Source organism: Sesamum indicum, linkage group LG3 (genome assembly GCF_026168435.1).
Source record: "Sesamum indicum cultivar Baizhima isolate 11 linkage group LG3, ASM2616843v1, whole genome shotgun sequence".
NCBI classification, from domain to species: Eukaryota; Viridiplantae; Streptophyta; class Magnoliopsida; order Lamiales; family Pedaliaceae; genus Sesamum; species Sesamum indicum.
The window spans coordinates 4,949,501-5,093,035 of NC_142659.1; the positions used below are offsets into that span (position 1 = coordinate 4,949,501).

A 143,535-nucleotide genomic window follows, 5' to 3' on the forward strand; every position below is an offset into this window, starting at 1 on the left:
TCTTAACCACATGCTTTATTTACATCAAAATTAATATTTTAAATAATCATCTTAAATAATTTATAATAAAAAAATATTCTAAATATAAAAAAATATTATATTCCATGATTTCTTTTTTTATTTTTATATTTATTTTATTAATATTCCTATTTCTTTTGGACTCTCCTATTGCTTCATTTACTCCTATAACCCCTATATAAAGACCTAAAAATGTGACTTTTCCTACCCCTTCATTGGGAATCCCAAAATCTCCATCTTCTAGGAATAGGTGCACAGTTTTCAATTTCTTTTGCTTCTTTTCCCCTTTGCCCTTTGTTGATATTCACCAACCTTTTGTCCCTTGCATCTTGTTCTTGGGTAAAGTTGTCTTTTAGATGAAGTGGAACCCAATTTACTTCCTTCTTCCTTTTTCATCCATTTCAATTAGGGCTTCTGTTCATTGATTTTCCTACTGAAAATTATATACTGCCTGCCATAAACCCGTTAAAGAAGAAGGTTTGGGAAAAATAAAAGACAGCGGAGCTGTGTCTTGCCGGACGTGTATGAACGCCGACGACAGCCAGGTACGACAGTGTTTGGCGCTGCAGATCTAGGGTTTGCAATCTTGAGTTTTAAGGGGTGGATGATTTCGTTCTACCTACTTTGGTGGATATTGGAGTGGTAGTTTGTTTGTGATGAGATTGGTATGGGATGAGTTTGGTTGTGATGAGATTTTTTATGGTAATTGAATGTGATATTTTTATAAAATGTGACGAGTAAAAAAAATTAAGTATGGTAAGAAGGAAACGTAATGATTATAGGTGATAGGGATATGCTTTTGTTGAGAGTAGTGAAATGTGTTTGAATTTTCTTTTTATATTTTTAGGGTGAAAATATTATTCCACAACCAAATATCACTTGGCTTGGTTGGATGGATGGATGAGATGAGATGTATCACACAAGCAAGCACAATCTTAGTATTTGGTGTGGTCTAGTTTATCAAATCATATGGAATACGGAAATATTATTTTTATATAATTTATATTTATTTTTACTATACATGTTTTATACTTATTAATTATTTTTATACTATTTTTTTATTTTTTCTTATAAAATTATAAAATAAATAAGAATTGTAATTATTATTTTAAATATTTACTTTTTGAATCATTATTAAATTTTAACAAAAAATTCATGTTTATCAAAATATCGAACCTAAATAGTGAATTTTTTTGGTAAGAACCGAAAGCGAATCACATAATTCAGTTTATTATTTTGTATAATATTTTGGTGTAATGAATTTTTGATTTGATTTTATCAAATGAACAACTCTACTTATGAGGAGAACATAAATTGGATGTCATCTAGACATTTGACGCGTGTGTTTAATTTACATTGTATACTGAGGCCTGTTTACTTTTAGGATCGTATTAAATGAATGATATGATTATAATGACTGTATTATTAGTCGCGTGTTTATTTATATGTATTATCGAAGCAAAATAAATTCTATCAAGTTTTTACATTGATGTATCCACATGCTTTTGGTAGGAAAATCACCTTTAAGCCCTTGTTTACAAAATTTAATAGATAATAAAATATTGAGTAACTTTCAAATATTTTCACTTGTTTGGTATGAGAAAAATTGATTGAGAAGAGAAAAAACTATTTTTTATAATTTTATTGGATAATCCTTCTCTTCATTTTGTATTAGAAAATAAACAAATTAATATTATACTAATATAATTTATTTTATAAAAATTTAAAAACCTTATTGATAACGATATTTATCAAAGAAGAACAAGAATATTTTTTATATAATAAAAATATTCATCGTTGAGTTTGATGCAATAGTTTTTTAGTAATTTTGTTATCTTCTCTCTAATGATTATATACGGTATTATTAGTGGAAAGGAGAAAAGAATTAAAGGAATATATATGTGGGCAATAGAGTAAATAAAAATAAAACATATACGTAATGTTTGGATTAATGTTTTGAATATTTTTGTTTTGGTGTTTTGGCGATCGAGAGAGAAAAATAGAGATAAGTAAGTATGTGTTTTGAGATAGATGGTATGTTTGGATTTGTGTTTTGATATAATATAAAATAGTATAAAATAAGTGGTGTAGGTTTGATATTGGAATTTGGGAGACAAGAGTTACTGTTCATTGTCAAATCATGTCTTTGAATATATATATATATATATATTAATATATATGTGTATGTATATAGTATTTTGTTTGTTAGTGAATTATAATATATATATTTATGTTAAGTAATTTTTTTATTGAGGAATTTCTTTTTACATTTTAAATAATAATTATAATTTTAATACATAATTAAATACATTGTAGTATTGTCTCCAAAATGATTTTGTTAGATTTTATATTTTTTAGAATAAATAAACATAATATATATAATTTAAATAAAAAATTTAGAATTAAGTATGTATTATTGCTATATTGTCCTCAATTTTCAAATTTCTCAAATATTTCATTGAAATAGGAAAAATTATGAATACAAAAGATTTAAATGGTCTAAGTTGAAAAAATTTGTAATCAAGCGTTAAACGCACTATATAACATGTTGAAAATACATTCATTAGACTTTTATATGTGAATTGATAAATTTTAATAGATAATTGAAGTAATAAAAATACGAATTAGGTATATAGTACTGATATATTGTCAGTAGTGTACGCAACTGCTACAATATTTCTGTTAGGTAGAAAAATTTTAAATATTTTAACTAAGTAGCATTGATAGTAAATATCTTTAATATCAATGGTTTCATAAGTTAATAATTATTTTTTAGTAGTAATTATTGATAACATTTCACATATATTATATATTAAATAATATATAATACATACAATACAAATAATTTAACAAAAAACAATTAAAAAAAGGAAAGAGAGAAGAAAGAAGAAAAAAAAGAAAGATAAGAAAGCTGTAGAGACTGAAAAGAAAGAAGAGAGAGAGAGAAAAGAAATCCAAAAACAAGAAAAAAAGATAAGAATAAAAATAATAAAAAAACATTATATTACAATCTGCACACCTAGTGAAGGTGTGCAGACACAAAACCAAACATAGGCACTGTTTTGTCTTTTTGTTCTTATAGTTTTATTTTTCTGCCCAATTTTGGAAAGAAACAAATTGGATTTCAGAGGGGTCTCATATATATCGCGTTTTACTTCCTCTTCATCTCTTTTTTCTAACCAAACACCAAACTATTTCTTTTACATTCCTTTTTACTTCTACTTCACTTTACTCCAACTCTTCACCGTAACCAAACATACTCTTAAAGAAGCTAAAATCATAATCGGCGTTGTCTAGTGATTAATTATCATTACATTTGTCACTCTCTATCCATTGAGCTATTGTTGTCCATCAATGTTGAGAGCAACTATGCATGCATATTTGCCACTTAACAACCAACATAGCCATTTGACAATATCACAATAAGAGTAGGGCATGTCTCTCATCTAAAATAGCTTTGTAGGTTATTGTTGCTTATTATCACATCATTGTGTAAATTATGGCTAAAAATCTAAATCTATTTATATCTTTCTTCCTGCCAACACCTTTTCGCAATGCCCTCGATATCAAATTGAATGCCTCAAGTTGGCTAAGAAATTGGTATCAACAACATTCTCCTTTGCACATGCTATCATGACCAACAACGATCCTTGAACCTTGATGAAGGATAAACGGCCTATATTAGAGAAATCCAAGGCGTCGATGAAGAATAAGGGATAGTGGATCTGGTTTGTGATTTTGTAGGTTTTTCATGAGTTTTACATGAATCCAAGTTAGGACTAAATGTTGAGGTGGTAATGGTGAGAACAACAGTTTTAGTAGTTGATAGTGATTGGAAGACATAGTAGTCAGTGGCGCATGGCGCATAATGGCGCCAAGGGCTCCTAGAGCCATGGCGCACGGCGCGGCTCGCGCGGCTCGCGCCTTTTCAAAGGATGACGCAAATATAAGAAATAATCTATATATTTATATAATTAGTATTATTTTGATTAGATTAATGTATACGGAGTTAAATAAGACATATAAAACAACAAATTGAACATAACAAAACTTTATATAATTAAATCATCCCAAAAAGAAAACACTAACAGAACAATTAAAGCACTTAAAGATTAATAAAATCACATCAATTTCAAAGATTTAATCGGCATAATTATAGCTTGTACTTCTGTACACACCAAAAATTAACTTAGGAAATTAGGGTTTATTAAGTTAATTTTTTTTAGGGTTTATATTAGGAAATTAGGGTTTATTAACTTAATTTTTTTTTAATTCATGGGCCTGGGCAGCCCAGCCAAAACCCAGGCCGCCCAGGCCCTCTTCTTTCATGGCCGCCTGGCACGAGCCATTGACTACTATGTTGGAAGATACAGAAGTTCTGATGCAAGAATGATAAAGATGTTATTTACATCTATGGAAAAGTTTAAGGAATTCTTTCGCCATTTAGTTTTTGAGAAAAAAGGGCTTTACCCATTTTCCTTTTCATGATCGAGGAAAAGTGTAATTTACCATATGACTTTTAGCGTAAAGATTTGTGTTTTGTGATAAAATGTTCTGTACAAACATGCTAATTGCTCGTTCAAAGTCGTGCGTGGGAAAATTGTAGGTTAAGAACTTGGTGGATTGAGATTATTGATTTTCCAATTCCACTTACATCACTTCATTTTGAGGTTTCTTGCAAACTTTGAGATATGCTTGTAAGCGTCAACCAACCTCTCTTAGGTGCATAAAGTTTTAGCACTGAGAGTGATACAGGTGGCAGACTTCGGATAGAGCTTTGATAGGATCAGATGCTTTGTTTAGGTTGGGTATCTTTCTAGCTGTATGGTAGCTTAAGGACGTATTGGGTGACTAGTTTAGATGGAGGCTAGAGTATTGATCACCATTATTCTTTGTAAGCTACACCTACCATGGGCTAATGCTCTAGGTTGGGTCATATGGTGCAAATCAAGGATGCACATGATTTGATCGAGTAAGATAATTCGTATGCGCTGGGACAATTCCTATCTAGGCACGATGATCTACAACTCACGATATTGAGTTGCAATGTTATATCTTATAGTATGCAACTTATGGGTAACGCTAATTTGTGAGAATGTCTCCATGTTTGTGGGTCTAGTGTGGTGTGGTAACGCTTCGAGTATGCTGGCATGTTTGACCCAATGGAGGGAAGGTGTTCGGTCATATAAACTAGTATTTGAACTAATTTTTGTCCTAGACACCCAATACAAACAATTTCTAAACTTAACTTTTGGCTAGGGGAGAAATGTTTTCCTCATTTGAGGTCGAAACATAGCATTTGTGCTGATGTGAAGATTGAAAGAATTAAGTAGCTTTTTTGCCGTTAATTATAGTTTTGACCAACAATAATCACTGGCTATACATGTGAAGAGTGAAAGATTGGAGTGGCACTTTTGCCTTACTTGGGTTGTACATGGATGGATGACATGGTGAAGCTTGAGCTTGAGGTGCTTGGGTAGCACAAAAGTTATTATGGGTGGACCAATGATCTCGAAATCGTGAATAGAACAGTGGTGTGCTCTTGTTCGATGGATCAACGAAACCAAGAGTTTTTTGTGAACTCTCCAAAGCCAATCATATTTTTTCTTTGGGTAAATTAGAATGAACACCCTTGAGGTTTGACATAATTAGAAATACCCCTCGTTGTTTGGAAAATTACTAATATCCCCTTCATATTTCATGAAATTATGTAATTCTTGGATCGATGTTTGAAATAATAAACTTTGCCCTTGCCGTATTTGTTTTAAAAAAAATTTAAAAATTGTAAAAAAAGCTAATGAGATGGATGGAAAAATTGTAAAAGAGAATGTCTACTTAAACCATTAAAATATTTTTGAAAATTTTAAAAAATAGTTAAAATTATAATTTATAGTCCACAAAAGGGTGTTCTATTCAGCTCATCACAAAAAATTGATGAAAATCTAAAAGAAACTAATGTATTGGGCTAGTTGTTGGATGACTGTTAACGTCAGGGTATCAGTAATTTTTCAAATAATGAGGGGTATTTGTAATTATGCCAAATTTTAAAAGAGCTCGCTGTAATCTACCATTTTTCTTTAGTTTCATTGTAAATTAGCTTTGAATCTTGACATTCAAGAAAATTTTCAAAATTAGGAAGATTCAGGAACATCCTCAGTTATGTGGTGTGATTTCTTAAAGGCTTTCCTTAGTCACTGTTGTTCCTCTTTCCAAGCTATGTATAGGAACTTGTCGTCTAGTGGTAATTGTTCTATTCCCTATTTCCACATTAGATTAAGAAACATGTTTTTATTTTATTTTTGCTTCTACAATATAATTAACATTTTCCATCTTGCTCAATTTGAACCTTTCTTTGGTTAATTTTGTGGTCTACCTATTCTATGCCTTTTTCATCCTTTATTTGCCCCTCATGATTTCATATTTCACCCTTAAAGTAGCACTTCGATATTTTGTGGCTATATTTGGTAACTAATTGGCCTATGTTCTATTTTTCCAGCCCTTAAGATGAGTTCTACCAACTTAAGTAGCAACCATGGTCTTGGCGAGCTTCGTGTGAAAGTTGTTAAGTTGGAGCAAGATATCATTGGAAGATCTTTGCAACAATATGAGTGCCCCAAATTTGAATTAACCTCTCGAGAAGAATCCAATTCCTTTATTAGAAGGCATGAAATTGGAAAAAGTAGAAGGTCGACCATTTTAAATACTCCAAATAGCGGCGCAAGGGTTTTGGATCAAGAGTGGCCTCTAGTTGATGATTCAAGCTTTTGCTCGACATCATCAATAAGTCCAGCCCCCATTTGTCGTCAGTTCTGGAAAGCTGGATATTATGATGACCGGCTTAATGCTAAGCCAACCTATCAAAGTATTTTTGCTTTCGAATAACTAAAGTTGATTTTATTTAGGGTTAATTACACTTAAGAGGTTTATTTAAGGTTAATTACACTTAAATCCCCTTTAAAATTACGAAATTACACTTTTCCTTAAAAAAGTTTTGAAATTACTTACATCCCCTTCGAAATTGTTTACACTTGAACCCCTTTTGTTAGGATTTGGACGAAAAATGCTGATGCTGGCAAAAAAATTGCATATATTTTCAATTTTTACCCCTCATTTTATATTTTTATGTAATAATTTTGTACTGATGAAGGAAAAAATGTTATGATGTTAACCTCACATATATTACATTTATCCTTTTATAAATACAAAAATATATATGGAATGTTAAATGAGTGGCAAAATTGAAACTTTATGTAATTTGTTTTGATTATGTCAATATTTTTCATTCAAAGCTAACGGAAAGAGGTTAGGTGTAAATTGAGAATTTTTGGAGGGGGTGTAAGTGTAATTTCAAAATTTCTTTGGAGAAGTGTAATTTAGTATTTTCAAAGAGAGTATAAAAGTAATGAACCCTTTTATTTATAATGATCTCAACATTCAAAATATGAAGTTCAACATAGTCAATTAAAAAATTTAAAGGTAAATTATATCTACATTCCTCTAAGGTTTAACCTTAACTATACATCCTTGTTAGATTGAAAATCACAATACCCCACTTGAGGTTTGTTCTATGTTACATATAAATCCACTAGTTGGGTTTTGAGGAATTTAATTCCCAAATTGCTCCTTATAAAATTTTGAGTGTAATTTGACCATTTTTTTTTGACCAAAATGCTGTATGGATGAAATTGTAATGTTGTGAAAAACGGAGGGAGTTAAATGTAATGAGCTTTTAGACTTTGTGGTTAAATGTTAAAAGTTTTTTTAACTTTTTTGCTAAAATAGCCGTCTTTTATATACTCTGTGGTTAAATGTTAAAGTTTTTTTTTTATCTTTTTTGCTAAAGTAGCTGTCTTTTACCGTTTATAGCTTTTGAGATTGCATCTCTCTCTATATATATACATAATTTGACCTATAGACTTTTCTTACAATTTTCACGTGACTTCTAACATGCAGTTCATGTTCTAGAGAAAATATTTTGAGATATTGGAAAAAGATATGGATGTTTGAGTAAACCATTTTTATGGTTTCTAAAACAAGTAGTAATCCTAGTAAACTAATCTACATGTGCCCAAAATATGTCTCGCAATGGTGGTTACCAATTGGAGAAGACACTTGAATGATTGAATGTTTCAGTGATCCTGCTTGTGATATAAAAACCTCAAGTGCCTCTTCCCCGATTGGTAGATACAATACGAGAAACCATGTTCCAGGCAATTTACCAGGATTAGTACTAGCTTAAAAAGTCATATTAATGGTTTTCTTAAAACATCCAGGTTTCTTACATCTCTTTTTCCAATATCTCAACTTACTTTCACTAGATGTAAATTACTCCATTGAAAAGTTATGTAAAAATCATAAGGAAAAGACTTTAGATCATTATATGTCTATATATATGCAATTTTAGCGGCTGGTTTAGTTAATATTTAATCACAGAGTATAATAAATCATGACATTTAACTCATCAAAGTTTAAAATGCTATAATTTTGTTCAAAGGGCATTTTGGTTGAAGAAATGGTCAAATTATAGTTAAAATTTTATAGGGTGTGGATGTAATTTATCCAAAATTTAATGCTATTCCAAAATATTAATTTCAGAATTATTAACTTTTCCATCAGTTGTCTTTTACATATTTTGGGCTAACCAACCTTTATAAGCTGCAATAACATTAATATAGTGTTTTTGTAACCTCTCATAATCTGTAACCCTATGTTTGGTTGGCAGATGGCACAGGTTATCTCCGGATTCACCCCAAATTTCTTCATTCTAATGCTACTTCACATAAATGGGCCTTTGGTGGTATGTGCTGCTTAATTGTTGGCTGGTTCAGCTTGCATATTTCATATCAGATATTGCTGTTCTATATCTTCTCATGTACTTAATGTGTTGCACTTTTACAGCTGTGGCAGAGCTGCTTGATAATTCTGTTGATGAGGTAATATCTACTGAAGCTTATTATTCTCTTGATAATTCTTCTCTATCTGACACTTCTCTGCAACTTTTGCTAGCTCCAAGTTATTGGTTTTACTGATTCAATGAAGTTTTGATATATAGCTTTGGTCTTGCTCGTCTTTTTACTTCCAGCTTAGCTAGCTTTTCTTCTTGGCTTTCCACCAACATTGCTTATGTTCACAATTTTCAGTTAAATAAGTTAACTTAGTGTTCACTAGTGCATATTCTTCACTCTCATTCATTTGGCCTTATATTAAGAATGTGACGGTGTTAGACATCTTGAGGGAGACTATGCACTTTATCTGCAGGCATATGCTTGTCAGCGTCAAAGGTAAACTGTGCATAGCATCGGTCTATGTTGTGAATTGAGTTTTAATTGCCACATAGAATAACTTTAGGGGTAATGTTTGAGGGTAATCAAGTATCAATGGTGTCCTATTCCCATTAGATACCATGTTAATTTATGTGGATGTTAATCTTTTGTATGCCATGTCTGGTTTATTGATAGATTCAAAATGGGGCCACCGTCGTCATTGTGGACAAAACCTCAAATCCCAGGGATGGAACTTCAGCTTTGTTAATTCAAGGTATTTCATTTTCCAACTTACAACTTTGATTGGGCAATTCTTTGCTCGATATTGTCCTGTTTACCTTCTACTCTTGATAGCAGTAGAAAGGTTTATTTCTAATCGTGATTATCTTCTATCAGATGATGGTGGTGGAATGGATCCTGAAGCAATGCGTCGTTGCCTTAGTTTTGGGTTTTCAGATAAGAAGTCAAAAACTGCCATTGGACAGTGTGAGTATGAATCCTTTCTTAATTATATAATTTTAATTTTTTTATGCATTACAGTAAGATGATTTATAATATTTCAGATGGTAATGGGTTTAAGACAAGCTCAATGAGACTCGGGGCTGATGTTGTTGTCTTCAGCCGCTGCACAAGGGACAGGTTCATGCTTTCTTTGTTTTAAGACACATTGAAATCTTTTTTGGCTACCTTCCTTTCATCTGTTTTATTAATTTTTGTTTTGACGGAGCTGTTATGATATCCTTATTCGTCTAGGAACCTTTCAGTACCCTCTTGCATGTGGCTTTACAATTTTTGTGCAGCTACTTATGTACCATTACGACATACTTGAAGGAATACTTTAGAGATATGACAAGGTCAAAACATTGTTGCTAATTCAGTTTGTTGTCATAAACCAAGGGTATAGGGTAGAGTGATAATAAGAGTTTTGTTGCATTGGCTATTGTGGGGAAGTCCAAAATCAAAAATCATAAAGGCTGGTCAAATTTCCTCTAATGGCTGGCATGGAATATAGTGCTACTTTTTTAACTTGTTCCAGACCCCTGCTAAAGAATTTCATGAAATTATGGGGTGTCAAAACATAGCTGCTGAACATATAGACCAGTTATGTTCCCATGTTGTAAAGTGGGGTTTAGACTTGTTGCCTGACCCTGCAAGGTGGGGAAGCATATGTTTCCATTTGAGAGACTCTGAAGTCATTGAAGTTCTAGATAGAGAAACAGTCTTTTTATGGCATTATATCATGCTGTGGAAGCCCAAGTGAGGGCAAGCTCATTATATTTATAACCTTATTACAGTGAATAGAATAATATAAAGAGACTTGGTAATGCATTTATCTTCTGAAGACCAGTAGTATGTATCTTTGACTCCCTTCTTTGCTCTCCGTGTCCATATATGCTCAAGTACTTTGGACAGTTACTACTGAATGTATCAAAGTCAGCTTTATATTTAACAGTTAGGAAAGATTGGAGTATTCTGTCAAAGCTGGAGTTCTATTTGCATTTTGTAGGTTGAGATTTCCATCTTAAATTGTTACTATTGATCATAAACTGTTACCATTATTTGTATTGCTTTATTATTAACTTGTGTTTAAATTTCAATGGGTAAACAGTTGAACAAAAAATTATCCTGGGAAACTTGAATATACTCCCTGCACGTACTAATTCTTCATTTTTTGGTCATGTATTGCTATTTTGACCTTATCTTGCCTATTACTTGTCTTGATCAGAAAATTGACGCAAAGCGTGGGTTTGCTATCTTATACATTTTTAATGCAAACAAGACAAGACAGAATAGTGGTTCCAATGGTGAGCGCCCCCACCCCGCGCCACCCCACTCCCACCACCATCCACACACATAATCTGATGTTGTAATTTGTTCTAAATGATACATAGGATTTGGTTCTTTTAGTTCTAAATGATTACATATGTTTTTGGTTCTTTGAGTTCTAAATAATTACATGGTTCTGGTTCTTTTAGTTGCAGTGATTTCCTTGGCAGTAAATTGTTGGAGTTGAGTTGATAATAAATAGAAGATGTTTCGGATGTGTCTTTGTTTTACAGTGCATAACAAGAATTTTTGTGACAAGCATGTCATGTTCTGGTCCACCTGTTTGGTGGTTTAAATATTTAGGTGACAAGTTCAGTCTAATAACGTTTAAAGAGTTGGAGGTTATGGAATGTGGCTGAGAGGGTTGGAAACTTGTGTAATTTGAACTGGATAAATTTGAAACCTAATTTGATTGTTTGCTTGTAATTAATGAATAACAGTGAAATAATCATCATTAATCATTATTTTTCATCTGAAACTTAACATTCAGTATCAACTTGTTTGAAATCCAAGATTTTTAGTTGTGTTCTTGCTATTCATGTTAGTATTTTCTAAAAGGAAACATTTAAGTGATGTTGGTAGACATGTATGAAGTTTATACCTTGCATTCTTAGGCCTCAAAGATAACCCATGCATATGCCAATGCCCAATTTTGGACTTGGCACAAGATTTGAAAATTCCCGCTGTGTGTGATCCTGGTTATCTCGAGTGATTTATTGCCAGGATCTATTTGGCTGTATTAATATAGTTCTCTTTTCAGGATTCATGATATCCTTAAGTAAAACTTTTGTTTGTTATTACTCTAGGCCTTCTTAACTCTTTACGATTTCATTGAGTGGTTGCTAACTTTTTTATTTCAATTTTTCTCCTTTCCCAAGCCTAAGAATGCTTTTATCTTATCATGTTTTATGAAGTGTATTATATGTTGAGCATGTTTTAAAGCTCCAATTCCTCTTTGCATTTAATCAGGTTGATTATGAGTTCAACAAGCATAGTGGCACATGGAAGACATTACAAAATGACCAATATCTTCAGAGCAATCTCTCTATCTTGTTGCAGTGGTCTCCATTTACGACAGAAGCTGAACTTCTGAAGCAAGTGCGTATAACTTTCAGGGAGCTAGTTTTCTCTTTTATTTGATAAGGAGTTTGTTTCCATTATAAGGAGTATAAATTTTTTCCTGTAAAAGGAGATATTATGAGTTGTTTCCATTATCTCTGTGACACCTGCTAGGTTTTGTCTGGATTCACACGTTTCCTTTCAAGTAATGTTGTCATCCTATAAATTTATTCATTATACGTTGCAGTGTGATGACATTGGCCCTCATGGTACCAAGATAATAGTCTACAATTTATGGCATAACGATGAAGGGAAAATGGAGCTTGATTTTGAGTCAGATCCGGAGGTTTGTGATGACTACTGCTAAATTACTGCCTTCATACAGCTGCTGTTTGGTTATGTGTTTCTTTCTTACTGGGTCATCATATTGCATTAGATTTTGGTGATCAGGTTCTTTTATTCTTTGTTATAGGATATATGCATATCGGGGAAGGGCAACAATGCTGCAAAACTTTCTTCTCGGATGGAAGCAAGTGAACAACATCTTGCTAACCGTCTTCACTATTCACTCCGTGTTAGTGTCTGCTGCAAATAGTTATCTTTGCATAAGTTTGAACAAAAAAAATTCACACTTGCTAATACTTGGTCTTCCATTGGCTGCAGGCATATTTATCTATTTTATACTTGCGAGTTCCAGAGAACTTCATCATATTATTGCGTGGAAGAGTCGTTGAGTATCATAACATTGCAAACGATCTTAAATTTCCGGAATTCATCTTGTACAAACCTCAAAACGTGGAGGTAGGGGTTTGTTTCGGCAGTGTTTTATGGAGAAACATGAAATGGGTACAGATATATTACGAATGCTTGTAGGTATAGATGCATATACATGAATGCGTACACAAGAACCAGTGTGTTTATGCTGACTTTAGAAAGTATGTGGGCATACACAAAGATGAGAGCTTGAGAACTATAATTTTGGCATGCCTTTATCTTTGACCTTTTAACTTAATTGCTACATGCTGCTATGTCAGAAGCAGGTATGAAGTAGTTCTGCATCAATCTCATACTAATATCAATTAGGTGGAGAAATGATAGAGACTTACAATCACTTTTGACTGCTTTTTCTGGACTTGGAGAGAAGTTTGACCATTGAACATATATCCATATGCTTTTGCACAGTACCTTTAAGTTCAATTATTGGCTTTAGGTGGTGGCTGTTAGACTATGATGGGGAACTTATTTTGGATATTTGTCATCTGGCTTTGCTGTTTGCAGGGTTCAGTCATCACGACAATTGGGTTCCTGAAGGAAGCTCCAGCAGTGAACATACATGGTTTTAATGTCTACCACAAGAATAGATTAATACTGGTGACTGCTTTTACTTAATTAATTACTCTTTTCATATTATCTCTACAGACCATGTCAACATGGTTTACAAGCGAGAGAAGTTCTTGGTCCTCCTAAATGAAAACAATCACTTCTAGATGATAACACCATTTCTCATGACTAATTTTAAATTTGTAATAACTAATTGCCCAAAAACATGCTCGACATGTACTCCAACCAACCACTCAAACTAACTCTTGCTGCTTATCTTTCTATTGGGCATGTATCTTGAGTTAATTCTGTTTACCTGATGTGGGTTTTGCTTTTGGTCAATCACTTTTTTGGTCTTTTGATGCATGTGATGATGATGTTTAAGTTAATTTTCCTTCATATAGCAAGTGTACTCTGTTTTATATATTCGAATGATGATATTTTGCTTAGCTTGATTAGTTTAAAATGTTACTGATTTTGGGCAATGAATAGCTTGAAGAGTTTTTTTTGCATGTATAAAAGCCCATCTGTCGTTGATTTACATTAGATGCCATGTGAATCATGTTGGAATATCACTCTGTTATGTTTGCATGTGCTGATATTTTACTGAAAATAAAGATTTTGAAATTTACAATTGTTGAGGAGGACAAGAAGAGTGGTTTTGTGAATGATCACAATAGACTTCTCTAGGAATTTAGCCATTTTGCAAAGCAGGGCGAGTGCATAATAGTTGATAGCAGAGTCCCTCATGTTGGAGTCCCCTTTGTGCGCTGCCCCTTGCGCCTAGGGCATGAACTTGTATTAGTGGTGATGTGAGAGTGTAGAAGGAACATGAAGGGGCTCGATTCCAAACCCCTAGCAATTACTTTGTCATTGCCTTGCTTTGCCAAAATGATTAACCCAACTTGCTAGATGAATCCATTATACCTACTTATAAACCATTCCAGTTTCCTCATGCTAGTTACCCCCACTGAACATGTGACGTTCTCATCACATTCCTTGCATGCTCCAAGACCACCACCATAGCACATCCAGACTGACCGGTGCCAATAATAGCCTGTGGGTCACAATCGCTCCCATGGGACAGACAATGCCCTTGTCACGTTCCTTCTACACTGTGGAGCTGCTCCCAGTACCATAGATGTTAAAAGCGCGGAAAGGTGCAGGCCATGGCGCATGGTGCCCGAGTTGTGAGCCCAATGCCATTCTTAGAGAATGGCGCTGGGCTTTGCCTTGGTGCCGCCAAGGCCCACCTTTCTGTGGGTGCAGAGACGCACCTTCTACAAGCACGGAAATAACTAGGCGAAGACCGGGATTTGTCCAGTTCAACTAAAGGCGGATGCGGATAGTGGTGGTGGCAGAGGGTGACTTCAGGGGCGAAGAGGCACGGGGGCAGGGCTAGGGTTCAGGCACCGTGAAGGAGGGCGTCAGGTGGCAGGGGTGGGGGCATGTGAAGGAGGCGCCAGCTCTAGGTTTCTGAGAAAAAAAGGAGCTATATATATTAAGGATTTTTGAGAATACTATAAAGAACAACCTATTTATCCTTAAGAGTTTGAGAAGAACACAAAAAATCCATAAATCTTAACAGGTATGGCTGATTAAAATAATTTATAGCGTTTATATTTAATTATTTGTGCATTATTGATGTGAAAAGAATAAGATTTATGACTATATAATTTATTATTATAACTGTGTGCCATGCTTTAGAAAGGTGCGCATTGCGCCGTGTTCCATGGCTCCAGGTTAACAACCATGCCCAGTACACATCTGTCTGGACCTTAAATGCCAGCAGTCCCCTTGGGTTTAGCTCTGTTACAATTTTGTCCTGCTCTTGGCCCAGATGAAGGGAGCCCATAACCAAGACTCTGGAATGACAAACTCATCTAGCAACTAACCATTTTCGTTAAGCAAAGACAAACGAGTAGTTACTCGCAAACCTGTTATAGTAGATCTCACTTTTTTGGCCACACCCTATGGGCTTGGAGCAGAATGAAATGATATAATAGCTGACCTGGTGAAATGCCCCGCTAATGTGTACTGGGATGTGATGAGAATGTCACTCCTCCAATATGAGGTGATGTCACATTTCACATATGTTGTGGAAGGAAAATTGTAATGGTTTATAAGTGGGTATAATTGGCTCCTCCTGCTAATTGGTTCGTAATCTTCGCATCATAAGAACATATGTAAAGTAGTTGCTAGTGGGGCCATGCATGTGAGCCCCTAGCCTGTGTCCTGGTGTGTATCAAAGATAAAGGAGCCCATGAGATAATGTGACGTATTTAAGTTTTGTTCTGAACTGATAGCAAAAGATTGGTCCAGGTCCTCAGACCTCCTATAAAGGAGAAAAGTTTACCTCACAGAATAAATGAAAAACATGTTGCATCACTTATGCGTTTTACTTCCCTACATCTCATCTTTTTTCCCATCTCTTCCTTTGCAGCCATTTTGGCATGTCGTAACGTACTCTGACAGCAGGGGCAGAGGGGTTGTGGGTAAGAATTCTGTACATTGCCGGTGTCTTTGCATCTTTGTCCTGAATGGCATCAACTTAGTGTTTTTCACTTGCTACTGGGCATTGCAGGGGTTTTAGAAGCAAATTTTATTGAGCCTTCCCACAACAAACAAGACTTTGAGAAAACTCCAGTTTTCCAAAAGCTTGAAACCCGCTTGAAAGAAATGACACAAGAATACTGGTTAGTGGCTTTACTTGGGAAGAAAAAGTAGATAAAAAGATACTTCCATCTTATCTATCTGGCTTTCAACAGGCAAAAATGTGACCTTAATATGACATTTTTCTGTTTCCCCCCAGTTTGAACTCCTTGTAAGCTAGGGACTAGAGCTTTTTCTAGTCTGTCTAATTTCTACTGTTGTATCATTTATAGTGGATATGCTGTATTTGTGGCTCATGCAAGGGATGCAATTAAAATATGCTTATAAGCGTTCTTGAAGTTTGGCAGGGATTATCATTGTGGACTTATTGGTTATCAAGTTAAGAAAAAACCTCAAGCAACCATGATGTCCCATTCGGCTAAGGATTCTAGACAAGTTCATGGTGTGTATCAGCCTGTTTTGCTGGGTAGAGATTCCTCAGGTGTGACTGCTGCAAAAGCATCTTTGGCAGCTGGAGCTACCTCAGGTGTTATTTGTGCAAAGACATCTTCTGCCACTCCAGCTAGTCGGTGTGAAGTAAGTGTTTCACTGAATCATGTGGCAGCGACATCTGGAATCCCTGCAACGTCCTCTCATCGAAATTCCCTAGGTAAGAAATTAGAAAGTGTTGATGCCTCAGCTTTCGTCGATCTTTTAATTTCTTTACTGAAGTGAGTCTGTGGAGGGTATGAATGACTTGAGTCTTGAAGTTTGTTGTTTGACTTTAATATACTGCACCAACATTGCTCAGGAGCACCTCTCAAAAGGAAAGCAAACAATGGCATAGGGCCTGAAAGAGTGAAGAAGATGGTAGCCACCGAGTCCAAAACAGTTGATGGGGCACATGGTGGAGATGTTCAGGTGCTTTTATTCCTTGATTATGCTGATTACACGTCAAAATTGGTATTCTTATTAGAATGCCTTTGGTCTTTCTTGTTTTGCACAAGTACATCTAAAGTATTGGCATTTCAATCAGATTCAACTTCCCAAACTTGGTTCACCCTAACACACATTGGGTCTAAAAGCCTATACAGCTTCAATAATTTTCACCAAGTCCGACATAGCCCTTGTACCAATTTCTGAAAGTCAACAGGGTTCAAAAGTTGTAATTCCAAACTAGATTGAGTAAAGATGCATGTGCTCATCGACCTCGAATGACGACATGTCTACACAGACCCATCAATATGTCATTCTAAACACTTGAATAGTCCCCCTCTTTTGACCATTTCCGTTGACACCATTATATCATTATTAGTTTTTATTTTTTCATATGGAAGTCATCCTTGACATGGAGACTCTGTTGCTGATATTGATTTTCCTTTCATGTAGCATGCTGTTGATCCTGCAAAACAGTTGGAAGGCCAAGAGGCTGCTAACCTAATTCAAGAAAACCAAAAGCTCCGTGCTCAGTAAGTCTTATATCATAGACTTGTTGCCTCAGTAAATATGGTCAAGAATTACAAAAACAAAAGCTTAATATCAATAAAAGATTACGTCCGTTTGTTTTTTCATGATCTAAATACTGTTACTTAGACCCTCGGTGTATGCATCTCTTTTGAACTTTAGATGCCAGGAGTACGAGAAGATGGATGAAGAACTCAATGCCAAGGTACTTGAAATTATACTGTCAATGCTTTTGACATTTTTGTATTTGTTTGAGACAAATTTTGAATTTGAAAATGCACTACCCGAGTGTCTTCGAGAGCATTATATACTATCGTCTAATAATAGTTCTTACATAATAATTGCAAAACTGCCAGAGTGAATCTTAGACTTGTGCAGATTTTCTCGCGCAGTTGGCACCATATAAACTTTCTGGTCTAGAATTGTTGTATCATTTCAGTTCCTGTTTCTCTTCTGTTCTATAAGTAACAAATATTTGGTGCTTGTTCTGTAGATTACACTTCTTATGGCAGAAGTACGAGAAGCACATCGCGAACATGCTCGGTTGCTGCTGGAATCGAAACTATTGGAGAAAGTTAAACAGGAACATAGACAAATCAAACCCGTCTGATTGTCTTGTTATGCATTTTCTTCTTGCTGGGTTACTATTTTCTTGTATGTAATTAAATTTATGTCCTTTGTCCCGAAAGAAAGTAGCTTTATTCGATTACTCTTGCAATTGCGTCTGTCTTCCGGTTTTGGCAGCAAGATGATCTGTGTATTTGTATCCTTATGCGAAGGCCGATCATAGGAATGCAATGGTGGACGGACAGAGGAAATTGCACCAAACATGTTTTCTTTAACTCGTCAAAGATAGAGTTTTTCTTCACTCCCTTGGATTCAAGAACACATGTTCATTAGGGTTGTAAATGGTTCAAATTGAGTCTAACACATATTGTTCGAGTTTGTTTGAATTATTATGGAGTTTAAAAAATTGTATTTGAGTTAAATTTGATTATTAATCTAATCGAGTTCACATGAATTTAATTAGATGAATTAAGTACGAGGCATTTAATATTTTTAAATATTTTAGTAGGAATCATTTGTTGCATGTGGTATTTATTGCCTTGAGAAAATATACTTATATCAATTAGGAGTTGTTGGCCAATATTATCTAACAAAGTTTGCTGCTAGGAAGATTAAGAGAATCTATAGTAAAAAAAAACCCCTAGCTCTCTTGAAGACTTGTTTATGCAGTTACAAAAATATATTATAATTGAGAAGGCTAATGTTTCGGACACTTCCCTTAGTGTCAAAAGGAAAGGGAGAGAGGAGGAGAAATAGTCAAAGAAGGAAAAACGCAAATACTTAGTTCCGACAAGGTTCACATAATACACTTTCTTGAATGCACCTGGAGGTGAAATTAGTTGTGGTGGAGCAACAGAATTGATCAACCAATAATCGAGGAAGATGAAAAATAATTCCAAAAGGCTCAAGTCTGATAAATATTGTTGTTGCATGCAATCGAGGAATGTCATCACCTTCAAATAAGATAGAAAAACTAATCCATCGGGGACACTTAAAGGAGTGCGTCAACCACCATCCACAAGGACGCCAATTTAATTGCGGGCCAAGAATGCTACCTCGAGAGTTAACATCAAATCCAACTCCTCATGGTGATAATCGTCCCACAGCAAGAGTCATCTTATGACCTCAAGAAGACCAACAGGACTTCCTCGTCATCAAGGAGTGACCTTAAGCTTGCGTAGCGGAAGAAAATTATTTTTTGACTATTCATTTATAACAGGAGAAAGCTCGAGTAGGAGTCAATATATCCTTCTCCCCTTTTGATTTCCCTTAAGGCTTTGTAACTCGAACTTAAGCAATGAAGTTAACTTTCATGTCGTAGTTTAAAACTATCCGATGCGAAGACCCCTAGAGCTCCGAGAGGCCCCTTGAGATAACAAAGAGTTGCCCCGGGACCCCATAATCGAAACTTCATCGAGATCCTGCCCAACAATGTTAACCCTAGAAAATGATTAGAAATGGCAAGAAGGTGGATCCGACAGCGCCCCAATCCCTCCTAAAACAAAATTTTATGTTTTCCTTGACTTCTGTCTTCAGTTTTGACTAATTGACTTTAAGGCCAAAAGTACTAAAAATAATATAAACAAATATTTTATTTTATTCGCTCCAAGTAACTATATTTAGTATTTTATTTTTGTTGTTTTTTTTTATTGCAATTTAAGTTGAATTTCGGTCCATATTTACATAATACGATTGTTTAAATGGTAAACATTGCATGCAAAAAAAAAGAAAAAAAAAGTATATTTATCTGATTTGTTGTTAACCCTCCGTAAATTCGTTTATATTTATTTTTCATTACAATCAAGTAAGTTTTTATACCATATTTATGTTTATTTTATTTTTTCATTCATTATAATTCACGCATCTTTTTTTTTCTTTCAAATTAATGAAAAATATTGACATTTTAAAACTATTTTAAAATTATTATTTTTTCTCATCATCGTTCCATATTTCGATTCTTTTTCCTTTTATCTGTTAATTGTCTTCCTTATAACACATTTAATATAAGTTTCTATTCTTACTTTATGTTTTTATTTTTTCAATTAGTAATACCACTTTATGTTTAGGTATTTAAACATAATTTTTTATTTAAAATGAATTATATAATACAATCGATACATTCCACTAATTTTTTTATTTTTTGTATTCTTATACAGAGTTGGATAAATACAAAATTATTTAAAAATTTAGATTTAATATAATAATTTTTAATAACTAATATTATATATAAGTATATTAAAAATTATAATTAGTAGAAAAAACACTAACTGACTCAAGACCGGCTTCAGACCCACCTATAAAGGACCCAAACCCGTCCCAAATAGGATGGATCTGTAGCTTACTCAACCCCGTTGCTATTTCTAAAACTAATCGAAAGGTTTTTTTCGCTAAAGACCATGGCTCGGCCGAGAAGAAGTACAAAGTATTTCAAAATTGAATAAAACGACGCTTCAACGTACTTGTAAACTCTTAAAAATATTTCATTTATCTGATCAAGAAAAAAAATTATTTATACTAGTATTAGAAAAAACTTACTATACTTACAAACAACATTTAATAACACTGTTGTACCCTTTTTTAAATATGATAATGAAACTTCTAGTTAGATCTATACTTAATAGGGGTAATACAATAAATAGCCCCAAAAGACATATTTGTCCTTCAAAAATAAGAAAAAACCCAAACTTTTCGAGGGTCTGTATCTTTTTGAATGGGTACAATTGCCTTACCAATTACCTGAATCGTCAACCATTGATCTTAAACCCATTCGATGGCTATAAACGACATGTGGCTACGTACAATTGATCATCTATAAATACTAGTTGATACATTTCACCAGGTATGCTATTTATTACTATTAGTTTGCTCTCTGCAACCCATATAACATTAACCTCAATATTAACTTAAGTATCGAAGGGTCTTAGTTGAAGTCATCCCAACAAACCTAACATTTTTATGTAGGTCAATCATTACTAATACGACTCGAGGTACTCATCCAAATTCATACTCCAAATCATCGCCAAGTCATAGCAAATGGTCAAATCAGTTCTAAGTAAGACCTCAATCTGGATCAACCTTCTACACTCACAAACAACAATTAATGACACAACCCTGTCAATTTTTAAATCTAACAATTATACCCTTTATTAGATAATTTTAAAAACTACTAATAATAACTTCTTTTTTTTTTTTTTACAAAAGTGACTCCATCTTATCTTAACATCGCTACATCAATTTTATTTTGTGCCGATAATATCTTAAATTAATTTTTTTAAATATAATTTGTTGATTTATATATTTTAATTTTATTTATAATATATTATAAAGCATAAAAAAATATTTATTATTTGCACATAAAATCGATGTGCCACAAACACAAATAAGATAAAAATATTACAAAATATTTTATATTTTTTTAAGAGAATGAGTTTATAAGATCGAGAGATAATATGTTAAAAATTATAAACTCTTTTAGGGAGAAAAAATAAAGCTTCAAACTTATTCTTTTAAAATTTTAACAAACTTCTTTGAACTACAAAATTGCCATTACTAAAAGTTTATTTCTAAAATAAGATATATATCAAATCTAAAAAACAAGAGCACTAAAAATACAGTTTTAGTGGCGCAAACATAACAATAATTATTACTCGCGGTCAAAATTTCAGCAGTACAACTCCCTTTATGCTGTACTGCAGACGAATTTCATAGAACAGAACGAATTTAAATAAGGAAACTAAATGCTAAATTCGTTTTCCTCAACTAAGCCCGAACTCCCCTGTTGAGGTTAACCATTCGGGTTGAAGCATCCACCTGACCGCTCCTGCCAGCTGAAGCCGACTGGTAGGTTCGCCCATGCCCCTCTTGATGTCGTGAGCCATGGTGACCACCATATCGAGCCGTTCTGTCCTTCGATGCTCGGCCACCACCGGCATTATATCCAGTTCTACCACCACCGCCGCCTTGCCGGCCTTGTGAAAATGAGAACTCCTGCCATCTGTTACCTCCACCAGAAGCAGCTGCTGCGGCATAGTCTTGCCCTTCTTTGCGCCTAGGAGGCAGACCCTCCAACCCACCGCCACCAATGCGTGCCTCAATTGCTCTCTCGTTTGTTTCTGCAAGGATTGTGACTTTCTCCGTCAGCTGGAAAGCCAGAGCTTGCAGTCTAGTGTGCTTTACATCATGGAAGACGATGCAGAGAGTTGGTTGGTCCCAACTTGCGTGGAGCTCCTCATTGATCATCATCCTACTCAAGATGCTATGAGTCTGACCATCTGAGAGGTCAAACATCTTGGCCAGGTGTTCAAGGCTTAGGGATTCATATGAAGAGGAATATGTAAAAAGGTAGGTCCTCAAAGCCTCTTCCTTGATTTTAGCTTTCAGCATCTCAAGAACGTTATTTTTGTTGCGAAGCAACCTCCAGACATCAAGAGATTTGATAACATTGAAGGCCTTCTCAAAATCTCCCTGCTTAAGTGCCCTTGTGGCAGCCATTACATGGTCCCTGACATTTTCAGGAGGCCCGGTGAATGTTTGGCGGTCACTCACTTCAAGCAACCTTCGGAAAGTTTTACTTATGATCCTGCGTTTTGCATCATGTACGTTGGCTGCCATGTTAGGGACCTCCAGTAACATAGCACAAATCAAATGTACAGCTTCAAGAAGTTCAAGATTTATATGCATGTGGTACGGCATCTGTCGCCTTCTCTCCAACCGTTCCTGCACATTTTGAATAATTTGTTATTATAATGCTATTAAAACTAACAGAAGGAACTCTTAGAGGCAGATAGCGGTGATAAGCAGCTAAGATAACAACCACAACCTTGTAAAAAAGTTGCTTGTACAATCTCCTTTTCTCTTTCCTTTTTTTCCTTATTTCTTCCGTTCATGGATATGTAAAGAAACAGGTAGATGATTTTAGAATAACATTTATATTTTGCATGTCTATGAGATTGAGGTGGCTTCCAAATCAGATATCATGCAGCAAAGACTGATAAACTAGTAAATGTAGTTGATTTTGACATAGTAATTCCATAAAAAGTATGCAAATGAGCTGAGTCATGAATAAACAGCAATACCTGTTCCGGAGTCTTCTCATGATATCTGCTTTGGGAGACACCTTGTGCCAGCAATTCCTTCACCCTGCCAGCAGAATATAGTTCTGACAAGCAACTATGGGCTTCAGCAACAAGGCCCACCCTGAATGAACATAAACCAAGCTGTGCCATAGATCTGTTGAAAAGTATTTGGGTAGAAATATCCATATGCTGAATACTGTCCTGAAGATGGCTCATAAGCAATAAGTCACGGGATGTTGAAAACTCATCCAAGATTGCATGGTGGTATATATCACAAAGCATTGCACGAGCCTTTGTCCGTTCATCACCAGACTTGTAAATGAGTGAAACAAGGATGTCTATCAACGTCCTGCTACTCTCTGGAAATGTAGGTTTGCGTGGTACCAGCTGGGGAATTGCAACAAATGCTGGTGGAGCCCTACTCTCTTCCACAGCTTTTGTTTCTTCTCCAGACTCTACTTCTCTTCCTCCATTCTCCTGCTCAGCTAATTTCCTCATAGCATCATATACCTCTTGTGGCTTATAATATATGAGTTCAACACGTTTAAGAGCCACCTTTGAAGCACCCTTGTAATCCCCAATCTTTTCCAAATATTCCTGGACATTCTGAGCAAGAACTGAAAGCATGGGCTCGTCCCTAAGCCTCTCCACATAATCACGGGTATGTGGATCAATAACTTGAAGGCTCTTAAAAAATTCCACATCTACTCTTTCAACAAAGGCTACCAAATTACCCCAAATCCTAATTGTACCATTGAAATCAGCCCCTTTTTGGGTCTCATTCTCATCAGGCTCCACCATATCATCAACAACAATATTTGAGTACTGTGTTAATACGTCAAGTATGGTAAGCAAATTGTGAACACACTGTTTCCACACATTGATGGGCATGTGACCACTCAGACTAGGATTAACATCAAACTGTGCTGAGACAACACTGAAAAGAATTTCAAGCTTCTGAGCAGGGGTCTTGGCCACCCTCGTCAAGAAAGTGAGCTGCTCAACCAACTCTAGTCTGCCTGTCCCCTTCCTACCCCTAGCAGCAACAATCTCCTTAAACTTCTTATTTACAATGTCCCATGTAATTTGGCTAGGGTCCTTGAATTGCTTATCTATCATCTTATCTTTTTTGCTCAACATCTTCTCCCATCCAGAGCCACCCTCAGCACCCTCCTTTCCTGTTTCTTCGTCATCCTCACTCTCCTCAGATTCCAGAGTCGCAGGGTCCTCATCAAAATCATCCCCATCTTCATCCTCATCCTCGTCCTCGGGTTCTTGCTCATCCTCAACCTTTTCCTCAAAGAGTTCAGGCTTCTCTCTGTATTGGTCAATCAAATCCTCATATTGTTTATTGTTCTTCTTCAATTTCTGCTTCATTGAATTCAATGCCTTGGCATTACTACTACTCATTTTCTTTTTTGCCTCCTTATTTGCCAAGGCCTGATTCAAGAAATCCTCCAAAATTACAAGAGCCTTAATGTAAAGGTTTGGAGCCCTGTCAGACTCTGTAACCCTCATGACCTTCCCCAATTGCTTGTTAATCTTCTCAAAGCTCTCCTGCAGACTGACCCAGTCATTGATCTTCATGGCATTTTTCATCTGGTCAACAGTAGCAGACATCTCATCAAACCGCTTGTCCTTGACGCGACGGACAACACGCTTCTGCCCCTCAGAGTCATCACTGTCGCTAGCATTGCCCGAATAGTATCTGCTAGCAGCCGTAGCCGTGGTTGTCTCCACCGGGACACTGTCTTCTTGCTCGTCATAGTCACTCTCTTCCTCCTCAGAATCACTATCACCCTATAGACCAAGGAATTAAAAATTTATATAGTGATAAGCAGAAAGATAGACCCTCAGATAGAAAACACACAAATTCCGTACAATAATCCCCTTTTCAACTCTAAACTCGTTGCAAGCATCAGTTTCAGCACAGGTGTAGAAATAGAATCATTGCATAATCCCTTAAACGACTAAAAGTTACGACCACAATTCAGGTCCCAGCTACCAAATCAAAGTTAATGCCAAAATACAAACAATTCCCAAATCAAAGTGCAGAATTTAAAAATAAATATGACAAACAATAATGCATCAACAAGTCTAATATAAAAATTGAATCAGGAAATAGAAAACGATAATCCAATTCAAAGTGATACAAAACTAAAACCGACCTGAGTCCAAAATCTCGATGCCATTGTGTCTGACAATGTGAGAGCTAATTCCTCAGTAGTCTCCTAAAGAACAAACCTGGAAAGGATTGACATTGCAACAATAAAATTCAACTGAAACCCGTCCCTTCTCAAAAACATAAACAAAAATCTAATCCTACAACAGCTCGCAATCCTAAAAACCAGAAATTCCGATGCCTTATTCCACTTGCAAGATTCATAGTACAGAACCAGAAGCCACCAACAACATACACAAAAAACAAATAAACACAAAGATTCACCTATACATACCCTGATATAGATAAACAGAGAGAAAACTGTCAACTTCAGAAAATCAGATTTGTAGATTGAGTGGGGGAAAAAGAACCCTAAAAGCTTAAATCTATATATGCTTCTATATCATCTACTAAATCTACTAACCGTAAACGAAAAGACCGAATCAATGCTTTACAAATATCAAGTTTTTTTCCCTCCTACATTTCCTATTCTTTTCCTCGCATTCAATTTTTCTTTATCTCAAATCTTTATTTCTAAGTAATATTTTTTTCAAAAATAAGTTTGAGAGCTCATATCGCATCGAATCGTGTAGATATCTTTCTTATTTTATATGAATGGCAATTTATTTATCATTGTCAGTTATATTAATGTATTGATTGAACAAATATATTATTCAATCATTGAAATAAATTATTTTAATTTATTTATCATTATTAAAAAAATAATAAATAATTTTGTTTCATTGATTATGAAACTTAGTTTAATTGATAAAATTGAGGTAACAAGTTCCGACTCCATTAATATGTGGGCTTAATGTCTATTTCAATAATAGTTTATTGACATATATTAAAAAATTTCGTTTCTAACGCATGTTCTGAGTTAATAAATATTAAAAAAAAATCATAAACGTCTCAAAAACGATGTAGAAAAAAATTATAAAATTTGAAAAAAAACATATGGTAATAGTCATAAAAATATAATTTAAAATATTTATTTCAACCAAAATAATATTTAATTCACACATATCTATTTTAATTTTGTACCATTTATATCAACCAAAATAATCTTTCTTTTGTTTACTATAATAATTATATAGACACATATATTTGGAATTATTATTTGATGTAGTTGTTGTCGAAATTAATTAATAATATTATAATAGAAGTAATCAATAATATGTCAACCAATGAGCCTTAGTTTGGTTATCGAAATTGAGATCATGAATTTCAGCTCCAGCAATGTGTGGGCATTAATCTATTTTAATAGTAATTGTTGATTTATCGTAATAGCAGTTATTGACATGTATTGAAGTTTTATTTTTTAACATATCCATTGTACATACAAATAAATACATATTAAATATTGTAATCATTTTAAAAATATTGCATTTTATTTTTTTATTGCTCATATATTTTATAAGACACTTATTTGACAAAATGCTGATGAGGCCTATCTTAGTTGGTGAAACTGAGGCTTCAGAGGTAATGACGTATCTACCGAACAGTAGGTGCGTTGACCAACATGAATGATAATAATTAATTTATTTCAATTAATAATAATTCATCACTTTTATTTAAAGCAAAAGCCAATATTAGCCTTCAAACGGTCAAATTCCAAAAGTCAGAATTTGCCAATAGTTATAAAGGATTAAATTGAAATTAAATTTAAAAATTGAAGGATGCTTTTGTAATTATGAATATTTTAATATTATTTTTTAAGTGCATTTTTGACAGGACAAGTGGCCAAAATTACTGATTTTTTTTAAAAAAAAATCCTAGGTAATAATTATTATTTATTACTTATTGTTATATTAATAAAACAATACAATTTAGGTATTTCTATAAATAAATATGATATTTAATATTTATATATAACTTTTATTTATTATATATATATTTATAATACATATAATATATACTTATATATATATATATTTTAAAAAAGATTGATGTAATATCCCCTTATTGTTTAAAAAATTACTAATATTTGATAAAATTATGTAATATTTGGGTGGAGGACTTGAATTGTGAACTTGCCTTTGTTGTATTTTTTTTAAAAAAATAAAAATTATAAAAATAGCAGACAAGATGAATGAAAAAATATAAAAAAAAAACACTTAAAAATAACTAAAGATATAATGTCATAGTCTGCAAAAATATTTTGATCAGTTCGCAGCAAAATATAGATGAAAATCTAATAAATTGGATTAACTGTTAGACGACCATAAATCATGAAAGTAATCGTAATATTTTAAAATAAAGATGAGATATTTATAATTATATCAAATTATAGAAAAATTTATTATAATTTACTTTATAAATAACTTGATATAATCACTGGATCAATTTACCATGGACGCCAATCACATTCTTGATTTTAAGTTTAGGGTCCAGAGAAAGAAGTCAGATCCGACCCACCGATTGATTTGACCCGTTTAGAAGTGTACACAGATAGAAGAGAGAACCTGGAAGAAGACAAGAAAAACATATAAAAAATACAGACACTTGACGCACTGGCAAGCCAACTTGGCTGCCCAGTAAGGAAGAAACACTTGCCCGTTTGCCCATAAACCTCAGCATCATTAAACATTAAACTAATGTTCTGTTCCAGCAGCTGGACAATGCAACTCCCTATAAAAAGGCACAAGAAAGAAACCCTAGTTGTAATAAGCAGCCTCCATTCCATTGTCTCCTCATCACTCCTCTCTTTCCCCATTTTTACCAATATCCTCATGTTTCAATCATCTTCTTACCAATTAAGTTGCAAGAAATGTACAAAAATTCTTATCATTATACGTCATGACATGAGTTTTCGATTTCACTTATGTTTTATGAGGTATTGTATGTGGTGTTTCGGTGTTGTGGTTTTTGTTTGGGGTGTGGAGTCTGACGTAACGTGCAAAAACTTCCATCCGGTTGCGATAAATAATGTTGTGAGCAACACGGCCATATTTTGCACAAACTAAGTTGTAGTGATTAAGGCACTCCTCTTTTTTGTGTGTGTGTCCTTAATTTGCTGTTTTCTGAGAGGTTAGTGTTTCTACATCATACACTTGACTTTTCTTGGATTTTGCAGCATACATCTATTCATGAAATAACGATATATATATATATATATATAAATTATATTTTTAGTCTCATAAAATATGAATTTACTATTTTTAATTCTCTATTTTATTAGATTTTCAATATGATTGCAAAATTTAAAAAAGACTCGACACATTTAGCCATATAGTTACAAAAATACTGTAATGTGTATGTCTGTCAATTGTGTAAACAAACACATGATTGCATGTCTCTTTGTTGTTTATTTTTGACAAAATTTTGAAAATTGGAGTAAAAATATTGAATTTCTTTAATTTTGGAACTATTTAAAAATTTTGTAAAGTTAAGAGTTAAATATGATGAATTTTGTCGATTTTTAGACCATTCTAAAATTTTCGTAAAATAAAAAACTAAAATAATGAATTCCGGTCTTATTTCATTACAAATATTTGGTGTAATGACAATTAGGTAGTAAAGAATAGGAAAGGGATGTTGACAAGGTAGCATTAATTAAGTATTTAATTATGATGTAAGAAAGTTAGGTGAAAATATATCGAATTAATTCTATTTATGTACATTAAAAGTTTGTGATTAACTAACTAAGTAATTAAGTTACCGACATTAGTGTTATTTTTTTAAAATTTAATTTAATTACCTCATAGACGATGATATATATTTTTTATGCATCTCCAGTACTTATATTAGTACTCATACAGAAAAAATACTATCCATTCGTCCCGACGATGCTAAAACTATGATTAATAGTGTTTGATTATTTGATGTAATATAATTCTTTAAAAAAAATTCAATGATCATAATTATATTTATATTACTATTATAGATTATTAATAATAAATGTATAATGATAATTTTATCAGATTGCAATGACAATACATCTATTATTACTGAATTTATTATACATACATCTGTTATAAAAATATAATATTTAATAATAATTAATAATAAATAATCGTAGCAGAAATTCCCTTCACATTCTATCTCCTTGACATCCCAAATATCAATGTGGACTTCTGGTCCAGTTCAAAAGGACAAAGAGAGAAAGAGGTGCATAAAATATTAAAAAAATTCAAGATTTGTGGATAAATATTGGGTAAAATGCAATTAAGCCCTCTGTATTTTTTGAAATGCTTGAAATACTTCTTTGTGAAAAATAAAATAACAAAATTACAGGGGCGTTCTGCTGCATTTCCGAAATTACAGGGGATTTTTTGCTGTTTTATTTTTTACAAGAGGGTATTTTACACATTTTTCAAAATACAGGGGGCTAAATTGCTCTTTGCCCAATAAATATTTATCATGATTCCTAATTGTGGCTATGATTTGATCTTACTTGATGAAACAATAACTAAATAGTTGTTGCATAATTGTAATCAATTAGTATTTGCCACGACTGTTCACTTTTAATAGTAGTAATCAATAATAATAAAAATCATATTTTTTAAGTGAAACAAAATATAAAAATAATATAATTGCAAGAATTTGGGCATATTTTGAAATTTATAAATTTCATGATGTGTAGAGATCATGTACTCTTGTATGCAGGGAAAATGATTGATAAGGCCCGATTGAATAAAATATAGAATTAATAAAATAAATTAATATTTTTTGTTAGTATTTATCTATGGATTATTGCATCAAACCTCCGAGACCAAATAAATTTGGTCTTAAATCCACCCTTATCAGACGTTGTAAACGGCCTTACAAGATCGAATTTATCTTGGACAAGGAGAAATTTTTATACATCCATTTTTGGATACAAGGAAAAAGAAAAAAAACAAAAGTATTTTATGTATATTACAAACTCTAATTACAATTTGGAATTATGTATTTAGAAGGGACTTGGCTTTACATAGTAAGTTATTATATTTTACATCGAAAAAATCTTTTGATTTTACTATTTTAAATATACAAAATATTCGGTCCAAGACCATATAAATTTTACAGTGTGAGCATAGAAGTTAATAGTAGGAAACTTTTGAAAGAAAAATTGGTAAATTTTATTTTGGGAGTATTTTGGTATTCTTTTTCATAACAATATGATCAATTGAACAAGAAATCATAGTCATGCAAAAAGAAACCAAAAAAAGAAAAAAGATTAAAATCTAATTACTGTATTATTACAAAATAATGTTTCTACAAAAATACACTTAAAAGTTAGAATTAAAGCATGGCTGCTTTATTACAGATACCATTGTCTTAAATGCAGCTTTTCTTCTGATCAGACAACTATACTATTATTCTATATATGCAGCAGTGTCTAAATTCTTTGCTATGCATCAACAATTACAAAAAAATAAAAATAAAAAACTGTGATCATCAAAGAGTGGAGGACAAATCTTGCAAAAACATGAACAACTACAAAGATTTAAATGCAATAAGAAAAGGTCCAAACTCAAACCAATGGATTGTTCTTAGTACTAGCTGAGCTCAACTTGAAGTGAAAAATGCATGTTGCATCAGACATTTGCTTAGCTTGTGGAGGCATCAATGCCATGGAGTTAGAGCTCCAGAAGTGATGATCACAGTTCTTGATGATCTCTTCTCTGTAAACCCATTCTTCCTCTTCATTTTTGTGATCTGATCCACCGTTTTCGGAGCAAGAAACGGCAACTTTTCGCCAGTTCCACCATATCCTCAGCATGATGTACAGCAGAAACAAGCATATCAAAGTGGAGGTGAACACAATGGCCACTATGATTCCAGCAACTTGAGATTCTGACAGCCATTTTCTCATGTGTCCCGATGATTCCGAACAAGAAACTAGTGGTGGGCCGCATAGCTTATCATTGCCAAGGAAAGAGCTTAGTGTGAATCCTGAAAAAGTAGGTGGGAGCTGGCCCTGGAGATGATTGCTCGACAGATTAAGCCTGTGGAGGCTGGATAACTTTCCTAGTGAAGCTGGAACTTTTCCTTCTAGTTGATTGAAGGAAAGATTCAATCTTTCTAGCTTCACAAGGTTTCCAATGGATGATGGGATTTCGCCTGAAAGGCGGTTGAAACTCAGGTCTAAAACAACTTGTAGCTCGCTGAGTGTGCCTATCTCGGGCGGTATGGGACCGGTAAGGCCGTTTTCTGAAAGCCTGAGCTCATAGAGCTTCTTGCACTGCTGGATTGTGGAAGGGATGGAACCGGAGAGATTGTTTTTCTGAAGGTTTAAGACGTTTAAGAAGTTGAGATTTCCAATCTCTGGTGGGATGGGACCTGATAGTCTGTTGCTATGTAGAGAGAGCTTGAGCAATCTAGAGCAGTTCCCAAGTTCTGACGGTATACTTCCACTGAAGGTATTGGATGAAAGATCTAGTTCACCCAGATCTTGTATGCTACCTAACCATGTGGGAATCATCCCGAAGAAACGATTATTGCTAAGCATAAGGTGGCCAAGCTTTGTCAGGGCTGAAAGCTCGGTTTCTAGCTCCCCTGTCAGGTTGTTGAATGATAAATCAAGAAAGTGGAGCTCCTTCAGTTGGTTGAACTCAGAAGGAATGTTGCCGGTGAGAAAGTTATGCGCAAGGCGGAGACGTGTCAGGTTTCTAGACATGGCTAGCTCAGATGGGATGTTATTTGAGAAACTATTGTTGGTTAAGTCTAAAACTGTTAACGAATTTGAACCGGTAAGGGGAACAATGCTACCACTTAACCGGTTGTGAGAAAAGTTGACGATGCTAAGGTTTTTAAGATGGAAAAGGGATTCTGGAAGTGGCCCTGATAGTGAATTGTTGTACAGAGTGACAAGAAACAGGTCTGAAAGGAATCCGAATGTTGATGGCACTGATCCAGAGAGCTTGTTATCAGCCAAGACCAGTCTTTGAAGCTTTCTGCAGTAGCCGAGGCTCGATGGAATAGGACCAGACAGTTCGTTCTGCCTCAGCTGAAGGAGAACCAAATTCTTGAGCTTCCCAATTGTTGGTGGAATAGCTCCTGAAAAATGGTTTCCAAAGAAATCAACCTCTGCCAAGCTTGAGCAGTTTGTTAACTCTCTTGGGATCGTTCCTGACATTTGGTTGTCGTAGAGGTATAAAGTGCTTAACTTCTGCAGTTTTCCGATTTCTGCTGGAATCCTTCCTGTGATCATGTTACCAAAGAGAAACAAGCTCTCCAAGTTGCTCATATTTCCAATCTCAGGAGGTATAATTCCTGTGAAGCTGTTGTTGTTGAGCAGGAGATCAGTGAGATTTTCCAGCTTGCCGAGGTCGGCCGGTAGAGAGCCGCCGATGTTGTTACCAGACAGGTCTAGTTGCTGGAGGGAAGTGCAATTCAATATATCCGCTGGAAAGTCACCAGAGAGATCATTATCAGCCAGAAAAAGTTGGCGTAGATTCGAGTTTCTGATGCAAAGATTTTCAGGAATGCTTCCTGTGAAGAAGTTCTCAGACAGGACTAAAACTTCAAGATTCTTGAGCTTAGTGTTGAACAGGTTTATCGGCCCTGAAAGATTGTTCCTGGACAGGTCAAGAGTCTCCAACTCAGCCAAGTTGTTGAGTTCCAGTGGAATTTCACCTCCTAATTCATTTCCCTGCAAGTTCAGGTACTTCAAATTCGACAGATGGCTTAACTCCACGGGGATCGATCCAGAAAGGCTGTTGTTGGCTAAATTCAAGATTTCAAGTGACTCAAGATCACCTACTGATCCAGGGATTTTCCCTTCAATCCTATTGTTTGATGCTGCAAAATTTTGCAGCTTTTTGCAGCCACCAATCTCTTCTGGTATAACCCCACCAATACTATTCTGCTGCAAGTCCAAAAACTTCAGATTCTTCAGGTTTCCAATCTCTTCTGGTACACTTCCACTGAACTGACAATACGCAAGGCCTAAAACCGTCAGCTCCGTCAAGTTACCGATGGCTGGCACAATTCGGCCCATCAGCAGGTTATCTCCAATTCTGAGCACTTGCAGCTTCTTCAAAAGGCCAATCTCCGTCGGGATCACACCGGTGAGTGAATTCGAGAAAAGCTGAAGTTCTCTGAGATTTTGAAGCTTCCCAATATCAGGTGGGATAGGGCCAGTGAGGTAGTTTTGAGATAAGTCCACTCTTTCAAGAAAGGTGAGCTTTGAGAACTCCGGGGAGATGACTCCATTCAGACCAGAACCAGACAGGTTTAGAGACAAAACATGGTTTTTGTCATCTGTACATGTGACTCCGTACCAGGTACACATGCTGGTTTCTTGCAACCAGTTGTTGAGAGCTCCAAAGGGATCCACGAATTCCGTCTTTATTCTCAGTAGCCAGTATGAATCAGAGGAGTTATCTCCAAAAATGGGATCAAAAAATGTAGCAAGTAGTGTAAGGAAAAGCATCAGATGACAGAAGTGAAGAGTTCCCATTACAAACTTTGTAAAGTCTGAGGTTAGTATTTATTACATATAGATGGACTTCAAGCCAGAAACAAAGGAATGAAATTGGAGAAGGGATAAGATTGAGAGGGGCTAAAGATTGATTCAGGACAACAAAAGCTTGGAGATTTATATGTATAGTTTCATGGGAATAGTCTGTCTGCTGCCTAATCCCTTCACAAGAAAGTTGATGGCAGCATTGTTTATGGACTTAGACAAAATTCTTTAACATTGTTAGTCACCTTTTACCTTTTCGGAGATTTTGCTAAAAGCTTGGGATATTTTTATAGGTTGTCTCTCAGTGTAATCATAGAAGTATGGAACATGTTTTAGTTGCTTTTGAGGTGAAGAAACAAGAGAAGATAAGATAGAAAAGAAGCAAGAGAGCCCACTAGGCCATGTTTGTTAAAATTCAAGAAAATTAGGTGGGGGATCTCCCAAGTCTATGTCATGGTTGGATATAAGCAAAATTCCAATATATATTATAGTAGAGAGAGTTGAACTTGAAGGAGATCTGAAAAGGGAATATAGAGAAGTAGATATATTTGAATTTGACTACTTGTATTATGGGATGAGGTCAAATGAACTTCAGCAATTGTCAACTTTGATTGGTATGAATCCATCATGTCAATTTCTTATTAGGACTGCAAAATCCATGCTTAGTGGACAATCTTTTTTCCAAACACCCCCTAGCTTTTGTACATCAATTGATCCAAGTAATTAGCATACTAACAATCAAGAAATCATGGACAAGAAAATCCTCTGAGATTTTCAGGGTACAATGTACCATAATGACCATGTACGTACATCTCATATATCCTGTCCTAAAAGATTTCAATTCCTTAAACTTTTGTTTTGAATTGTTTTTTGTGGCATTTTAATGAATTTCAATTCATATAATATGTATAGAGTCATTTAAAATCTTTACTTTAATACTTGTTTTGCTTGCATGGATTTTCATAGAAAATTCTTAACTTATTGAATTTTCGCCCTTTTGATTTCCTTAAGTTAGTATTGTTTTTAAATAAATCATAAATAATTAAGTTAAATTAAAGTAACTAATAGTATAGAAGTGCAAAAGTATATATATTGAATATAAGAATGAATTTAAACTATTTTACTAACTATTAATTACAAATAATTCAACATTTTAAATTTCAAATAATTGATAAATATAAAGTATTATTTGACATCAAAATTAGTTTCAAATCATATTACTAACCAACTCATCTAAGCAAATTTATGAATCTTTTGGATAATTAAAGATAAATAATCATACACTTACCTGAATTTAAATAAAAATAAAAGATATTTTCTTACATGGCAAAATAAGAAAGTCAAACAGACTATTCAAGTATGCAAATGCATGATGCTTACCTGGATTATGTTTCTATTTTATTATATATAAATTAAATAAAATTTAAATTTTTTTTTAAAAAAATACATCGATAGTTCTAAATTAATCAACATATTATTATTACAATATGCAGCATATAATATATCACTATTTTTAAATCAACCAACAAATTCTGAACAAAGAAACAACATACTATTACTGAAAGTAGGTTAAATCTTACGTCCATAAAACTCGAATTCACAACCTCGACCTCGTAATTGAATACTTGTGCATTTAGCTACCCCTACAACTTCAACCTGCTCTTGTATTATTCAAGATTGTCAAATACCCTTATAAGTTTGGTTGAATTCCTCCTCTTTTTCTCATTTGGTATATGATAAATAATCTTCTCTAACCAAATCCCACCTAATACCTATTTCAATACAAGAAGAAAACACAAGCCAAGAACCACTCCACTTCACTAGCTATAATCTTCCATCAAAGCATGCAACCCTAAACATAAAACCCCATATGGAGTTGTACTTTTGGGCAAGCAGAGAGGCACCCTTTGTCCCATTCAGCCCACCAAGGAGGAAAAAACAATGGGTTTATGGCTGAATCTGATGCTAAGACAGTACAGATATGTGAAGACAAACAAAGAAGTCAGCTTCAAGAGTGCAAATTTGCATTGACAGTGAACATACATGCAGCATTTTTGCTTACTTAGCTTTCATTTTTTGTGTGCTCTTTAAGCTTTTTTGAGTTGCTTTGTAGTCCAGGCTCTAAGTAGAAGCAACCACTTGTGATTGCAAATGGATCCATTAGAGTTTGTCCCATCACCAAAAAAAAGAAAAAAAAAAAAAGAAGAAAATCCAGTTTCACAAGAAATCAATGTGTTTGCAGTTCACTTTGGTATTTATATTTAGCATCCATATATTATTTGTGATATTAATAATATTATTCTTGAGATTTTTGCGTAGGTACGTAAATTGAATTTTTGTTTAAAAATTTATAGAGAGTATTTGATGTTGATGGTCATTATATAAGGTCGACGTACGTATGTTTTCAACAAGAAAAATGTTGCCTTGATTTATTATGAAATAAAGTAATTCAAAAATTATAGAGAATTATTTATAGGGAAATTTGAAGGTGTTGCTGGTACTAGAAGAAATATAATTTTTCGCTACAATTAATTATTATAATTAAAAGAAAAAAATCATGTCAGATAAAAAATAATCATAACTTTATAATAATCATCAAAATTATATTACGTGTTACCCTTTGTGAGTCGAATCGTGTAAATTATACAAACTCTTGATTGTTACTTAAGCAAGAGAGTGCAAAAAAGTCTCAAACAAATCAAATAAACATTAGTTCTTTGATGCAACAAGTCATGGACATTTGTACATCCATGTGAAGAATAATTTCTTGTCACCACCTAATCCTACCCTTTTATCTAATGTTCCATTCTGTAGTAAAACAAACAGAATGCAGACATAGGAAAACACCAACTCTCCAATTAAGAATGTAATGAAAGTGCATAATTGAGATTTGACTTATCACACTACCAAATAAACCAGGGAATGTTAGATAAGGCACAAAATCCAAAGGAGAAGGTAACATTATTGATGCACTGAATGTGAAACATATACATAATTAAAGCATAGAGCCAAAAGTTATCATGTGTGGAGAAGAACAAATTAAATACCCCTTTCATAAATTATCCTTCATGATCTTTATTTTTATTTGTTTATTGTTGCATAAGTGTACTCTTTCACCAAATTAGGTTGCAAATATTTCAAGTTGCATCAATAATAATTAGGGATAATTAGGTTTATACTCCTAATTTATGATTTATTTACACAAATTATTTATGTATTTTGCGTAATTACAAAAATCATTTCTGACAGCTAAAAAATAGGAATAATTTGTGTAATGATGTTGAAGTTTCTAACAGATATATGTATAATTTTTAAAGAAAAATAGGTGATTTGTATAAATGGTGTTGACATTTCTGATAAGTGTATGTGCAATTTTTTAAAAAATAGGAGTAATTTGTGTAAATAGACTATAGGCGAAGAAGTGTAGATGTAATTATCTATAATGATTTAGAGTAAATAATATTGACACCTCTTGAAGTTATGTTTAACGACACAAGCACTTCCGACCCTTTGCAAAATTGCAAGCACATCTCCAATTGTAATGCACATCGACACTCCTATTAGAGAAAAAAACTTACACAGATATCTCCTGAGCCAATTCCATCGACATCCCACAAGGGATGTACTTACAGAAATTAAACCTAATTGTCAGGAATGTCCATGTAATTTACCTTGCAAGATTTGATTTTCCATGGAGTTGTAAGAAGGATTCTGAGTTCTTAGCAAAGAACAAGAATAAAGACCTTGTAACACTTGGTGGCTAGGAAGAAAAAGCAGTGCTTTATTAATGGAGTCATTAGCATTTGTGTATATTTTCTTATGGTTTTCATAAGAAGTTGACATTGTATTGTTGGTAGTTTGTTTAAACACATTTAGCTTTGGCAGTCAACATCATCAGTATCTGGTGGTCCTGTTGAGCGGCATGAAGTGTCTTATCTAACGTTACACTATTTTTAGAGGAATCCTAATATATAGTCGAAAAGTTGCTGTCTATTTATCCTAATAAAAAGACAGGAGCAACTATGGACGTAAGAGTATTCTGCAAAACAATATCTTCCCACCTACCGTTCATCGACTGGATGCAAGATGTTCAAACTCGTCGGTAGAAACACAAAAGGGACAGTGTAATCAAGCATCAAAAGCAGAAACCGGCTGCATAGCACGAGCAGAGCTCAACTTCATGTAGGGGAAGGACATAAAGACACTATCGATGCATATATCCAGAAGCTGTCATGATCTCAAAGTAACAACAGCATAATCTGAAAGACTAAACGAGAGCTTATTCTTCAAACTATACAATAATATCATCTTTATATCGAATGTATACCTAAAGATGAAGTCGTATAACCAACATTCAGAAGATAAATCACCTCCAGTGAAAGATCAGTGAGTAAGTGATATCATTCAGGGCTTGAAAGAGCCACTGACGTTCACATTTGCTATTCTTAACTGTTATCAAGAACCAATTACTTCTTAATGCTACCTTCAACATTCATGGAAATCTAGCCACTGGAAGCTGCCATGTGCTACTCAGAAACTTTGCAAATAAGCAATAACATCCAGATACTCAATCTTGGCGCCGTCCTATTCCAATCAAAGAGAGGAATAAAACGCTACTGCTTCCATCTGAGTTCTGAGCTAGCGCTGAAGACGTGGCTACAAGCCTGTGGGGCTGTAAGCCAAGGAGCTAGACGACCTGCCTATTCCAACCAGAGGAAGGAATAGAGCAGGTTTACCTTTTCTATCCTCTCTTAACTATGAACTAGTACTTGTGGTTGGGGACTCGGAGTTAGATGCTAGAGTTACAGAGCTATTGAGCTAGGTTTGTTCATTTTTTTCGCAAACAATACCAATCGAAGATTAAAAGAGTTCATTCCTATGTGAGTAAGTGAAGAAAAGTCAACAAGTTTCCAGCCAGATAAAGAACACAGTAGGAAAGTACCAATTTGGATATCTCACCAAAACAAAATAAATAGCAGTTTTGTTGCAAAGTGTTTTCTTCTGGAGACACTTAAGGTACAGTACTATTAGTTGCAAAAGAATCATCTTACAAGCAAGAATTTAAGTGAAGCTGAGAATTCTCGAATGAACATAAAGACAAACCCCATACAGAACAAAAGAATACAGAAACTTTCATTGCCTTATCATTAGCTAGATTCATCTTTAACAGACGGTGATGAATATACTCAATGGTGGGTGTGTACTCTTTATTATTGATTTACCTTCAAATTTGTTCAACAACCACAATATATATCCGACTATGAATTATGACAATTACAAGTACTATTAGTCAATTCCAAAAAGATGAATATGCAATAAGTTCCAACTTCCCCTAATGTCTTATTGCTGAGTGGAGGCAGATGGAAAATATCTCATGATGAAACTCGAAAGTGACCAAATACAGATGACGCCGAGAAACTGAAGGACATTCAGAAGTGTACTTAACGAACCATTTATAGCCACGTTGTGTGGTGTCATCTCAGCTCCTTTCAACGTGAAAGAGAGAGCAGTTACCAGTTGTGCTGCCCTATTCAGTTGGTGCAACCTATAAACCTTCACAGCATCGAAAGGAAAAGAATATGCATAAATAATTAGTCACCAACGCCATACCATTGCACAGACAATATAAGTGTTTTGAACACTAAGGTGAAATCTCAGTCCAAAAATAAGTATGAATGAAATGGCAGTTTGTACAATGACTAAGCATATGAGGCAAATCAAGAGCTTTATCCATGAGAAACAGGGAACAACAATGGACCTCATAACATGATGTCTAAAACAGGAGGATGATAAAAATAGTATGATTTTACCAACTCGAGAATACTTAATAACTATTAATAAATATTTTTTTAAAAAAAATATAAACGAATGATGGATGTCATGAAACTATGTGGCTCCTCACCTAGAATTATGCTTTGTCCTGAATAATAATGCCACTAACTAAATGATCACTTTTCGGTCCCGCAGTAATTTGCATCAACATTCAGTAAATAATTCAGCAAATTAAAAGTTCACTGAGCTTACTTGGAAGACTATTGGTATGGCAGGCCATGAAGGCGACCCAATATATCTTGCATATTGCTCAAATGCAAATTGGACAACAATGCCAACCAGGTAGGGAGCCAGAGTAGCAGAAGCTGCTGGGCCAGTCCAAGGCCAGACAAATCCCATAGTCACCATTGGGATTATAAGACTAAGAACCAAGACAGCTACGGAAGATATACGGTATCCCAAATGAGGGACAAGGTTTCGGCTTGTTGCAGCATATGTGAGATCCTTAGGCCTCCTCAGATAGTCTATCAGGAGAAGAAAAACAGCAACTCCACAGTAGAAAAGGGCTTCCGTAAAGAATAAAATCAGAAAATCTGCACATACAAGAATGAATAAATACTCCACAGAAGCCAAAATAAATCCGAACCCATAGCAGAAACACAACAAGCTCATGTACTTTGGAGAGTATGCAAAGTTCTTTGACGAACAGCAACTCTATGAGGGTTAATTTTTAGAAAAGTTTCCATGTTGCATGTGCCATGCTATTGAAAGGACAAACAGATCATCAACTATCAGGCAAGTGACGACAGTAACAGGTCCATTTAGAACATTCAATTGCTTCCCTCACACTCTGGTGAAACTATATCATGCATCAGTATCATGAATAATAGGTAACAAAATACTAGACAAAAAGGAACTAAATATTGCAATTGCAAGTTGTTGCAATGCCAACATTCTTAGAAGTACTAATTATCCTGCCGTATTTTGGTTTTCGGTTCAGAAGCAGAAAATTCAATAAATGATGTCAGCCATCAGGAGCAGGAAAGAAACAAATAACAAATAGACAAACTTTAAAGGAGTAACCTAAACAGAATTAGTTTTTCCTACCAGTTAATAAAGAATCCTCAAATATTGAGGAGAGTATTCTGCGCAAGTAAAGTGAAGGAAAGACAAATGATGCAACAAGGACTGTGGGACCGAAGAGCCACAATAGGTTATTTTGATTATTTGTCTGGCTAGGAACCAGAATTGTATCTTCTCTTCTTGATATAGCTCCATAAAATGAAATAAATCCTGGTCGTCCACCAGCTCCATCATAGGAAATATTTCCGGAGGTGCTATCTTCAGCAGGAGGGTCCTGCCTTTCTTGTTCAAAATCATCTTGTTCAAGCTCACTGAAATATTGCTGATCTTCAGAGGTGGCAAAGAGAATGCATTTCGTCTTTGATAAGATTCCTTTTACTGTAAGCTTTCCATGTATGAGCTTGCATGACTTAACAACTTGCATCAAAAAGAGAAAGGAATAAGAATCTGGAGTATGGAGCAAAGGGCTTATAATCCAATATGTATAGTCAGATATGAAGGTTAGGAAACTGAATCGATTCAACAATACTTCTCCTAGAATGAGCAAGCTCCAAGAGAGCTTGGATCCAACGAAATAACTTCTAAAACACCATAATACTTAAGCCACTTCAGATTTGTCGAAAAAGGATAAGATTTTGGGCAAGCTAACTACAGCATTGACGCTGCCCAAAGAAATGGAGAAAAGTTATATCTTTATTGCAACTCATACGACATTATGAATTGAAGCAACTTTAAGAAATTGAAAGCCATCTTTATTATTACTCGATATATGCATCATTGTCAAACAAATTTTAACAAATTCAAAAGCTACCTTTAATATCACTCAAACTTTCTGTACTGAGATAGTGCCTGTCAAACAGTCCTAGCCTTGATCGCAACTGGAAACCAATGCACAGCAATTAGAACATGCAATTTTTATGGGGAACCATCCATAATTACTGTTGAGAAACGCTTACTGGAGTAATTAAATTAAAGAAACAAACATAAACATAAATCAACAACTCTACAAAATTAGAACAATTAAAATACGGATTGGCACAACATACTATATATCAAACATCTACAAGCATGCCCACATGTCAAAGCTTTTTCCCAGAAAGTAGAGTCAAGATTGATGATTCTGTGGTGTACAACCACAACATTTGCCTAAAAGATAAATTGGTTCCTTAAGAAAACCAACAACACAAACTTCTCTCTACAGTAAAGTTAACACATTGCCAAGCACAACAATTTCCAAAATCAATTCTTTTCCATTTAAATTGCAGATTCAAAGACGTAAGCATGACATGATCGAAAACTTTACTGAAAAAAGTTCAGTCATTCCAAGAACATAAGAGAACTAAACCTATGACTTCCATTCAACAAAGTCAATAAGTTAAAACATCCAAAAAACACAAAATGTACCTTCAGTTTTGCCTTTCCCTGAAAAGGCGACGAAAGATACGTAGAAACACAGGAAAATGAGGAATTCATCTTGGCCGCCATTCTTTTCAGCTCCACATCAACGGAGAAACAGTATGAACAGCTACTGGCACTCAGAAGTAAAAAGACAGAAATTTTTACGATATTAAGAAAAACCCATTTAAATTCGAGGAAGATTATGGGTACCCACTCGAGAAGTGGTCGCGGAAAATGCTAGAATTCGGAGAATCTAAGGTCCGAGTTTTGGTAGGGAGAAGCAGAGAAAGCGGCTGCTTTTGTTGCTTTCTGGGATTTTTTCCCCTTCCACTGTTCTGAAGCTGTAATTGGGGAGGAGGGAAATTGTAAGGGAAGAAAAATGAAGTTAAAAAAACAATAGATTTAAGGGCTCAATTTTATTTTATTTTTTATTTTTGAGAAAATTTAAGGGTTCGTGTATGAGTAATAATTTTACAGAAATGGAGATTGACATTCCATCCCCAATTATATTCTCTTTCTTTTTTCATATTTTCCAAGAAAATTTTCGGATTCTTGTCTTATAATTTCACTTTTAAGAATAAAGATTAAATGGTATAAAGAATACAGAATAAACAAAAATTAAATTCTAGTTTATTTTTATAAAATCTTTTGTAAATATTCTAACTATCAAAAACTGGACTAGTTATATGCTAAATAATATGACTGGATTTATAATTTAGGGAGAATGATATTGGTGAATAATTCAAACAGAGTAATTTAATTTACAACTCAAAAAATAACTGATCAGATACACTTTTATTTTGTGAACATTCATTCAACTCGATTAAACTTGATTTTGGTAAGAATTCTAAATTCTATCGAACATGACGAGGGATGGGGGGTCATAAAATATAGCTACAACCAAGTCTGAAAGTGAGTCTTGAGGTTTAAAGTTTTAGACCCAAAATAATAATATAAAATTTAATAAATATAACTTGTACTTACAGAAAACATGAGTACAGCAAATGTATTCATGATTTTTGTGGCTAGAGGTGGTCCAATATGATAGTACAAGTTTGTGGTTGCTCTAGTTAAAACATTTTAATTTCATTCTTACATCACAGTACTGATCTTGAACCACCTACTTGATCCTATCAAGAATTCTTTATGAGAGGAACTATAGGGTAAAACTTCACAATGCTGTTCCATAACCCAAACAAACACTTCTTGAAGAAGAATAACCAAGTGGCGATGCAATATAACTTCAGACAGCACCGGAATGAAATTGATACGGTTTCATATGGAAAATGGAACTGCTAATAGAAAACTGGAGCACGTCCCATAAAAACAGATTAGGGTGTGTTTTCATATGGAATACATTACAAACAGCCAAAATATCCCTATTGCAATGAACCCATAGAGAGAAGAATTTGACAAAGCACCTGAAACTGAAATGGAGATAAATGAGTATCCATCAGCGCTACACATCTCTTCGGTAGCAGTCATCTCTAAATGATCAAGGAAAAACCCCAGTTCAAAAACGGGATCACAATTGTGCCTCTATGAATGTTTTACCCTGAACGAATGAAGTAAATCCGAAAAACAAAAAGGTTCTCGAGTTGTTCATGCCATTTGATCATATCTCCTCAGAAAAGACGTGATGTTATATTAGATTTGCCCTCTTTAAAAACCTGATTGTTCTGCAGTAGTAAGGCCATATTAATTCAATAAAATCCAGGTATCTCTCCACTAACCACACCTGGAAATCCTTCATTTTTCTCCTGGTGAGCTCTTTGTAGTCCATGTTTTTTAAATCTGCGATAGGTTGCCATAGATGTCTTTGTATCGCTTCTTTTAGCTTCCCTCGAAAAATGTACTCGTGTAGCAGTAAGTAGTAGGCAGGCAGGTTCTTGACTACTTTAACACTCTGCTTGAAACTGAATATGTAGAGGCTGCATATTGCCCGAAACATTTTGATGTAGAGAACCACAATTAGTGGCCCAAGAATCCATAGGGGGGTTAACTCTTTTGACACTTCCGACCCATATACCAGGTTAACTGCGAGGTATAGAGGGGTGCTGCAAACACAACATAGAAGTCATCAACAATATGTTGTTGCAGGTCTGATGCAGATAGCGATTGAAGTGTCATCATAAGGAGAAAAAGCAGGTCTGGCATGTTAAGAGTGTTATTCAGTAAAAAGAAAAGACTTCATGACCTTACCTCATCTCTCGGTCAGTTTTTGTTTTATCAAAGCAAAGAAGGTTAGTACATAACCACACAAAACCATGAGTAGTATACCCAGGCCTCCAATCACCCACACCACTCAGACAAAAGAGAGACAGGGAGAAGAGAACCACAAAACTTACAACATTAGGAAGGGTATCTTTATTGTTGCGTCCAAACCCAGAAAGTAGCACCAAACAGATTTCAAAATTTCACCTCTTTCTTGCTTTTGCATAGAGTTTGGCATTTCTGATGTTTCAGTGGAACAAGGTTCATCCAGAGCTCCCCCCACAGATTGGGATTGTGGTGGTGTACGCAGTAAAATCAACCATTTCTTAAATAAGTTTTGTATAGCCAGGGACCTGGTTGTCGTTCCATCTGCTGCTGTGTAAGAAGCGGGAACAACATTCTGTACCTTTGAAGATTCCAATGGGGACTCACCCTCTTGTTGCAAATAAGAAACTTTAACAGGATTCTTTAGGGACTTTGATCCATTAGCTCTGCCACCTGAATCATCATGTCGGCTGCTACCTTTGAAAGCCGATATTTTAAATGATTTTGACTTTGGTCCAAGGACAAGAGAAGATCCTACACTGGAAAGGAGGATATTTGATCAGTTTCATAATAAAACAGCATCCAGAATGTCAAACGTTGACTACGAAACAAACACATAATTAAGAAAGCAGTAAACATATTGCATAAAATGAGTTCAGCATTCCAGAAATCATTATGTAAACTGTAAAGAAATTGAAAGTCTAATAGAAGCTTAATGCATATGAAGTGCATAGAGAGTTGAAGTTAATATGAAGTAGATCCACTTAATAACCGAGAACAAACATTGACATCAACATTTTTCATATGTTGTCTAAGACAGATTGTGCCCGTATCCAACCATAGTTGCACAATAGAAGCTTTAAGAGAATTTGACCACAGTAACACACCACAAAAATTAAATCCCTTCTAGTATGCGCTACAACCATCATAGCCATTACGGGAATTGCTAATGCTATGGATACCCTTCAGCTCATATATATGAAATGAAAAAGAATCCTCTATAGAGGAGCACATCAGGAAAACAAAATGTCTTTGGCCAACCAATGATGTTGAGATATAAGTAATGTTAAAGAAAGCAATCCAATTCATACTCAGAGCTTAACCAACCAACCAAAGCTGGTCTTCCGTTAAGGTCCTCTACTAACAAAACAATAGAAATTGTGGTGTCTATCTTTAAACAGGGATATGAATTTTCAATCTATATATGAACAACATAAACTTAAGAGTTGTACGCATACAGTCTCTCACCTCGAATACGATCTGCATTTCAAAGAGATTAATCTATCTTTTCTGCCAACTTGGAATGTAGGCAAAAAATGTTTTACCTTGCTCCCTCTGCTCCATGATGAAGGCACAGAAGGAAACGCGCTACAAGAACCCTGGGTAAGTAAGAAGAAGATTTGTCTTATATTAAATTCGCAAAAACGAAACCCCATGGAACAGGTGCTTCAGAAATAAAAATAATGAGAATGAAGCTGATAAAGCAGAGAGAGGTACAAGTATAAGATATCAGTGATCACTTAAAAATGAATTGGATATTAATGAGACGACGTAAATCATGGTAGGAGTACCAAAAAGCCAAATGATACAGAATACAGATCATATATATCCAAATGCATTACTCGCAATTTCATAAAAGTAAACTAGAGAAAATAAAAGGATATTTTAAGCATTGATCATATACATAAAAGCACACCGGCAGGAAACCAGAAAGCTGAAACTCGGTTACAACAGCAGCTCTTTGTGTCATGTAGAAGGTCAACCACATCTCTTATCACGCACATGCAAACTCTTTCCTACCAACACCTACGTTGGTGGCAGATCCTGGGGAATAAATCAAGTCATCACCTATTACTTATCTCTTCAGCTCATGTTTACTATCATGATATTGTATCAACAAATCCATAAATGCCTCAGGCTTGGTCCGTGGATAAATAGCATATGCACCTTTTATGATCAGCAGTTAAGAAGGCATTTTCTAGAGTTATAACGTCCAATTTCAACTACATGTGCTACTTAAAACGTAGGTAGATAAAGGATCACCTGCATTCACATTCGATACCGATTCCCTATCTCCTTTGTGCTCAGCATCTTTTAACCATGTTATCGTGACTATGGACTAGGAATACCAAACACCCACCCTATCTAGGCAGTAGGGTTATGGTTTGGGTAACTTCCTTTTAAGTAACTCCAATAACACATCACCCACCGATACAGAAATGCAACTCTTAAAGGATGTAGCAGCCTTTGCTCAGACTCCAGATGCAGACTCAAACCCATATTTATATATATGTATATATATATATAAAGGCAAACCTAAGCTCTCAAATTTCAATATCTGAAAACTCATTTAAAATGTTTGCTTAATATCAGAAACGTCAGAAGTTGCATATATTCCAACAAAGAAATATAATTAGACAGAAACATCGTTATTGATTTGGTAGTAAGTTGCATCCTTCAGCTGCGGTTTACAGATCCATATATATTTTCTCATTAGACAATGAAAGAAGGATCTCCATATCATTAGCACTTAAATCAATAAATACACAAACAGTCATTACCTGCAACTGATGTGTTGCGAATGCCATCTACACCACACGCACACGGGCAGTTCCCACTCAGTTCATATTTGCATGACGAACTGTGATTCCCAAAAAAATAAGTTGGAACTTGTCTCTCACCGAGATTATAAATTATCCAATCCAAGAATTAACTCATAAAAACTAACCCTAAGACCCCAAGCCTATGCTTCATAAACACAACGTTATAACTCAAAAGAGAAGAAAAATACAAAACCAACTCATCCTTCCGTGAACTACTCGGCAAACAATCTGGAACCGGAAACAACAATTCCCGAAATTTCCTAAACTACCACTCCAATCACCACGGACGAAATTACAGATAAAGAATCGAATTACTTTATACTTTTCCAAATTCTAGAAAATTCTTCGAACATCCATATGCACACCTGGATAACAGAATTCATACAAACACACACACACACACACAAATATATATATATATATATATATATAGACATGTAGAGAGACAGAGAGAGGGATTACCATGAGCTCCGAGTGTGGCGTGGCGAGCTGGAGAATTTTGTGTATGAAATTGAGAGGAGAAAAAGGTTTGTCGGGGAAAAGTTTTATCCTTGAGATAGAATTTGGAGAAACAGAGAAGAAAGGAAGATTTGGATAAAGAAAACAGAAGGTCCTGGTCCAGGAGTTAATTATTTTTTAATTATAAAAAAAAAAAAAAATTATTTTAACATAATTATTTTTAAATATATAACAAAAACATGACGAGTCGCGATTTGAAATCGCGACTCGTCATTAAAATAATGCCGGAAAATGAAAACACTGCCAAGTCGGGAAACAAAATCCCGACTTCAAGTCGGGATTTTGAATCCCGACTTGGAGTCGGGATCCTGAATCCCGACTTGGAGTCGGGATCCTGAATCCCGACTTCAAGTCGGGATATTGAATCCCGACTTGAAGTCGGGATTTTGTTTCCCGACTTGCAATTTTGCTTTTTTTTTTTTTTTTTTTTTCGTTTAAATTATTATTATATAATTTAATTTATATATAATTAATTTTAACAATATACTAAAATCCAAAATTAATAAAATTAACATTGCATTAACTTAAAAAATTACAATTAAGGGTACAAATGTAATAGTTATTTATTTTGTATAATTGTAAAAAATTACATTAAATACAAAAAATATTTTGTACAATTGTGAAAAAAACAAAAAATATACAATTAATCCTGGCTACCCGGTACTGGCACATCCGATTGTGTTGAAGAATTTCTTTGTTGTGCTTGTTGTCGTGCACGCCTTTGCGCCCAATCCATCTCGTTGTGAATACGTGTTGTTTGATTTCGACCAGGGCGCGAAGAGATGCGAATAGTAGGATCGTGGACCAACTCAAATCCCGGTACATCCCAATAATCTTCGGAATGTACAGGTTCAAATGACTTAGAATATGTATTCTTATAAGTCATTATATCGTAATAATCCTTCACCATTGATGCAGCATTAATCATGAATGCAGCGCATACCTTTTGAGCGTGACTGCAAGGTATACCAAATTGACTCCATTTGCCGCAAGAACATTCTCGGTTCGCAATTTTGACAACATGGGTGTTGACTCCATGTCCACCGTGACGTCTTGTAACAACCGAGGCGGACTGTTGGAACTGATGAAATTTGGTGACGGTATGTTCAACAGAATTTTGATGCCAACGTGTGAACATCTTATATGCAAAATCCGTCCACAGTTGGTTGTTGGTCAACATTACAGTACTTCTTGCTAACCTCTCACGGAAATAATGGACACTTCGCTGAAACGTCATCTCAGCAATTGCTGTCAACGGTAGGCGGCGAGCCCCTTTCAATACTCCATTTATGCATTCCGACATATTTGTCGTCAGAATTCCGCATCGCCATCCACCGTCATGTGATGCTGTCCATTTTTCCTTGTCGATCCTATCTAACCACTGAAACGCCTCGAGGGACTGTTTCTTTATCTCCTCCATAGTGCGATTGAATTTTCTGATCTGATATTCAGAGCCAGCTCTCCAACAAAGATCCTTCAACACGACATTTTTGTATTTACTGTTGAAATTGGAACACACGTGCCGCAAGCAATATCGGTGCACGCCGTTAGGTGGCACGAAATCCGGACATTCACGTACAGCTCTTGTGATACCAGCATGGCGGTCAGAAATAAGGCAGATACCCCGTCGCCCTCGTATAATGTGTCTGCTCAATTGTCTAAGAAACCACTTCCAAGATAAAAGTGATTCTTCATCGACAACAGCAAAAGCAAGAGGAAGTACCTGTTGATTTCCATCCATGGCAGCAGCAATCAACATCTTGTGCTTGTACTTTGTGTATAGATGGGTCCCATCTACACTGATAAGGTTGCGACAGTGTTGGAACCCTTCAATGCACGGCTTGAACGCCCAGAATACGTACCCTATCACATATGCACCGGTTGATGTGTCGCGGGCTTTATGTTGCCATTCAACAATCGTTCCTGGATTATATTTTTGGAGAGCTCCCAAGTATTTGGGTAGCTTTTGAACGGAGCTCTCCCATGTGCCATAAACCATCTCACGTGCCATTTTCAAACTGTACCATGCCTTTTGATATGCTATATCGTATCCGGTATGGTCTTTCACAGTCTGGATGACATGCTTGATTCCGTACGACGGGTTGCATTTTACATGTCCTAACAATAAAGAAGCAACATATACTCTATCTAAATTACCGTGTTCGAGGGACATTTGATTCAATATACATGTATGGTCCCCTCCGTATTTTGTTATTGTCCACCTTCCCATTTTTGGTTTGTAAATGCCTCGCAGCTCCCATCTACACCGCATAGCTGCAAAAAATAAAGACGAATCAGTCGAATAATTTTGTATGTTTAGACATATACGACAAAAAAATATATATATATATACCTTCGGTGGTATGCCTACACAATACTTTCCACTTGGTCTTTGAACTCTCAGGTACCCAATACTCGCGTCGGGCATGTCGTATTGAGTGATCTTTCACCGCCTCGATTAAAGCTTCTTTATTTTTGAAAAGCATTCCCACATCAAGTCTGCCTTCGTTTTTGTCATAAAATTTTGCATACCTTAAGTTCGGTACATCAATGGAATCCACTGGTACCTCCGGGAATGTTTGTTCAAAAAATGGTATGGAGCGGTAAAATGTTTCCTGAGAAGTTCGTTGTGCCGTAACCGGCTGAGAGGATGTCGACGTACCTTGTGCAACATTTTCGGCGACAACATTTATGTCAACATCTTCGTTTCCATCCTCAGGTGGAATTGGATAATCCACTTCATCCGGTTCGGAAGCTGCATCTGATTCATTAGCCAGGCTGTCCGCAATAGGGTCTTCTGGCTCGGCAATGTGTTGTGCAGAAGTTGGTATAAAATTGGAGGTGGATGGAGTATGTGAGTAGGTGGGCTCTGTGTAATTAAGTTCAATATTATCGAGCCCTTGTGTGACAGACACCACATTCGGAGTATAACAATCTGTATCATAATGTGATGTGCCTGCACCAAAATCGGGGTTAGAAGTACCTGCATCGAAATTAGAGTTATAGGTACCTGTGAAATTTTCGTAGTTGGAGGATGACGGAAATCCTTGGCTCGATAACATCGCCATGTATTCCCCCCACTGTTGACTCATTTGTGAGTTGTCATCCACCAACTGCCAGGAATCGAAAGCTCCCCAACCTCGGCCAATTTGTGGAGAATCGTCGTGCTGGATTTCCACCGTTTCGACGAATATTTCCATTAGTGGAAACCCAGCTGTAGGATCAGTAAAGAATGACAATGTATCATCATCCTTTATTGGTATCAGTGTTTCCTTAATTCGGCCTAGGTATTGGCACGAATGTTTTGCAGAAACATTCAATGAAAATCGGGAGCTATCAACACCAATTTTTTTGTAGATTTTTGACAAAAATTGATCATAACTGGATGAACGGGGGATCCTCATCGCTGCAATGGGTGTCTGATCATATGTAACAGACCATCCATCACTCGATAATTCACCACCAAAATACAAAAAAATCTCAATGCGAGAAGATGAAGTTGACATTTTTTTTTTGCAAGGGATTATGCGACAAAAAAATTACTCTTCGTATTTGATATGGGATGAACGAGGGATTATACTGATTGAAATAATATGACGAGTTCTGCTATAATCTGTTGCTTGAAACGCATATTTATAGGCCAGCCATTGATTATGGTAGGTCGCCTACCAGCCTTAAGGGCTGGTAGGCGACCTACCAGCCTTTATTAAAGGCTGGCGAATGCACCAGCCTTTAATAAAGGCTGGTACATGCCAGCCATCTATCCCATCACCGTGATGGGATAGATGTGTAAATATATATATATGAATATGAATATGTATATATATAATATATTATTATAATATATATATATATAATAATATATATATATAATAATATATATATAATAATATGTATATAATATATTATATATTATTATAATATATTATATATATATAATAATATGTATATAATATATATAATATATTATATATATAATAATATATGTATTATAATATATATATATAAATACATAATATATATATATAATATAATATATATATATATTATATACATATTATTATATATATAATATAATAATAGATTATATATATAATAATATGTATATAATATATAATATATAATATATTATATTATATAATATAATATATTATATATATATATATATATTAAAGGGGGCTGGCCCGCGCGGGCCAGCCCCCTTTAATTGGAGGGCTGGCAGCGTGCCAGCCCTCCATTATGGAGGGCTGGCCGCTGCCAGCCCTCATTAATGAGGGCTGGCAGCGGCCAGCCCTCATTAAGGCTGGCAGCGCCAGCCTTTGACCAAGGCTGGCGCTGCCAGCCTTAATCAAAGGCTGACCGCGGCCAGCCTTAAATTAAGGCTGGCGCTGCCAGCCATTGATTAAGGCTGGCCGCGGCCAGCCTTAAAATTTTTAAAATTTTTTTTTTTTTTAAAATTAACATTTCCCCCACCCTCATCCACCATTATAAATTGGACGGATGAAGGTGGGTGGAAATTCACTTCATCCACCAGCAAGAATTTTCACCCACCTTCATCTTATATCGTGAGTTTGTTTTCAGTTTTTTTTTTTCCATAAAAATGGATAGACGATCAGTCTACGGTCCTCGTGATAGTACTGTATTATCTCAACAAGCCCAACATAGGTCTGACGATATTCCAGATGGTGACCTAGACGCCGTACTCATTTCACGGCGTGCGGATGGTACCTTTTGGAGCTACTTTAACCAAAATAATATGTCCGAGCGTGTCCAAGAAATCCTACACCAAATAGGATTTTATGGTGTCTATAGGTGCGGACGCCTTCAACTAAATCAACACCTCATCACTGCATTAGTGGAGAGGTGGCGATCGGAGACGCACACCTTCCATTTCCGTGTAGGGGAAGCCACAATTACCCTACAAGATGTACAAATAATTTGGGCACTCCCAATAGACGGCGAGCCGGTGACTGGAATTGATTTCGACCGCACAACACAACAATGGCAAGAATATTGCCTGACTTACATAGGCTTTAGCCCGGATGCAAATGTGTTGAAGGGCTCGAGATTACAAACATCGGCAATTACATCTCATTTGTCGGCGGTTTTTATATCTTATAATACTCCCCAGGCTGTCGTCGTCCAGTACGCACGTGCCGTTGCATTACTTTTATTTGGGGGATTGATGTGCCCAGATTCCTCAGGTAACTATGTCTCATTACTATATCTTTCAAAATTAGAAGATATAGAAACCGCGAGGAACTACAGTTGGGGGAGTGCTGTGCTGGCATTTTTATATCGCGAATTGTGCAATGCCAGCACAAAAGGCAAAGCGGCAATTGGTGGAGCGCTGCAATTGCTACAGGTAAAATTGACTTAAAAAGTCTTACACATTTTTATTTTTTTTTTTTGCTATTGATATTCATTAATAACACATATTTGTATTGTTCGTGTAGATTTGGGCGTGGTCACGGATTACGCCACTTTGTCCCGGACTTGGTGCCCAACGACTATTTATGGGCCAAGTGCAAATGGACAATAATCGCTGGCTCCCAGCAGCACCATATGGTGCTACTTGGAATTGTCAGCACACGTTCACCACTACAGTTCGGGGAACTGTACGAGTAATACGAGAAATTTTGGATGAGATGCAGGCGGATCAGGTAACTAAATTTTAATATTATTCGTATATTTATACCGTTTCCTTAAATTCATATTAATTTACATCTTTGTTTTTATTACAGTTCATATGGCAGCCGTATGACATGGACTCGGATGTCATTATGGCTTACGCCGATGAACTGAACCCCCAGTTGTGGAGGTCATCTGTTCCGTTAATATTCTACGCAATAGTTGAAATGCATCGTCCCGAACGAGTTGTTCGCCAATTCGGGATGAGGCAGAATGTACCAGAATCAACGGATACCCGTGATATGAGCCTCCATCAGATTTCCCGTAAAAATCACGCGGGCGCAGATTGGTCTCTGCAACACATACAATACATCAATAGATGGCAAAGACGATATGACACGGTTGTACATAGGCCACTCATTTCTAATAGAAGGGAAACAGAACGAGGTTATTGGGAGTGGTACTACAACATAACAAGAAATTTCGTGTCGTCATCTACTGATAGACGTGTGGAAAGCGGGTACCAACCTGGAGAAGCACCTATGTTGCAAGTTGTGGTACGTTATTATATACTATTACATGTTTTATTTTATATATATTTTTAACAACACAAGGCTAATTATTTTTCTACACTTTTCAGGCAAATGAGGTGAATGCCCTTGAAACTTTATGTCGATCTAGACCACCAAATATCGAAGGATATAGTCAATTGGTGGATAGATTTGAACATGGGTTACATATTATCAGGGAGGCTATAACCCAACAGCCACAACAAATTGCTTCTCCATCCGATGATGCTCCCACAACATCCCACAGGCAAAGAAGAAGTTCGAGCCGAATGTCAACTGGTTCAGTTGAACGTCGTGATTTTGGGGTGGATATAGCTGGTCCTTCTACAGTATATCCACCTCAAGATTATTACGTACCTCAACCGCCTCAAGATTATTATATGCCTCAACCATCTCAAGGTGATTGGTTTCAATCGACTCCATATATGTCAAATCAAACACAAGATTTTTCTCTTGACCTTGGTCTTGGTTTTAATCAACCATATACACAAGGATATAATATTTCACCAGTTCCATTTCCATCATTTGGTGCATATCGTGACAATGTGGAGTCAAGTTCTGAAACATCAAGTCGGTTTGTTGGGGAAGAAAATGAGGCGCAAAATGAGCCAGTTCAAAATGTGGGCGAGGAAATTAGAAGACCACGACGTCAACGCCACAGACGACATTGTGGAACGGGTGGACATTTTTGATATTTGTAATTGTATAATTTAATGTAATTTTTTACAATTGTACAAAATAAATAACTATTACATTTGTACTCTTAATTGTAATTTTTTAAATTAATACAATGTTAATTTTATTAATTTTGGATTTTAGTATATTGTTAAAATTAATTATATATAAATTAAATTATATAATAATAATTTAAACGAAAAAAAAAAAAAAAAATGGAAAATTTCCCAAGTCGGGAAACAAAATCCCGACTTCAAGTCGGGATTCAGGATCCCGACTTGAAGTCGGGATTCAGGATCCCGACTCCAAGTCGGGATTCAAAATCCCGACTTGAAGTCGGGATTTTGTTTCCCGACTTGGCAGATTTTTCATTTTCCGGCATTATTTTAATGACGAGTCGCGATTTCAAATCGCGACTCGTCATGTTTTTGTTATATATTTAAAAATAATTATGTTAAAATAATTTTTTTTTTTTTTTATAATATAAAAATAATTAACTCCCTGGTCCAGGGACCAAATTGTTAAATTACGGCTTTTCCAGGGACTCTTCCTTCTTCTTCTTCTTCTTTTTTTTTAATATTTTCGATTAATTGATACTTCGCACCCTTAATTATAGTTTATTGGCACTTTGCACCCCCACCAAAAGTGAGGTCGGAAAATCAAATTTCGCCAGAACTTCAGGGACAAAATTGTCTTTTGTAATTGAGCGCAAATATATTGGAATAATTATACTTTTATTTTCTAAGTATAAATTAATAAATTACTTCTTTATGAAAAAAAAATCATTTCATTGTGTTTTTTAAAAGAAAAAAATCTCTCCAACTAAGAAGATAAATTGCTGCATTTTAAAAAATATAAGAGGATGAATTATTATATTTTTAGAAAAAACAAAGAAATAAATTAATACTTTTTTGTAAAAAATAATTTACTTATTTATAATATTATAAAAAATTGCTTGCATTTATAAGAATATAAATATTATATGTAAAAATCATTTATACTTTTTAGAAAATTACACCTTAGACCCCTAAAAAATATCAATATAATTAAAAAAATTATCTCTATTTATTTATAATTAATTCTTTTTATAATTAGCGGACAATGTGTAGATAAGGTAAACGAAATGATTTAATATTCAATAGGGATAATTGCATTTATACCCCTTGATTTATGATTTATATATATAAATTATTCCGTCCTTTAAATAATTATACATATACCTACCAAAATATTATTATTACTTACACAAACCATCCCTTATTTTTTTTGGAAAATTACACACACATTCTAAAAATATTAGCATCATGATACAAATAACTCTTATTTTTGACGATCAAGAATAATTTTTTTAATTATATAAAATATATGAATAATTTATATAAATAAATCTTAAATCAGGGATGTAAATATAATTATTTCTTCAATAACTTAGTTAGCTGTAAGCTTTACAAGTTGATGTTGTTGGAAAATGAAGAATAATATTACTTTAATTCCAAAATTTAATGGTGCACTTGTCCCAAGAGTTTGATTAATTTTGTGGGGATCTTCTTACATTTTTTTAATAGAACTTGACTTATTATTATTCAATATATTCACATTAACAAATTGAGCTAATATGTCAATAATTTAAATGAATGAATACGTTCAAACAAAATAAAAGTGGATATGTATATCTGTATTCGTCGGAACTTCTGACTTTCTCTTTCACATTTTATCTAATCAATATTTATAAATTGAAAAGTGACGACGCGTAGACAAATTATGATTAAGGGATAACAACGTTCTCTTTCCATGAAGTTTAGTGTCACTATACGTAGATTTTTTATAGCTTGAGAAATTACATCTAGTACTTTTGAGGTTTGCTTCCATTTAACAAATAAGTCCCTCTGTCAGTCAAAATTCACCAAATTTGGTGAAAAATAATATTTGCTCTCGATTGACTTATTTGTTAGATGGGAGCAAACTTCAGTGATATCAAATATAATTTCTCAAACCACAGAGGGTCGTCGTGTAATTACACCAAACCCTAAGAGATGGGAACATAATTATCTTTATAACTATGTTAGATGGGCTCCTTACTCACAAATGGTGGTTAATGACACCGTCGTACTAATTTTTTGTAAAATAAAAAATGCCCTTTAACTAATAATTAATTTATTCAAGTTCCCAAATTATAAATTAACTATAAATCAACTTTCTTTTCTTTAATTTTTTTTAATATAATACATTGATTTGCATATTTAATTCTTATTAATAATATATTTTAAAATGGTGAAAAATTATTTATTATATATACTGCAAGAATTTCCTGGGACAACGGCCAGATAATTGAAAACTAAACAATTTATTTTGGAATATATAACTCTTGATCTAGCTGGGCTGCCCACTGACGTTTCTTTAAGAAGTCAGCATGTTCATGTTCATGATATGCTACTTGTACAAACAATAACCATTCTGCATCTCTTTCTCCTCCAACTCAATTTGAACAAGTCCACCAAACACCAAAAGATCCACAGATATGGCTGTAGCAGCTTATGCATCTCTGCGTTCGCTTATGCAAGTTTTGGACAATGTCCAGCATCCTGCTCGTCGTGGTCAGCTTCGTGTCGATGCAGATCGAGTTCAGAGCCTGCAGGAAAAACTCCAGTTCTTGGTTGACTTTCTAGAACATCGTTCACAAAGAATGACCCAAGAAATGGAAGGTCTAGCGGGCCAAATCGTTGCTGCTGCCGATGAAGCAGAAGATTTCATTGACACCCATGTGGTGGATCAACTTCGTGAAGCATCTGAAGATGAAAGTTATCAGTTGGCTGTCTTCTCATCTTTCTGTCAAGATATAGACAAAGTAACTGAAAAGATTGATGCCATCACGAAAGAGTTGATGATGATTGAAGAGGAATGGGGCAACGCCCAAGAGCAGAAGCCTGTAGTTTCTAATTTGCCCACCAGTTCGGAAGCACTTCCTTCAAGTGGCAAGAACACTATTATTGGATTCGATGAACACTTGCTCCAGGTCGTGGATGAGCTTACTAGAGATGAATCTAGTCTTCAGGTACTACCACTTGTCGGGATGGGAGGCACTGGTAAGACTATTTTAGCTAGAAATATTTTTGATCATTCATATGTTGTTCACCGTTTTGATAAACGAATTTGGTTCACAATATCTCAAAAGTATAGTGTGCATGAAATTCTTGCCCGTCTTCTTAATGATGGAAAAGACAAAGAGGTTAGTGAAACTTCAGCTGAATTAGGTGAACGGTTATACAAAAATTTATTTGGTCAACGGTATCTGATCGTTATGGATGGTGTGTGGAGTGCCGAAGCATGGGATGCTTTAAAGTTGTTCTTTCCAGATAATAGGAATGGAAGTCGGGTTATGATGACCACTAGGCTGTTGAATGTGGCTGATGTTTTAGGCTCTCAAAGACCTCATTTGATGGATTTTCTTGATGAAGATAAAAGTTGGAATTTGTTTTGTCACAAAGCTTTTGCACAGGAAGGTTGCCCATATCCGGAACTAGAGGAAATTGGAAAAAATATAGCAAACACTTGTAGAGGACTTCCTCTTACAATTGTTGTGATTGGTGGGTTGCTTGCGAATTCCAACATGGAACAAGAATATTGGGAGTATGTTGCGAAGAATGTGAGGTCATTTGCTAATGCAGAACATAACGAACATTGCTTAAAGATATTGGCTTTGAGTTATCATAATTTGCCAATTTATCTTAAACCATGTTTCCTTTATACGAGAGTTTTCCGTGAAGATGCTAAGATCGCAGTCTCCAAACTAACCAAATTATGGATCGGTGAGGGATTCCTAAAACCGATAAGAGGTAAAACCTTGGAAGAAGTTGCAAAAGAATACTTAAAAAATCTTGTTGATCGGAATTTGATTTTCATTCATCGATGGACGAAAAAGGGTAAACCTAAAGTATGTGATGTTCATGACCTTTTAAGAGATATATGTCGAAAAGAGGCTGATAAAGAACATTTTATTCGTACCCCAAAAGCACAACGGATTTATGCTTATAGAGGGAATGGTATCGTGTGCTTCTTGTGTAATGATCGAGTCTCACTACAACAAACAATAGATGTCCCTGAAATCGTTGCTGGCTTGCAATTAACATCAAATGCCAGTGGGTTGGTGTGTGAGGCCTGTAAAAGTATGTACCGAAATCTTGCCAGATTAAGATGGGTGAAGGCGTTTAGCGTGCCCGATAGAGAGTATCTGCAACATACCAAATTACGGTACGTTGAAATGGCATTGGTTAATACTATGGACGATGTGAAGTTTATATCTCCATTTGCAATGCCTTTACTCTGGGATCTACAAACTTTATTTTTCACGTTGGGTGATGCTCGGCATCCAACAATTGTACTACCTAAAATTTGGGAAATGCCACAACTTAGGCATATTATCATGGGCGGTGCTATTTTACCTGACCCCATAGACACCCAAGATTCCCCTATTTTAGAAAACCTGCAGACACTTTCTTTAATACATGACTTCAAATGTACAAGAGAGGTACTTCACAGAATCCCAAATTTAAAAAAAATGAAAATTTATTATCTCAACAAAGTGGAGGACTGGTCATCTTATTGTCTCTACAACCTCGTCCATCTACATAAGCTTGAATCATTGTACGTCAGAGCTAAAGATTTATCATTGAAGAACATGGGCTTCCCGACTTCACTTAAAAAGTTGGAATTGTACGAGTGCAAAGTTCCTTGGGAAGATATGATAATTATTGGTTCGTTGCCGAATCTTGAAGTGCTTATGCTGAAAGGTTGTGGGTTCAAAGGGTCGGAGTGGAATCCAATTGAAGGGCAATTTCCTCGATTGAAAGTGTTGGAGCTTTCAATGAGCAATTTGGAGTGTTGGAGAGCAGAAAATGTCCATTTTCCAAATCTTGAGAAGCTTTCTCTTCGGCTCATGGATGATTTGGAGGAGATCCCTTCTGGTATTGGATATATAGCAACTCTTGGTTTAATTGAGGTGTATTACTGCAGTGACTCTATTGTCAACTCAGCAATGCAAATACTGGAGGAGCAACGGAGCAATGGGAATGAGGATCTTCATGTTTATGTTCATTCATTCTCTTTTACTTATCATTCCTAATCTATTTCCAAATAAAAATTCACCATAGGTTAAGATAGAAGCTGTAGTTATATTGTTACATCAATGCCTGAATAGATTTAGCAATACATCGGTTCAATTAATAAATTAAAAATAATTAAATAACAAAGTATAGTAAACTCACGTAAAAGTGAAATAAATACTCACACATATAGTGGGACTCAAACCTATGATCTCGAATTAAGTCATTAGACCTCAACTTTCACCTCTAGGCTATCGAGTTCAGTGCTGTGTTGGATGCTCTATTCGCTGTATATTTGAATGCACGACAAGAAGTATGATCTTTAATTATAGTTAATTATTATGACAAAAAGTAAAAATTTATGGTGGATATTAATTAATTATGGCTGCGCAACGGTTATTAGTCGTTATTTTTATAAGGGAGGCCAAAAATATTTGTTACGACTAAAATTATAACAAATATTTTGACATAGGAAAATCATAGCATATGTTGATCGATCATAGTGAAAACATTGGTTTTTCCGTCCATTTCATCTGATCGTGGTCGATAATTTTGATTTACTATGATATCAGTAATTTTTTAAATAATGAAATGTATTTGTAATTATATCAAATTTAAGAGGTAATTTACCCTTACTTAGTCACTGACCGATTATATTTAGAGGGCGTTTGGCTAATCTAATTTTATAAATCTTATAATTAAGTTGATATAAGTGTGCTTAACGTCTCAAACATACATATATTTTCTAATGAAACTTTTTGGAGAAAAATATAATTTTATATTTTTAGATGGAATCTAAATATAATTAATCTAAAATAAATTATATAATCTTTATATACGTAACATATACATATTAATTAAAACAGAAGATCCACTGAGCATTTCCCTAATGGAGGTAGATTGCCAATATTACAAGGTTCAAGAAACGAGGATGTAAGTCTTTCCAAGTCTAGAACATGTATACTCACTACGCAATTATAAATACTGGGACACTATATCTGTATAGTCCCAGATTGCTAAGAAAAGCACAACTGTTTCATGTGGGACTTTCTCACTTGAATGACAGCAGACTTAAGCAGATCAACTACCACACCTGTTAACATCATGGTTGGTCTCTCTATCATGTAATGATTTGGACCACAACACAAATTTCACCCTTTACATGAACTTGTGCAACATTATTTCACCAATCCTCAAACCAATACATACAATCAAGTAAAAAACGAACATAGTATATGCTTTTCAGTTGTCACTAAAACTACCAGAATTCCTGTTTGTGTTTTTGTAGAGAGGAGCAAAATTTAAAGATCAAACCATATATACAGTTTACATTTGCTGGAAGACGTCGAGGGTCGTCCCGGACAGTTCTTGAGACAATGCTGTCAAAGGATAGTTACTATAATCCCCCGAACTCTGATTGTGAAGTTCTTGCCATGGACTCGGCTTCCTCTCCTCAATCTGAATCCCACTGAACTGAAACTGGAACATGGAGTCCAGCTTGTTTCCGGCATCCCAAGAAAACGTGCCAGCATTGTCGATAACGTTGTTGTTGCTATTGCTTGAGCTCTCTTTTGCTTCATTCATCAGATACTTGCTCATTCTTGAAGCTGAATTATCAGAATACTCTCCATCTATCATGTTTTGGTGATCGAAACTTGTTAAATTTGGCATTGAGTTGAATCCGCAGCTTGGGTTTATGGGATTGCCCTCAATCTGGTTCTGCTCGTAAGGCCTCAACTGGCAATGAGATAGAAAATTTGATTGGTAACCGTCAGCATCGACGTTTGCTTGAAACTCAGATAAGAATAGAGGGTCGTAGGCTTGTTTGCTCGTGAAATTATCTCTGTCGATGCAGAGTATACCGTTGAGCTGATACGGCTCTTGCTCCTTTCGCGTTGACGGTGCTAAATTTGGAAGCCCTCTTGGCTGTAAAATCTGTAGTGAAGCTGAGTCTGCGCAGTCTTTCTCGTCCTTCAGTTGTGCTTCGTTTATCGGCCTGTGAGTGTTGGGGTCGATCCCTTGCTTGATCAGCTTCTTCTTGAGGCATGAGTTCCAGAAGTTTTTGATCTCATTGTCTGTTCTTCCAGGCAACTGTGCTGCAATTTGAGCCCACCTGCCATTTTTCAGGCCAAAACATAAGGAAATATGATAAAAACAAGAATAGAACAGAAGGATTTTTCTGACATCGTAACGATCCGTCAGTCCATTGCTAGAAAATTACATTATAGAACATGTTTTCTTGATTATAAACAATATACATCAACAACCTGTTGCCAAGAGCTTCATGGAGAGTAATGATCATATCCTCCTCTTCCTGTGAAAACATTCCTCTCTTGAGATCAGGCCTCAAGTAATTAATCCATCTCAATCTGCAACTCTTTCCACATCTCTGCAGACCTGCATTAATCCCACATTTTTTTTTCTTATTTTCAAGGGACACGAGAGTCTGAATTTGAAGAAAGGGTCCGAAAACAGAAAAACAAGAACCTGCTAACTTAGGCACAGAGCTCCAGCAGCCGACACCGAATCTTGTAATGTAATTGTAGAGTTTCTCATCTTCTTCTGGAGACCACAAGCCTTTCCTCAGCTTCTGCTTGACACAGCAAGAGTTGCGGCCCATTCGTGGTCTACGTTGCAAGAAAACGAGATATCCGAACAAGAACTTAACAGTAACAGTAAGCTTTTATAGCTCCAACTGATTGAATATTTTTTTAGTGATCAGGAGAGCCAAAAAGATGGTTAAAAGGACATTTGTGATCAGCCCTTTTGAGTTGAAAATATCAAAGATAATTTCAGGTGATTTAAAGAGAGGTTAATTTATCAGAAAATGATACTTAGGATTCAAGACATATGAAAGAGAGAGAGAGAAAGAGAGAGAGAGAGAGAGGAAGGTGAAGCAATCAAGTGATTTCTAAGCAAATTCTGGTGCTGCTTTTGCATTGGACTGGATTAGATTTTAAGATATCTCTATCTATAGGAAACAACAGTGAAGGCAGCATAAGTAAGAATAACTATATATTTATGTCTGCTTAAACATATGACAATTGACTATATATACATCTGATGTAAGAACTTAGACAATATTATTCAACCATAGTGTCAATTTTTTTCTACAGCATGACTGATAATGATTTCGCTGATCATATTACAAGCATCATTTTCCTTGTAATAAATGGGATTTAAAGTTCGTCACATGCTAGTTTTAGTTAGAAAAACGTTTTTATATACTTCAAAGTGATACTTTAATTTTTTTGTGTTTTTATTTTACCTTCGTTCTTCCTTTTCGTTACTAAAATCCAGATCTTAGTTTTTCTCTTAACGATCTTCAGAACTTAGCCTAAAATTATGTACGCACATTACCATTTATTTTTGTTATCATATATATTCTCCGTACATCCAAACGATGCAATAAAGGTGATAAATAACTTTTCTAAAACATCGATCTTTTACTAATAATATGAATGCATATATGATGAATTAACAAGAACCATGGGAAGAAGATATATGTATGTACATCTTACTCTTCGCATCTCCAATAAAAAATACATAAATATATTTTTAAAAGGGTAAAAATAAAGAATTTAATATAAAATTCGACAGACACAAGAGAGCCAGAAATTGTAGCTAGGGTCCACGAGTAAAATTAATTATCTTTCAAGAAAACTTTCAAAATCAATAAAAACGAAATAATAACAATAATAATAATAATTAATGTGTGGGCTTCATATATGTAGACAAAATATTTATTGCTAAGGAAAAGTGAAACCCAAAAGCTATATTGTAGAGAAAAAAATAATTAGCATATATGTATAAATATATATATATATATATATATATATATATATATCATGATCAAATCAGGTGAGGTAGGGCACAAATATGCAATTTTTTTGGTTTGCTTTTGGGAAATATGAATTTAACTTCATTTAATGTCAAAGTTTGTGGCATTGTTATGAAATGATGATGATAATGATGCACAATAAGGACACTTTATGTTTTTGTCATATTGTAATTTCTAAGAAACAAAAACATAAGAACTAAGCAAATGACTAATAATTCTAGTCCGAACAAGATTCTATTCGTCAAATTTGAATTAATTACATCAAAATTTATTGTAGTAATTAATATATAATTTAAAGAAAAACTGTAACTCATGTCACAAGTGCAATAACATGGTGTTGGTTATGTCTCACCGAACTTGATTCTAACAATTTGTCTTATTAAAAAGTGATTAATCACATTGTAAGTATTGATACTTATGGAGGTCCAATAGAACGAGGTTAGTATTCTGATGCTTAAGCCAATAACTAAATTTGACTAGAAAATTGATAAACATGAGATAATAATGAAATAAATAATATGGAGTAATGTGTATATAAAAGTAGAAGATAAAAATGTGCTTGTGGAGTGTAGAAATAAGCTAGAAACTCATAGCCTTTCTGTTTGCGAAAGTGAAAAAGTGTATTAAGTGTATATGATAAAAGTTATCTCTTTCTACAACATGGATCTATTTATCGAGGGAATTAGAGCAAAATCTGAGGTTAGTTATGGCAAGCTGCATATAACTGGAAACCTCTAAATGTCAGCTGACTAACGGGAGCATCCGTACCTAATTTGGACTTATCTTTAAAGGGTTATAACTGTTTGAACATGTCTTGTTCAATCAACTCAAGAAATAGGAAGGTGGTTACCACATAGTCCCGTTTCAAGGTGCACAGTGGGCCAGGTTGGCCTAGGACCAGTATGGACCAGCCCATTATTGTTCATGGCTAGTCTTACAGCGGTCCTGGGCCTCTAAGTGGGCCCCAATTGGATCTATTTTTAAACCCAGGCCCAATCTATGGACCAGCCCGGTTGAGGCCCCAATTAGGCCCATATCTGGCCCAGATGTGCTTATTTTTAATGATATTGATGTCTTCTTATAAATAATTATAGGGGGAGGCTGCTAATATAGAGGAGTTTGTTGGAAATTTTTTTAGGGTGATATATCTCTTGATGTATACAATTTATATGACATGTCGTCCCTGCTGCCCGTCATGTGGGCTTGTTGATTGGACCTTATTTTCGGAACCTGCCATATTAGCTTGATTTTGATATAACAAACTTGACACATTTTGTTGTGTCAGTAGGGTTTGGGTATATTGGACCAACAACCAGGGGTTCACTCTTTTACCTTGGGTTCAAAAAAATTATTAAAAAGGACATCACGTATAATAATATTTGTTGGTATTAGAGTATGAAGCCTAACCCAAAATTTAAAGACTCATCCTCCGCTCGTAGATCCAACTATGAATTGTAATTTTTGCCAGGATATGTTTTTACATGGTTCATAAGTGCCCTAATTTAAATAGTTTATAGCTCACCTTTTAATTGTAATTCTTTTTTTTTAAACAATAATAACATGATTATATCAATATTTTAATAAATTGAACGATACACCAGTTTAATAAAATGCCAATGTAATTAAGAACGATTAAAAACATTACAATAACTAATATAAAGTGAGACTAATACCCGTATATTCGGTGGAATTTGAACCCATGAACTCGAACTTAATTATAGGACATCAACTTTAACCACTAAATTCGGACATTCATAATCTAACTGAAATCAATTCCTAACATCTGGTTATATCTCAGCAAACTTGATAAGTAATAAAAGGGTATTTGTGTTTAATAAATTAATATTGTTCTTAATTGTTATGAATAGCTTTTAATAAGTAGTAGCCATTATGATATTGTTGTGATTGAATCATTTTTTGAAAAATGAAGAAATATTGTGATTAAATTTAAAAAATAAATTAAATTATTCAATATTCGACTAAAACCGATTGAGTTCAAAAGTCAAACAATAAATTTGTTCAATAAACTTTTAAGTTAGGTCCGAACTCGATTTGATTAATATAAAAGTAATAAAACATAATTAAAAAGATTAAATTACTCGAGCTCGGCTATACTTGTTATTCAATTAAAGCTCATTTAAACTCGATCAGATTAATAATCAAATTAAATTCAATCATAATTTTTAGAATTTAATAATAATACAAACAAGCTAAGCTTATACAATAATATGATCAACTCGACTCAAATCATTTATAGCCGTATGATAAAAATTAGCATCTCCTATCGCTATCCAACTACTTTTGTTTTCAGGGTGGATAGGTTTTTTCATAAAGGCCGTTGGAACATTTTTTAAAAGTATTAACGGCATAATTATTATTTATAATTAATTATTACAAACAAAATTAAATTATTAAATGAAAAACATCTTATACAATTAAAAAAAGAAAAAGAAAAAGTGCAAGATGCTTATTTAATTTTCATAATTTGAAGAGTCAAAACATAATACTTATTCAGTTATTTTCAAGAAAACTTTTCACAATAGTAATATTTTTCAATAAATCTAATTTTAACTTGTTAGGCTCTAAATTTTAATTAGGGATGATTACACGACCACACTTTTAGGTTTGGTGTAATTATATGTAAATTCGATATAATTTGAAAAATTACATTTAATACTTTTAAGGTTGTTGTCATCTAATAAATGGGTCCTTCCATTGGTCATAATTAATTAAATTTATTGATATTGATTAAAAGAAATTAAACAAAAATCGATATTCACTCTCTCCATTGACTTATAATTTACTATTGTAGGTTAAATCAATCTTTTCTGAACAAATCATCCTTATAAGGATGATATATCTTCTCACATGCATCGATGCGTGAAGATGTTAAAGTTAATTTGATTATAAAATAATTTATTTGACATGAAATAAGTCAATCAGGCATAAATATAGATTTTCATCCATATTTTGTTATTAATATCAACAAATTTAGGTGAATTTGGCTAACGGAAGGACTTATTTGTTATATGAAACAAACCTCATGATATTTTATATAATTACGAATACTCCTTCATTGTTTGAAAAATTATCAATATCCCTATGATTCTAGCAGTCGTATAACAATTAGCCCATCCTTATTCTCAATAGTAAGTTTGAAAATTTAATTTTTTTTAAAAGTTATTAATTTCTTATAATTTTTAAAATTTTTCCATCCACCCCATCCGATTTTTTTATAAATTTTTATTTTTTCCAAAAAAAAAAATACGAAAAAAATACTATAAGGGCAAATTGATAATTTCATACCTCCATCGAAAAATTATGTAATTTTATCAATGATCAGGAGTATTTGTAATTTTTTAAAAAATGCTGAGATATTTGTAATTAATATACCAAACTTTAGGAAAATTCGTTGTTATTTACTCAATTTTTCAAATCACAAAAACATACATATAATTATATCAATTTTATAGAAGAGCAGTGTAATTACGCTTTTTAATTATGTTTCTAAAGTTTACATCTTACTTTTTTGAAAATAAAAAACCACATCCGTTTTCAATGGCACTATCTTACATTCTGATGAAAATAAATAATATTTAATTGATTAAAAACATAAATCGAATATATATATCTCAAATAACTCCAAAAAAAAATGTCATTCATCTTATAAATATATTAAATTCAACTTACAAGTCCTCTTTACTTTATAATTAACTAGTCGTCATGATATGTCATTTTTAATGTGTATATAATAAATAACTTTTTTATTTTAAAATATATACTCTAAATAAAAATAAAATATATAAATTAATAAATTATAATAAAAAAATCAACTTTAAAGAATCATTGACAAAACTAAAAAAGAATCGCATATTAATGTCACAAATCACTCGTCCATCAATAAAAAATGTATTTCAATTTTATATTACTAGCCTTTGTGGCACCTTGAGTTTTTATGTGCATATAATAAATAATTTTTTACGTTTTAAAATATATTATAAATAAGAGTAAAATATATAAATCAGTACATTTTATTAATAAAAAAAAAAGAAATAGTAATTTATCAATTAATGTAAATTTTGAAAATTCGAATAAGTTATTTTATATCATGAAAGGTATTTTTAACTTAATAAAAAATTAGTGTGACGATATTATTAACTATCATTTGTAACTGTGGATGGACTTTTTTTTTGGGTAAAATGCAATTTGAGCCCCCCCTCCCCCCGTCACTGTTACAAAAAATATTTAAAATACCCCCCTTTGAAAAATACAACATTAAAAAGTCCTTGTGAGATTAAAAATGTAGCAAACAACCCCCTCGACCCCAGAGGTGCATCATAAGCGCCATTTTTTTATTTTTTTTATTTTATAATTTTAATAAATTTTTTTATCTTTATTTTTCTATCTTGTAGATCTCATATGATATAAATGAATGGTTTAAATCTTATCAATATTATTTAGATTTATAAATATATTTTAAAATAATGTATATTTTTATATATTTAATATATAAATTTATATGTCATTAACATAGATAGTTATTTATACATTTAATATATACAGAGAGAGGGGGGGGGGGGGGAGGGTAAGGAGGTGCCGGCGTGGGAAGGGCCAAGAGGGGAGGGGATGTGGGGGCGCGCGGACGAGCCAAACGAAGTTAAAATAGAGGAAGAAGGAGGCTCGCGGGGAAGGGGGCGGCGAACGACAGCGAAGTGAGAGATGGGCGGACAACGATGGGGCGTGGAGGCAGTGGACTGCGGCGGCTAGGCATTAGTTGCTGCAAGGAAGACGACGGCGATGAGGGGGTGGCAGTGAGGGGGCGGTGGTGGGAGGAAGGGAGGGAGGAGACGGATTGGGGAAGATGTTATATCTTTTAAATATATTTAAATATTTTATTCATATTTAATAAAAGGTTAATTATATGTTGTCATTCGAATTATGACTGTTTTTTCACGTTTTGGCATCTAAATGTTTTTTTTGTGTGTCAACATACCATTTCAACGTTATGAAATTTTGCATTTTGCTATGTATAATTATTTTTCACCAAGTTTTGTAAAAAAAAAATCACGTGCAATGTAACATGTGATATTTAAGAGTTATGTGAAGTGATATCCTCACATATGCACAACATGTGATATTTTTTAGGCAAAAAACTTTAGCAAAAGAATGGTTATATATGGTAAAGTACAAATTTCACAAAGTTGATACGATAACTTGACACAAAAAAAATTAAAATGTCAAAGTATAAAAATGGAGATAGTTCGAATGGCAAAATGTGATCTATCTTTTAATAAATAAAAATATGATAAATATTTATATATTGAATCCAAACCGTTAATTTAAACTAATTGAAATTTGAACTATTGAGTTATGTGTTGAATTTGGACTTTTGATTCAAAATCTAATAAAATCTAGTCGTTGGTATATTTTTTTTTTCAAGAAGGGCGGGTGTACTATACCTCCAGAGTCAAGGAAGTTGTTTGCTATATTTTAAATATCATAAAAGTCTTTTTTAATATTTTATTTTTTTATAAGAAAATATTTTAAGTATTGTCGATAATACAGGAAGATGAATTGTATTTTTTTTTTTATATATATTAGTATAGATATAAATTTTTGTTTTACGAGATCGTGTAATAACAAGGCCGACAGTGACACGTTGGACGACAAAAATCTTTAATTATAGGCTATGGAATTGTGCCAGAGCGCACCCAATCACTCCCACTCTCTCTACAGTTATGCAGTTATCCGCTTCTTGTCTTGTCCTGTCTCCTCACTTGTTTCTTTCGTTACTGTCTCCTCCAATTACTAAGAGCAATCATTTCCTTTTCTTTCGAGTCCGGTTTACTTTTTAGGGTTAAATACATTTAAGATAATTATATTTTTCTTTCAGGAGATTTATTATAATTATGCATAGATTTTTTTGTGATTTAAAAAATTACATTTAACACTTTTAAGGTTTGTTTTTTTCTAACAAGTTAGTCCCTCCATTAATCAAAATTCACTAAATTTATTAATATTAACAGAAAAAATTGAATGAAAATTAATATATACCTTCGATTGACTTATTACTGACTTATTGTAGATCAAACAATTTCTTTCGGACTAAACTGCCCTTATAACGGTGAAGATGTATCTCCTCCTATGCATTAACGTGTGATGGCGTATGAGGGTAATTTACTATCATAAAAAGATTTATTTAACCTATAATAAGTTAGTAATAAGTCAATTGGGGGTAAATATAGATTTTTTTCAATATTAGCAAATTCGTGAATTTTAACTAACGAAGGGACTAATTTATTAGATATAAGCAAACTTCAGGGGTGCTAGATATAATTTCTCAAACTACATGGAGTTTATATGTAATTACATCAAATCTCAAGGGAGGAAAGTGTAATTATCTCTAATTATTTTTAATGTCGCAAGTACTCTCTATATTAATAAATATAATATCTATGTCCTAAAATTAAATATTTAAATAATATTTTCTTTATTGTAGATATATAATCAATTTTTTTTAAATATTTTAATTTTAAATTCAATTATAAAACTTTTAATTAATAAAAATATATTTCAATTATAATAAAATAAAATATAATTAGTAAGTTAAATAGTTCAAATTTTATTACATTTGATAAACCCCAAGGTAAGTCATGAATGAGTACAATAAATACATAAAAATAAATTTATGAGGAAAATTTTATTAGTTTTATAATAAAATTAAGTTATTAAGTATTTAATTTTTTAAATAAAAAGGAGTAGTCACATATCCATTTTTTAAAAATATTTTCGTTGAAAAATATGACAAAATAAATTTATTCATTTTTTCCTAAAACTTTTGGTTAAACATGTATTAGTCAAAAAAATTTTAAAAGTATTTATAAGTTGTTGGGATATTATATTTGAAAACAAATATTAAAAGTTTCCTATAAAATGCATGCATGCTCTATCGGAGGAAGCACCACAATCCTTTTAGAGTGAAAAATGAAGTGAAAAAAAAAAAAGATCAAGAGTAGAATTATGGTTAATTTTGTTCTACATAATACAAGTATGTTATATAATCAGACAAATAATTGATCTGAAGATGTGGTCAGAACTGCAGATATGATACAACTTTATATATTCAACGTGGTGATATTTTTTTTCGAGTTCTTTAGCTGGTCCCACATCACACATTGTTCTATAGGTGTTGCAGAATATGAACTTTTAGGGTCTTCCAATATGGTCATGTTGAGATTGACACATACCTTATTACTGCATTAGTTAATAGATGGCGACCCTTGATACATACTTCTTATCTTCCGATTGATGAGGGGACGGTCACACTTTAGGACATCGTGGCCGTATGGGCCCGTTCTGATTGAAGGTAATTCAAAGTGGACTCTTGAAGAGTGGCAAGATTATTACCACCATTTGTATGGTTCCCGCCAGATAAGAATTTCATTAGATATTTTCTAATAAAACTCACTGTATTACATGAGCGCTTGCTTGCCCACACGAATGACAATGATAGTCTCCTTGTTGTATTTACGTCACATGGTGAACATTTGTGAAGGTGTTACCTCTAATTGGGGTATAACAGTGTTAGCTTATATGTACAAAGAGTTATGTACACATCGCAGAGAGGAAAAACCAATATAGGTGGACCAATGCAGTTGTTATAAATATGGATTTGGCCCCGTACTATAACACTCGCATTGATTCCCTCCAACAATATCTCCTATTTGCGTCCAACCACAATAGACAATGAAAACATTCTTCATATCCCTCCATATATTGCACGGTATACACCATGCATTTATTTTTATATTCAGTAAAATACAACTTTTATTTTTAGTTAGTTTTGTTTTTGTACTTGTTTAGGTGGGTGTATCATGTATCTCACACACATACGACTCACAATGCTCTACGGCTTTTTGCCCTACGTATAGTATATTTCGTGATATATAGAATTACGTATATTGATGTAATGGTAAAATATTATAGTTTATTTAGACACCAAATTATGGTGGCACACCTGATGTCTAGTTACTGTTGTTGAATGCCCATCGCACTACGTGGAATATTAAATGTCCATTGATTCACTATGCCGTTGTGGATATATATCACTCAGAATGGGTTTGTCGTCAATTAGGCATGGTTCAAAACGTCCCCTCCGAACCCAAATATAAGTAAAAAGATATCTACATTCACTTGACAGATGAGGACGCCAAAGGAAGATTGGGCATGGTTTCACAAAGAATATATTGCACAATAGAATGACTGGCCATCATTCATTGTGGAGAGACCTCAAATCTCGTAGTATTGCACAAGGACCGGCATAATCTTCATTAATTCCAAACTTGCCCATTGCTTGAGTTACTGCTGGAAAACTGAGTGAATCTTGTGTTAATATAGACATGTACACAATCACCAACAAATAGGACATTCGGTACAATATTATTATAAATTTTATTTGCGTCAACAAAAATATCAACTGACACATATCCATTAACTAGAGTGAAAAAAAAATTACTCACCTGAATCTATTTTAATTGGCAACACAATCTCCCGTCTTACAGTAATAACTATTGCTGCCAAATTATAGCCATTCAATAGAAATATTATATAAAAATGTTGAATGAGGGAATAAAATTAAAAATTAATGTAATTTTTTTTTGTTGAGATAGCATTTTCCATCTAAATCCCAATAAAAGGAGTCAGGTGTATACAAAAAATTCTCAAATGGGGTGTAAATATAATTTAAAATTTATTTAGAGAAATAATAATAATAATAATAAATGACAAATTATATTGTGTAAATTGACAAACAACCATCGAACCTAAGACTAGCGTCATTATAACTTATAAGGGGGTCAACAATTGTGATTACAATTAAATCAAACCCATCAAACCAAATAGGAAAGAAATTATGCACAACAAACATTAATTATTGTTATCACAATAGTTTCATAATTAGGCAGATAATTGATGCTGTTTTCTTTGTGCAGTTAAATTATCAGAGGTGGGGAATTAATTAAGAGGGTCCAAAAGCATGAGCTAATTATGAAGGAATTTAACAAAATAATTAACCCATTTTTTAAGTTAATTAAAGCAATTATGTGACAAGTCAAGTCTAACTAACCAACTTGAAAAGAAAGAAGCTTCATGAGATTCTCAGGTGGGTGCAAGAATAATATCATCATCACTAATAATTATAAAGGTAACAAAAATAATAATAAGTTATGAATAATAAATAAATAAATTGAGATAAATTAATATTTATATATTTGATACGGCTTGAACTCATTATCTTATACTATTATTGATGTCCCTCGAAAGGGATTGACTTAAACTCTCAAGTGACCCATAAGAAAAACAGCCCAACCCAGGCAAAGACCCAAGTAGAAGGCAACCCTTGTTGATGTCGTGGCAGTCCGTTAGACTAACCATTCTTGCCGGATCATCCGAGGAGCTAAGGGCACGAATAAGCTTCAACCCCCACCAGCTTGGACACGCGGCAATAGGGCAAGAAGGTAAAATCCATCCTCAAATGTAGTGTAACTGTCCAGCCAAAGAGGGCGGAGTCCTACTCGCTAAGGAATCCCTTTGGGATTTTACCACTTCACTTGAAAGCTAACGAGGAGAATAAATTTTAGCTATCAAAGTTTGGAACACGTGGTAGTAGGAGGGGGGAACTCGAAGCTCATCCATATCCCACTATCGCAATCACCTGCCTGAGAAGCGCGTACCCCACTTGCAGTGGATTTTACCTCGGACTTGCCTCAACTTATAAACACTAGAAAAAAAATTACTCTTACTTACCATTTAATGGATATGGACTACAAGTCGTGGTAAACAATTATTTATTAATCATAGTCAACAACTGCAAAAACCATAGCTAACAACGGTGCACGGCCATGATCGATGGTTATTTACTATGGTTATTTATTTCTAATCATGACAATTATCTATCATTAAATGTTATATTTTCTTCAAGTGAAATTCAAGCACCAAAATACGAATTGACACATTATTTTACACTCAACCACATTCATTGGCACACTGGCAATTTCTATTACTTCTGTTTCTTAATTTTCCACACTATTAATCACTACGGCTTAAAAGCCTAGCAAAACAATACTATCTACCATAATCAAACAAATTCAATGCGAAAATTTAAGATTAGACCATGGTTAATCAACATCTGTTATGATTTTAACTTTGGCTAAAGTATCTGCCACAACTTTTAGCTGTAGTAAATATTTTGGTTCTATCCACCATAATTTTTTACTTTTAACTATAACAATTAATCATAATTAAAAATAATTATAATTCTCTTAGGGTGCCATTAAGTTAGTTGGACTGCGAGCATAGACGCACTTTGTACTTGATGGTTTCAAAGGCTAAGATACATACCGACAATTATTATGTAATTAGTTACTCTTTATACTTTATATTAATTTTATAATAAATAATTCTATTTATTATATGATTGATAAAAGATTAATAAAACCTTATATGGATTAAAATTTCACAGCACACACATAGTATTCTATTATTTGTGGGGCTATATGAAATTAAGAAACAAATTATTTGATTGAAGGATGAAATCAAAGGGGGAAGAAAAAGTTGTCCCAAGAATTTACTCCCTACACTATCATTATCCCATCATCATCACTTGAAAAAGAAGCATTATTGTTGGTAAATTCAAACTTTTCAAAAAGGTATCATCACCTTTTTTTATGGGAAAATATTGCCACTACTTTTCATTCTAGAAAAACCTGATTCAAACGATCTTTATATATATATATATATATATATATGAGTGGAATTTGATTTGAGTTTTAAAATATTTTTTAGTTTAATTTTAAGTTTATCAGCAATGCACAGTGCTGCCTGCGAGGAACGTACTGGTCTAATTATTCTAGGTCGGAGTATAATTTCTTGATTAAAAAAAATTGAAATCTTGAAGAGGGGACCTGCAAAAAAAGAATTATTAGCACTCCAACGTCCAAGTTAGTGAGTAATTCGAGAGGAAAAAAGAAGATAAGAATGTATTAATAACAAATAATGATTTTAATTGCTAGAGATATGATAATTGTAAAGATGTTTTTGAAGAATTAGATAGAGGAAAGAGTCGTCGCTTTGCCCAGGGATAAAAACCTATCTTTATAGGAGAGAGTCCTTGGCAGGAAGGGGACGTCCTTGGTTCTGGTATTCTATGGAAGTTGGTTAGGGTAAGAGTCTTAGGTCAACAGAAGACTCTGTTGACCTAGAACTCTTACATTGCTAGGGACTCCTTGTTTTTTAGCAATCCAAGTTATTCGGATATGTAGATACTGACTAGACGCCACATGGGATGGGGGTCATCTTCTAGGCTCGACTAAACACGATATTTGGGCTAGGCTTAGTAGGCCTTGGTTGGGCCGGGTCTTCTCCTTTGACTCCTCAACTAGACTGCGCTATTAAGGGCTGATTCAATTTGTCAAGCCTTTCTCCAATTCTAGTTAAATTCTAGTGGACCTAATCCATCATTCTCCTCTTGGGTTGACGGAGCTTATTGGGCTGATCCATGACTTGGGCCCTCCTTCACATATACATCACATAGCCCCCCCCCCTCCCCACTCTAAGAAAAGATAGTCCTACAATCTTTTGCTTAGAGTAAGTGGGTACTTCAATCATCCTTGGGATCTCCTTCATCTTAAATCACTAAGGAACTCCTTGGTGTGAGCCTTCCCTTCCCATTTAAGTTTTTAGATTACTTGCATTCTGCCTCGGATTTGATTTTGAATTGACAGGTTAGGGTTGTCATCTCTAGGGCCTGTAGATAACTTCTCACCTTCCTACATGCCCACGTCTTTGGTAACTGTCTGATGCGGTTACCAAGGCTGAGGGGTGTGTGCAACCTCCCACCTTTTTCTTTATTCTAGCCATCCTACCTATCCACATTTCATTCGAGCTTTTGAAGAGATGAGAATCCCTTCCATTTGTGGAGAGATTCTCTTAGTACCTTCTTCTTCTTTGCGATTTTTTCCTTGTTATCCTTTTGTTACTATTATGTCTTCTATCGACGAGTCAGTGAGGTTCATGGGGGAGGCTCCAGCGATGATCCATTTGAGGCACGTCTAAGAGTTCGGGTCCTAACCCGTCCTCTTACACAACGTTCGGAAGTGGAACTTGTGCTGGCCACGTGGTTGCTCGTCGTCTTTTAGATGAGCCCTCAAAAGAAGAGGGAGAGGATGAGGAGGAGGATAAGGGATTATCTCTTGGTGAAGGGGCATGGATGAGGTGGATGGGGCGTCAGACGGAGCGAAGGGGGCCAACCAATCAGGGATGGACTGGGCCCCTTCATGCCTTCGTTCGACCGAAGTCCAACATTTGCTGGAGGAGTTTGCAATTCCTCCAAGGTTCACTATTTATTTCCCTGCCCCTGATTGTCGCCCAAACCCCCTGGCCCCCCAATAGCATGAGTTTCTTCTCCTCGCAACTTAGAGCCGATTTACGTTCCCCATTCCTTCTTTTCTCTGTGAAGTGTCGCGCCTTTTCTAAGTCCCTTTGAATCAGCTAGTACCCAATTCTTTCCGCATCTTGGCTGCTTTCTCCTTGATTTTTTAATTTAATGGTATCATCCCTACGACTAGGGTCTTTTCTCAATGTTTTCAATTGAAACGGTTTGAACTTGGGTCTTCCATTTCTCCCCTAGGCGAGGGTGGCCTTCCTTCTAGCCCCTAGTCCTCCTAAGCATTGGAAAGGGAGTTTTTTCTTTGTTTTGCCTCCTAGACCCTGGACTGTGCCTCATCATTGGATTTATGAATCTCCACTTGTTGTGCCATTCTCCTTGTCTGATAGATCTTCTGATCTCTCCCTTCTTCTGGAAAAACTGAATGAAATGCCTTATGATTGTAAGAGCATGATTGAGGAAAAGCTTTTCAGCCATTTTAGGTTAAGCCAGTGGGTCAAGCCTCTGGGAACTCATCAGTATCTTTGTCGTCTTTTCTTAAATACAAATATGACGAAGACCACGATCATTAGATAATCGAAAGATTTGGTCTGGATGTACACATATAATTTATATTTTTCAAATTTTCATTTGGTTTGAATATTTTTAATGTTAATAAATAAAACTTAATTTTGAAGATAAAATTGAGGATAAATATAAACTATATATTTAAAATAGATGATGCTTCTAACAAATAAATTCTTTTATTAGTTAAAAAATTTAACAATAATTTTGGAGATAAAACTTCAGATAAATACAAAATAAATATCTAACATATTTAAAATAGGTGGTGTTTTTAATCAATAATTTCTTGATAATTAAAAAATTCAATTATAATATTGGAGATAATTTTTTTGAAAAATCCAAGATAAATATTTAAGATACTTAAACTAGATGATGTTTCTAACCAATAAAATTTTTTCTTAATAATTAAAAATTTTAATTATAACCTTGAAATAAAATTTATGATAAATACAAAGAAAATATATTTTATTAAATGACGTTTTGGATAAATACAAAGAAAATATTTAATATATTTTATCAAATGACGTTTTTAATTAATAAATTTTTTTCTTCATAATTAAAAAATTTAAAATTATTAAAAAAATTAATATTTGGTCAAAATTAACTTAATTTTGATCTATCATCGTTTTGCTATATATATAGATATACTTAAATATTTATATGAAAATAGAAAAACAACAATAAAACCAAATGAGACCTAATTTTTATTTAAACCCTTTTTAAATCACTGTATATAGACCCCACATGTTCATATTATTGCTATTGACTCCCCCAATTTTCTGATTTCTTATTTTTTTTGCCCCCTCTGGTACTCAGGCGAAAAATACAGCGAGAGGATGGACTCCGCGGCGGCGCGTCACTGCCCTCTTCCTGCCCCGGCGTGCGAAAGCGCCGAGTGTCTTACTTCTACTAGCCAACAATGGGTGACTAGTACGGCCAAGGCCACCCAATGAAGCCACACCGCATCCGCATGGCTCACAATCTCAACGTGGACTGCTCCCTCCACCGGCGGATGGAGATCAACCGCCCGTTCCCCGCCGGGCCCGGGGACATAGGCCGCTTTCATTCGCTGGAGTACGTCGAGTTCCTCTCCTCCGTCACCCCGGACACGCTCCACGGCCATACTCACGCGCGTCAACGTTGGCGAAGATTGCCTTGTTTTTTATGGGCAATTCGGTTTCTGCCAGGCCTCCGCCGGCTGCTCCATTGGTGCTGCCGTTAAGCTTAACAGGCAGGATTCCGACATTGCGATTAATTGGGCAGGCGGGTTGCATCATGCGAAGAAGAGCGAGGCTTCGGGGTTTTGTTATGTTAATGATATTGTATTGGGGATTCCTGAGCTCCTTAAAGTCCATAGGGTAATGAATGGATAATGGGCCCTTCTTCCTTTTCAACTATTTTTACATTGATGTGCTTGAATATGGCATTCTAACGCCATCTTGTTTGTTTACTTAGTATTTTGTTGATTTTTTAAACTTATATGACTTGAGTCCAGGTTTAGGTCATTGGTTTCAAGATGACAGAGCTAATATCTCCATCCACTTGAAATTGATATTAATGTCATATCTGCAAAAAGAGCTATATATATGCATATATGCAAGTTTCTGGAACATGTGACTTTGTCAGTAAGCAAGAAATGTGCTTTCTTCTGTGTTTAGTTGTGTAAATTCTCAGAAGAATTCTGCTGGAAGGTGGTCATTGCTACCGCTTGGAAATTATAAATAACATATTTGTTGAAAGTTTGGGACTAGGTAGTTATTCTTATGTTCAAAAGATCACCTTGACATTCATGTACCCTTTTTCTGTGGCATTTACATTCCGATTCTTGCACTTACTGGCAGCTGTGTACTTTACATAGTCATGGATATTCAAAATGGGGATGGTGTTGAGGAGGCCTTTTATGTAACAGACCGGGTGAGACGGTCTCACTCCTTAAGTTTGGCGATTCTTTTACTGGACCTGGGCACATTAAAGACATTGGGGTAGGTGCAGGGAAGTGTTATGCTCTTAGTGTCCCACTGAATGATGGACTGTTTATTCCGTCCCATCATCCAGAAAGTAATGGAGGTCCACCAGCCGGACGCTGTTGTTCTTCAATGTGGGGCAGATTCATTGGCTGGTGATCGGTTGGGTGCTTTAATTTATCTGTGAAGGGCCACGCAGATTGCCTTTGTTTCTTAAGGTCGTCCGATGTTCCTCTTATGGTTTAGGGTGGGGGAGGATATACAATGAGGAATTTCGCCCGTTGCTGGTGTTATGAGGTCCCTCTCTATCCTTTCTCTCCTCTGTGTGTGTGGGTTTATTCATGAGCTGGCTATCTATTTATTTGTAGTACATGCAATTCTTTGTGTATGGCTTTTGTTGGTGTTTCAATGAATCATTTAAGGTCTGATAAATTTGTGGGATGTCAACTGAGATTTTGCTGCTTTTTGTTAGACTGCTAATCAGTGGTGTGTCCAAGACAGGTTCTCCGGGTACTCTCCAACCTTCCTTAGTAGATGTCTCTCCTATGCATTCATTTTTATAGGGATCCTCGAACATTATGCTTTCTGATAGAGTTTCAACCAAGTACAAGTTATACAGAGAAAAAGCTTCACTGCGTGCTAAATTTTGCGGATAGCTCGTCAAGTTTTGTATTATCTCCTTTCTGTGTTGCCAATGTTGTTCAAGTGTAAAGTTGGCGTCCAGTAAAACGAGACTTTTTTTTTTACCATCCTAAATATGCAATACTTGAATGAATCCACCTCTGAAAAATTCTTAGCTCTTACAAAAATACCATGGAAAATGACAGCGTTCATCTTACTGAAAAAGAACAGTTTAAAGGATCGGATTGAAGAAGCAAGCACAAAAATATAGAACCAAACTCCTAACGTCTGGACGATGGCATTGGCAGCACTGGCAATCCTGGGCCATAAGTCAGCACACTCCTTTCCAGTTGGGCCAGTGATATCAGATCCTTCCATTTCACCCTTTGGATTCACATTGACCCCAGCTTTATCTTCGAAGTACATGAAGACTCCGCCCGTCCTGTGCCACGGCTTGCGCTGGCAGACAATAATGGCAGGCATGACCTTCTTAGGCAGATCGGGTGCTGGCGGATGATAACGTCAAGCATGACCTTCTTACACAGATCAGGCTTACCCTTCTTGACGGTGGCCACGACCATGCCACCGACACAAGAGGAGGGAAGCCCGTTAAATCGGTCCTTGATCCCCTTCACCGATATGATGTAGAGGTTCTTCGTGCCCATGCTGTCGGCGCAATTCACGATTGCCACAACAGGCAGACCCAACGACATCCTAAACTTGTTCCTCGCCATTCCACCGCGTCCTCACTTCTAAAGGAATATATATAATTTTTCAAATAATGAGGAGTATTCGAAATTATGTTAAACTTTACAGAAGCATGTTGTAATTTTAAATGAATTTATTAGCATATGTGATTCCAATTTTTCATGAATAGTTTGCTTTAGTCGGAGTCACAATTCAAGATTTCATTTCATTTCATACCTAAATTAGGATTATTCAAAATCCATCACCTTCTATTTAAGAAATTCTAATTCAAATTTAATTTAATCAAATTTAAATTAATTATATAATAAGTATATTTTTACAATTGATTTGATTTAATGGAACGTAATTTAAATATGAGTTTTCGGCGGAATGGTCACAAATTTTGAGATATGTTAATAATAAAGGGTTCCTTTGCTGCGACCCGTTGTTGGATTACCGGACCATGGAGTTAGCAGTAGCACAAAGCTTCCCCCAAACCCAAACACACTCTCCATCTCCATTCCCGCACCCCTACTACCCAAGCTTTCCCCCTCCCAATTCACTCCCCACCGCCTTCCGCCACCGCACAGTTCCCCTTAAACTCCACCGCTCATTGCCGCTGCTCAAATCCCACCGCTCCCACACACGCAGCCCCCAAACCACCACCAATTCCGCATCCACCCAATACGAAGACGACGACGGAATCCCGATCGAACACGTGAAAACTCTTGTGAAATTCAAGTCCCGTCACAACTACATCAGGGTCCTCCAAGTTTCCAGAGCAGCAGACCACCCTCTAGCGGGCTCCAGACTCCTCTTGCTCGACGCCCCCGGCAACATCCACAGCATTTCCTACCTCTTCAAATCTCTCACCAACGCCTACTTCGACGTTTTCGCTACCTTGCCTCCTATTCTCCCCCCCGGGCCCCTAGGTGTACTCGGGTTCGGAGCCGGGTCGTCCGCCAGAATCATCCTCGAACTGTATCCGCAGACTGTGATCCACGGGTGGGAGCTCGACCCTTCTGTTATTTCAGTCGCGAGAGAGTATTTCGGGCTCGAGAAGCTTGAGAAAAAATACCCAGATAGGCTCTTCATCCACACGGGCAACGCGTTAAATTCGAGCGTAAAAGATGGGTTCGCCGGCATTCTGATTGATCTGTTCAGTAAAGGGTGCGTGATCCCGGAGCTCCAGGACGCAGCAACATGGGAGAAATTGAAGAAGAGTTTGAGGGACGGCGGGAGAATGATGGTGAATGTGGGCGGGAGCTGTGTGGAGCCTGAGGATATAAGAAAAGATGGAAGTGTGATCATGGAGGAGACTTTGAAGGCAATGCACAAGGTTTTTCCGGGGGAGGTGTTTGTGTTGAGCCTTGAGAATAGGAAGGACGACAGCTCTGTTGCTCTGACGGGTGAATTGCCGGAAGCTAATGAGTGGAAGAAGGCGCTGAAAAGGCCTTTGAAGTTCTATGTCGATATGTGGGAGCCGTATAAATGATTCAAATTGCGTTGATTATTCATCAACTTCGCTTTGTGAAATTCTTGCTGTTGCGCGCATGTAAAGTGTTCGATGATATGCTTCATAAACAGACAGCTTATCATTTTCTTCGTTTGGCATGATAAACATAAATTAAAGCACTCTTCAGAAATAATACTGTGGATTTGGATTTGATAGCAAAATTTAGACAATGATTTGAAACAACCTAATCTGAAAACAATTTGAAATTTATTCATATTCATCAAAATATAATTATAATTTTGAAATTCATTGATATTCATCAAAACATAATATAAAATTAAAATAAAAGAATTTGAAATTTAGAATTATTTAAACAGATTAAAAAAATTGTTATTGAAGATTTGAAATTTTCTTCAATAACCTTATTGATTTCATAACGATTGATCTTCTATTTCTCAAAACCATAGAGTATTAGAATTAATTTTTTAATATTTTTTATACTATAGTGAAGGGTTTAAATTTAAAAATATTACTTAAATATATTTTGATTTTTTTTTATTAATACATTGAAAATACATTCGATGTGCATAAATATAAGTTAGCCTAAAAAGGCCCAAGCAACCCAAAAAGAAGGGATGAGGCCTAGGACATTATCGACTCACACCATGGTTAAAACCCGACAAAACATTCAATTCAAAAAGCCCACACGCGTAGTAGCCCACTCTCCAACGTGGCACTTCATCAACCTAGATGGCTGTTGACACTTGGGACCCAATTAGCCTTAGCAAGGAGGACCTCCCTGACGGTTGGGACTCCTTACAGGCAAGGGATCTTCGATGACGAAGAGGCCTTCTACTAAAGCACTCCTAGCTACGAATAAGGATGATTTATCTTTCATCTTAACCATCCCTACCAATTTCTGCAAAATTTTCGAGATTGAGATATTCCCCCAGCATACCAAGGCACTCCCTCTATAAATATATGTTTAGTCCTCCAAATGGAGGTACGCCCTTCTCACTCTCTGAACACCTCCCTCACACTTCTCTCACTCTCTAAGCAATCTATAAGCCCATTATCAAGTGTTCTTGCTCTTTTTATCAATTTTATTCACTATATCTCGATTCTTAATTATACTCACTTACATTTTTGTTATATTACATTTCGAATCCAACACTAGTTTGGGCGTAAAAGTGTTAAAGCCATTTTTTGCAAGTCTTTCTTTTAGGATTTGCATACGCTTTGAATTCATACCTATTGGACATGTGCGTTTTTTGCACGCATCAAGTGGCGCTGTCTGTGGGAACACAGAGTTAAAGACGTGAAAACAATGAAGGAGTCCACACCTCATGACTCCCCCAGAAGGATGGTTCCCCTCACGCTGGAGGACCTCCCACAGATATTACAACCTCTGTTCAAGGCCCAACTTCAGCAGCCTCATCATTATCATTACTTAATTATAATATTCCTACTAATTCGATTTTAGAGTTTCAAACATTTCAGAGTATAACAACAAAAATAAAATTTTAGAGTTTCAAACATTTTAAGAATCTACTAGTATATTCAATTTAAAAAATTAACACAAAAATGACATATTATGTATTATTAGAAAATGGCCCAACTAGATCAATCATCGGACGGTTCTGGGCTATTGAACTGAGTTGGTCCTAAGTATTAATACTAGGAATCGGTCAAGGATCACTGGTCCTCAATTAGACTAGTTGGTTTCTTTATTGAGCCAATGTGCATCTTGAAATGAGGCCTTTTTGTGTATGGTTACTAGTGTCACAAAAAGAGAGAATGATGGCTTGGCTGTGCCTCTTAACTATCCTCTACCAAATTTCAGAGCCATAGTTCTATTTAGAGTTAATTGCACTTAAATTTTATTTAAAAATATAAAATTATATTTTTTTTAAAAAAAAATTAAAACTATACTTACACTCTTTTTGCAAATTCATCATTTACTCCTAAATTCATTATAGTTTGGACGTCAAAATGCTGACGTTAGTACAAAAATTATATAAAATTTTAATTTTATCCTTTATTTAACATTCTTATGTAATAATTTTGTATTTATAAAGAATAAAATATAGTAATATTAATCTTACTCTATTTATATATATTACAATTTTATTCCTTTACAAGTATAAAAATATACATAACAATATTTCCTTGATTTTCCGACAATAATGAACAGACTTGCCAAGAATCACATCAGAAACTCCAAACCCAAACCCAAACTCAAAGCATCTCCGTTCGTTAATTGCTGCAAATCAGCATCTTCCTTGTTGCAAGGCGCAAAGATTCAGTTGTCCTTTCTATACTAGTCTGATTTTGTCTTACTCCCAGCTGTAGATGGCAAATCTTCTTGCAAATGCACATCCATTTCAAATCACTTCTTTCACAACTCACAAAACCCAATCACACGCTCTCAGCCACCCGAATTCTCCACGCCTTGCTCATCAAGCAACGCCTCTCTTCTGACCCCTTTTACGCCACTAAAATCGTCAGATTCTACGCCATAAACAATGACCTTATTTCTGCACACATAGTGTTCGACACAACTCCCCAGAGGAGCATTTTCCTCTGGAACTCCATTATTCGAGCGTATGCGCAGGTCCACAAATTTTGCGACGCATTTCTGCTGTTTAAAGGCCTGCTCACCTCTGGAACACAGCCAGATAACTATACTTTTGCTTGTGTTGCGCGGGCGTGTGCAGAGAGGTCTGATGTAGAGGCGTTGAAAGTTGTGCATGGGCAAGTGGTTGCTTTTGGTTTTGGATTGGATTTTATATGTAATAGTGCTCTTATAAGTTGTTACTCAAAGTTAGGCCTAGTTGATGTGGCCAGCTGTGTGTTTTGTGGGATTGAAGAGCCAGATTTGGTGCTATGGAATGCAATGATTTCAGGTTATGGGACTTTTGGAGATTCGGCTAAGGGGGTAGAGTTATTTAATGCCATGCAAAATATGGGAATCCGTCCGGATGGGTATACAATGGTTGGTTTGATTATGGGACTATCTGATCATAGTGTGCTAAGAGTAGGGAAAACAGTTCATGGGTTTTGTGTTAAATGTGGTTTGATTTTGAATGATCATGCGTGCAGTGCGCTTGTCAGTATGTATTCAAGGTGTAAAAGCATGGAATTGGCTTGTAAAGTATTTGATAGTCTAGTTCAGCCTGATTTAGTTTCATGGTCTGCGCTAATTGCTGGTTTTTCTCTGTCTGGAGATCATGTAAGGGCCTTGGAGTTCTTTAGGGAATTGCTCATGGATGGTGGGAAAGCGGACCCTGTGCTGCTTGCTAGCGTGCTGGCAGCTTCTGCTCAATTGGCGATTGTAGGACCAGGCTGTGAGATTCATGGTTATGCTATAAGGCATGACTGTAGCATGGAGGTTGCTGTCTCCTCTGCTCTCATTGACATGTATGCCAAATGTGGGTTCTTGGAAATGGGCATTAAAGTTTTCAAAAACATGCCTAAAAGAAATATCATCTCATACAATACTGTGATTTCAAGTCTTGGTCTGTACGGATGTGCTCGTGAAGCCTTCCAAATGTTTGAGGAGGTCCTTGGAGAAGGATTAAAGCCAGATGGAACTACTTTTATTGGCCTCCTTTGTGCATGTTGTCATTCTGGTCTTGTTAATGAAGGCTGGAAATATTTCAGATTGATGAATGAATTCGGGATTCAAGCTAAAACTGAGCACCATGTTCACATGGTGAAGCTTCTTGGGATGAATGGAAAGGTGGAAGAGGCTTTTGATCTCATCAAATCCCTTCCAGAACCAGTGAATTCCAGCATTTGGGGTGCACTTTTGTCGTGCTGTGATTCTCATAAAAATTATGACTTGCTTGTGGTCATAGCCAAGCATTTGTCCGAAACTAAGCCAAAAGATTTCGGTTATAGTGTGTTGCTTTCTAATTTATTTGCTGGTGATGGGAGGTGGGATGAGGTGAAGCGGCTGAGAGTTGACAGTGGAAGGGTGAAAGGTAAAACGCCTGGAATAAGCTGGATCAATGATATAAATCATTGAGATGTGAATAGAAGTGTAGAAATGCTTATACATAGTTACCACTTTCATGCTCAGTACTGGTTTCTTGCTCTCATTCTTATGGCTTAAGGTCTATGCATCTTGAGTTGCAACTGAATTCAATGACAGTTCTTCAACTTTTCCATTTGATTTTATTTGCTTTCCAGAGAAACTTACACTGCTGACCTGTAAAGGATCTGCAAAGAATATGCTATTTCTGGCTTGGATCCTGACTGGAACTTATGTTTTAGAATCCATAGGTAAATGCTAAGTTAGTATGCTTATTGCACTTTCATCCCCAGGGGAGGGGAGAGCCTAGTGATTCGGGCACAAAACTTTCTTATGAGAAGTCCAATGTTCCAATTGTAGATGTGTGCCTATGTTGGGTGTGTGAGTGCGTAAAAAGAAAAAAAAAATGCTTATTGCACTTTGTGTCACTTTGAATTGAGGAAAAGCTATTTATCTAGGTTGGTAATTTGGAAACATTTGGAATCCCTTGTTGGTTTCTCAGACAAGTCTTGTTTTAGAGCTACAACATGTGGTATAGCTTTTAAACTTTTGCAGCTTAGAACTTTAAACCTAGGCACTGTCATTATTTTACCTATCTTTTCATGCTCCTTGCTTTTCTAGTGGAGTATTTTTTCTTCATCTTCCTGTTATCATTTGCTGTAATAATTTAGGTTTTTCCCCTTGCAAATTAGCGTTATATCTCATATTTCATTTTATACATATGACCTGTAAAATATATTACTCAACGTGCATATACAAAATGAAATAGAAAATACAACACTAATTTATAATAAAAGATCTGAATTGTTTCTACAATGAGATGACGTGCTGCTTATTAACCAATCACTCATAAACCATTTATATTACAACACTTATAAAGCATTGTAAAGTTGGAACTGCAATGATTGAATTTGGATGTAATATTGGGTCAGATTTTACACTCCAATTAATAGAATGATGTAAGCGAGTTGAGCTAAATATTTATTTTTAATTACTGATTTGTTTAAAATTAATGATTTGTTTTTTGTAGGTTTCTTAATTTTACTCAATTGACAGCCGTAGATGGCAGTTCAACAATTATAGGAAGATTACGTAAGTCTGTGTTGATGGCTAATTAATTACAAGGCACAAATACAATCATGCGGAACAAAATATAGAATAGTATACATATACTAAATATGAAGGCTAAAATAAAAAATGGATTAACCTACAATATAAATCACTAGGACATAAAAATCATGAACCGATTAATACTATTTACTATGTTTATATAAAATTAACATAAAAACTTAAGTTTTGACTATAATTAATCAACGTTCGTCATTGTATTATTTATAATTAAAATATTTTCTATAATTTTTAGCTGAAGCTAACTAATGTTTGACCTTGCTTGCAAAAACAACGGTTGATAACGATTGTGTAGTCATAGTTGATTAATATTCACCATGATGATTTAATTTTAATGATGATTGATGCGAACAAAAATCGTTTGTTAATGAAGTCTTTGGACTCAAAGTTCTTGGGCAGAATTCTTTGCAAGCCCGAGAAGGGAACCTGTAAAGAACGTTGACACTCCCACGATCAATTCAGTAAATAATTGTAGAAAGATAAAAGTAAGAAAAAATATGGTAGCAATGAGTGCTTAAGAGATGAGAGAATAATATTGTTGATAAAAATGTTTGAATAGTGAACTTGTATGTATCTTCATGCAAAAAAGCATTACTTTTAACGGAAGGGAGAAGGTTTGCTTTTATAGCCTTAATTCCCAATCGGATGAGAAACGTGCCACTTTAAGACTCGGGTTGGTGATCAACAAATATGCCCCCTCAAACGCGGAGACAGCTCAACGTTGCCTGGTTGATGAGCCTTCTGACACGGAATGGGAGGCTATTGGTAAAAATGAGGAAGAGGGTTTTTCTTTGGGGGAAGAAGAGGGAGAGTAGCTCTTGGCTGTCAGTGGAGAGGGAGACAGGGTGACCAATCCCATCTTATTGGATAGTGCACCCTCCACATTCAGGGATGCCGACGCTCGCTGCATGACGAGGAATTTGTTATTCTTGAGAGTTACGCCATCTTCCTTCCTTCCCTTGAGAGTCAGCCTGATGCTCCACCTTCAATCTGCTTATGCTTTTTCATTTAAGGCAGGCTTTCGTTATCCCATTCCTCAATTTTATGAGGAGGTTTTCAGGTTCCCCTAAACTATTAGTGCCTAACTCTTTTCGTCTTTTAGCCGAATTCGCTATGAGTTATCATTTTAATAGTGTTCTGGAAGAAGTTTCTTCGCATGCTTCCAGCTAAAAGAATTTGAGCCCGATATCAACCACTTTTTCCCTTGTCGAGGAATTCCCTTTCTTCCTGTCCCTAACGCTCCAAAGAATTGGAAGGGCAATTTCTTCTATGTTCTTCTTCCCACCCGTTAGGCGTTTCCCCACATGTGGATTTATGATCTCCCCCATCACTTCTTTCTCTATAAGAGTGAGGAGTGTAGGGCCTTCTACCCTCCTTGAGGACTTAACCTCCAGCCCCTACGATTGTTGGGGGTTGGTGGATGAGAGACTCCTATTTCACTTAGCCTGAGTCCTAAAGAGGTCCCCTTGTAGGAGCCATTGCGTACTACCATTTTGGTTTTACTCCTTTCACGCTTTTCTTTTTGGCTTATTAATTAATCTGCGTGTTTTACTTATTTGTTGAGTGAATCATGTTCAACAAGTTACTGCGAAGAGCCATCAAGATATCCTGGAGGACGACATACGGCGATTCCCTCGTTATAGGCTCTTGGGAGAATGCTAGAGTCCAGTGATTCTTGGGGGAAGCCCCAGTCTCCACCCCCCAAGGGCCCCTCTAAGAGGGCTAAGGGAAATTTTTCCAGCTAACCCTCTTCCTCCACAAGTGTTACTCGATCCACGACCACACCGCCCACTCCTCCTCCGTCCCTCATTCTCTGGATGCAGGTGGTTTATCCTCCAGGCACCAACGTTTGTCCCCTAATTGAGGGTTTATATGCACCAGTCCCATGTGCGGGAACCAAAAAGGGAAATCTGCACTATTTTTTGAGGTTTTTAGGGTGGCTCTGACTTTAGGGGATAAGCGCACTCTATCTGCTATCTCCAGTAAGGATTTGGCTGGCTTGTTATCCTGCCACCTTATTTAGGTATTTTATCTCATTCTTGATCTTGGTTTGATTGTTGACTTTGCATACTGAATGCTTTCTTCTCTTATACGGTAGTGGTGTTATAGAAGATGCCATCTTGTCCTCAAACTACACCGCTTCTCCCACTAATGGACATGCAGAAGCAGTTGGAGGATCGGGTGGAGCGCCCGCTGGATGGGGTGACGAGGCTGAAAGAGGCAAAAAAGGAGGCTTTGGGGACAGCTTGCTAAGAAGAATAATGGGTGGCTACAGTAATAACTCTTGGACATGATCAAGAGCCAATTTGAGGCTCTAATGAGGGCGGCTGAGAAAGCTCATCGAACTTCCCCAATTCTAATGAGGACCAATGATTTTTGGAGTCTTACTGGTAGAGCTGCTTGCCCACTACAAGAAATCAGAGGAATTTCAAGTGGAGGTAGTTAGGATAGCATTGCCTTTCCTCAAGTATGGATTTGAGGTTTGTCAGGGGCATTTGCTGTGTAGGGGTATATTCCCCAAGGGACAGTGGCAATATTTTGGATTTTGAGGTAGCCCTTGATGGCGCCTCAGATCTTTTTGCAGTCCCTCTTGGAGTCCCCTCCCGTAGATTTAGAAAACAGGGTGCCCGACTTTCATCCCTCCTCATTGAGATGTTCAAATTGTTGAATGACATAACTAGCAAGTTCTTTTTAGATGAGGATCTGGAATACTTCCTGGGGACCGTTATGGAAGAGGTGTAGACCCCCCTCAGACCAACAACCCCTTCAAAAGGGCTAGTAGAAGCTACCCCTTAAGCAAGAGCCTGAGAAGGAAGAGAAGAACGCCCCATCTACGGGGTAGAAAAAATGATAGTATCCCTCACCCGTTTTGAAAAAAATAATCTTATTGTGGTACCCCTGTTGTTAGGGATGAAATAATTTTTTCTTATTTTTGCTGAATATTCCCCCCCTCCAATCAGTTCGACTGGGGGGTTTTTATATGCGTACATTTTTCTTCATTATCTTTGTTTGGAGGCTTGCTACCTATGTTGTTGGGTTGGAGTTGTGCTTTGGGGCTTGCCGCCCTTTCAATGTTTTGGAATAGTTGATTTTTCTTCTATAGGATAAATAAGTTAGCATAAAAGATAAGATAGATCTATAGGAAGATGTACATATTGGTTTGAATTCCCTTTTCTCTTTTGGTCCCATTCCCCTTTGGTTTTAGTTGGATACGTGTGACAGAGATAAAGGTATTAGGGGAAGAGAGTGACTTCTAAGCATAAGGTTTTTGCTAGTAATGGTGCCTGTTTAGAAATAGGGTTTGTTTATTAACGTATGTGCCTACCTAGAGTAAAATAGCTTATCTTTTGAGATTGTGCCTACTATTTAGAGGGCTTATTTACTTACAATCATGTAGTTGAGCTATATTACAGAAAGATTCTACTTGTAGGTAAAAAAATTATTCTAAAATGATGCATTCCTAATGGGAGGATTTGTTTTGAGGAGGCGCTTGCTTGGGAGCAAGATTTATCCTGAGAAGATACCTACCTCAGGGTAGGAGTAACTTAGAAAAGGCACTTGCCTGACTTATTATGAGAAAGTGCCTGCCTGGGGGATAGGAATTATTTGGTGAGGGCGCTTGCTTGGGGCAAGTTTTATTTTTTAGAGGGCGTTTGGGGGCAAAGCTTGTTTTGAGAAGGTGTTTCCCACTTAAGTATAAAATTGCTTAAGATTATATACGTTCCATGATCGAGACAAGGTACGTCCTTTTAGAGATGGCAAAGGGGCAGTCGGGGCCCGCTCCCAACTGGGGCTAGTTTGGTACGAAAGTTGCCGGGGGCCAGGGCCAACAAAATGAGACCTGGCCAGGTCCGGGGTGGGTCTTGAATTTTGTACCGAAAACTCGCCCCGACCTGCCCTATTACTATTTTAATTTTTTATATATATTTATTTTCTTATATATAATACTAGTTATTAGGGATTATGGTATTAAATGTAAACCCTTAAATAATTTTGTACATATCCAATTCTATATAAAAAACACAAAAAATAAAAATTAGTTAAACGTATTCTTCATATTATAATAATTCATTTTAGATAAAAAATTATGTTGAAATACCTAAATCTAAAATGATATATACATATATATATATATATTACTTATTGAAAAATAGAAAATGAAATGAATGTATTCTTTGTATTATATGTTTTATTTTAGACTAAAAATTATGTTAAAATATTTAAATTTAAACTAATAGTACTTATTGAAAAAATAAAAAATTAGTTGAATGTATTCTTTGTATTATGTAACTTATTTTATTTAAAAAATTATGTTAAATTATTCAAAACTAAACTGATTAGTAATTGTTGAAAAAATAAAAAATAAGTTAAATGTATTCTTTGTATTATATAATTCATTTTAAATCGAAAACTATGTTAAAGTATTTAAATCTAAACCGATAGTACTTATTGAAAAAATTAAAAATTACTTGAATATATTCTTTGTATTATATAATTCAATTTAGATTGAAAAATATGTTAAATTATTTAAATCTAAATCGACAGTACTTATTGAAAATATAAAAAATTAGTTGAATGTATTTTTTGTATTATATAACTCATTTTAGATCGAAAACTATGTTAAAGTATTTAAACCTATATTGAAAGTACTCACTGAAAAAATAAAATATTAGTTCAATATATTGTTGTATTATATAATTCATTTTAGATAGAAAACTAAGTATTTAAACCTAAACTGATATTAGTTATTTAAAAATAAACAATTAGTTGAATGTATTCTTTGTACTATTTAATTTGATATTTTAATATATAATTAGCTACATCAAATTTATTGATGTTATTTTTGTTTTATGTAATTTGGGATAATTATATATATATATATATATCATATAAGATACAAAATTAAAAATCAAGCAATAAACTAACTTGAGTTATTTTATATCAATAAGCGGGGCAGAGCTAAGCAGAGCGGGGATTGGTTTTTCGAGAGGTGGGGCGGCATTGGGAATTTGTTAGGCAGGGTCTAGGTCTGGGGCGGAGTGGTCTCTACTGGGGCAGATCTCAGATCCGGCAAACTGGCCCCCACCTCCCTGTTGCTATCCCGGCGTCCTTCTCTATCTTTAACTCATAAAGTTCGTGTCTCAGTACACTTGTGACTTTATAAGGTCATGTCCAATCGGGGTCCAATTTCCCCACTGATTTTAATGTGTCCACTCTTCAGAGCACTAAGTCCCCTACATGGAAATTTCGTGGTTTTATTCATTATCAGAGTTAATCATTATGCTTTTATATCGCTGCATCTGTTAGTGGTTTGGTACCAGAAGGTCCTGCTGCTGTGGGTCCAGCGGGGGCTAGGGGAGTTCCTGACACTACCTAAAGAGCCTAGGCATTAGACGCATCACGGTCTTTTGCTTGTTCAAACTATTGTTTAACGTCTCCGTTGATTTTTACGTCTTAGTTTGTGTTCCCACATACGATGCCATTTGATGTAAACAAAAAGTGTTTGTTAATAAAGCCTTTAATTGGACTGGAAGTCCTTAGTCTGAATTCTTTGCAAGCCTGAGAAAGGGGACCTGCAAAAAATATGTTAGCACTCCGATAATCAAGTTAGTAAATAGTTGTAGAAAGATAAAAGCAAGGCAAAATATGGTAACAATGAGAGTTTAAGAGATGAGAGAATAATATTGCTAATAAGAATGCTTGAATAGTGAACTTGTACGTATACTCATGCAAAAATATGTTACCCTTAACCGAAGGGAGAATGCTTGCTTCTATTGCCTTAGTTCCCGAATGACAATTCGTGCCACCTTAGGGCTCTGGTCAGTGATTAACAGATATGCCCCCTCAAACACGGAGACAAATGGTTGTAATCTCTAAGGACTCTTCCCAGTTGAGGGATCTTGACAGGATAAGTCTCTTGAGGATAAATTTTCAAACTCTTAGGGGTTGTTAGGATGTGAGGATTCATTCTTATCTTCAGAATTTGGTGGCGATAACATTGCCATCATTTGCGTGCTGGACGAACAGCTTCCACCATGTGTATGGGGGGGGGGGGGATATATCGCGCAATTAGACTAGCCTAAGAGGTTTGTTTCTTGGTGTGCTAGCGGGCCTCAATCAGGGCCCAATCTTCCCTGATCCTACAAGCTAGTGATGGACCGGAGGCAATTTCCCCCTCGGACTTCAAGCAAGCAGGGGCTCTCCATTCGGCCTCTGTGTAAATTGGGCTTTTACCTGGGCCAAGTGCATTTTATGGGCATCAATAATAATTAACTATAATAAAAAGTCATATTTCTTCTAGATATATGGCTTGGATATTAATTCAAAATATATGACATTTCCAAACAGAACTTTTAAATCAGACGTATTATTTTTAGAACGGTTGTTGGGACGCCGTTTGGGATATGTTTTCTTAATCAGGTGTATTATTTTTGGAATGATTTTTTGGATGGAGTTTGGGACGTGTTTTTCCTTTTTATTTGGGTTGGAATATCATCTCAAATTACGTCCCTAATATTAATTAATTTAAAAAGTTATATATTCGGTTGCCTTTTTTGTTTGTATATTCTTTGTTAATATTGTATTAAATTATAATTGAGTACAATATTTTTCATACGAAAAAAAAATAAAATTAGCCTAAATAAATTAAATACATTCTATTGTTCACAATCCGAATTTCGAAAAAAACACATAAAAAATTCTAATTTAACGACTAGGGCGAATGCTGATAACAGATGTCATATTGATATCATACTACTTTATTTGAACTTTCAAGCTAATCCAAATAACAAATGTCGATATATCATATTTGAAAAATTATATTATTATATATTAAAGAATTAAGGGATGCCACACTGGGACAAAATTTGGGATGGTGGAGGAATAACCGTCCCAACCTCCATCCCAAAAGCAGTCCCTTAATTCTTCTAGAATTTAAATTTGGAATGGCCGTTCAGGATCAAGTTTGGGACGGACATTTGAATTTAATTTTAGTTCAAATTTTCTGAATTTTTACAATTGTTGAGGAAATATAAAAATTATTGGGATGGCCTTTGAGACAACTCTATTATTCTAATTTCCGTTCCAAAAATTTGAATTTAATGGTCCAATTTGAATGCAAACAACTGGTACAAGCAAATTAATCATAGTACTCTATCACTTGAGCATTGCCATGAGCAGTCTAACTGTAGTATCCCTCCATAAATCCTTTCATACATAACCTTATTATTCGTTTTGAACACATGATTCCTATACTTACGACATGGACACCTAGCTAATTTTCTCACACTTTATATATGCTTGCTGATCTTTAGTCCAATTTATAAATTTTCGAGGACCATTCTCAAATTCCTGCTAAACTACTAAATTTTCCGACAAATACTTTTCATACATCCACCTCCTCAATTATCTTAACATATTTACCTAATCATACAAAACTACAATGTATATTAATTACAAACACCTCAAATTTATATAATTAACTTCCGCACTGATAATATATAATATATTAAAAATAAGAACAATATCACAATTTATATGGTTACATTATTTAATACCTGAAAAATAGTGCACCTCCTCCACCTCAAATTTTCAAAGCAGAATGATGGATCACAAATACTGGACTGTGCAAAATAGATATTTTGATATATCTAATTACATCAAAACATGAAGTTGATATATATATATATATATATAGGATTAAAGGCAATTTTCATCCTCTAATTTCAGGCCATTCTCGTATTAATCCCCTAAGTTACTAGGGTTCCATTTTGGTCCCGTAAAACTGAAAAAATCTCAATTTTCATACAAATTTAGTTGGAAAGTTCAGTTACTCGTCAGAAAAAGTCACATGCTAGGCATGTGACTTTTTAAATTGGGGTTTACATTGTGATTGGCTGAAAAAGATGATGTGGTGAAGACATGGCCTAAAGTTAGGGGACTAAAACGAGAATGACCTGAAGTTAGGGGACGAAAATTGCCTTTAAGTCTTTTATTTTCAGCCAATCACAATGCAAGCCCCAATTTAAAAAGTCACATGCCTGGCATGTGATTTTTTCCGGCGAGTGACTCAATTTTCTGATCAAATTTGTACCAAAATTGAGATTTTTTCAGTTTTACGGGACCAAAGTGGAATCCTAGTAACTTAGGGGACTAAAACGAGAATGGCCTGAAGTTAGGGGACGAAAATTGCCTTTAAGCCTATATATATATATACTTTTAAAGCTCTATCAGTTTCATAAATAGGAAGGATGCACTTGAATGGGTACACAAATGAAATGGAGCATAAGTATTTGTACACAATTTTGGGACGGCTGTTGGGGCACCAAATATCCGTTATGATATAGCCATTGCAATATAGTTATTAGAGGTTTTGGACTGATTTTGGGATGACATCAAGTAGCCGTTGAAATTTAGGAAGAAATTTGGGACTGCATTTGAAAGAACATTCAATCACAAAATTGGACCTTCACCTGACCATCCCAATTAAATTTCAAATTGTCCAAAATGTCGTCACAAATTATTACCTACCAAAACCTTGGGACGATATTTGGGACAGTTTGAGACAGTTACTTTTTGTGGTCGATTATGTGATGCAGATTGAAACGAATCTCTTATTTGGGCCGGTAAGTGCCAACTCAAGACCTTCCAAAATTTACCAAATCAATCTCTCAATACTGGTATTCTACCTTGGATATTGGTGTATCGTAGACGTCTCATCATATTTGTTGTTGAAAAAGTCAAGTATCTGAAAACTATATCTTGCGGTAGTGTGGTTAAAAGAAGTTTGTAAAATTGAGGGTTTGGAACATGTGGCAAAGTGATCAAACTAAGGTATGATGTTCATGGGCTGACATGAATGACAACGGGATTTTTTTGGCCAAATTGGTCAGAAATGATTAAAATTGCCATAATTTTTAAAATTACAAAACTAAATTGCGAACTTTAATTTGAAGAGGACCAAAATTTGTCACCTCCTAATTTACATGACTAAAATAGCAATTTTCTTTTTCTAGTTTTTAGTTATAGCTAATATTTTGACCTAATTTTTAATTTTTAACCATAATAATTAATCATAACAGTAAGAAAAAAAAAATTCATTTTACTTCATATGACATCCTTCCACAATATGACAAAATAAAATCACCCGACTTTCCACTGAGGTTCACTGTTGATCATGAGAGGAATTCCACTTTACCTAAAACTCTTTGAATGATTGATTTATTCCCATATATGTACATAATTTCAAGTATCAGAAAACAAAATGGCAATCGTTCATGAATATATAATAAGATTTTTTCAGAAAAAATATATATATGAACTATGTCTTAAAAATTTAAGTACAATATGGTTTAATTCTCTTCCTTGTAATGGACTTGGATTTGATTGCTCAAAATCAAGAGAGGCTGCAAATTAACATCACTGCTTGTGTTCACTCTCAACAGCCACTTTTTTTGACCAAAAACAAAAAGATCAAGAGCCCTAATTCTGTTACAGATTAAGATCACTGATTCATCACAAATCAAGTGACATATATATATGAATGTGGCTTATAATTGAAGGAAGCATGCTGCAGATATATACATATATATATATATATATCAGATTCTGCTTTTGTTTGTTTAACTTTTGCTGCATTTCTTTCCCTCTATACACATGATATTTGATATGTGGATATGAATGCACATCAATCTGCACCAGTTAAATCAGCTTTAATTTAGATTATGAAATCTTGAATTTTGTATTATCTTGGATTTCAGTTTTGAGGGAACTTCAATAATTAAAATATATATACATATATATGTATAATTTGTATGTGCTGTTGAAATCCAAGCTCACAGTAGCTGATCAAGTACTCTTATGAAAAGGGCTTTGGACAAGAATACAGAAGGGATGAGTTGGCTATGTGTACTACACATCTACTACTTATTACAATGAGAATTAATAATGTTTTTTTTAAAAAAAAAAACTAAAAACAGATAAATTCTTGATTTTATGTCTGAATGCATGAGCAAGAGGGCAGGCAAAGAGAAAATAGGGTACATAGTGAGGAAAAATGGGTGACAATATCATAAAATTATTAGATATGTTGGAGTTGGAGTGTCATAGTCATCTTTTTTAGTGTACCTCTCATTCATTACCCTTTGTCCTTTGCCTTATTCATTCCTTCTCCATCCACTAAATGCTCTTTGTCCTCCTTTCATCAATCCTCATTCCCTTGCCAATTTTTTCCCTTTCTTTTTTTCTACTGATACAATTGATGATCTCTCCCAGTTAGTTTCTATCTGTGTGAGCCATCTGTTCACTCTTCTGTGTGTTTTTGCAGTTCCCACAGAACTTTTTGAAGATCATAAGCAGACATATATACAGTTTCTTGGATACACTTACATATATACATCCCTACACAAGGGGAAAAGGTAGTTTATTTTCTTCTTGTTTTCTTTTTTTCTTATTTGCCTCTTCTGATCAAGGAAATTATATATAGTAGACCATATGTACAGGTACAATTCATGAAGCCCATTTGTTGCTTTGCTGTGTTTGTTCAACTTTTTTTAATTCTTGCACCACTATATCTATCTATAGGTATAGATATAGATATAGATATTGGTTTCTTGATCTAGGGTTTTTTGTCTACCTTTTGTAGTGATTAGTACTCATGATGAACCTAAACATTCTTTACTTCACATTAACTGAACTGGGACATTCTGGATTATGGCTACTTGATTAACTAGATCTCAATTTTAAGAATATCTTATCAAAATTTGTTCAGCTTATTCTCATCAACACAGTTTCAACACTAGATTTGGAGAATTTTGACATGTTCTCTTAAGGGAAACATGCATAGTCCCAGCTTGTAAAATATGTGGAGTATTAATATTGGCGATATATGGGACTGTCAGAATCTATCTTAGCACACAAAACAGGCATGAATTGTTACTTGAACTGGTTTACAAGAAGACAGGAGGGTAATGAGCAGACAGTGATCATGAGCTATTACAGGCATAATCAAACTGTAGTGTAATTACAGAACATGCAAATTAAGCTCCATGATTACTGATAGTGAAAGACAGAAAAACAAATTAAAGAAAGCAATGAAGGGAAAACCAAAGAAAAAAGCCTTCTGATTGACCTGGGAGGTAGGTGGTTCATGAGTAATTTAAAGTCAAAAATGACGAGAAAAACTTAAGAGACAGGAGACTAACAGCTAGCTAGAAAAAGTACATAATTTACATCAAAGTACTAAATTATCAGTCAAATTAAGACTTTTACTTGGTACTTTTTTCTTGATTTCACAGGAGAAATTGATTATTTGATCAACAATGGCTTCATCCAGCTCCTACAACTCTCCCTGCGCTGCCTGTAAGTTCTTGCGGAGAAAATGCATACCGGGCTGCATTTTTGCGCCTTATTTCCCCCCGGAAGAGCCTCAGAAATTCGCCAACGTTCACAAGATCTTCGGGGCAAGCAACGTGACCAAACTTCTGAACGAGCTTCTGCCCCACCAGCGCGAGGATGCCGTGAATTCCCTAGCCTACGAGGCGGAGGCCCGCGTCCGGGACCCCGTTCACGGCTGCGTCAGCGCCATTTCCTTCCTCCAGAGACAGGTTGACCGTCTGCAGAAGGAGCTTGACGCCGCAAATGCAGACTTGATCCGTTTCGCCTGCAACGACATTCAGGCAGCCGGACTGCAGCCTCCCCCGGCCGCCCCTCAAGCATTGGCTTCCACACACATGGTGCCGGCGCAGCCGCGGACGGTGGGTGGTTGGGGAGGTAGATTTTATCAAACACCTAGCTTCCCAATTATCCCATATTCATCATCTATGCCATGGAATGATAATTATAACCCTCATGGAGGAGGGAGCATTTGAGAGTTAACTTTTTCAAAAGGGTTTCATGATCATGATCACCTGTCTAGGGTTTATGTCTCACTAGGGGGAATTCTTGGATGCAGAAGGCCCTTTTTTCCTTTATGGTATGCAAAATTTGATCTAAGTAGTCATGGTTTTTCTAGCTAGCTATAGCCTCACATGCATTCTTCTAGCTAGAAAGCCTCTCACTCTTTCTACAGAACATTAATTAAACTTGGTATTTTAGCAACTGTATTCAACTGCTATATATATAAGCCAAGAATTAGTCTCTTGTTTAGTGTATATTAATTGAGGGATGGTGAAGACATTGGGAATTATGTTGGGATTGATTACTATAATTTATTAAGAATAAAAGAAGTCATATGAGTTTGTGTGGAATAAGGTTATAAGTTTGTAAGAGAAAAGATTCTCTAGCTAGCTAGATAGCCATTAATCTACTGCCTCATTACCTCTATGTATTAATGCTATTCTTGATTCTAGCTACATCCCTAATTAAGACACCACTTGTCGAATTTATATGTTCAGCGTAGCAAATTTTTCTACGACGGAGTTGATTTTTCTAACGCATAAATGCAATTTTTTGTCTGAATTAAAAGATAATTTTATTTCCTTAATTTTAGGCAATTCTTATTTTAGTTCTATAACTTACTAGGGTTCTATTTTAGTTTTCTATAACTTAAAAAATCTCAATTTGATAACTATTTGGTCGGAAATTTGCCTCAATCACCGAAAAAAGTCACATGGCCTTCACGTGACTTTTTAAATTGGGGGTTTCATTTTTATTGGTTTAAAAAGTCACATGGCCTAACGGATTAAAGGCAATTTTAGTCCCCTAACTTCAGGCAATTCTCATTTTAGTCCATAACTTACTAGGGTTCCATTTTAGTCCTCTATCACTTAAAAAAGCTCAATTTTGGTACACATTTTTATTTTCTAGTCATCACCACGTGAGCTTTTTAAGCCAATAAGAACGAAACCCCTAATTTAAAAAGTCATGTGAAGGCCATGTGACCTTTTCCGGAGATTAAGGCAAATTTTCGACTAAATGTGTACAAAAAATTGGGCTTTTTTTAAGTTATAGAGGACTAAAATGGAACCCTAGTAAGTTATGGGACTAAAATGAGAATTGTCTGAAATTAGGGGACTAAAATTGCCTTTAATCCTTTTTTGTCTTGTAAGGTAGGTTATTTGGCATTTTTGCATGTTAACATTTTATGATAGCACTTTAGACTTGAATCTTTTTTACTTTTCGCGATTTCAGTCTTTTTATTTTGTTGGAGTTTACTCTTCTTGTCGGAAAAATATATGTGAATGTCATGTAACCCTTTAAAATTGTGGTTACTTTTTCTATTGACTCATTTTATCAATATTTTTGTCCTTTTCAATCTTTTGAGTAGCATTTAGGTTTTACATCTCTAAAATTTAGCGATTTCGATTCTTCTTTCGCTGAAATTCACCATTCTTGCCAGTGGAGGTGATTAAAACAATGGGGAACTAAGATTAACTATTACCCTAGAAAGTACTTAAAGAATAAAAACACCAAATAATCTAATTAGTTCCGTGATAAAAAATGCATTTAACCTTTTCCTCGTTAAAGCGTTTGATTTGAAAAGGGTTGTCTGAAAAAATATACTCTCATCAAGAATGTGTGTGCTGTGATCTAATGCATCTCATTAAAACAGGAAAAGCATTGATCCAATTCTCATTAAAAATGCTACTCTCTTTTTATAATCATGGGGAACAATATATATACAGTGACTTGGAAGAGGCCCCTTTTTCTGAGTAAAGAGCAGAAAATGTTGAGGTAAAGTCAATTTTTTCTTTATAAGATGTCAATTCACACAAGGGAAGTGTGTATGTCAAATTTGAATCTTTAGCCTCCTTTTGTACCTAAAGATATTGCAGCAGTCACTACACAATATAGTGTATCTTATCTCAATTTCTTACAGCTTGTAACCTCAGCCTTTGCACCAGACAGCTAAAATAGTGAGCAACAGATTTTTTGTATTCCTTTGGATAAATAAAGGTGGTAGCAGCTGCCCCTTGTACAGATTTTCACTTACTTTAAATACCAAACACTGGCAAGAAATTACAGACACCCCCCCCCCCCCACCCGCGCACACCACAAAAAAGCATGAAAAACATTGTGGTTAGGGTTCCATTAGTCCAATTTATAACCAAAATGGTAAAAAAGATGCATTAGTAATGTGGGTTGGAAAGAGAAATCAGCTGCATGCTTGCCAGTTTTCAATATGAATCTCTGTGTATGTGTGTGTGTGTGTGTGTGTGTGTGTGAGAGAGAGAGAGAGAGAGAGATGCAAATGTCTGTTTCTAGTTCCACTAGTATTCATCTCTTACATGACTTATTAATTTTGGTCTTCCCAGAATGTAATAATAAACAAACACACGTACGGGTGTGTATGAACACACACACCCGGTTTTGCTGAGTGTGTAATAGAAAAAAAAAAGGCCCCTTTTCTCGACGCCATAGAAACAAGGGAGCTTTCTGGGAACAGCAGCAGCAGTTCGGTGATCTGTTTATTTGGTCAGAAGAAAGAAAGAAAAAAACAAAACTGTTCAAATTCTCTCACTGCATGCAGCATTGTCTCTTTATCTGCAGTTCCATCTTTGTTAAGTTGTGAAGATTGATTTGAAGAAGAAAAGGATAACCTGATTCAACTTAGAATTCCCAAGTTGAGTTGGAGAAGGATAACCCGATTCAAAGTTGAGTTGGAGAAGGATAACCTCATTCAACTTAGAAATCCCAAGTTGAGTTGGAAAAAGGATAAGTCATGGCTATATATACTACTCTTATTAGCATTGTTTTATAGAGCAAAGTAGAATAGAGTAGAGAGAAAAGAAAGAGTTGAGACGAGGGTGAGTGTTGTCTTTCACGTGTGGTGAAGACTTGCATACAAGTGTGTGTGTGTTGTACTCCTCAATTTCCCTCCTCTTTGAGTGTTTTCTCCTGGCTTGGTATCGCCCCCAGACGTAGGATTTATATCCAAACTGGGTTAACAAATTCGTGTGTCTTTTATCGCCTTCATATTCCACCTGTTATCCATCTTAACCCGATCCATTTCCTAACAACTGGTATCAAGAGCCTGGTTCAAGGAGTTAAGATGGAGGGAAAGTTTCCAGTCGAACGGTTCAATGGTTCCGACTTTGGGTTTTGGCGTATGCAGATGGAGGCCTACCTGTACGGGAAGGACCTGTACGAACCACTTGCAGAGAAGTCCGAGAAGACGAGTGATGAAGAATGGAAGGTGCTCGATCGAAAGGCGATGAGCGCAATAATCCTGTCACTCTCTCGGAATGTCGCCTATCATGTGAAGGGAGCAAAGAGCACGAAGGAAGTTCTACAGACTCTTGCCGATATGTACGAGAAACCCTCAGCAATGAACAAGGTTATGCTGATGAAAAAACTATTCAGGTTGCAGATGGAGGAGAGGAAGTCGGTGGCCGATCACCTCAATGACTTCAACCAACTCACGACACAGCTGGCGTCTGTGGATATCGTGTTTGACGATGAGGTAAAAGCGTTAATTTTGCTTTCATCTTTACCTGACAGTTGGGATGTGGTTGTTACTTCAGTGAGCACTTCGTCTGGGAAGGAGAAGATGAAGTTCGACAACATCAGAGACATGATGTTGAACGAGGAAACCCGTAGAAAGCAAACGGGTGGATCATCTGGCTCTGCGCTACATACAGAGTCCAGAGGGAGACCTGACACACGGGGTAAATACCGTGGAAGGTCAAGGTCAAGGTCCAGGGGGAAGAACAAGGGCAAGAAGGAGATGGTGTGCTGGAACTGCGAGAAGCCCGGACACATGAAAAGCGAATGTCGGGCGCCAAAGAAGGAAAAGGAGGGCCGAACAGCGAATGCCGCGACGGAGGAGATCACGGATGCACTCTTGTTGAGTGTGAGCAGTTCTTCCGATGATTGGGTTGTGGATTCAGGGGCCTCATTCCACTCATGCAGCAACAAAGACATCATGGAGCCATACACCTCAGGTGATTTTGGCTTAGTTTATCTTGCAGATAACAAACCCCTCAAGATTGTAGGAAAGGGAGATGTGCGGATCAAATCAACGAATGGGTCATGCTGGACCCTACATGATGTGAGACACATACCAGGACTGAAAAGGAACTTGATCTCAGTCGGACAGCTGGATAGTGATGGATTCCACACGACGTTTGGAGACGCGAAGTGGAAGATCAGTCGGGGAGCAATGACTTTGGCTCGAGGACTAAAGTCGGGAACGCTCTACATGGCGGGAGGATCTAGTTCAAACATTCCCTTTGCAGGAACTGTATCGCAGGCTAACCTGTGGCACAATCGCTTGGGCCACATGAGCGAGAAAGGAATGAACGTGCTGAAGTCGAAAGGACGGTTGCCCGAGTTAAAATCGGTGGAGGTGGGTCATTGTGAACACTGCGTGTTCGGAAAGCAGAAGCGGGTGAGCTTCTTGACCACAGGAAGAACTCCGAGGAAAGAAAAGTTGGAGCTTGTTCACACCGATTTGTGGGGGCCAGCACCAGTGTCATCTCTTGGTGGATCAACGTACTACATGACATTCGTCGATGATTCCACTAGAAAGGTATGGGTGTATTTCTTAAAAAGAAAATCTGATGCCTTTGATACATTCAGGAGATGGAGGGCACTAGTGGAAAATGAGACAGGTCTACAAGTGAAATGTCTCAGATCGGATAACGGTGGCGAGTACAACAGTGAAGGTATCAAGAATTACTGCGCCGACCATGGAATCCGAATGCAGAAAACAATCCCGGGGACACCTCAGCAAAATGGCGTTGCTGAGAGGATGAACAGAACACTGAATGAGCGTGCGAGATGCATGCGATTGAAGAGCGGACTACCAAAGATGTTTTGGGCAGATGCAGTCAACACGGCTGCTTTCTTGATCAATCGAGGGCCTTCTGTCCCGTTGAACAACAGGATACCAGAAGAGGTATGGAGTGGTAAGAAAGTGGATCTTTCTTTCTTACGTACGTTTGGTTGTTCAGCCTATATTTTGAACGATGATCGGACTAAGCTGGATGCTAAGTCGATTAAATGTACATTCATTGGGTATGGGACTGACGAATTTGGGTATAGATTCTGGGATGATCAAAACCGGAAAATAATTCGTAGCAGGAATGTTATATTCAATGAGGATGTAATGTACAACGACAGGAAGGTAAGCCCGGACGATGACAAGAAGGAAAGGGAATTTGTTGATCTCGATATTTCAAATTCCGGGATCATGAGACCAGCAGATACGGATTCAGTGGGAGTTCAGACGGACGAAACCGAACAAACGGAGATAGAGCCAGAACCAGTATCGGAGGAACCGATTACTGAAAGCAGCACACCCTTGGCACTAGGTCGAGAACCGAGGCTGAGAAGGGCCCCAGATAGGTACTCCCCCTCTCTTTATTACTTGCTTTTTTCTGATTGTGGAGAACCCGAATGTTACGCAGAGGCAGTCAATGATGTCCACAAGAGCAAGTGGGAGCTTGCGATGAACGACGAGATGAACTCGTTGAAGAAAAACAACACATGGGAATTGTGTCAGCTCCCAAAAGGAAAGAAGGCCCTACAGAACAGATGGGTCTATCGGGTTAAGGAAGAATCAGACGGGAAGAAGCGGTACAAGGCAAGACTCGTAGTAAAGGGATTCCAACAAAGATACGGTATTGACTTTACTGATGTTTTTACACCTGTTGTCAAGTTAACTACTATTCGTCTTGTGTTGAGCATGGTAGCGGCAGAGAACTTGGAGTTACAACAGATGGATGTAAAGACAGCCTTCCTACACGGGGATCTTGAGGAGGAGATATACATGGTACAACCAGAGGGGTATAATGGAGATGATCAGCAGGTGTGTCGCCTGAAGAAAAGCCTGTATGGATTGAAACAGGCTCCGCGGCAGTGGTACAGGAAGTTTGACAACTTCATGCTAGAGATAGGTTTCTCTAGATGCAATGCTGATCATTGCTGCTACGTGAAGAGGTTCGATGAGTTTTTTATCATTCTACTCCTGTATGTTGATGACATGTTGATAGCAGGATCAAATGTCAAGGAGATCAATAGGCTCAAGGATCAGTTATCGAGGAAGTTTGACATGAAAGATCTTGGCGAAGCAAGACAGATATTGGGCATGAAAATCACAAGGGACAAAGGTATTGGTAAATTATGGTTATCTCAATCTGATTATATTGAGAAGGTATTATGCAGATTCAAGATGGAAAATGCAAAACCGGTTGGAACGCCATTGGGAAATCAGTTCAAACTATCCAACAGTGATTCGCCCCAGACTGACTCCGAACGTGCAAAGATGAGAGTCACACCGTATGCCTCAGCAATTGGGAGCCTGATGTATGCTATGATCTGTACTCGACCGGATATAGCACATGCAGTGGGAGTAGTTAGCCGTTTTATGAGCAATCCAGGAGTGATGCACTGGGAAGCTGTGAAATGGATTCTTAGGTACCTGAGGGGTACTAAGGACCGAGCATTGGTGTTTGGTAAGGGCAAGCTTACCTTGTTTGGGTTTGTTGACGCTGATTTTGCAGGGAGTGACTATGACAAAAGGAGGAGCACTACAGGGTACGTGTTCACATATGGCGGTACAGCCGTATCCTGGGTCTCAAAGTTGCAGAAGGTTGTCACACTGTCCACGACGGAAGCTGAGTACGTGGCAGTTACTGAGGCAGCTAAGGAGCTCATTTGGCTGCAACACTTGTTGGGTGAATTAGGGAAACCTCAGGCAGATGTGATTCTTCATAGCGATAGCCAGAGTGCGATCCATCTGGCAAAGAATCCCGCGTTCCATTCGCGGACAAAGCACATCGAGATCAAGTACCATTTCATCCGACAACTTCTGGAGAAGAAGGCACTGCAGCTGGAGAAGATCCAAGGAGAAAAGAATCCTGCGGACATGCTGACCAAGGCGGTTGCGATGGCGAAGTTGAAGCTGTGTACGGCTTCGACTGGCCTTGATGACTAGAGTGGACAAACCCGGCGGTACCAAGAAAGAAGTGGAGAAAAGCTAATCAATCTTCAAGTGGGAGATTGTTAAGTTGTGAAGATTGATTTGAAGAAGAAAAGGATAACCTGATTCAACTTAGAATTCCCAAGTTGAGTTGGAGAAGGATAACCCGATTCAAAGTTGAGTTGGAGAAGGATAACCTCATTCAACTTAGAAATCCCAAGTTGAGTTGGAAAAAGGATAAGTCATGGCTATATATACTACTCTTATTAGCATTGTTTTATAGAGCAAAGTAGAATAGAGTAGAGAGAAAAGAAAGAGTTGAGACGAGGGTGAGTGTTGTCTTTCACGTGTGGTGAAGACTTGCATACAAGTGTGTGTGTGTTGTACTCCTCAATTTCCCTCCTCTTTGAGTGTTTTCTCCTGGCTTGGTATCGCCCCCAGACGTAGGATTTATATCCAAACTGGGTTAACAAATTCGTGTGTCTTTTATCGCCTTCATATTCCACCTGTTATCCATCTTAACCCGATCCATTTCCTAACAATCTTGTCCATATCATCCTCCAATTCATAGTCATATTTCTCGAGATCATCAACCCCCCAACATTGATGATGATCAGATCAATCAGTCTTGGATTCATCTTGTCTTGCATGATCATAAAATATAAGGGACTGCAAATGATCTGCCAAATAGTCGGAAGAACTTACACTGCAACAGCGTTTCATTTCAGTTTTTTCCTACTGTAGGTGTAGGGGCTTGGAAAAGAAGTTACATTGTAACAGCTAAAAGCTGCTCTTCATACTGTACATATGCATGCACCCCCACTAACTCCATCTGATGTGAATCAGTTTGATCGGATCTGAACTAATTATATAACAAGTGTAATATATTTATCGATCGTATGATTAGTGTATATTTCAACGGAAGTAATCAATTACATAAACAAGTAGGTAAATATAATTTTTGATCCTGTAATTTCATGTTATTAGCATTTTTAGTCCTGTAATTTACTCTATTTACATATTTAGTCCTTTTCTGACGAATTTAGTCCTAAACATCTCATATTTGATCCTTTTTTGACAAATTTAGTCCAATATTAACAATTTTAGTTTTAAAAACTTATAATTACAGGAGAAAAAATGATATCTGTAACAGTGTGAAATGAATTGAAATTGTCAACATAGGACTATATTTATCGAAAAAAAATTAAATTTGAGATGCTCAAGACTAAATTCGTCAAAAAAGAATTAGATGTGTAAATGAAATAAGTTATAGGACCAAAAATATAATTTTGCCCAACAAGTATATCATACTTGTTCTATAATTGATTTGACCTAATTGAACATAATTTGAATAAAAAATTCCTGCATCCATTGCCTTTGCCTACCATTTAAAATATATTCTTCTTTTTTTAAAATACAATCATAATTTCTGTAAAGAATGAAACCGAATCACGTAAATTATAAGATGTTTCTACTGATAATTTTGTAACTTATATGATTATAACTAGACAATTTCTTGGACTAATATATTTTTAGTTTTGTAATTATTGAGTAATGTAATAATTAGACAATGTTTTGAAATAATTAACACATATATATGTTGTAATATAGAGAAAGCTGGAATTCAATAAATAAACATGTAGTGGGACTGTTGGAGCAGAGTGGCATGGGGTTTTCTGAGTGAAGTGTTGGGTTATTACAGAACAAGAATACAAAGAAACAGTGTCCATAGACCACATCAATCTTTCCCTTACTGCAAGACGTGGAAAAGAAGCAAACCACAGATGAATGATTGGCAGTGGTGTAATAGCACAAAGAGTGTATATATTATAATATATTTGTTGTAAATACATATATATATATATATATATATAAATGCATACATTTATTAGTATTCCTTCATAATATTTATAACCTTTTGTATTATCATGATATTTTGTAATTATAATATTTATTAGTATAGTTTGTAACCACAATTTTGGCGGTCTATAAACACCACTATGTAATTCATATGTAAAGAAACTTTTGAAAGAATAAGAAAAGAGATTTGAAGAGAATACATATATTGTTTTCTTATATATTATTAAGGGTGATAGGTTAATAAATTTAAACTTTTTCTAAGTTTATAACACGTTATCAGCACGACGTTACGCTCGATCAAGGTAGTGTTAATTTTTCTACATATGATTTTTATTCTTTATTTGTTTACATCTAAGATATCATAGTTAATGTTATTTTTGATTATTTAATAATCAAATATGAATATTCATATTTTGTACATTTCAATGCCGGACATATATATAAATAAAAGTTCTATTATAATTGATGCTGCCTACAGAAGTAGACATACAATTCTTGATTTCATCCCCTAAAGTGGATATGTTTTATAAAATTTCATTGCTTCCTAAACTAAGTAATGAGATAAATTACCTTCGACATGTGTAAACTATTTTTATACCAATTATTTGCAATATCATCCATATAGTGATGATAAATATAATATTTTATTTTCTCACCACCTGAAATGTTTTGAGATAATTGTTTGATTAAGAAGCCCGAAGCTTCTTCATTTATTTAATTGATCCGTGATAATCTTTTATGTCATAGTGTAGATATTGTTATCAAAATTACTTGAAGTTAATCTAATTAATTTACTTTACCTACATAGTTTTCTTTCATATGCCTATGTATGTATTTTAAATGTTTTGCTAGCATATCTATGTGGAATAAAATTTAATTATATTAACAAAATAAAATTGACATGAATATCATTTAATTGTCATTTGTAGCATTATAAGATTTAAGCCAAACTTGAATATATTTTATTCGTTGTATGCATGCCATAATAATTCAATTTATTTACATTGTAACTTATTATGTTACTTAATGTTAGTAATGTTTTATGTCATTTTTACTTTATATTCATATGTGATACATTTGATTTTATTTACATGTATATGTTGAATATTATGCTAAAAAGTGTATATTAACTTGTTCTAGCTTAATAGCCAACCTCATAAAATTGAATTTCAATGCTCTTGGTGTTGATAATGGCAAGTAGCAAATTGGGAGAAACAATAAAAGGAAAAATTATTGCTTTCGAGCAAGACTGTGCTAAAACTATGATTTTGCTTCGTCATCATCACCATTAGCAAATCTATCATCTCATCCACAAGATTACACATATGTCTATCAGATACCACAACATGAAACTCCTATAATTAGTTCACAAGTCACTCTCATTTTTAATTTATATTTACACAACCCTGAAAGGTGATTTAATTATATCCTTATTAACAAATGAGAAATTGTATACTGGTCCGACCTGACTGAAATGCAAGGATTGGACCTAATCCTCGATGGGTAAAAATCTATATCTGAAAAATGTTAGCAATGAACCTGTAACTCAGTAAGTAAACAGTCAACATCACCTATACATGTATATCAAGTATAGTTTCGAACAAAATGATTGACCAACATATGTAGAATATAATCAACTTTAATTCAACACGTTTAACTTTATTTCATACACAACCATTCATAACAAGACCATCAACTAAACTCCTCTTTTCCTAGTCTGCTTATTAGAAGGTAATATAGTATTTTTCTCCACCAACTCAACCTCACTATTTATTACATAATGTTTTAGTCAATCACTTTGACAAGCCACGAAAGCTCATCAGTATCATTTCGCATCATAACTCTTTTTATATATTATCATCTCTCTTTTTATATCATATCATAGCTCTTTTCACATTGCATACATCATAGATCTTTTGTTTTCATTTTGCCACATAAGCTATTCAACAGCATCAAAGGATATCACATCACAGTTATATTCAATTTCCACCACTCCCTTATTTCCACATATACCATTCTTGTAAGCAGCTAGCAACGTAAACCCATATATGGACACCTTTTCATTTACCAGCACCAATAACACAACATTCAACAAATATAATACTTTCATATATTTTCTCGATTCATTTTTCACAACATAATCATTCAAATTAAACCATTCACCACTCATATATTTTTAAACAAACCAATTTCAGTATGAATTACAAACTTATATAACAATAATATCACAAGGAAAGAAAACATATATAGATAACAATTAATAATTATTTATTTATCTTGCTTTCACTAAATAATCATTCACCTTAACCTGTCAACGACCATATTCTTCTTATAGATTATTAGCAACACAAATCGTAGACTTACAATAAAAGTATTTTTATGTCAAGAAAATGCATATAAATAACACTAATTATTTATTTACCTCAATTTTACGATACTTTAATTAGTAAATAGAGAGTTGTTCTATCAGATCACCCTTCAAAGCATTCGAAAACTGTTGAGGCAAATCGAATATAAAATCTCTCACATCTTTAGAGAAGGAAACCAAGTGGCGGACTTTCTAGCCAATCAAGCATGTACATCCCAACAACTTAGCATCCTTACCAAGGAACACCTCCCAGGTAAAGTGAAAGGTATTGTTAACCTTGACTCATGTGACCTCCCACATGTTCGACTCAAAATTATTGTTGGCCCCCCTTGAGTAGCTTACTTGTTACCTTGCCTTAGCTTCGCGTGAATGCTGGGTAGGCTGCTTTGTTGTTTTCGTTACTGCATTGTTGTTTGTCTACTCTATAGCTTAATTGTGTGCTTCTATTTTGTGGTTGTTATGTGCAATCTCATTTCTTTTTGTCTTGTGAGGATGCTTAGATTGTGCTACAATTTGGTACACACGTTGATATTGCATTGTTGCTCATACTTTGACTTGTTTTGCTCCATCATTTTGACTTGAAAGCTGAGAATTCATGTGACTAATATTCAGTCAGCTTCTCCCCTATTTTTCTATTACAACTGGTGATGATGCATCACTTTTGGTGACAATCTTTGAATTTCTTGTATAGCCTGATCTACAAATGCTAGTTGGAACCGATGATTCGAGTGTAGTGGCAGAAATTTTTTGACACACTGGATTATCGTCTCCAACTTTGTATATCACCTTAGCTAGTATTACTTTTGTAAGGGAGTAGTACTCCTTATTTATGCTTTTGCGATTTAATGTAAGGGAATAGTACTCCTCGTTTATGCTTTGGGCGAATATTTGTAAGGGAGTAGTACTCCTGATTTTACAGCTTTGTTAGAAATGATAGGGAGTCAGCACTCCCCACTGTAAACTTGCTCATTTTTTTTTAATAAAAAAAGATGGGGGACTCCGAAAAACTCCCCCTTCGGGTGGTTTCAATTAAAAAAAAAAAATAGAGAGTTGTTCTATCCACTATATTCCCGAATCCTTCGTGTCGCGGCAAGAAGTTGGATGTTCTCCGAAAATTTTGTGTGTCGTACTGTTGTTATTCTCATGGTTATATATAACATACAATATTATTATTATTATTATTATTATTATTATGTATTTTCAAGTGCTGGCACCACTTGTCACCCACGAAATAGTGGCAGCCCACGTGTGCTGTCACGTTAAAATTTTTATTAACTTTTTTTTCTTTTATTTAAGTCTTTTAACAATTTTTGCTAATTTATGATTGACCCCTTAACTTTTGAAAATAATAATTTTTAACCCCCAATACTTTATAAAATATCGATTTAGTCCTTTGAACTTTTAATATATTCCTATTTCTACTCATAATTAATTTATGATTGAATTTAAATTCTCTAGTAACTATCAACTTAACCCATAATTATGTATAAAAAATTACGAATGTTATGAAGTCTCAATATTTAATAGTTAAAAGTCCTTTTCAACTTTGAAAGAATTTAAATGACCGATTTAACCGTTAAAAGAATGTAATTTTACCACGTGCAAGATATATTGGTTACAATTGTGATTGCAAGATTTCAAAATAATCGCCGAATATAATTCTGAGATGCTTCGAATTGTTTCAAAATTGAGGTTATGTGGAGAAGATGTGACAAATAAACAAATATTGGAAAGAAACATTTTCAACTTTTCATGCATCTAACCTTGTACTCCAGCAGCAGTACGGAGCACATGGGTTCAAAACCTCTTCAGAATTGATTTCATGCCTACTTGTTGCGAGAGAAAATAATCAGCTTTTATTGAATAACCATCATACCTAACTCAATGGTTCTAAATCACTTCCTGACAATTCAACAGTATTTCTTGAGGCAAATGCTACTTCTTCATAAAAGAGGCATGATCGATACCATAGCTCACCACGGGGCTATTCTTATGGACGTGGTCGTGGTCATAGCAGTCGTGGTAATGATCATGGACATCATCATAATACATGAATTAATTCCAACATTCAGAAAACAATGGGAGTAAGGTAAAGAATTATAAGAGAAAACTTAAATCGAGATCTTTGTCACAAATGTGGAATGTTTGGGCATTGGTCTTGTACCTGTTGAACAGCACAACGTCTAGTAAAATTATACCAGGCTTCTTTGAAAGAAAAGGATAGAGAAGTTGAGACTAATTTTATTGAGGCTAGAATCTCATACAATACCCACATAGATGCATCAGATTTTTTTCTATCCACTGAAAATAATGATAAAGATCCCCCTAAACTTCCCTTGAAGTTTAGTGACATTCCTGACGATTTCGACATGTTTTACTGATTGTATATTTATGTCAAGTGGTATTAGTATGTTTTCATTATTAAGTTATGTTTATTTTCCATTGTAGAGGAATTCTTTTCAATATTGTAATGCCTTCTATATTTTTATGAATCAATTTTACCTTTACTTATATATATCTATTCCATTTATATAAAAAGGATCAAGCCATTACAGTTCTCAATGACAAGGAGCATTGTCTTGTTGAAAGTGTCACTATGCATACAATTCTAAGAAACAAGAAATTTTTCTCAAACTTGTTAATGACAAGAACCAATATAAATACTATTTCAGGAGTTAATATTCTTATTGAAGGCTCCGAAAGAGTTAATATCTTGTTATCTAAAGAAACAAGATTACACGTAAATGATACGTTATATTCTAGTAAACTACAAAGGAACTTATCGAGTTTTAAGGATATTTGAACAAATAGTTTTCATATTGAAACCATGAATAAAGATGGTATGGAATACTTGTATCTTACAATATGTAAAACTGACCAAAAGCAAATTTTAGAAAGAATGCGAACATATACACCTAGTTTATATAGCACATTGATAAGTATTGTTAAAACACATAGTATCACTAACTCGAAATTAGTTGATCAAAGAATTTTACTTTGTGGCGTGATAGACTTGGCCACCCAAGTAAAACAATAATGTATAGGATCATTGAAATTCACATGGTCACCCACTGAAGGATCTGAAGTTCTTTGTCAAAGTTGATTTTATATGTTCGACTTGTTTTCTTAGAAAATTAATTACAAAGTCGTCCATAATAAAAATGAATGTAGAATCTCTCATGTTTCTTGAACAAATTCAAAGAGACATATGTGGATCATTAACAATGTCATGTGGACCATTTAAACATTTTATAATGTTGATTGATGCATCAACACGTAGGTCACATGTAAGCTTGTTGTCAACATGAAATGTTACGTTTGCATGGCTTTTAGCCCAAACTATTAAATTGAAGCTCATTTTCCTAATTATCCTATTAAAATGATAAGGTTAGATATGCTGGAGAATTTTACTTCTAAATCCTTCAATAATTAGAGTCAATCAATTGGGATAGTTTTGGAACATCCAGTTGCTCATGTACATACTCAAAATGAGCTGGCAGAGTCGTCAATTAAGTGGTTACAGTTAACAGTTAGACCCTTATTCATGAGGTCAAAATTGTCTTCATCAGCATTGGAGCATGTGCATGCAACGACTCTAATTCGTCTTAAACATAGCGCTTACCATAAATTTTTTTTATTACAATTGGTCTTTGGAAGACAACCAAATATTTCTCATTTAAAGGTATTTGGTTGTGCGGTGTATGTCCCGATACTTCTTCCTTAAAGAACTAAAATGGGTCCACAAAGGAGATTGAAAATTTACATTGGTTTTGAGTCTCCCTCAATTATTAAGTACCTTGAACCAATGACCGGTGATCAATTCTTTTCTAGGTACTTGGAATGTCATTTTGATAAGACAATCTTTCCGGTATTAGGGGGAGAAGATAAGGAGATTAAAAGAAAAGATATTAAATGGAACGCAACATTTATGTCTTTTATGGATCCACTGACAAATGGTAGTGAACATGAAATTCAACGAATCATACCTTTGCAAAGTGTTGCGAATAAGCTATTAGGTGAGTATATATATACCAAAAAGGTCACAAAATCACATATTCCAGCTAAAAATATTTCAGCTCATTTAAAAATTCCTGAAGCGATTCTTTATCAATCAAAGGCATTTGAGTCACAGATATGCCAGAAGCGTGGTAGACCACTTGGCTCTAAAGATGCAAATCCTAGAAAGAAAATGGAGCATTTCGTCTCAATCAATCATAACGCTAATGTGACCACTAGTAATGTCTCTGAGAATAAAATTCCTAAAATGGTTTTATATCAAGACTCCAAACGTAATGAGCAAGATCTTAAAGATAGTTACGAGATGTCTATCAATTATGCTCACAACAATTTAAGTTGGTATCGAAAGAAAATTGAAATAAATGAGATTTTTGCCTATTCTATAGCCGTTAAAATCATGGATGAAAATGAAAATGATCCTCAAACTATGAAGGAATATCGACACTTTAAATGATTTTGGAAAACGACAATACAAGATGAGCTTGACTCGCTAAATAAGTGATGTTTAACTCAACACCAAAAGGTGTCAAGCGAGTTGGCTATAAGTGGTTGTTTGAAGTTGTAAGGTACAAAGCTAGACTTATGGCACAATGCTTTACTCAAAAATCAAAAATTGATTATACTGAAACGTATTCACGTGTAATAGATGCAACCACACTTAGATTCTTAATCAATATATCAGTAATTGAACAACTCCAAATGCAGCTCATGGATGTGGTAACTGTAAATCTGTATGGGTCATTGGATACAGATATCTACATGAGAATCCCATAAGGATTGCCCGAAGCATTAAAGTCAAAGCTCCGTCATATGTACTCCATTAAATTGAAAATGTCATTGTATGGACTTAAACAATCAGGACATATGTAGTACAATCATCTTAGTGAGTACTTAATAAAGAACGGATTTTGTTATAATCAAATAAGTTCCTGTTTATTCATAAAGAGGACAGAGTCGGGATTCGTAATCTTAGTTGTGTATGTTGATGATTTGAATATCATTGAATCTCCTGAAAAAATTCGACAAGCAATTGATTACTTAAAAAGTGAGTTTGAGATGAAAAATTTAGGTACTATATAGTATTGTCTGCAGTTCGAACATACTAAGGCTTTTCATTTATCAAACGAACTATATAGAAAATGTGCTTAAACATTTTCATATAAACAACACTCATCCATTTAGTACACCTATGGCAGTTCGGTCACTCAATGTTAACAAGGATCCATTTTGTTCTCCAGCATACAATGATTAGATTTTGGATCCAAAAGTACCACATCTCTGTGCAATTGGTACATTGATATATCTTACTATTAATACCTGACCAACTATAGCATTTTCAGTTAATCTACTAGCAAGATATAGCCAAACACTAACAAAGAGACACTAAAATAGTGTCAAACACATTCTGAGATATTTACGTGGAACAAGTGACATGGGACTATATTTTGAACGGCATGAGAATGCCAAAGTAACCAATTTAGTTGGCTATTCAACTGTGGGTTGTCTGTCTGATCCACATAAAGCTATATCTCAATCTGGATATTTATTCATGTATGGTGAATGATATTTCATGCCATTCAATAAAACAAACTTCGGTAGCCACCTCATCAAATCATGCAGAGTTAATTGCATTGCATGAGGTTGGGCATAAATGTGTATGGCTCAAATAATTGATACATAATATATATCGTAAATTATGTGGACTAGAATTAATCGAGGAAAAGTCTCATACTAATATATGAAGACAATGCAGCGTGCATCGCCTAAATCAAGAATGGCAATATTAAAGGTGATAGAACCAAGCACATATCACCAAAATTTTTCTCCACCTCACGAGCTTCAAGTGGAAGGAAAGGTTGATGTTAAACAGATTCCTTTAAGTCAAATTTTGCAGATTTATTTACGAATGCATTACCAACAAAAATGTTCAAATAACTCGTACATAATATTGGCATGCGACATCTGAAATATATCTGTTTGAATTGATGGGGAGATTATACAATTGTACTCTTTTCGACCCTTAGCCTTGATTTTTGTCCCATTGAATTTTTTCAGACAGGTTTTTAATGAGGCAGAAGGTATATAATAAGAGGTATATTCAAGGGGGTATTGTAAATACATGTATATATAAATACATACACCTCTTGGTATTCCGTCATAGTATATATAACTTTTTGTATCCCCATAATGTTTCGTAATTATAATATTTATTAGTATAGTTTCTAACCACAATTTTGATGGTTTTTAAATGCCACTATATGTAATTTATTTATAAAGAAGCTTTTGGAAGAATAAGAAAAGAGATTTGGATAGAATACATATACTATTTTTTTATATATATAATTAGGAGTGATAGGTTAATAAACTTAAAATTTATCTAAGTTTACAAAAGTTTTGCAATTGAAATGCGATTTAGGAAGTATCACAATCATCCAAAAAGTACAATTATATTAGGGTTAATTACAGTTAGACTACTTTAAGAATAAGAAATTATATTTTTCCCCAAGAAAATTTTAGAATCATACTTAATTACACTTTTTTCAAACATTCATTATTTACATCTAACCCCCTTTCACTTGGATTTGAATGAAAAATATTGATTTGGTAAAAAAATTATATAAATTTTTAATTTTATCCCTCTAATTTACATTTTCACATAATAATTTGTAATTATAAAAAAAATATGATACTGTTAACCTTACTTCGTACATATCTATATATATATATATATATATATCATATTTTTTCCTTTATAAGTACAAAATATACATAAGAATGTTAAATAAAGAAAAAAAAACTTTATATAATTTTTTTTTATTTTTGGCGTCATCATTTGCAGATCAAACCTCAAAGGAAGGGACCGGACCAAGCGCAAATGAAGAATTTTCGAAAGAGGTGTAATTATAATTTCAAAATCTTTTTGAGAAAAAAGTATAGTTTAAAATTTTTAAAGGGAGTGTAAATATAATTAATCCTTATATTTATTATGTGATTAATTCTGTTCAACAAACCTAATCCGGATACAAGATTTACCGATTCTAATATGGTCAACAACAGTCAACTAGTTATTCTTTGTGCCCATGATGCAAGACATCCTAATATTTTTGGATCGAGTTTGATTAAATTTGAACTAATTATATTATAAATATAAAACACTTATTGTATGATTGTTATACATTTTTAAAAAATTAAATAATCAATCATATAATAAATATATCATATTTATTATGTGATTAATTTAATTGGGATAAACCATTTCGCCAAATGCAAGATTAATCCCATGATGACTAAATCCAACAACTAATGAGCCTGTACTAGTTGAGTACATTTTGATTCACATAAATTAGCCTTAGTACTCCGATAAATTAACGCCAATAAATTTAAATGTATTTTTGTTTCTATAACTTATGTTATTTGGTATTTTAGTCCTTTAATTTTTTAGGGTATTATTTGGAAAAAGTATTATTTTAGTCCGCTAAGTATGTCTAATTTTAATTTTAATTCGATAACTATGTCCAGTTTTGTTTAGATCTAGTAACTCACGAAATTGCTTACTTTTAGTCCTTTGATAGATTTTCGGACAATTTTACCCCTATGCAACTTTTGAAAGGCAGTTTAGTCCATATGCACTCATAGGGGTAAAATTGTCCGAAAATCTGCCATAGGACTAAAAGTAAGCAATTTCGTAAGTTACTGGACCTAAACAAAAATGGACATAGTTATCGGACTAAAATTAAAATTACGCATACTTAACGGACTAAAATAATACTTTTCCCGTATTATTTTGATATTTCATCTTTTTAACTTTTACTACTTCAATCCTTTTGTTCGTCGGAGTTCACCATCATCGACGAGAAGGTGAACTTCAGTGAAAAAGACCAAAATTATGAAAATTAAACAAGATTAAAATACTATTCTAAAATTAAGTTAATGGACATAGATACGGGTAGAAAATGTGCTAATAGGAACAAAAGCTCCGATTTACATGCATTGTTTTTTATAAGAATGGTGATCAACTCCAACGAAAAAAATAACTAAAATCAAAAGAATTTAAAAAATGTAAGACCAAAATACTACTCTAAAAAGTTAAAGAAGGAACGTCAAATGATCTAAGTTACAAGATAAAAAAACACTAATATATATATATATATATATATATTGCCTTTTAAGATTTTATTATTTGATTCCACATTTTTACAAAGAATAAAAACTAATAAGATAAGTAACCAATAAAATTGGACCAAAAAATTCAAGAACATTAATTTCATATCCCTTTAGCTTCATTCAATGAATTATCTGGTGAAGAAAATTCTTGGCGTCCAACAAACTCGCAGAAGAATAATGAAAATAATTACTAATTAAATATAAAGTACGTGAGTTTGACTAAGTTTATGTTTATAAATAATTAACTACCTTCTTATATATAAGCTATTAATTAAGATTTAATGGCTTAAAAGAGATTTTTGGATCAACTATATACGTATAAGATTTGATCTTATTTTAATTAAAAGAACTTAAGACTAAGATGTCCAAATAATTAGGGGTGAATAGCAATTTACCTCCTGTGATATTAAAAATGACCTCACTTTTTAAAATAAAGCAATTTACCTCCTTATACAGAGAAGTAAATTGCTTCATTTTAAAAAACATAGGGGGGTAAATTATCCTATTTTAAAAAATATAGAGAGGTAAATCATTATTTATTTTTTTATAAGGGGATAATTTACTCATTTGCGATATCACAAGGAGTTGCTTATATTTTTCCGAACTAATTAGTGATAGCAAATTAAGTTGTAACTTAATTATCATTTGCATGATACTTTAATTTGTTCGATCGGGAAAAATAAATTTATAAAGTTATGAGACTTTAATTTCAAACATAAGGACACAAACTTGTCCGTTGATATATAAATATATATATATATATATATATATATATTTGACTTCTTTAGAACCACATATTTTGTTAGATTTTTGGTTGCCAGCATCAAATGATGGAGTTGTTTTATATACATCTTTAGTTTAGGGTTGAAAGAGAGGTTCTCTTGCATGGCTATCAATAATAGTGCTCATGATTATCACTATAATAATTAATTTATTTATTCATCTTTTTCTCTTTTGATCTTCACCAAAATTTAAAAAAATAATTAGAAAAGTAGTCAAAGGGTTAGATTTTATATATGGGCTTTACAAATTTTGCCAAATAAAAGATTCTTCTTTTTTTTTTATAATTAATTCAAAGGTTATGGCAAATGCATGCACACATTGATCTAGGGTACCATATCAATATTATTTTATTAGGGTTCTTGGGATTACTTGTTCTTTTTAGGAAGAATAATAAGAATATCCACATAATAGAATCTGGGGTTCATTATTAAAGATCTCATGATTGTGGTCCATAAGTTTGGAAATGATTGAACATGAATATTGAACTTGTTGATACATTAATAATTTAATTGTTTAGATTAATTATATGTAGAACCTTTTTAAAATGCAATATTCCTCTTTTTTAAAATAAAAGAAAATCAAAGTACACTTACATGATACCCCGTTTTAGTACTCTTTATTTACAACTATACTCTTACTATTAGGGATTGAATAAAAAATGCAGACGTCGTAAAAAATTTACATAAACTTTGAACTTCACTCCTTTTGTTGATGCCCATAAAATGAGCTGGTCGAAAGAGACAGCTTAAAAGAAATAAATATCGCACGAGCACCTAAAAGAATAGATGGCCCAATAAACCTTAAAGGGTGCATGCCTGCAGGAAGCCTAATTTGAATAAGGGCCTAGGGTGTGTCGAGAAGCCCAATTCAAGTAGAGTCCCCAAAGAATCAAACAGAAAATGCCCATGAAGTAATTAAATTAGCCCAAAACATCCAACGGCCCAAATATAAGAAGGCCATTAGGTCCACAGAGAAATTTAGTAGTCTGTAATCCCCTATTCAAGGTAGAAGCTATATCACGTGGCGTCCACGGTGATTTAGGTGGCATCCGCGTAGGACCTCTGAACCTATATTCGAAGGCCCACAAAATCAGATAAGGACCATCCACCCTAGTGGGGACATATGGTGCCTTTAGCTAAATAATATCTATTTGCAAAGGGGTAAACATAATATACATAAATTAAAAGAGTATAACGTAGTGAAATTGTTCCCAAATTATTGCCATTGAACAAAACAAACGATTGGAAAACACTAATCACACTGTCAATAATTTATACAAAGTGTTGAATTAGATATAGAATTAAAAGTTTATATATTTTTTTTATTTGAAGTCAATATTTTCTGTTGAAACTCTGAAAAGAGGATACATTTATAAATGAAAAATTCTCAAATGGGTGCAAAGTGTAATTTCAAAAGTTTTTGGGAGAAAGTATAATTACACAATATAAAAAGGGTCTAAATATAATTAATTTACTATTGATAATTTGTAGATTCTACTAAATCGTGTGAACAAAGCCGCGCAAATCCATCCACGAAAGCCGAATTCAAGATTATAATTCGAGCCCAAGATCCTCACCAGCTAATAGCCTATTGGGCTTGGGGTTGGAAATATCAAAGTAATATACAATTCAAGTCGTGGATATGATCCATGACATGAAGTTACCGGGTCGTGGGTCCGATCCGTGTCTTGGTAATTGTAAAAAAAAATAATTTTTAAGTCGAATTGTGGATCACATTCGCGACTCGACATACTTATATTATATATTTTAAATAAATTATATTTATATAATTTTTTTAATATTATTTAAATAATTAATCGTAAGTTATGTCGTGGGAACTTTTTTTTGTTATCCAAATCGAATTTGATCGAATAAAATTAATTATACTGTAATAGATTGTTTTTCTTTTTTTTTTTTTTACCCAAATCAGGCCTTATCAAACCAAATCGATCACACGACAAAAGTGATACGATTGATCATATTTTTTGAATTGTAAATTAATTACATAACAAATTTATTGCACTTATTATATAATTGATTTCAAACTGAAGTAAGAATAATTCAGAATTCATTCATTGTTTGATATTTTCACACTCAATTTATTAGAAAAAACTCTTAGAACTTACTATATGTTTTTTCCATTTCATTTATTTTCTTGTGTAATGTTACTTTCTACCTTTTAATATGCATTTACTAATATCAGAATAAATATGGCTTTGTTATAGTTAATTATTACAATTAAAAGCAAAAATATTATAATGAGTCATTATTTCTATAAGTAAAATTAAAATATTAATTTTAATTAAAATTATAAAAAATATTTTCATAAGTAAAATTATTGCGAAAGGTAAAAACTATAGTAAAAAATTAAATTTTTGTATTAATTTTGCTTGACCATAATAATAATATTGATTTGATATTATTTTTAAGTTATGGTGATTTATAGTATTGAGAATAATTTTTTTTCAGTGTAATATATAATGCTTATTTAAATGTCTTTTTAATGGTTCTTTAACATTTTTTTATTGCAATACCCTTTGATTAAACACAAACCTAACTTAGAGGATAATTAGATTATTAATTTTATTAGAAAAAGTCTGTAATTTATTTTTACTTTTGATCTCATTAATTACGAGATTCTCACTTTTGTTTCCTTAATTTGTAAAAAGTAGCAATTTTGATCCAACGACACCTTCTTGTTAGATGTTTAACAGAAAAGACCACGTCGCCATTAAGTGCTTGGAACTAAAAGTATAACTTTTTAAAAGTTATGGAACCAAAAGTGAGAATTCTGTAATATATGGGACCAAAAGTGTAAAGACTCTAAAAATTGTCATGCGCCAAGCACGTGGTATTTTTTGTCAAAATATATAACGAAAAGATGTTCCATGACGAATAGTGCTACTTTTCAAATGTTACAGAAACAAACTTGGGAATTTCGTAATCAATGGGACCAATTAAAAGTGAAAAAGTTCTAAGTTACGGGACGAAAAATGTCACTTTTCCATTTTATTAAATTGTTATTAAAATATTAAAATTTGATATTTCTCCTTCCTAATAGTTTGAACTTTTAGATGATGAGATTACTTAACATAGTATCAGAATTACGTCAAATAAAAAATTTTGAATTCGAATCTCATCATTTATTTATAAAAAAAATATTTTATTTATAGAATTTGCACATAAAAAAATATGTTAAGATATTAATATCAAATAATTTTTCAGTTACGAGGAGATGTATTCAAATATTAAATTATGTAATATTTTGATTTATATTTTCTGCATGCATTATAGTCAAACATCTGTCACTCTATGCTTCCACGCGTCCGTATTCCCTACTGCTTAAGTACACATCCTACCTCCCATTGCATTTCCTCTCACACACACCGGAGTCGCGCCGTCCCCATGGCGGAGCAACCCCACGACCAGCGCCCCACCGACGTCATCAAGAGCTACCTCCCCGAAAAGGGTCCCTCCACCTCTCAAGTCCTCGCCGTCGTGACCCTCTTCCCCCTCGGCGCCGTCCTCCTCTGCCTAGCCGGTCTCATTCTTACCGGGACCATCATCGGCCTCGCCGTCGCCACCCCGCTCTTCGTCATCTTCAGCCCCATCTTGGTCCCCGCCGCCCTAACCATCGCCCTAGCCGTCACCGGTTTCTTGACCTCCGGAGCTTTCGGCATCACCGCCCTGTCCTCGATTTCGTGGTTGCTGAACTACGTTAGGCGAATGCGGGGGAGCTTGCCAGAGCAGCTGGATCATGCACGGCGGCGCGTGCAGGAGACGGTGGGCCAGAAGACAAGGGAGGCGGGGCAGAGAAGCCAAGATGTAATAAGACCGTGAGGTTTTTGGATATTAGATGTTGGTTAATTTGTGTGTTTAATGTATATATGAGGGGTTGAATAAGTTAATAAAATTGCGGATTTGGTACAATTTTTTTCTTGTTAATTGATGTATCCAGAGAAAAGCTATGGAAAATTCTTTCCTAATTTGATTTGATTGATTATTTGATTTGAACTGTATATCTTTACATTTGTTCTATATTGATTATTTTCGTTAATGGTATACTAATTATATTATAAATATATATTTTCGTTATAAGTGAATTAGCGTAGGTTAATACAGTGTTTATAATTTTGTTGTATTGGAGCTCGATATAAAATTAAAGTCATGTAATAATTATTGTTACATTTGAATAAATAAGACCACGTTGGGAGGTGGTAGAAAATTAGTCTCAAGATTTCATTTAGATTGCACTAAATGAAAATGACTTTTAAACCCTCACAAATTTGACTAAATAATAATAATAATAATAATAATAATAGTTTATCGTCTATTAAATTATTTAAATAATGATACAAAAGTAATTTGTTATCAAAAGCACATAGATATATTAAAATAAATACATATCTTGTTTCGACAATACATATAAGTTAAAAATAAATACATATCTTGTTTCGATAATACATATAAGTTAACACTTAATTAATTATACAGGATCTTTTTATCATTTATTTAGTTAAGGATAATCTTATCATTCATATACGATCCTCGAAGCGAATGAGGATGAGGCTCATTTGTTAGTCCACTAACAAGTTCAAGGGTCCAACGGAGTCAAAAGACTGGGGAAGGCTTCATGGACCTTTCTCCCGGCTATAGTCCAAGAAAATCAAAGCCCAAGAGAAGGACTTGCCCCTTGGAGACTCAGAGCGGTCAACACCTGACAACCAGCAAAGTAGTTGTCCAGGTGGACAGATATCATTCGAGCAGAACCTGACGAGGAGGATTAAGAGAGAGGACTACTCTGCTAAGGACTTTCAAATGGACTGGACTCCCTTAGACACCTTTATCCAACTGATCAGGAATCTAAGGGGGCCAACAACTTCCCCAACTCCCTTACCATTAGGGGACTTCGATTATAAAATCGGATTTGGCTTTCTCAACCAAGGGGGTGATTTTGTTAGGCATCCACAAGCAATTTCTACTATACACACCTATGTCATTCGTTATTTCCACCATAGCTTGCTATTCTCTATTCGTGTTCTCTTTTTCTATATTATTATTTCAATATTACGTATTGATTTAGGTTTTGGAGTGCTAACATATTTTTATATGTCTCCATATTTTAAAGCTTGCAAAGAATTTGGCCGACCAATGAGCTCAAATCTATAAGTTATTCTACACGTGCACTTTTTCCACGCATCAAGTGGCATCGTTTATGGGAATATAGAACTAAGATGTGAAAACTAATGGAAGCTCCAAACAACAGCCTCAAGAAATAGAGGTTGTGGAGGTCACTGGGAATACTCAAGCTCTCCACGTAGTGACAGACACCTCATTAGCCCCTACTAGAGGACCAACGGTCGTAGGATCCCCTACAAAAGACAACACGTTGTCAAACACCTCATTAAGAGGTTGTCTCTAAGATTGATAGGGGCTATACAGGAGATTATTGCATCAGCAGCATGGGAACAATTGATAGCAGTGACACACATACCTGTAGCCTCTTTGGAGGCTGAGGTAGTCATTAAGAATGAGGCGCCCTAAGCCTAAAGGTCAGTGGCTCCCAAGAGGAGCAAGACTAGCCCCCAAAACTCCTAGAAAGAACTACACCTCAATAGATAACCCGCTTGGAGTGTTTACAGAAGGGATTTCATGACGTCCAACATCAAGTCATGGAGCATCATTGGAGAAACACCGTGGAGTCCCTTTAACTAAAGGGATCATGATGGACGAACTTTCTATGAACTGTTGGACTCCTGCCATTGCAGATTATGATAGCACCATAGATCCCCAAAAGCATTTGTCTCGTTTCAAGAACACGGCCCACTAGCACCATTACACGATGAGATCAAATATCGAGTTCCTGTCACCACTTTTGCAAGGGCTATCCAGCAATGGTTCAACCAATTGCTTCCAGACACGATTGGAAGTTTTCAAGAATTTCGATCTTTGTTCTTATATTAGTTTAATAGTAGCAGGAAGCACCGGAAGACGGATCTTCGCAATCCACCAGAGAGACATGGTGTCCTTGTAGGATTATCTTCATAGATTTAACCCAACCGCCTTGGAAGTGTCCTCTGCCCTTTGAAGAACTATCTTCACAGATTCAACATAGCAGCGCTGGAAGTGCCTTCTACCACTTCTAGGATGGGGACTTCTTCATATCTTTAGCCAAGAAGCCTGCCTCCAAATTCAATGACCTCCTGGCCAAGGAAACAAAATATATCAACATGGAGGATGTTCAAGCCTCCAAGAGAGAAGGACGTGCAGAAAAGCAGAAGGATTCCAAAGAGAACGCCTTCTCTAATAAACCAATGTCAAAGTTCCAAGATAAAAGTTCACCATTCAAAAAGGGGAACCCTGTTCACAGCCCTTTGAACACCCCTATCACTCAAGCACTCATGGCCGTGGAAGGCAAAAACCTGCTGGTTTGGCCTAAAACAGCTAGAGATGGTCCCACTTACTCCAAATCAAACAAATATTACTGCTTCCCTAATGACTATGGGCACACTACCAAGGAATACCGACATCTGAAGAATGAAATAGCACGACTCGTTCAAAATCAATATTTGTAAGAATTTGTGTGTCGAGAAAAATCTCATGGTACAAGCAAGAACAAGGCAAAGGAAAAATCCTGGAGAAACCTAGTCCAAATCCCCCCAAAAAGGAGACTCACAAGTCCTCGGTGCCTGGATGCTCCGAAAACCCTAACCCTCCTCAAAAAGAAGAAATACACATGATTGTTGGAGAACTTATAAAAGAAGGTTCACACAGAACCAAGAAGATGCAAATAATGGAGATAGAAAAGGTCGCCTCAGACGAGGTCTTAGATGTGGAGGAGGTGGAAGACAACCTGATCATCTAGTTTCGATACACTGAAAAAACCTGGTTGTTTGTCCCCCACAATGATGTCTTGGTCATTATGACCACCTTAGCCAATTATGAACAAATCGAATATTCACATATTCAGGCAGCTCCATTGATATCCTATTTAGCAAGGCATACGATCAAATGCAATTGGGGGATACCCTATTAGAAGTGGTATATACCTCACTATATGGTTTCGTAGTGGAGATTGTACGTTCTAAGGCATGATATCACTCCCACTCTTCTTGGGAACAGAGCCCTTTTGAAGAACTCGCCTTATAAGATTCTTGGTCGTAGATATCCCCTTAGGCGAACAACATAATTCTGGGAAGACCTACCCTCAACATGTTCCAAGCATTCGTATCCACTTTCATATGAAGATCAAATTCCTTATGTCCAGAAGAGTAGAGGAGGTCAAGGGGGACAAATTGTAGTCTAGCAAGTGTTCTATGGAAGCCATCCAAAAAGGACACAAAAAAAATCTTGAAAAATTGTCTAGAGAAGAATCTCGAAAGAGACAATAAAAGGATCCTATACTATTTAAGAAGGTCGGTCCTCACAAGGAAGATCCAACCAAAGTCCAACCAGCAGAAGAACTCCTCACCTTGGAATTGGTGCTTGGAGATCATGAAAAGACCATCCGTATTAAATCCAAATGGAAGAGCAGATTAAGGAATACCTATTCAAATATCCCCGAAGGAATATTGATATATTTGTATAGACCCCTCAAGATATGGAGGGGATAGATCCCAACATTATCACGGTGGTGGATAGATCCCAATATTATCACGCACCACCTCAACATAGATCCTAATGTGATGCCAACAAAGCAAAATAAGAAGCATTTCAAGCCTAAAAAGGATAAGATTATTAAGGTTGAAATTGACAAATTTCTGGCGACCACGCACATAAAAGAAATTCAATTTCCAAAGTGGTTGTCCAACATGGTGTTAGTCCCTAAACCTAGAAGTATTTTCGAAATTTTGACAAGGCTTGTCCAAAGGATTTCGGAGGGGATAGATCCCAACATTATCACGCACCACCTCAACATAGATCCTAATGTGAAGCCAACAAAGCAAAATAAGAGGCATTTCAAGCCTAAAAAGGATAAGATTATTAAGGTTGAAATCGACAAATTTCTGGCGACCACGCACATAAAAGAAATTCAATTTTCAAAGTGGTTATCCAACATGGTGTTAGTCCCTAAACCCAGAAGTATTTTTGAAATTTTGACAAGGCTTATCCAAAGGATTTCTACCCACTTCTAAGAATCGATCAAGTAGTGGACCCACTTCTTTGTATGACTTGTTAAGCATGATTGATGCCTCTTAAGGATACCATCAATATGTTGGCCCCTGAGAACCACAAAAGAGTCAACTTTTTTACCTTCGGTCGTACCTTCTGCTATATACGCATACCTTTTGGACTTAAAAATGCAGGTGCCATGTATCAACGCTTAGTGGATAAAATCTTTCGCTCATAAAGAGTAAAAAAGTAGAGTATCACATGATAGACTTGGAAGAAACGTTCGAGGTCCTAAGGAAGTACGAAACAAAGCTTAACTCAGCTAAATGCACGTTCGCGCTTTGAAGGGACGATTCCTATCCTTCATGTGACTGAGAGAACTCCCTCAAAAATCAAGACAATCCTGGACTTGAAGGCACCAGCCAATGTGCACGAGTACAACGACTGACGAGAAGAATAATGGCTCTCGGTCGTTTTATTTCCAAATCCTCTGAGAAAAACTTATGGGATTTAGTTTGTCAACACGTGTTTGAAGAACTCAAGAAATATTTGGCAAGACTCCCACTACTAGCCAAGCTATCCCCGTGGGATACATTACACATCTACGTCTCCACGACCCTTATGGCGGTCAGCTCGATCTTCCTTAGAGAGGAAGCAGGAAAACAAATGACATATACTATATAAGCAAAGTACTCAATGGAGCAAAAGAGCAAAACACGCCTTTGGAAAACAATGGCCTTTGCCTTGGTGATCACCGCACGAAGGTTGCATCCCTATTTTCTCTCACATCCCTTGGGCATAGATAAACCTCCCTCTGAAGCAGACTGTGAAAAAACTTGATATATCTGGTAGACTAATAAAGTGGGTTGTGGAATTGGACGAACATGATATTTTCTACCTACCTCGAACAGCTATCAAAGCACAAGTCTTAGCTGATTCAGCCCATCAGTTTATGAAAATGAACCTAGTAGCCTAAAAGAACTTTTATGGTCTAAATGAAAATCATGGCATGCAAGACAAAAGTTGTTAGAAAACGGCAGCTAGAAGACTAGGATATGAACACTTGTCAGTAGATCTTTAATTTTAATGTGTATTCAGCCTTAGCTTCATAAATGAAAAGGGACACCAAAAAATTTGCAGCAAAATCTCTTCCATCTTTCAATTCTGGAGTCTATCCCAGCTTGAATCGAAAAATTATAATTTTTAACTATATCATTTGGTACTTTTCATTTCAATCTCTTCTCCACCATATCACCTTCTGCTCCAAACTTTGAACTGAAATTTCAACTTCTTCAACCTTCTCTCGCGTCCCTCACAGCGATAGTGCAAGATGTTCGTTCCTCTATGAATTTTTGTGCGAGTTAACGATGGTTGCATTCCAACCTACGATGGCAAATCTCCCTAACTTTTCTTTCTCCTCACAGCCCACCCACTTCGTCTCCTCGGCACCCAATTCTCATTCAGCAATGCTAGTGAATCCCCACCGCCAAGTTCACGATTCATAACACCTTGCTGCATCTTAGTCCACCACCAGTCCGCCCCGCTCATTTTCGTTGCTCCCATTTGCTCCCCACAAACAACCAATCATCGAAGTTGGTCGCCTCTCGTCCTCTACTACCGCAAGAATGCCAGGTTGCCATAGCTACCCTTTCCCCCGCCATGAAGCGACTGTCACTAATCTCTCATATTATTGTGAGTAATTTATTGTAATGAGTATTTGTCCCACGTTGTTGTGAATTTATTGATCTAATGATGCATTCTCAATGTATTAATATTGCTGTAAATTATTAACTAGGATTATTGCATTTATTTTTACCTTAACTTTTCATTTTTCGTTCCTAATCTCTAGTAGACTATTTTTTCAATTTTTTTGAAGTAATTATGAAGGGGCATTTTGGTCCTTAAGTTAAAAGTTATTGGTACTCTCTTCTAAAATTTAGTGTAATTATACGTAAACTTTTTTTAGTTTAGTAAATTCCACTTAGTATATTTGACATTCGTTTCACCTAACAAATAGATCTTTCCCTTAGTTAAAATTCAGTGAATTTGCTCATATTATAAAAAAATAAAAATTCATAATTATTCCTAATTGACTTATTACAGATCAATAATATTTTCTGACCTAACTACTCTTATAAAGGTGAAAATATACTTCATCAGATGTATTAGCATATGAAGATGTATAAGGACAGTTTTTGGTAAGAAAAAGATATATTTGATTTAGAGTAAATTATGTTTGTCATCCAAACTATGCATGTTTTTATACATTGACATCTAAATTTTTTTGTGTATCAATTTGTCATCTCAATTTTGCCAAATTTACACTTTACCATATATGATTGATTTTTAGTTGATTTTTTTGTAGAAAAAATATCACATGTTGTGCATATGTGAAAAATATTACATCACGTAACTCTTAAACATCACATTTTTTTTGACAAAGACTTCGGTGAAAAAATAATTATAAATGGCAAAGTGTAAAATTTCATAAAGTTGAAATGGTAAGTAGGCACTAAAAAAAAGTTTAGATGCCAAAGTGTAAAAACGATCATAGTTCGGATGATAAAATATTATTAACCCCTTGATTTATATAAGTCAGCAATAAGCCAATTAGAGGTAAATATGAATTTTCACTATTTTTTTTATCAATATCAACAAATTTAATAAATTTTGACTAATCGAGAAATTTATTTATTTGATGAAAATAAACATCTATTAAATATAAATTTTCAAACAAGATGAGGTCTACGTATAATTATATAAAACTCATGGGAAAACGGTGTAATTATCCCAGGAACTAATGACAGGGAGATCTTTGCTCATGTTTTAAAATTAAGGGAAGGAAGAGCAAATAGCTATAATTGAGCGGAGGTTAATGTAATTTTTCCTTAATTTCTTACATGAGTTGCGGTTTCAAGGAGCAGGAGAAACAAACATAGCAAGAAGAAAGATCTCACTCAACGGACGCGGACAACTACTTCACCATTGATTCTTCTTTTGGTAAATTCCTTGCATACACCTCTACATACACGTATACGTATACGTATTTCCACAAACACACAGAGTTGACGCATGTATATGTAATAATAATGTGTATCTTGAATTGTTTTTCACAGTGATTATTCATCCATGGCAGGCGCTACGTCGGCGCTGTTTATTCTAGACATCAAGGGCCGGTGTTTGATCAGCCGCGATTATCGGGGGCAGGTCTCCGCCGCCCAGGTCGAGAAGTTCTTCTCTAAGCTCCTTGAGAAAGAGGTACATTTATCCACACACAAACATCGGTCTTGTGCCTGATTGAAAGCTTATCTAAATTTTCCGGTTCTTGAAAACGGGTTTCTCGCCTGATTAGCCTAGCAGAGGATTTATGGGTTATTGATCTCTTCAAAGATTTGAAATCTGTAGTTTGTTTTAATCTATGAAACAATATATACACATGTATCTGTGTTGTGTGTGAGTGAGTAACAGAGAATTGAGAAGAATGAAATATTCTTGGTAAAAAATGTAGTCTTGCAGCCACAAGAATAAGAATTCTAAGAGAAAATTGATGTCAGGTGTTGATTTCTTTGACTACAGAGGATTTAAGAGGAGGATGTCAGGAGTTGATTCCTTTAGAATGAAAATTATTGCTAAAATGAATATTTGCCCAGAAACAGTTGCAATCAAATGATGCATAAAGGTGAACACCGTGTCCTGCTTTATAATGTCATGTGAATCCTACTTTCTTACAGTATAGGAAATTGCAAGACAGATTGTGAGATTCATGTAAAAAACAAGGAACACAAGAGGATTTTTATGTCTTTTGAGAATGTTCCAACGTCCATGATTACTGAACATTCTCTTACTTGGATAGAGTTTCATATAACTACTTACAACTGTAGTTAGACTATAGAGAAATGTTGGGTTCGCCTCCACATTCCAACAATCTCATGATGCACATATAGAGAACTTGAGAGTCGTTATGTTTAACATTTCCAAGTTGGAACTAAGAATGACTTAGTCAGTTTTAGGGAAAGTTTTAGTTCTTTGACCTTGTTGTGATTGTACTTGATTTTGCTTTGTTGTAGGACGATATAGAGTCTCATGGCCCAGTTTGCTTTGAAAACGGCGTGAGCTACATGTTTATTCAACACAGTAATGTGTACTTGATGACTGCATCGAGGCAGAACTGCAACGTAGCTAGCCTCCTCTTCTTCCTGCATCGTGTTGTGGACGTAAGTTATCTTGGTAATGATTAAGGTTTCAGCATTACAGTTTGAGGTAATCACTTGCCTTCATTAGCAGGTTTTCAAGCATTATTTTGAAGAGCTGGAAGAGGAATCTCTTAGAGACAACTTTGTTGTAGTGGTAAGTACGAGAAATTGCTTCTTTAGCAATGCTAAATACTATGGTCTTTAAATGATCAAACTAATGATTTTGAAAAATGGCAGTATGAATTGCTAGACGAAATCATGGACTTTGGCTATCCTCAGTATACTGAAGCTAAGATACTTAGCGAGTTTATTAAGACGGATGCTTATAAAATGGAAGGCACACAGCGGCCTCCAATGGCTGTGACAAATGCAGTATCCTGGCGCAGTGAAGGCGTAGTTTACAGGACCAATGAAGTAGGGAAATTGATTTTCTTTTTCTTTTCTCTTTCTTTTGATTTTTGTGATCAAATTGGCCCTCTAATTCATTTATTACAGCATATGTTTTTGTTCCTATCAGGTGTTTCTTGATGTTGTGGAAAGTGTAAATATTCTTGTCAACAGCAACGGGCAAATAATCCGTTCCGAGGTCTATGGGGCGTTAAAAATGCGAACACGTCTCAGGTTCTTGGCTTATCATCTTTTCTGCACATACTTTGTGTTTTTTTATATCCATGGCATGACAACATAACATTTGTCTGCACAAGTTGCTCATGGGAATGGCTTGCATATGTAACTGTAAGAAATACTGGATGATTTCATTAGCATATGTTTGTCGTTCTGTTCCATCCCCTTGCAAATAGCTCATGGGAGCATTATATACAAATGTCGTACTGATAGCTCACCAATTATTCTCAACGAAAGGATCCTTCTGATGTTTCTTTCCACTTCAATATGGATAATTCATGTACTTCTGATGTCTTTCTCTTACAGTGGCATGCCAGAATGTAAGCTTGGCCTTAACGATAGGGTCCTGTTGGAGGCTCAAGATCGGGCAACAAAAGGAAAAGCCATTGATCTGGACGACGTTAAATTCCATCAGTAAGCTCTTCTGCTTGAAAAAATGGGATGCAATTACACTTTAGCATGAAATAAATCAAATCAATGACGGCCTTTACTAAAGTTAAAAACTTCTGTATGGAAACTAATTATATTCTCCTTTGGCCCTACTTTCAGATGTGTCCGCCTCGCTCGGTTTGAAAATGACCGTACAATCTCTTTCATACCCCCCGATGGATCATTTGATCTTATGACTTATAGACTCAGTACACAGGTACTGATTTTTGCTTAGCATTTATATAGCATATCCTAATATTTGATGTTAGATCGCATGAATCACAACCACCGGTTTAACTTCAACAGCTACCTCAACATTTTATAGTTCTTAATAATTTGACCTCTTAGGTAAAACCACTTATATGGGTGGAAGCTCTAGTTGAGAGGTATTCAAGAAGCCGCGTGGAGATGACTGTAAAAGCTAAAAGCCAGTTCAAGGAGCGAAGGTATACCTCTCTACTTTCCTCCTTTACAATTAGATTCCTCCCTAGTAATTTGTTTTTATGTGAATCACGTTTGTTTAGTTCCAACCAATCATATAACTAGTATTGTTATACTTGTCATGTGATTGGTCATTCTCCTCAAACTTTCCATATACAAGTGAATTACACTTTCCATGTGATTTGCTTGGAACTAGCCGAACCTAGTTCAAGTTAGAACTTCGTGAAGGGTGAAAAAAGTACTCCTTTTGGAATTTAGCTGACCTGTGTTGCTACTTTTATGTTGTATGTGTTGAAAACGGCCACCGATTCATACAGCACTGCGACAAATGTGACAATTGAGTTGCCTGTGCCATCTGATGCTACAAATCCTAGTATACGAACATCAATGGGAACTGCTAAATATGCTCCTGAAACAGATGCCCTATTATGGAAAATTAAATCGTTTCCTGGTAACAAGGTCAGGCTTCTTGGTAGAAAGCTTGTTGTCCGCTTCTCATAGCTTTACTCCGATGTATACTCTTATTCTCAAATTTAAATGATATGCAGGAGTATATGTTGAGGGCAGAGTTTAGACTTCCTTCTATAGTATCTGAGGATGCAGTGGCCGACAGAAAAGCTCCCATCCGTGTGAAATTTGAGATACCGTACTTCACTGTCTCCGGTATTCAGGTGTGCATCAACAATGGCTTTTCATGTTCATTTTTTTACTTGATGTTAAAAAATTCAACAACACCAATATCCTCAACTAGTTCACTATTGTTATCAGGAATAATTACAATAGAACAACTCGATTTTGAATAATTACACTGCATCAAGTGCTGTACTGCAGATTTATCCCCCAAAACATCAAATGGTCATGAGCAATCTGTAATGTTGAACCTGCAGTAGTCTTGGTGTAATTTTTCATATAGATGGATCTTTTTGTAATATATACAAACTTCTGCAACTATCTACTCAATTATCCCGATTGTTTAACAACAGAACTAACAAGAGATAAGTTAATAGAAAACATACATAATCCTTTGTGGGAAATAGAGATACTAGTCCTAAAATTGCTGGAGGCGTGTGATTAGTATAGTTCATGTCTTAAAAGAAGCATCTCATCCAGCTTATTTATGCTTGTGATGAAAATTATATAGCCCTTGTGCAAATAAGTCCATAGATCCCTGCTCTATTGCTGCAACTTGGTTCCTTAGATTGAATCGACGCTTTGTGACTATTATGTTTAATGAAATGTGGGTGCATGATTCTGGGATTGGACAGGTTCGTTACCTTAAGATTATTGAGAAAAGCGGGTATCAAGCACTTCCATGGGTGAGATACATAACAATGGCTGGCGACTACGAATTAAGGCTTATCTGAGTGTTGGAAAATGCTTCAGCAGCACAACATTGTGGTCTGGTCTGAATGTTTCCTTTCCACAAACCTGTTCTCAATGTACCTTGTCTTAACCTTGGTGCTCCAGATTCTTGCATTATGTTATCGGGAGTAGGAACCATTCTTTCGAATCTTTGAATAAATTCTTGCAATCTTTTCAGTTTACTTGAGTTGGTTCGAGCATGATTGTACTGTAAGAAAACAATGTACGACCTTAACTTGTAATAAACAGATCATAGGAAAACACGATTTTTGGAAATATTTACTATGTATAGGAGTTATATGAAGATAGTGCGAAACATCAATACAAGCCGTGTTTACCTACCAGCCCCGTCTGCCTAAAACCTTTATCGCACACACAAAAAAAATTAGAAACAACTTAGGACTATGAAGAAGTAATACTGGACAATCTCTGCGTAAATTGATCAAATACTTCATCACGGGGCAAAACGCTGATCCTAACATATTTCGGGCTCTCCCCAAAGTGCTTCCCGCTTCTAGTTAGTATCTTATGGTTGCGAAGAAAGCTCTCACAGTCCTCCGTTTCACCTTCACACTTCAGCCATGCAAAAGCTGCACAACATAAGAATAATACAAGTCAGATTGACTGCAGATGGCCAGAAGATAAATTGATAAAAGTTGAAAGAATTTGGAGAGTTGAAAACTTCCTGAAGTCCGGCACATTAGGAAAAGAAATTTGTTCGCTTTTATTATTAAATATTATGAAAAAATAACTGAAAATTTCACCTGGTTGTGATGCAAACGTACGACCACTAAAGGCGCACTTGCTGTGGGGAAACTCCGGCAAACTAAAGAGCTTGCTCCTTTTCACTGCATCTCTAAGTTGCTTCCACCTCCTTGCCATGAGGTTGTAACTATGATCAAAGAAGGCTTCCACTTCCTTGACACTACCTCTGTGTTCATGGGAATCGGACAAAACTTGTAAAATCTTTGCTGCGCGAAGCTGTGACTCTTTGGACACTCCAATGGTGCTGAGCACAATGAATTCAGTCATTTTCTTGGCGATTTCCTGATCCTTAACAAGAGCCCAACTGCCAAGTACAAACTGAAATCATAACGAGCAAACCATGGTTGCTATAAAACATGTTATGACTGTTGCCAACCAACACGTTATTCCAACTTATATTTGAGCTCAAGAAACTGAGCAAGTGAACAAGCATAATGTTTATAACAATCATAGTATTAAGATGTTTTTTTGCTCACCCCAGACGGCTGCCAGCATGGCCGGTGCTTTTTGAAACTGTAAACAGCATGATATCATGATCTGCAGGAGAAGAAGAGATTGAAGTATACTGTGGCCAGTAGTAAGCTAGGTCATGGATAAGTATTCCCTGATCCTGTTTGACCACAGCTTCTCTTGATAATCCATCAGGGTTGTTTGGCGACGTCACTAGTTCAATATACGGCTTATCTTTGTTGAATTTGTGAGCATCCCCAGCCCATTTGTAAAGCCCCGACTTCAGAAATTCAGTAATCAATGGATACGACTGCAAGCAATTAAAATACGTTAATATGAACTGTTAATGCATATCTTTCTTGAATGGAAGAAATCGGTCGTCCAAACATCTAAATTCTTTACAAAAAGACCAATTTTTACGAGACTGTTAATTTGTGATGAAAGGAAATGGCTTTAGTGGAATTTGATAATTATAGCTTAAGATAACTTCAAGTGAACTAAATTTTGACGATATTTTCAGTAATCTGGACATTAAAAGCAGAATCAGAGGGGAAGATCTTGATCTTAGCCAACTCAGGGCAATTAATGAAAATAATTCAGCTTATGAATTTTGAGGGCTGGTGTGTTTGTGACTCAATCACAAATGCACTGAATCTTGCATGTGCATTTTGTGCCCTTAGAGTTGCTTGCTGCCAAAACATTGTGAAACATGCAATAGCACAAGCATTAATCTCATACCAAATAATTGCTAAGAATTATGTTCCCTCCTGCAAAGAGCAACACTAAATGGGGACAGATCTATAGGTGGCAATAATGGCAGATTTTGTTGTCTGAGCTAAATCCGACGAGATGGCCAAGAACTGTCAAGAACTACACTAACTATTCACAATAGAGTTTGACTATACTTGGAATCAATAACAAACATATCTTAAGATGCTTGCGACCGAGTAGAGTGGTGGACTACACTTCAAATGCACTTGCAGCAGTGACACATGAACGCACGCAAGGTTGTCGTTGCGACATGGTGAAACATGCAGCTGTGACAAGCATCAGATTGTTCCTCTAACAAGCAGCAGAGGAAAGAGGACAGGTATAAAACAAATAAATTATTGGGTTAATTACATAGAGGCACCTGAGGTTTGGGCATATGACAATAAGATCCCTTGATTTTGAAAAATTAAACTGACACCCTCTACAGTAGTGTTTTAGGTCAAGATTCAACCATTTAGTTTGCAAGGGGGAATGCGCTATAATATTTCAAAATCGATGGATTGTTTTATAGTATTCCTAAATTATACCTAAGTTATTTTGCTTGTACTAAGCAATAATTGAGGTGAGAAAACAAACTCCCAATTAGCAATAAGGCCACTTTGACTAGATTCATCAACAAGTATGCGATAGTCTCATTTGAAAAAAATTAAACTTGCATCGAACTATCGAGACATTTTCCCTAGGTTAAACTTCGTTTAGAAGACTTACCGAGTAGAAGGGTGCAGCAGATACCACGCTGATTGGCTCCGAGGCATTGGGTTGAGAAACTGCATACAGCACAGCCTGGAAAAGCTGCGTGGAACCGGTTCCGACAACAATGTACCGGTCTTCAGTGACAGCATTGCCTACCAGTTTGTGCAGCCTGATAACTGCATTTGCAAATTCCGGCTCTAAAAACCAGCAAAGGCTTCTGACATCAGAGAAATAACTGATGAATTTCCAGCCAGGAATCACAACTGTAGTTTTGTCCCCCATCTGTTGCCAGTATCTCTCATACATTGTTGGATCGCCACTGTACGGATATTAACATTAAATAAGTCATCCCTAAAAGATGGCTCATTCAATATATAGCTTGAATTATTTCTCATTTTTCTAAATTTATTGTATTCACTTTTCTCAAACTCCATTTTTTAGAGAAGAGCAACGCATTCAATCACGGCCTACATTCTCCAACTTTGTACATAAAAAACAACACTAATGCCCTGACTTGTACTGCCTTAAATTATTTGTTCATTATGACCAACAATAATCGCCAATCAGTTGTAAGCTTCCAGTCTACCCTTATACATTAGAGAACTCCAACGACATTTTATTACACTGCCCCATAATGACAAGATTAAAACCCGCAATAAAAAGTCGAAGATTTCGTGTTATGAACCAAAAACTAACTAGGCCATGACTAATGAGGTGTAACATGTTAACCAACATGACATAACATCACCATTCCAAATGGTCCAAAATCAAGGACAGTGGTCCTCACCACTCCCTTAGGTTTTCAATATGGGTGGGAGGTAGGTATGGGAGGACCAAACTTGTGGGTCATGCACTATGATATGATCAAATGATTGGGTAAAGGACAAGTAAATATCAGCTCCACAATCATTCTTCACATGAATAGACTAACACCTAAAAATAGCTCCAAGAATTTGAAATGTTTAAACACCTTTTCCTTATAGTGGTGCATGAAAAATGGGCCTAAAGTGTAGTTTGCAAATCTTTGAGGGGTTTCTAGTGATATTTCTCTTAGATGAGCTCAAAGGACAAAGGGCATACACAAATCAAGGAATGACCCACTACGACTCATCTCATTTTAAGTAGCAAAAAAGGTGACTTTAGGCTAACAACGTGGTGACGTTTATATATCGATGTATAGAGTATCATTTTAAAGAATGGCATAAGTTGAATTTCTAAATATGTTTTTTAATCGGCACACTACGAAAATATGTGCAACTATTTTCCTCAGTAAATTTAGAAAACGCCGTTCCATGAAGCATGTAACACAAAATATCAAGTTCTGAACACGAGAACCATCAAAAATTGAGGAATACAAGAGTTCATTATTCCGGAGATAAATATCAATTTCTCTTATAAAGTATACTATAATAGTAGGATATTAAAAGGGCATAACATTAAAATATACGACATTGAAAAATGCACAACACAAGAAAGAATGATGATAGTGGTCAACGAAGTAATCAAGAAAACGACCATCGATTGTGCCTTCATTATGCATGCCACTGTCTTTAGCAGCACAACAATTACTTGGGGAACAACACAGCACAAAATTGAAGAAGTAAACTGTATTTGCCTTGTACTCTAACATGCACCAGCACCATGGGAATTCCAAGCCAGCAAGACTTGTCCCTGTCTCTAAACTGACATAAAGTGAACCTCAAGCGCACGTTAGGGAATTCCCCACAAGTATGCCAGTGCACTGTTCAACTCATTTAAAGATTCAATAATGGTGAAATTTTTTAATAGACCAGTTGCAATACACTTGATCTTAACCACATGCCCCTAAATCCAATGTCCAGCAGTGGATTTGGTGCATTACACCTGGTCCATAGTAAAATGACCCCATCCATTAAAATAGGACTAATCAAACCATCATGACACCAACACCATTCTAAACTTTTTATTACCACCATTAAATAATCAGCTGATCTTAATAAGTACATACACCAGCAAATCTCCACCTTTTCTATTACGAGAAGTCAAGTGATTTCTTCCACTTCAGACTCAACTATGGATTTTGCATATGCAGTAGAAAGTTTGAATCTTTGAATATGTAAGTCAACATGAACACAAAACTTCGTAGTGCCTAGATAGCCATCATTACTAGACCACGAACAATTTCACCTTCAGAATTGACAGTCCACATGACAGAAAGATTGATATTTGGGCCAATAAAAAAAGGAAGAGAAAAGAAAAATAAAGGTGACACCCTATTGTAATGAAGTGACTCATCTACCATTATTACAAGCACAAGATGATGGCAGAATTCATGCATAACATACTAGGAGGAAGATCTCAAGTCAAACCCCACAACAAGATTCTTTTAATGCTTTATTCTTTTCTCTGACCAAGTTCAGAAAAACAAGAATGAAGAAAACAGTAAAAACTGAAAAAGAAACTCCTTTTTTCCCACCCAAAACTTGAAGGACAGGAAAGAAGGGGTGGAGTGTTTTGAAGGGAAGTAGATGAAAGAGGTGAAAAAATTATGTATGTCAGAAAGAACTTACTGATCAAGATCGATGATGTCACCCAGAGAATTTGGAGAAGGAGAAGAAGATTGCGTTTTAGTTTCAAGAAAAGCCCTTTTACTTTTGGCAACATGAGCATCCCTTTTTGTAACCAAAGATGAGTTTTTGCAGTCATTGTTGAAGCTGAAAACATCTTGGGCCTTGTGCCTTCCATTGCAGTAGTCTCTGTACAGAAGCCCCGCGTTCAAGGCCAAAGAAATCACCAAAAAGTGGCTCAAAATCATTGTTCTAAACTCCATAATATCGAGAACAAGATGTCGTTGCAAGACTCCCTTTTGCCCTCTGAAAAATCCCTGATGAAAAGGAGAATAATTTCAGCAGAGTACAAACAGAAAGCAAAGAGCAACACATATGGTATAACAGAAGCTAATAGTGCATGCTTGCCCTAACTGGAGCAAAGATTGCTCATCTTATACACAAAAAACCAAAAAAGAAAAAAGAAAAGAAAATGAAACCCACAAGTTCGCTAATTCCAAAAAAAAAAAAAAAAGTTCACTAATTCAAATATGAAAAAGTTACACAATAATATGTGCTCCAGATTCCAGAAAAGAAAATTCGTGTGAACTTGTGGAGTTCACAATACCTGAACAAGACTACTACTTGAAGTGCTTAATAGACAGTATTGAACAAAGAGAGGATGCCCTTGTGTATGATAACTCAAATATGTCAACTTGTTCATGCATTCGCATAAATAAGTACCTGCAACAATCCGAAAAGAAATCCCACTTCTGGAATGCTACATACAGAAAAGAAAGAGTTGAGAATCTGTAAAGATCTTTCAACACATTGTCATTTCGGAAGATTTTTTGAGAGAGAAAGAAAGTGAGATTGATCGAGGCTGGCAAAGTTTAAAAGTGATTTATATCAGGTAAATAAGGGTAGGCTTATACGATGGAGAAAAGTCTGCAGATTCTGCAGTGTTGGCTGTAGCTTGAAAGGCACTAATGCTTGCAGTAACCAAGAGGTATGTTGCAGGCTTATTTATACTATATTGGTGGAGGAAAGTTTGAGTTCCCAACAAAAAGATTAAGTGGTAGATTCAGCGTTAAATTATGATGCGTCTCTCTCTCTCTCTCTCACGTACTACTGTGTGAGAGAGAAGGGGAAAAAAGGGAGTGGCTTTGCTGGTTATGGGGATATGGCGAAAGGAGAGGAAAGAAAAGCTGCTATTTTTGTGAGGAGTGTGGGTTTTTCGGTGGTGGAATGTTGCAATTCCAGTTTGCCTTTGTTCTTTTCTTTATTTGTTTACTACTCCTCTTCAAATGCTCTCTGTCTTTCCTTTTCTCTTTCTAACTATAAAATCTTTTATTTTCATCTTTTCTACTTTGCTTTTATTTTGGGTTTCTTCAATATAAAATATATTTATTTTCGTCGTACATATAAATTCCTTCATTAGTCAAAATTCACCGAATTTACTTATATAAACTAAAATCAAAATCAATGAGGTCTTGCTCAATTGACGAAGTTGAGGCCCCATGGGCTCGAACCCCACCTTATGTGTGGAATGTTGTTTCTACTGAACAGTAGGTGTTGATTAAATTTCGTTTATTTGGTATTATTGATCAAAGTATGATTGTTGTTTCCGACAAGAATGATTGTAATCAATTTATTTCAATTAATAATCGTTCATCGCTCTTAATTCAAAAATAAAAATAAAAAATCTATGTTTACCCCCAATTGACTTATTACTAATCTAGTCGGGAAAAATAATAAGTCAACCGAGGGTAAAAATACCAATTTTCATTCAGTTTTTTTGGTAATATCAGCAAATTCATTAAATTTCGACTAATAAAGGGACTTATTTATTATATTGAAGTAAACCTCAAGAATGTTAGATGTAATTTTCCAAATACTTATTTGTTAGATAGAAGTAAACCTCAAGAATGCTAGATGTAATTTTCCAAACAACATAAAATTTACGTATAATTATACCAAACCGCATCAGAGGAGAATGTAATGATCCTGTTATTACATGACAAAAAAGTATCCATGACTGACTGTTAAAATAAAAATCTCATTTAGCGAAATGACCCGATAGATAATATAGAAGTACGGAGCCAATTTGATTGAGGTTAGCACAGATTTTTGGCTTTAAACGATAGACAGTACGCCTACTGGGGCATATTGTTGTAATATTGCAGTTGTAACTTTTTAGGAGAAATTGTAATTTTGATTCCGCACGACAGTTTGTGTTGTATTTTTTGTTCCATAAGTTACAGGCTTTATATATTTAATTTTATAGGAAAATTTGTGACATATTTAGTTTTATAGGATAAAAAGTCTCATTGTTTATATCATATAGGAATAAATGCGTCATAATTTTTATCTTATGGGACAAAATGTGCCACAATTTTTGTCCACGGGACCAAATACGCTAAGCCCATAAACCACACTTTGTCCTGTGGGATTAAAAGTACAGTTTTCTCAACTTTTCAATTGACAAATTATCCAATTTATTGTACTGAAAAACGGGAAACGAGTTCGTTTTAAGTGATTGTCAAGAATATTATGGTAGCAAAAATTATAATATAGCATAGAGAGTAACTATTTGTAGATTTCACATAATTCACAGAAATAAAAATGATGTGCTTGTCATGTTGATCGGGATCTGACTCATAAAGAATTATATTTTATTTTTTTTAGAATTGGAATAATGTATGTATAATATTACCTTATTTTCCATCATTTTTGCCTCTAATTTTTTTTATTTAAATAATTTTCTTCATTTTATTTATTAAAGTGTAAGGCATCTCTTTTGATTTTTAAGTATAAGGGATCTCTTTAGTGGCACTACTTTATTTTTATTGTAGTTTACACACACATGATATTCTCTTATAAAATTAAATTAATATTGATGCTTATTTTTTCTTTTTCTTTCTTTTTAATCCTTGAAAAGGTACTTTGCCAGAAAAGAAAGAACTTTTGGGGGGTTATATGTTGTTTAAATTCTTGATTTTTTTTTTCTGATACTAGCTGTTATAATACGTCGTTTTTACGCATATATAATAAATAATTATTTATATTTTAAAATATATTTGAAATAAAAATAAAATATATAAATGAATACATCACATTTAATAAAATAAATAAATAAATTATAGTGAGATTAAAAAAAATATGAAAAAGAAACCAATTATAATTGTAAATATGTGAGAGAGAGAAACATGGATTATAATGGGTAGTTAAGAGAAAAAAAAAATTAATTGTTAGATTACTAAAACTATTGAAATTACTAAAGTGACCAAAATTTTTTTAAGGGGAAAAAAATGAATTAAAGGATGGATTTGAGTATTCGAAAATTGGCAAGACAAAGAGTTTTCTTTTATAATAGTACTAGCAATACACGGCACATTCGATGTGTCTACGAGAATATTTAAAAATTATACTTAACCAATATTTCAATTACTAAGTTGGTTATCAATCATGAGATAGTGGCTTGAAAAACGTACAAGTGCCAAAAGTTGAGGAAGTTTGAGGGGTATTTTGGTAAATTCATTAAAAAGTATAGAAATTACTATTATCTCAAAATTTTATTTAAGAGAAACAATGAGTAAAATGGTAAATTTGAATATTCAAGAATTAGTACGACAACACGGTTCTACTTTATAATAGTACAAATCAATACACCATGTAATACTCTTCGAACCGCGATTGGGTATCAATGATATCTTACTTGATTGGTAAGGTTGATACCCGCAACTAAAAGATTGTGAATTTGAATCCCACGAATGTGCATATATATTTACTTTTATAGTATTTTATTATTTTTTTGTCTTATTTGAGCATATATTCGTTTATTTTGAATTAATATGAATTGATTTAGTTTATAAATTTAAATAAATAAAACAATAAATTGCATACTATAAAAGAATTAATAATAAGATGCAGTGTTTTTCTTGAATATTATTTTTGATGTAGCAGTAGTTATTGTTGATGTGGCATATCGCCACATGCCAACATTTGATCGAAGAGGTTGTTTCATGTCACTGTGTCATAGTGAGAGTCTCAATCTTTGAATAATAGCCACCATCAGTGGCAAAGCCAAGCCCTAACGCCCGACAAGACTTGGACTTGGCCTGTTAAGTCGAGACGTCCTTATTATGAAAAATTCTTATTTAAATTAAATTTGATTGAATTAAATAAATGACAAAGTAAGTGTGATAAATTTGTTACGTGATTATTAATTTTTCTTGAACTGCACACGAATTATACGATAAGTGTATTGCACTTTTCATATAATTGGTTCGATCCAACCAAATCAAATCTGGGTTAGAATTTCCCCCATATTCTTTATTTACATTCATCCAAGAATATTTACAGTGTACTCCGGGCATACCCGGAGAGATACAAGAAAGCTCATGCTAAAGATTAAGGAACAATCAAACTGTGTGGGGAAAATTTCAAAAGGAGCCTATACAATGTGATCTTGATTGAAATAATAAGCCCCTCGGGACAGGGTGTTGAGCCCTAAAAAATGACTTTATTGCGATGCCTCCAAAGGGTGTAGACCGTGCATGCCAAAGCGAGGTGTCGCGCTTTGTTCTGCACGAAGGAACTAGTTTTATCCTTTTTGAGCCATTTGACCGCACTGTGGAAGGTGGACATACTCCGGCTAATGTCAAGCCATTGTCGAATATGTGACCAAATAAAGTTGCTGAACGGACACTCAAAGAAAAGGTGCTTGGCCGATTCCTTAGTGTTGATGCACAGGGAGCACAAATCTTCCTCTTGAAGGAACCCAAATCTGTCCCTTATAGCTAGTCTGCCGCGTAAGTCAAAACACAAGATAAATGAGTATTTCGGCGGGATGAAAGCCTTCCAAATAGACGCATTCCAAGGCTGTCTCACGAGTTTCGGCCTGAAGTGCTCATATGCTTTCGATGTTAGGAGACCCTTTGTGGTAGACCATCCCGTCATTTGTTCAATTGCTGCTTCCGGTGAGCTAAATGTGGTGACATCCTAGAACTCCTCTTGTTTTTATGTT

The 143,535-nt window shown here is 35.1% G+C and overlaps 16 protein-coding genes across 31 annotated transcripts; 9 read left to right on the forward strand and 7 right to left on the reverse strand.

Moving 5' to 3' along the window:
- The first annotated feature begins 221 nt into the window (after positions 1-221).
- Positions 222-18,572, forward strand: DMS11 (Histidine kinase-, DNA gyrase B-, and HSP90-like ATPase family protein). The gene is made up of 20 exons (XM_011073595.3): positions 222-563; positions 6,515-6,880; positions 8,741-8,815; positions 8,917-8,951; positions 9,477-9,555; positions 9,678-9,767; positions 9,845-9,920; positions 11,008-11,086; positions 12,078-12,206; positions 12,415-12,513; positions 12,640-12,741; positions 12,831-12,968; positions 13,446-13,538; positions 15,931-15,982; positions 16,072-16,183; positions 16,448-16,749; positions 16,891-17,000; positions 17,469-17,548; positions 17,706-17,748; positions 18,037-18,572. The coding sequence occupies exons 2-20, from the start codon at positions 6,523-6,525 to the stop codon at positions 18,151-18,153; spliced, it is 2,169 nt and encodes a 722-aa protein (XP_011071897.1). The 5' UTR covers positions 222-563; positions 6,515-6,522; the 3' UTR covers positions 18,154-18,572.
- A 3,147-nt stretch (positions 18,573-21,719) lies between these two features.
- On the reverse strand, positions 21,720-25,921 carry LOC105157243 (eukaryotic translation initiation factor 3 subunit C). 3 transcript variants are annotated; one of them, XM_088878288.1, is made up of 4 exons: positions 25,771-25,921; positions 25,354-25,429; positions 23,186-24,985; positions 21,720-22,826 (listed from the first exon to the last, which is right to left on the reverse strand). In XM_088878288.1, exons 2-4 carry the CDS (start codon positions 25,375-25,377, stop codon positions 21,870-21,872), a joined length of 2,781 nt encoding a protein of 926 aa, XP_088734414.1. In that variant the 5' UTR covers positions 25,378-25,429; positions 25,771-25,921; the 3' UTR covers positions 21,720-21,869. The 3 variants fall into 3 exon arrangements, with proteins under 3 accessions (XP_088734414.1, XP_088734412.1, XP_088734413.1); XM_088878286.1 differs by having other exon boundaries at positions 25,642-25,918; XM_088878287.1 differs by lacking the exon at positions 25,771-25,921 and having other exon boundaries at positions 25,354-25,635.
- A 4,586-nt stretch (positions 25,922-30,507) lies between these two features.
- LOC105157244 (uncharacterized) lies at positions 30,508-34,348 on the reverse strand. Its single transcript, XM_011073599.3, has one exon. It carries the CDS (start codon positions 33,733-33,735, stop codon positions 30,805-30,807), a length of 2,931 nt encoding a protein of 976 aa, XP_011071901.1. The 5' UTR covers positions 33,736-34,348; the 3' UTR covers positions 30,508-30,804.
- Positions 34,349-38,924: 4,576 nt separating this feature from the next.
- Positions 38,925-42,376, reverse strand: LOC105157245 (uncharacterized). Its single transcript, XM_011073601.3, has 5 exons — positions 42,001-42,376; positions 41,408-41,474; positions 40,621-41,013; positions 39,766-40,106; positions 38,925-39,294 (listed from the first exon to the last, which is right to left on the reverse strand). Exons 1-5 carry the CDS (start codon positions 42,079-42,081, stop codon positions 39,082-39,084), a joined length of 1,095 nt encoding a protein of 364 aa, XP_011071903.1. The 5' UTR covers positions 42,082-42,376; the 3' UTR covers positions 38,925-39,081.
- Positions 42,377-43,250: 874 nt separating this feature from the next.
- EMB2759 (embryo defective 2759) lies at positions 43,251-47,473 on the reverse strand. Of its 8 annotated transcripts, none has more exons than XM_020692792.2 (6): positions 47,319-47,442; positions 46,815-46,894; positions 45,950-46,077; positions 45,502-45,632; positions 44,343-44,792; positions 43,251-44,051 (listed from the first exon to the last, which is right to left on the reverse strand). In XM_020692792.2, exons 3-6 carry the CDS (start codon positions 46,019-46,021, stop codon positions 43,637-43,639), a joined length of 1,068 nt encoding a protein of 355 aa, XP_020548451.1. In that variant the 5' UTR covers positions 46,022-46,077; positions 46,815-46,894; positions 47,319-47,442; the 3' UTR covers positions 43,251-43,636. The 8 variants fall into 8 exon arrangements, with proteins under 8 accessions (XP_020548451.1, XP_020548450.1, XP_011071907.1 ...); XM_020692791.2 differs by having other exon boundaries at positions 45,938-46,077; XM_011073605.3 differs by having other exon boundaries at positions 45,579-45,632; positions 45,938-46,077; positions 47,319-47,441.
- A 445-nt stretch (positions 47,474-47,918) lies between these two features.
- On the reverse strand, positions 47,919-50,963 carry LOC148788613 (uncharacterized). The gene is made up of 2 exons (XM_088878371.1): positions 49,729-50,963; positions 47,919-49,649 (listed from the first exon to the last, which is right to left on the reverse strand). Exons 1-2 carry the CDS (start codon positions 50,879-50,881, stop codon positions 48,019-48,021), a joined length of 2,784 nt encoding a protein of 927 aa, XP_088734497.1. The 5' UTR covers positions 50,882-50,963; the 3' UTR covers positions 47,919-48,018.
- A 1,001-nt stretch (positions 50,964-51,964) lies between these two features.
- LOC105157451 (serine/threonine-protein phosphatase 7 long form homolog) lies at positions 51,965-54,381 on the forward strand. The gene is made up of 4 exons (XM_088879034.1): positions 51,965-52,740; positions 52,832-53,038; positions 53,120-53,563; positions 53,647-54,381. Exons 1-4 carry the CDS (start codon positions 51,976-51,978, stop codon positions 54,265-54,267), a joined length of 2,037 nt encoding a protein of 678 aa, XP_088735160.1. The 5' UTR covers positions 51,965-51,975; the 3' UTR covers positions 54,268-54,381.
- Positions 54,382-56,768: 2,387 nt separating this feature from the next.
- On the forward strand, positions 56,769-59,386 carry LOC105157452 (putative late blight resistance protein homolog R1A-10). The gene has a single exon (XM_011073861.2). The coding sequence runs from the start codon at positions 56,769-56,771 to the stop codon at positions 59,367-59,369; it is 2,601 nt and encodes an 866-aa protein (XP_011072163.1). The 3' UTR covers positions 59,370-59,386.
- A 1,120-nt stretch (positions 59,387-60,506) lies between these two features.
- LOC105157247 (transcription factor MYB7) lies at positions 60,507-62,346 on the reverse strand. Its single transcript, XM_011073609.3, has 3 exons — positions 61,837-62,346; positions 61,617-61,746; positions 60,507-61,462 (listed from the first exon to the last, which is right to left on the reverse strand). The coding sequence occupies exons 1-3, from the start codon at positions 61,967-61,969 to the stop codon at positions 60,676-60,678; spliced, it is 1,050 nt and encodes a 349-aa protein (XP_011071911.1). The 5' UTR covers positions 61,970-62,346; the 3' UTR covers positions 60,507-60,675.
- Positions 62,347-76,968: 14,622 nt separating this feature from the next.
- LOC105157250 (histone deacetylase 6) lies at positions 76,969-78,909 on the forward strand (the record flags this gene model as incomplete). The annotated part of the gene is given in 4 exon segments (XM_088879134.1): positions 76,969-77,330; positions 77,332-77,561; positions 78,046-78,111; positions 78,114-78,909. Coding segments are annotated over 4 exon segments (864 nt in total), but the record flags the coding sequence as incomplete, so codon positions are not given.
- Positions 78,910-79,867: 958 nt separating this feature from the next.
- On the forward strand, positions 79,868-81,070 carry LOC105157249 (S-adenosyl-L-methionine-dependent methyltransferases superfamily protein). The gene has a single exon (XM_011073611.3). It carries the CDS (start codon positions 79,932-79,934, stop codon positions 80,961-80,963), a length of 1,032 nt encoding a protein of 343 aa, XP_011071913.1. The 5' UTR covers positions 79,868-79,931; the 3' UTR covers positions 80,964-81,070.
- A 1,995-nt stretch (positions 81,071-83,065) lies between these two features.
- On the forward strand, positions 83,066-85,514 carry LOC105157248 (Tetratricopeptide repeat (TPR)-like superfamily protein). The gene has a single exon (XM_011073610.3). It carries the CDS (start codon positions 83,296-83,298, stop codon positions 84,952-84,954), a length of 1,659 nt encoding a protein of 552 aa, XP_011071912.1. The 5' UTR covers positions 83,066-83,295; the 3' UTR covers positions 84,955-85,514.
- Positions 85,515-96,171: 10,657 nt separating this feature from the next.
- Positions 96,172-98,226, forward strand: LOB (Lateral organ boundaries (LOB) domain family protein). The gene is made up of 2 exons (XM_020692901.2): positions 96,172-96,503; positions 97,383-98,226. Exon 2 carries the CDS (start codon positions 97,407-97,409, stop codon positions 97,953-97,955), a length of 549 nt encoding a protein of 182 aa, XP_020548560.1. The 5' UTR covers positions 96,172-96,503; positions 97,383-97,406; the 3' UTR covers positions 97,956-98,226.
- Positions 98,227-121,535: 23,309 nt separating this feature from the next.
- LOC105157251 (oleosin 18.2 kDa-like) lies at positions 121,536-122,071 on the forward strand. The gene has a single exon (NM_001425500.1). The coding sequence runs from the start codon at positions 121,547-121,549 to the stop codon at positions 121,979-121,981; it is 435 nt and encodes a 144-aa protein (NP_001412429.1). The 5' UTR covers positions 121,536-121,546; the 3' UTR covers positions 121,982-122,071.
- Positions 122,072-127,390: 5,319 nt separating this feature from the next.
- Positions 127,391-133,484, forward strand: LOC105157252 (AP-1 complex subunit mu-2). 6 transcript variants are annotated; one of them, XM_011073613.3, is made up of 13 exons: positions 127,391-127,945; positions 129,172-129,253; positions 129,370-129,511; positions 130,321-130,467; positions 130,538-130,600; positions 130,684-130,860; positions 130,964-131,067; positions 131,377-131,484; positions 131,620-131,716; positions 131,848-131,945; positions 132,258-132,399; positions 132,489-132,611; positions 133,206-133,484. In XM_011073613.3, exons 3-13 carry the CDS (start codon positions 129,383-129,385, stop codon positions 133,302-133,304), a joined length of 1,287 nt encoding a protein of 428 aa, XP_011071915.1. In that variant the 5' UTR covers positions 127,391-127,945; positions 129,172-129,253; positions 129,370-129,382; the 3' UTR covers positions 133,305-133,484. The 6 variants fall into 6 exon arrangements, with proteins under 6 accessions (XP_011071915.1, XP_011071916.1, XP_011071917.1 ...); XM_011073614.3 differs by having other exon boundaries at positions 129,178-129,253; XM_011073615.3 differs by having other exon boundaries at positions 127,392-127,945; positions 129,390-129,511.
- An 84-nt stretch (positions 133,485-133,568) lies between these two features.
- LOC105157456 (tryptophan aminotransferase-related protein 2) lies at positions 133,569-139,789 on the reverse strand. 2 transcript variants are annotated; one of them, XM_011073864.3, is made up of 6 exons: positions 139,135-139,789; positions 138,531-138,844; positions 135,997-136,300; positions 134,544-134,827; positions 134,067-134,371; positions 133,569-133,892 (listed from the first exon to the last, which is right to left on the reverse strand). In XM_011073864.3, the coding sequence occupies exons 1-6, from the start codon at positions 139,228-139,230 to the stop codon at positions 133,705-133,707; spliced, it is 1,491 nt and encodes a 496-aa protein (XP_011072166.1). In that variant the 5' UTR covers positions 139,231-139,789; the 3' UTR covers positions 133,569-133,704. The 2 variants fall into 2 exon arrangements, with proteins under 2 accessions (XP_011072166.1, XP_020548427.1); XM_020692768.2 differs by having other exon boundaries at positions 139,251-139,788.
- Between the last annotated feature and the right edge of the window lie 3,746 nt (positions 139,790-143,535).

Coding starts and splice junctions, on each gene's coding strand:
- LOC105157451 (XM_088879034.1), top strand. CDS start 51,976: ATGGATAGACGATCAGTCTACGGTCCTCGTGATAGTACTGTATTATCT. Junction 53,039..53,119: donor ATGAGATGCAGGCGGATCAG/GTAACTAAATTT, acceptor TTTTTATTACAG/TTCATATGGCAGCCGTATGA. Junction 53,564..53,646: donor CACCTATGTTGCAAGTTGTG/GTACGTTATTAT, acceptor TACACTTTTCAG/GCAAATGAGGTGAATGCCCT.
- DMS11 (XM_011073595.3), top strand. CDS start 6,523: ATGAGTTCTACCAACTTAAGTAGCAACCATGGTCTTGGCGAGCTTCGT. Junction 9,921..11,007: donor AGCCGCTGCACAAGGGACAG/GTTCATGCTTTC, acceptor TGTCTTGATCAG/AAAATTGACGCAAAGCGTGG. Junction 12,207..12,414: donor AAGCTGAACTTCTGAAGCAA/GTGCGTATAACT, acceptor TATACGTTGCAG/TGTGATGACATTGGCCCTCA.
- LOC105157251 (NM_001425500.1), top strand. CDS start 121,547: ATGGCGGAGCAACCCCACGACCAGCGCCCCACCGACGTCATCAAGAGC.
- LOC105157249 (XM_011073611.3), top strand. CDS start 79,932: ATGGAGTTAGCAGTAGCACAAAGCTTCCCCCAAACCCAAACACACTCT.
- LOC105157452 (XM_011073861.2), top strand. CDS start 56,769: ATGGCTGTAGCAGCTTATGCATCTCTGCGTTCGCTTATGCAAGTTTTG.
- LOC105157252 (XM_011073613.3), top strand. CDS start 129,383: ATGGCAGGCGCTACGTCGGCGCTGTTTATTCTAGACATCAAGGGCCGG. Junction 130,601..130,683: donor GAGACAACTTTGTTGTAGTG/GTAAGTACGAGA, acceptor GAAAAATGGCAG/TATGAATTGCTAGACGAAAT. Junction 131,946..132,257: donor AGCCAGTTCAAGGAGCGAAG/GTATACCTCTCT, acceptor CGATTCATACAG/CACTGCGACAAATGTGACAA.
- LOC148788613 (XM_088878371.1), bottom strand. CDS start 50,881: ATGTCAACTTCATCTTCTCGCATTGAGATTTTTTTGTATTTTGGTGGT. Junction 49,650..49,728: donor GTGTAGGCATACCACCGAAG/GTATATATATAT, acceptor TATTTTTTGCAG/CTATGCGGTGTAGATGGGAG.
- LOB (XM_020692901.2), top strand. CDS start 97,407: ATGGCTTCATCCAGCTCCTACAACTCTCCCTGCGCTGCCTGTAAGTTC.
- LOC105157243 (XM_088878288.1), bottom strand. CDS start 25,377: ATGGCATCGAGATTTTGGACTCAG. Junction 24,986..25,353: donor CATCGAGATTTTGGACTCAG/GTCGGTTTTAGT, acceptor CTTGGTCTATAG/GGTGATAGTGATTCTGAGGA. Junction 22,827..23,185: donor ATGAGAAGACTCCGGAACAG/GTATTGCTGTTT, acceptor CAAAATGTGCAG/GAACGGTTGGAGAGAAGGCG.
- EMB2759 (XM_020692791.2), bottom strand. CDS start 46,021: ATGTGGTTGACCTTCTACATGACACAAAGAGCTGCTGTTGTAACCGAG. Junction 45,633..45,937: donor TCCTGCCGGTGTGCTTTTAT/GTATATGATCAA, acceptor TTACTTACCCAG/GGTTCTTGTAGCGCGTTTCC. Junction 44,052..44,342: donor AAGATACCCTTCCTAATGTT/GTAAGTTTTGTG, acceptor TTGTGTTTGCAG/CACCCCTCTATACCTCGCAG.
- LOC105157248 (XM_011073610.3), top strand. CDS start 83,296: ATGCACATCCATTTCAAATCACTTCTTTCACAACTCACAAAACCCAAT.
- LOC105157456 (XM_011073864.3), bottom strand. CDS start 139,230: ATGAACAAGTTGACATATTTGAGTTATCATACACAAGGGCATCCTCTC. Junction 138,845..139,134: donor CAAGTAGTAGTCTTGTTCAG/GTATTGTGAACT, acceptor CCTTTTCATCAG/GGATTTTTCAGAGGGCAAAA. Junction 133,893..134,066: donor TACGTTTGCATCACAACCAG/GTGAAATTTTCA, acceptor TATGTTGTGCAG/CTTTTGCATGGCTGAAGTGT.
- LOC105157244 (XM_011073599.3), bottom strand. CDS start 33,735: ATGGGAACTCTTCACTTCTGTCATCTGATGCTTTTCCTTACACTACTT.
- LOC105157247 (XM_011073609.3), bottom strand. CDS start 61,969: ATGGGCCGCAACTCTTGCTGTGTCAAGCAGAAGCTGAGGAAAGGCTTG. Junction 61,747..61,836: donor CTCTGTGCCTAAGTTAGCAG/GTTCTTGTTTTT, acceptor GGATTAATGCAG/GTCTGCAGAGATGTGGAAAG. Junction 61,463..61,616: donor CATGAAGCTCTTGGCAACAG/GTTGTTGATGTA, acceptor GAAAAATGGCAG/GTGGGCTCAAATTGCAGCAC.
- LOC105157245 (XM_011073601.3), bottom strand. CDS start 42,081: ATGGCGGCCAAGATGAATTCCTCATTTTCCTGTGTTTCTACGTATCTT. Junction 41,475..42,000: donor AGGGAAAGGCAAAACTGAAG/GTACATTTTGTG, acceptor ATTGGTTTCCAG/TTGCGATCAAGGCTAGGACT. Junction 41,014..41,407: donor AAGTTTGAGTGATATTAAAG/GTAGCTTTTGAA, acceptor TTTTGATGCAAG/TTGTTAAGTCATGCAAGCTC.